Raw genomic sequence first — 125,110 nt, 5'->3', positions numbered from 1 at the left:
TTTCCTTTTTTTCTCTTTGTTTTGAGCATGTACAAGGCTGTGTAGGACCCCACCTCTTGTATATAACTGCTCCAATAACCCCTGTAGAAAGCGCACTGTGCTGCCCTCTCCTTCCTAGATCTTCAGCTGTGTCACTGCTTCCTGAACGCTGGGCTTGGGGGGGTGGGGAGGGTTTGGAGGGGTGGGGGTGGGGGGCCTGAGACAGGAGGAGGAGGAGAAGCTGTTGAAGTGAGGGCAGTGAATTTAGTTTGTTTGCTGTTCTGTTTGGTTTGGGTTTTGTATGTTTTTGGTTGGTTTGTTTTGTTTTGTTTTTTAATCAATCGGGCAGCTCCCTTTTCCACAAACCTTTGTGACTGTAGAACTATTGTAGAGAAGAAAAAAATAAAAAATAATAAAATGTTCTTTTTCTATATATTAAAAAAAGGAAAAAAAAAAAAGGAAAAAGAAATTATCCAACGCAGTAATATTGGTACCTACCATTTTTTTTTTTCACTTCTGTTTAAATAAAATAAAAAATAATTAAAAAAATACTGTATTTTTAGCAAGATAACTTGGGTAATCTTCTAAAAAAAGAAATTAAATCTCACTGTTAGTGACTTTGATGCCTTTTAAAAAAAGAAAGGAAAAAAAAAGACAAAAAAAAGACAAAAAGCTTTTTTTTTTTTTTTGCATTTCATTCCATCTTTAAAATTTTTTATCTTTGTTGTAGAATATTAAAAACTATTTTAAGAAAGATTAAAAAAAAAATAAAAATTCTCTTTAAAGAGATCTCTAGAGTGTGTGAATAGGAGCTCCAGATGCCTCTAAAAGCCGCATGTACAAATGAAGCTGAGTCTATTCCTGTCTGTTTATATTTGCTTTTCCTGTTTTGTAACCTCTTTGTACTTTGTTCATGGTGACTTGTAAGCTAAAGGGGAAGGGGTGCCCGGATGCCTTTGTAATTCTCCATGTCATACGCTCCTGGCTGGATGGTCTCTCCCTTCCTCTCTCTCCTTGTATGTAATATCACTTTTTTTTCCCCTTTCTAGCAAGTACTTTCAAAAGAACTCTGTACATTTTAACATAAAAAATAAATTATGTTGAGCCATTTTGGATGTCAGTTGTGCAGGTGTATTTTTTATTGTTATTATTGCTTGGGGTTGGGTCTTTTCCTTCCCTTTGAGCCACTCACCCTTGGAATGTTCACATCAGACAGATTCAAGGCCCAGCTTGCCAGGCTGCTGGGCCAGCTCATTTAGACTACATTCTTACCCTGCGAGGTTGGACTTGGATGATCCTTGAGGTCCCTTCCAACCTGGTATTCCCATTAGACTACACAAGAAAATGTTTTCCCCATGAGCACAGTCAGACACTGGAATCACCTCCCAGGGGAAGCAGTGGAGTCCCCTCTACTGGGCAGTTTGAAGCCTCAGCTTGCCAGGCTGCTGGGACAGAATTTTTTTGACACGGAGGGTGGTGAGACCCTGGTCCAGGTTGCCCAGGGAGGTGGTGGAGGCCTCAGTGCTGGAGGTCAAACTTGATGGGGCCTTGAGCACCCTGCTGCAGTTAGAGACGTCCCTGCTGAGTGCAGGGGAGTTGGACAGGATGCCCTTTGAGGGTCCCTTCCAACCCGATGCATTCTGTGTTTCATTTGCTCTCATTTTGCTAATTTCATTAGCTCTTGGGCCAGGAGAAGCAGCGAGCCGCAGCCAAGCTGCCTGCACAGCTGCTCCTGCAACGCTAGAGGGCAGCCGAGTTCCAGCCGAGCGCCCGCTTCCCACCGCAGCTCCAGGCAGGCGCCGCCGGCTGCCCCCGGCCGCCCGCTGCTGCCTCCAGCGCCGGAGCGCAAAGTGAGGACGGGCGGGGTCGAGGGGCCACAGGAACCTTCCAGAGGCTTTTCCGCAGATGTCCGGCCACGGGGATGTCTTCAAGTGAGCAAACTGTGCTTGTGTGTCGTGGTAAATAAAGGACAACGACCTCGAGGTCTTTCTGCAGGATCAGTCCTGCAGAACAGGACTTGGAGGTGTAGGTGCATGAGAGGCTGGACAGGAGCCAGCAATGGACACTTGCAGCCCAATGGCAGTCTGGGATGCATCAAAAGTAGCATGGCCAGAGATGGAGAGAGAAGGTCCTGCCCCTCTGCTCTGCTCTGGGGAGACCTCACCTGCAGTGCTGTGTCCAGCAGGGACCCTCAACACAAGAAGGACCTGGTCCTGCTGGAGAGGGGGCAGAGGAGGAGAAGATCAGAGGGCTGGAGCACCTCTGCTGTGGGAACAGGCTGAGAGAGTTGGGACTGTTCAGCCCGGGGAAGAGAAGGCTTCAGGGAGACTTTAGAGCTGGGAGAGTGGTGTAGAGGGTAATTGAAAGAATGATCTTAAAGGGATCTGACAGCTCTGAAAGCTCATCAGTGAGATAATTAAGAAAATGCTAAAAAGAACAAAACCACCTTAATTAGGTTCCCAACTCAGGGAGAGCTCCTTACTGAGATTCTATCTCTGCAGCCAGAGGAATGCAGATAGTCTGAGGCAGACAAAGTTTACAGCAGCTAAGGTGGGGCCTGCAGCATCTTTTATCTTCACAGCTTGTCTGCCAGAATAATTTACCTAAAAATAGCTGCCTGAAGTTGAGCTTTGAATGCAAAATCCTTTTGCCCCTACCAGAGAGCATCACACCAACTTCCCCAAACACCTACAGTGGGGCAGGACTTCAGCTGCCTCTTCAGTCTCTTGAGGCAGCTGCAGCACCCTGCAGACAGCGGCAGGAATGTGTTGCTGTGCTTCCTGATGGAACCTTCCCTTGCAGGAAGCTGTGTCCTGGAGGCCAGCCCTGTGTGTGCAATTGGCACATCATGACCTTGTTCATTTTGTGTGGTGATTTTGCTGCAGGCTCCCTTGTCAGGATCTATTTGTTCACCCCTGCCAAATACTTTTTACCCTGTAAACTCTTTGTGTTGGGGACTCTCTTACCAGGGTGTTTGTCATGGGTGTCCCATGCCAGAATCCCAGTCTGGGCTGGAGGTACCAGAGAGTTGTCACAGTACAAACAATCTGTTTTCAAGGAAGAGGTGATTGGTGTGGTGCTCTGTGCCAAATAACTAAGGTTCCAGAAAAGTTTCTCTCCTGCTCTCATGTTGGCTGCTCCCATGCACACCATAGCTTTGAGCTGCAGGAGGAAGTCTGGGTGCTGCCATTCTGTCATCTAGCAGCACCAACCTATGACACATCAACTGTTCCAGACACTTCCCAAACAACTCCAAAGAGGAGAAAAAGTACTGCTGGAGAGTAAAAATTATGTGGTGAGTGAAGTGAAATTACTGCTGAATCCATTTCCCACTTGTCCTGTCCTGAGTCCTTGCTGAGGGACCTGGGGCTGCTTAGTCTGGAGAAGAGGAGGCTGAGGGGAGACCTCATTGCTCTCTACAGCTCCCTGCAGTGAGGTGAGGGTTGAGCTCTTCTCCATAGGATCAGGTGAGAGAAGAAGAGGAAATGGCCTGAAATTGTGCCAGGGAAGGCTTAGGTTGTAGATGAGGAAAAATTTCTTTGCTGCAAGAGTGGTCAGGGATTGGCATAGGCTGCCCAGGGAGGTGGTGGAGCCCCTGTCACTGGAGGTGTTCAAGAAACCTGTGGCCATGGCACCTGGGGCCATGGTTTTGTGGCCATGGTGGTGCTGGGCTGATGTTGGACTGGATGAGCTTAGAGGTCTTTTCCAACCCAGGCAATTCTGTCATTCCATGGACAGCAGGGATGGTGAAGAAGCTGAGCTGTTCTTCCTGCACAGCAGCTCTCAGGGCCTCTCTCTACCAACCACACACCTACAGAGCACAAAAACTTGGTATCAACCACAGGCCAAATGCTTCCTAACTTAGAACATCTTGATTGTAAGCTCCTGCTGAGGACAATCTTACGTGTATGGCAGAGATACCTAATTCCAGCTAGCTCAGACTTCTAAATCAAGCTGTCAGAATTCAGGGCAGATGCTTCAAAACCAACCACCAATGACTTCAAATACCATTGACTAGGCACAGCACTCCCCCTCCAGTTAGAGAGCTAAATATAACTTCAGCTGCTAGCAGCTGGGGCTGTACCAGGACAATAGCTCTGGACCTGGAGTTTCAGAGGGGTGAGAGCTTCCCTGGATCTTGAGGGAAAAGGCCAAAGGGTGTCACATAGGAAGAACTGGATTGTGCTGGACAGCAGAATTCCTGACCCAGGGCTTCAGGCAGTGCTGCTGGCAGGAGATGTTCTTCAGAGCAGCAGGTTCAAATGCTTTGTGTTGCCTTCTGATAAAAACCTTCTGCAGTCTGGAGGATGCAAGACTGCAGTTGCTTTAGGAGTGTCCTTGTCCTCCTTTGGCACTGAGCATGCTCTTAGGATCAAAGCAAACCCCAGAGTTCTGTCCCCAGGAAGTGTTCAGAACTGCCTGGGCAGGCACAGCAAGGGGTCAGCAGGTGATGCTTAAAAGAGTGGGGACAAAGGGAGAAAATGGAGGAACAGTGTCTTTAGAGGCCACTGCAGACACCCTTGATCGTCTGTGTCCAGCTGTGAGCATTCTGAGCTGCTGGGAATCATGACCATTGTCCTCAAGAACCTTAGCACAAATACTGTGCAGGGCTTGCTGAGGCCAAGCAGCAAACGCTGGTGCAGGAGGAAGGGAGAAAGAGGATGGTGGTGGTAGGGGGTGACACTGTCTGGGGGCTCTGACAGTGCACCTGCAGCTGTGGTCACTGGGCTGTAGTCAGGCTCTGAGGAACACAAAATTACTCTGGATACAGTGGTGAGGAAAATTGGTTTGAACAAGGAAACATTCCTGACCTTGGAAAAGCAGAGGTCTCCCGCTCAGCTGCACTGCTAAAAGCAGGGCATCCTCCCTTTCTGGGCATGGCAGATGATGCCTCCAGTGCCCTGCAGGGTGTACCTGGAGGGTTTAGATCAATGATGCCTCTGATTTACAGACCAAGTCTGAACCTGGGGCTGTCTGGAGTCACAGAACCATAGAATTGTCTGGGTTGGAAAAGGCCTTTAGGAGCATCCAGTCCAACCATCAACCCAACACCACCATGGCCACCAAACCATGGCCCCAGGTGCCATGGCCACAGGTTTCTGGAACACCTCCAGGGATGGGGACTCCACCACCTCCCTGGGCAACCTATTCCAATCCCTGACCACTCTTGCAGCAAAGACATTTTTTCCTCATCTCCAACCTAAGCCTCCCCTGGCACAATTTCAGGCCACTTCCTCTCCTCTGTCACCTGTCTCTCTGTTGTTGACCACAGGTTATTTTTTTTGTTTGTTTGACTTCCACCTCATTTGCTCTGCAAAGGGCTCATGTGGAAGAGGCACAGCTTGGCAGATGAGTGCAGCGCTGCTCCTGGCACTTCCCATCTGTGGAGCCTTTCAGTATTCAGCTTCTATTGAGTGTTGTAAGTTGTTTCCCTTGGGTGTTCCTAGGACATTGCTATATAAAGAGCTGCAGCTGTATCTAGACTTGAGTGTCTCCATGTGGGTGCACTGCACAGAACCAAAGCTGTCCTTGCAAAGGCCTTGTAAAATGGGAAGATTTCCTCTTCCTCATGTTTTATTGGGACCTTCTCTCCATTCTCAGTGACCACACTCTTTTAAATGCTATCCTGTGCCAGTCTTTTGCCTAGTTTAAGTACCCTCCCTTGTCTGTGGAGGAAGCAAAAGAGCTGGAGGAAAGTCAAAGGGAAAAGAAATGCAGGAAAGCTCAGACAGAAGAGTGACCTGGGGGACAGCAGGGTGACCACCAGCCAGAGGGCCAAAGGCATCCTGGGGTCCTGTCTGTAAATAATCTGTGACTGCCCAGCAGTTGATGTGAAATGCACATCAATCCCTGCTTCACCATCTGTGGACACAAAAAGAACCCTCTGTCTGTAGCTGGGAGGACTGTGCCAGGACAGTGTGCAGTGTGTGCAAGACTTCCACCTGGGCAGGTCTTTTTTCCCAGTGCTTTTGCCCCTGGGTTTGCACAGAGGGGACAGTTTTTTTCTGGGGTTCAGGAACTGATCTGAAAGAGGCAGGGGCTGCTCACAAGTACCTGAAAAATAAAGCTGGCTTTGCTGCAGGTCTTCATGTGGTCACCACCAGAGAGTCCACCCCAGTTTTATCCTGGCCCACTCACACTCTGGTGGCAGGTACAGAAACCAGCATGGAATTGTTTGTGCTTTTGGGACGCAGCTGCAGGTGAAATATGAGGATATTTGTGGAGAAGGGGTGGATGACTCTCCAGGAGCCTTGGCTGGGCACCCTCAGAGTGGACCTGAGCTCTGGTGGTACCTGGGTGGGCTGGAGCTAGTGGCTGTGGCTTTACTTCTCTGGTGCTGTGCAGTCAAAGAGCAAACTGAGCTCTTGGTTTCTGTCTCCCATTCACAGCCAAGATCCCTCCCCTCCCCTTGCAGCTCACTCGGTGGAGAGCTGCGAGGAGGAAAGGATGCTGCTGAGCTGCACTCTAAAGGATGCTGCTGAGCTGCACTTTGCTCCGGTCCCTGGCACATCCCTCGCAGCAGAAGCTGTGTGCTGAGCAGAGAGGCTGCCTGCCTCCAGCCGACGCAGCCATTCCCTCCCGCTCCCAGGGAAAGGAGCTGGAATCCTAACCCGGAGAGGCAGCGAGAGATGGGGCTGCTGCACGGAGAGTGACTGAGAGGAAGGGAATCGGAGAGGCTGAAATCTCTGCCTGCCTCAGCAGCACTGCAGTGGTAAAGCCACTGACTGACTACGGGCAGGTTTCTGGGGGTTGTGCACTGCCACAGAGGGGGTCGGGATGGAGAGCATCAGCCTTCGCCTTCGCTGCCGCTCCAGCCTCATCCTGCATTAATTGCTGAGAGTTATTTTCCTTCCTGTGGCTGACTGCCTGCGTCTCATCTCCCACTGCAGGAGAGGCTGGCAGGGAGAGAGCGCAGCACCAGCTGGGTGTCCTGTCCCACAAAGGGCTCTGCAGGATGTGCCAGTGCGGTCCGGGGCTGCTGCAATGGTGCATAGAACCTCTGGAACAGCTGGATTTAGGATTATTGATGCTTGATAAAGGTGTCCCAGGCTCCATCTAGCAGCTAGCTGGAGACACCGGCTGCCCTTGGGGGGCTTGCTGACTGCTTTCTGCTTTCCTCTCGTTGCTGCTTTCACACTTACCTGGGTCGGCAGCGTCTGGGCAAGGGGAAGGGACTTGGCCGGGAACTGGAGGGTGCTGCGTGGGAAGCGCAGGTGAGCTCTGGAGGGGACTGCAGCCTGACCAGCCATGGCTCAAGCAGCGAAGCAGCTGAAGAAAATCAAAGATATTGAGGCACAGGCTCTGCAGGAGCAGAAGGAGAAGGAGGAATCCAACCGCAAGCGCAGGAACCGCTCTCGGGACCGGAAGAAGAAGGTCAGTGGCGCTGGGGCGAGCACCCCTGCCCGGGTGCCTGTGCTGGTGGCAGTGGGGGCTGCTTGCGTTTTGGGGGTGAGGGGAGATGGCAGAGGGGCAGTTTGGTCCCTGTGCCAGGCTATGTGCAGTCAGCACAACAAACAGTCTGCCAAGCAGAGGAAAACTTCTGGGGCCAGAAGCCTTCTGTTTGCCCTGACACCTTAGGGAGGGGGATGTAAGAAAGCCTTGGGAAGAGGCAAAGGAAGTGAGGGGTTTGTCAAGGCAGCTGGGTTAGATCTCTAAGACTCAGTTGCTGACTTCTAGCTTCATGCAGTTTCCCAGAGTTGCTCTGTCTGCAGAGCAGGGGGGCAGGAGCCCCCTCACCCTTTCTCCAGGAGCAGTTCTGATGTCCACTTCATGCCCTGCTTGATCCCTGCCAGAGCATCAAAACCAGGGTGCAGAGTGGGAGCAGACCCCCGGCAGAGAGAGCACTTTTGTGCAGAGGACTGTGAGCTCTGCTGCTGCTCAGGGCAGGAGACATTTGTGAGTGGGACCCTGGTGACCCCCCCAACCCCCAGCAAAGGCATGGTGGTGCTGGCAGCAGGTGAATCTAGGGGTTGGAGCATGGGGAGGTGCAGATGTCTTTCACTTCTGCTGGCACCAGCCTGCTGGAGCCTTGGGTCCTCCAACTGTTCCAAGCTGTAGTTCCTCTCTGGAAAGTCACTGCTGGTAGTTTTTTCTTTGCTGCCAGCTTCCTGCAGGTCAGGTGTGCTGCTGAGGTTGCTTCCTGGCCCTTGAAGACCTTTTGAGCTGAATGTTCTTCTCCCAGCAGAGCAGGGTTCTGTATGTGCCATGCACCAATGCAGAGGCAGAGAGGGGAGAGGTGAAACCAAGGATAGCGAAGGATGTTTGTGAGAGGAGGTTGCAATACAGAGATGTCTTTGGTGGCCTTATCCTCTGCCTCTAGCAAAAGACTTGGAGACTTCCATGTGCCCCTTCTGGGCAAGAGCCTCACAGCAGTGCTTTGCTGCTTGGAGCATCTCAATAGTTGTGCCCCGAGAGTCCTAAGAAGAGTTTTGCTGAGGTGCTGGGGGTAGGCACCACTAAGCAGTCCTCAGGCTTTCAATCTTCCTGCCAAACTGCTGCTTCAGGCTGTCTGGGCTAGTCATGGACACTGTAATTCCTAGATTTCATTCATCCCTGTTTCTGGGGCAGGCTCACTCCTTGAGTCTTTGTGAAAGCCATCCTCTTCCCTTCTGCAACACTACCACCTCCTCTCTCCCCACAGACCAGAGTGTGCTTGTGTCTGGGTGATGGGCTGGGACATACCTGCACAGTGTCTGGACTTCACGTGGAAGGTACTAAAGAGGGCACCTTCTCCCCAGGTCCTTGTGAAAGGCTCAAGCTGCCCTTGTGCCAAGACTGTGCTGGCAAGCAAGGAGTTGTTGTGGTGTACCTTTGGGACTGGCACAGCATGGGGAGCATGGAGCAAGGTGTCCTTGTAGAAATCAGCAGGGCTGTGGTGTGCTGAGCAGGAGCTGATCTTCAGCTATCCCCTCCTGAGTGGTGGGGACGTGCTGGCAAGGGGCTCCTGCATGCCTCTCAGCCTGGGTGACAATGCCCAGGGTAGGCAAAGCCTCTGCTCACCCTCCTGTTCCTCTCAGGACCAAAGCTGGGTGTAAGGATGTTTGCTTGTTTAGTGCCAGGCCAGTGTCCAGAGCAGCTCATGGGAGCTCAGGGAGCACGTTCAGGACAGATGTGAAGCCTGCAGACAGGAGCTAGGAAGTTGGGTGTGGGATCTGCCAGCTGCCAGGTGCTGCCTCCTTCAATGGCAGCTGCTTGCTGCATGCAGGCCCAAAGTGCCCCCAGGTCAGGTTGCTTAGTGCCTGCAGTGCCTTGCAAGCTGACAAGCTTTGACTGAGACTAATAAATAAAACCAAGTCAATACTGGAATGAAAGGAATTCTTCCTATTGAAGTGTGCTTATTGTGGGACCAAATGCAGTCAAATATCCAGTCAGGGGTGAGAGGGGCACAAGACTGTGAAGAGCAGGTAAGTGGGCATGTGGCAAGTGACAGGACTCAGGGCAATGGCTTTGAGCTGGCAGAGGGGAGATTTAGACTGGAGATTAGGAAAAAGTTCTATGATTCTTAGTAGGACAACCAAATGGTCACATGAGGTGACCAGAGTTGTGCTGCTTGTGTGACAAGCAGAGCTCCCTCAGTTGCTGGTCACTGATGAGCTGCATCAGGGTGGGACTTAAGGCCAAGCTTAGGGTCCCTGAGATGGAAAATCCAGACACCTCTGTCAGTTATGCCATAAGCACATGAGAAAGTGGGGTGAGAAACTGCTGCTGGAGTGCTGTCAAGGAGAGGCCCCTGGGGCTCTTCCCTCAGCTGTCTGCCATCCTTCCCAACGCTTGTCACCAAGCAGCAGCCTTCAGCTTGTGCTGGATTTAGAGGGGCTGCAGAGAAGAGAGTGATGGACAGGAGGAGGGCAAAAGATTTCAGCAGACCTGGGCTGCAGATGGCCCTGAATGTCCCCAGGACACCTGGGCATGGGGCACCATTGTGCTGCTGGGGGGCTCTGGCCTGGTCGAGCAGCTGGGTTGGGCTGCCTGGATTCTTGAGGTGAGTGGCAGGAGATCCAGCCAGAGGTGCCACAGCTGTCAGCCACCCAGGGCTTCCCTGGCTGCTGGGGGCTGTGTTGGTGTCCAACCTGCAAGCTGGAGCTTATCAGCAAGAGAAAGGCTGATGCCACCTGCTCAGCCTCTGAGCACCGAGCTGCTTTGTCTCTTTGCTCTGCCTGCTCCTAGAGCAACAACAGCTCCAGCTGCAGCTCCTGCTGGCTGCCACTGCAAGTTCTGCCAGTTCCAGCAGCCAAAACTGCTGCCTCCCCTTGCTCTGCAAGAGCAGTGACCATGCAGGCACCTTCCTGAGAAGTTAAACCCTCGTGGCACAGCACTGAAGAAGGCACCTTGAGGAGCACGTGAGAGCAGCTCTAGGTGAGGCCATGAGACTGGAAGCTCCAAGCAGGCTCCAGCAGCAGCTCTGTGCAGCTAGGGCTTGATGCCTGGGCTCCAGCACTCTGTGTCTGAGGCACTTCCTCTGCAAACAAACTGGGATCTGCTGCCTGGATGTGCTGCTGTTGTGCAGCGACAGCAAGGAAGGACAGGGGTAGCAGAGCAGCCAAAGCCTCTGGGACTGGAGAGAGCTCTGGCTTTTGCCACTCTGGATGCACTCAGGGTAGACAAAGAATGAAGCTGTGGCAGTGGGCTCCTTCATGAGCCATCACAGAGGCTTTCAAAAGGCTTTTGCAACTCAAAAGTCCATCTTAAATCATTCTGTGGGCTGTGTGTGTGCTGGTTTCAAAGCAGCAGGGGAGTGCTGAATCTTTTCTGCTGTAAATGTCCAGTGTGTAAAGCTGGGGAGGTGTCCTGGGCACACAGCTGCTGGCAGACTGGGGCAGAGCCTGAGCTTCTTTACAGGAGCTCTGCTGCACTGAGGGATGCAGCACCCCACCTCTGCCCACTGTGCCACCATGGAACTGCTCTGTGTGCCCACAAGGTAGCTGTGACCCTGCCAGCTCTGTCAAGGTTGTTGGGGAAGCAAGGCCCATCAGGATTTGGGGAGGATTACGTCAGCTGGCTGCACTGTCAGGAGATTCAGGCCTCTGATTCATAGATGCTTAATAAATATTTAGTTGTTGCTGGAGGCTGGGTTGGGAAGCACAGGAGCTGTGTGTGACGCTGCCTTCCTCTGGTGCTGCTTATCTGACCTGCCTCTGGAGTCCTGCACAAATGGAGGCACTGCCAGGATCTAGAAAAGCATCAGTGCTGTGCTGGGCTGCGCTGGGCTGCTGTCTGGGGCCTTAAGGAGGCTTTCATTTCTCAGAACCCACTAAGGCTTCCTCTCCACCTCTCTCAGTGTCTCCCTGGTAGGGAGTCAGCAGGAAGGAGAGGCTGTTTCAAACTTACCTTTGGCTAAGCTCTGTCTGATTTCACTCACCGCTGCTCACAGCCACCCTCCAGCATTTCTTCTGTTAGGTTACAGTGCAGCAGGCTCTGGTTATCATGGGAGCAGCTGTGCCCCCTCCCAGCACTGGTGTTCTTTTCCCAGGGTTTTTGCATCAAGCATAGGGGAGGGATGGCAGAGGATGGTGCCTGGCAAGGAAGGAGAAGGGCAGTGCAGAGTGACACTGATCTGAATGCTGGGCAGGGTCAGGACTTTCTGGGTTGTTGCAATGGGCACAGACCAAGAGCTCTCTCGGATGGCCCAGTCAGGAAAATCAGAGCACTTCTACAGGAACAGTTCCTCTCTGGTGTTTACCTTTTTCTTCTGTCAGTATCTGCCTTGCCCTTTGCAAAATGTGGTGCCAAGAGTCTCTCAGATAATGTGAGCTAATATACACTGAACCGTGTTTGACTTGGGATGTCCATCCCTTTCCCCAGTAAATAGTTGTCCACAAATACTGGAGTCAGTTGTAAGAGAGGAACAGCTTGTACAGTACTCAGCCAGCAAGGCGCTTTGGAGCCTGTCTGCGTCCTTCCCTGACATTTCCAGGCAGGAGGGAAGTGCTGTGGTGGGAGGAGGAGTGGCTGGCAGGGAGAACATGAGCAGAATACAGGCATCTGGATGTGAGGATGCAGGGCAGAGCAGCCTCTGCTGCTGCAGGGCCTCTCTGAGCAGGGAGGAGGCACAGAGGGGGGGAGCTGGTGCCACTCTGCGCTGCTGCTCTTCAATTATTCAGCTGGCTGTAAGTGCTTGGTGGCCACACCGGTGATCGAGGTATTGGAAGGAGCTGAGCAGCGTTTGGAGCCCTGCAGCATTCAGAAATCTGCTTGGGCAGCAAGTCCTTTCCAACTGTGCCCTCTCCTCGGTGCCCAGCTGCTTGGCCCAGGTGCCTGCCCAAGCAGGGCAGTGGCTGTGTGCAGGGGGTGAGCCCTGTCTGGAGCAGGAGCCCTCAGGGTGGGAAGCTTGTGGCAGTCCTGTGCCCGTGACTGTAGTGAGCTGCCTGTAGTGAGCTGAAACTGATGTACAGAAAGCTGGAGCTGAGCTCACAGGAAAGCAGCTTTACAGTGCTAAAATTAGAAGTTTAGTCTGAATTATGCTAATTTGTGTTAATTGTCTAAGTATGTCAAGGTTCTTCAGAAATGTATCCTCTGTGCGTTGGTCTGGAGAGGTGCAGTGTGCCTAGGGGTGGGACAGAAGCGTGGGGCACAGATTGCAGATTTCTGGGTTCCTTGCCCTACTTAGAGCTCTCCAGCACTCCTCACCTCCAGCTCTCACAGTGCCATCAGGGTGGATTCTGAGAACGTTGCTTCTGGGTTGGACAGACCAAATTTGAGAGGAGTGGAGGGCAACCTCCTGGGTGCAGGGAAGTTCCTGACACCTTCTCTATCTAAGGGACTGCTCAGCAAGGAAGGACCACGTGAAAATCCACCTCTCCTTTCCCAGCTGAATTTGAGCCACAACACTGCAAACAGCAGCAAAATTCCAGCTCTCTTCCTATTTGCAAAGCAAATGTTGCTGACTGGGTGAAAACAACAAGCCAGAGCCATCCATTTCTGGTGGAGGGGCTGCAAAATGTGAGGGACGATGCTAAACCTACAGTTTCAAAATGTAGTGAGCCAAAAAAGCCACCAAACCCTCCCCAGGAGGAACAAAGCAGCAGGTATTCACCAAAGTGTCTTGGGAGGCGGAGGGAGAGAATGCAGCAGCAGGGGAGTGTTCAGAAAACAGAGCAGGTTTCTATATTTGTACAGGGATGAGGAGAGGAGGAGAGAGCCTGTGCCTGCGCACATGGCTGTGGCTGTGTCCAGGTCACTGAGAAGTCTCCTCTTGAAGCAAAAAAGGTGCTGCAGCAAGACAGCAAGCTGTGGTCCTGCCCTGCACTGTGGTGGCAGGACTCTTCAGGGTTTGGAGGGTGCATCCATGTGCATGTGTGGGACCTTTCCCGTGGGGAATGCAGAGAGCAGAGTGCTGAAAGCCTTGGCAGGCTGCAAACTAAGTTTGGGTTTTGACTAATCTGCTGCCTGCAAAGGAATCCTAAAGGTTATCACCTTTTTACAGCCTCACTTGCCCAGGGAGCCAAGGTTCCCAGTTCCCCTGCAGGAAATGCATGGAGTATTCAGAGCCCATTTAGTTCTGTCACGATGCCATGGGCAGCATTGTGTCTTTCCCAGGACTTGCTGATTACAGCAGAAAGCAAAGAATAAGATAAATGCTGTGAGAATGTGCTGCTGTGGTGGGTGAGACAGACAGGTGTGGGGTGAGCTCAGGACAGCTGCAGCTTTAGCAGGGCACCTCGTGGCTTGCACACAGAAGCTGTTTCAGTCTTGGGCTCCTCACTCCAAGAAAGGCATTGAGGGTCCAGAGCACAACCAAGCTGGGGGTCTGGAGAACAGGGCTGGTGGGGAGCAGTTGAGGGAGCTGGGGGTGTTCAGCTTGGAGAATGTGTGAATGTGGCTCTTAGGGACATGGTTTAGTGGCCGTGGTGGTGTTGGATTGATGGTTGGACTGGGTGCTCTTGGAGGGCTTTTCCAATCCAAACAGAGCAGCTCCTGGCCCTTTCTGTGCACACCCCCAGGAGCACCGTGCAGATGTCTGACTGCTGGCCCTGGGTAGTAGAGACAGTGACCTGTCAGTCACTGCTCCATCTACATCTTCCAGTTCCACCCCCACATCATCTGGCACCCACATGGACCTCGAGGCAGTGCAGCTGCCTGGCATCCTGGCATCCTAAGGCAGTGGCTGGGATGTGCTCTGAGGGTCTGTCAGCTGTTTTCATGGACATACTGGGGATGAAAGAGAGCAGGGTCTGTGCTGTCACCTCAGAGGGACTGAGCTTTCTGCTCAGCTCTCTGATGGACTGAAGCAGGCTGTGGGCACCTGGGAGCCTTTCCTGCTGTGGGAAATGCTGTACTCAGCTTTCCAAGCATTTGACCCTTCCATCTCCAAATGTGCTGCTATTAAACTCAGTGTCTCCTCAAATACTTCAGCAGCTTACTACCCTTCTGTCCCCAGCTGCCTCTCAGGCCTGAGAGCTGTGTCCTAGCATGCAGGCATTGCTTGGCTTGCATGGGCACTGACCGTGACTAACTTTGCTGTCGGTACTGGAGGGTCCCAACCCAGCCAGTCCCCTCCACTCCATTGTTCTCTGTAGTCTTTTTAAAAACAAAGCTGGAATGGTGTCAGCATGGGGAAAGATTCAGAAGCTACCAGCCTTGTTTCTTTTCCCTTTTCCTTTCTCTTTTCCTTTCCTTTTCTTTCTGTCCTTCCACTCCTCCATTTACCTCTCAGTGGCTTGCAGTGCTCAAGCTGGCAGTGGGCATGGGGGATGCAGTGTGAGGCTTTGCTGTGCTGGAGAGCTCTCGGAAAGGGAAGGCTTCCCTGAATGATGCTGGACTTGCAGTGGGGAGCCCTATGGCTCTGCTTCCCCTTTCTAGTGCTGCAGCAGAAGCTCTATCTGTGGGCCACTGTCTTTGGCACAGGGGCATTTCAGCTGCCTGCATGGGGTCTGTAGCTTGGCCTGCAGGCTGTAATTTTCTCAGTTTATTCATTCTTCAGCTCTTTTCCTGGCAGGATCATCTCAACTCAGAGTGACAGCAGATTTGGTCCAAGCAAGGATTGCTCAGTGGAGCGTGGCATGGCATGGCAGCTCTCTGCACACGCAGCTTGGAGATGCCATGGCTCTGACGCCCAGCAAGGTGCTGCTGCTGGGAAGCGACATGATGGTCAGAGGCTCAGCCCCTGCCCGGGCAGAACGCTGCCTGTCAAGCCTGGCTGTCAGATGGCTGCAGAGCTGAGGCTGCAGAAAGAGGAGCTGCAGTGTCACAGGACAAAAGTATAAAATATCTGCTGCCCATCAGTACTGCATCAGCAGCACTGCTCGGAGCTTGTGCAGGGTGAGCGATGCCTCTTGGACCTGCTGGAGGAGGTCTCTGAGGCCAGCAGCAGCTCAGTAAGGCACAGACAAGATCAGCCTCACTTGACCCAAATGGGGAGGCAGCAGCAGTCACTGGCTCCTGCCAGATCAACACCTCACCATGAGGCCTCTCAACACACTTATGTGACCCCCCTCAACACACTTATGTGACCCCCAGCAGCAGCAGCAGCAGTGGGGGTCGTGCCAGGGACACTTATTCTGCCACAAGCACTGAGGGTAGATTGCAGATGTTTGGGCAGAGAAGCTGGCACCTTTCACTGAGTCCCTTTGCTCTAAAGTCAGGCTTTGGAGCTAGGAGTGCTGGGAGGACACAGAGAGCTGACCCAGAGGCTCTGCTCACAGATGCAATAGAATCATAGAATTGTTTCAGTTGGAAAAGGCCTCCAAGAGCATCCAGTCCAACATCAACCCAGCACCACCATGGCCACCAAACCATGCCCCCACGTGCCATGGCCACAGGTTTCTTGAACACCTCCAGGTTTGGGAACTCCACCACCTCCCTGGGCAGCCTGTGCCAATCCCTGACCACTCTTGCAGCAAAGAAATATTTCCTCATCTCTAACCTAAGCATCCCCTGGCACAGGATCAGGCCATTTCCTCTCCTATCACCTGAGATTAGGGAGAAGAGACCAATCCCCAGCTCACTGCAATCTCCTCTCAGGGAGTTATAGAGAGCAATGAGGTCTCCCCTCAGCCTCCTCTTCTCCAGACTAAGCAACCCCAGGTCCCTCAGCTGTTCCTCACCAGTTCTGTTCTGCAGACCCTCCCCCAGTCCTCACGCAGCTTGGAGATGAGGTCCACCAGCAGGGAAGGGGCATTGCACATGGGGAGTTTCACTCTGGACAGCCTTTGCCTCTGCAGGGGTGCTGAGTTTTGTCCACTTGGCTGGAAAAAAATTGCAACCTTGCACACAGGAGAGCAGAATGGCAGCTGCCCAGTGATAACAGATGAACCTGGAGGGGTTTTGTGACAGGAAGAAGCTGTTGTAACATAGTAGGAGATAAAAAACCCAAACAACCAGAGCTCAGCAGAGAAGGCTTCAGAGTTTCTTGTGTTGTTCTTGTGAGATGTATGGAAAAACCCAAGCAAACAACTCAAACCCCAAACAAAGCAAGTAACACACTTTTTGTCCTCCTTCTGGAGCTGCAGCCACTGGAGTTAGCTCCCCACCCTCAAGCTGTCTGCTGTTTGCTGCCAAACCTTGCCAGCACCTTCCTGGGGTAACGTTAGGCTTGCTTAAGGATGCAAGTGCCTGGGAAATGTGCAGCTATCGTTTTCATGTTTAAATGAAGAGGTTTCTGCCGTGCCACTGATGTGACTGGGAGCTGCCAGGAACCAGTTGAGATTCAGGGAAGTTCTTTTGGGTACCCAGCCGTGAAAACAAGGACCTCATTTTGGCTGTTTTCAAAGAGCATCCTCTGTAGTTACTGTCACAGGTCCTGTGATACCCTTCCCAAGGAGGGGGCTGTGTGTGCTGCTCTGTGAGGATGGAACTCCTCTGCTCAGCCAAAGTCTTCCTCAGATAACTTCACTCTGCCCCCTCCAAGTCCTTTGTTTCTCCAGTTCCTGGAGTTCTCTGTAGCATTTCTGTGGCCAGCTGAAGGCTTCCTCCTCTTACTCTGGGTGTGGGAACCCTAGGGAGAGGGTGGGTGAAGGTAGAAGAAACTTTACAGCTGTGGAGTAGGCTGAGCCTTGAAATTAAAGTGTTGGAAACGGCAGAGTCCGAGATGGAGATCATCTCTTTGTAGGAGACTGCTTCTTGTTGCTGTGTTTGATGTTGTAAAGCCAATCCTGTCAGAAGTCTGGCATCAAACCCCCTCAAAGCTTTCACAGCCTCCTCTGTGCCCTCACAGCTGAGAGCTTTTTGGGTGGCACTGAAGCACCCCAACCTGGCAGCTTGGTGAGGGCACATGCACAGAGCTCAGTGTCCATTGCCTGCCACTGCCAGCCCTGCTTTATGCACAGCCTCAGGGACTCCTGGTGCTGAGTGCTACAGGAGTGCATTGTTGAAGGCAAGCAGTCATGAGGGCCCTCTGAGCCTGGAGGTGTCCTCGTTAGGCAGGGGATCTGTGTGAGCTGGTGGGGAGGGGAGCAGGCAGCCTGCTCTAGCTGTGGTTTGCACAGCCCATTTGTCATTTGGAATTACCTCCTCTGCCTGGGATGCAGTGGGAGATGGGCACAGCGTCGTGCTGCCTGCTGCTTGGCTTTCCTGTGGCGTGTGCCAGCCCTTCCCAGCTCCCCATTAACCACTCCTGTGGTGCTCAGCTCCCAGCACTTACTGCCAGCTCTTGTGAGCAGAAGGATCTCATCTTCCAGTGGTTGCAGGGGGGAAGGAGGATTTTTTATTAATAACCCAAATTACTCCGTGAAACAGCAGCTTGTCTGGTGTTAAATATTAAACTGCACTAAGTGGGTGAGAAGGAGCTGGACCCAGCAGCAGGCTGGGAGTGACTTGCAGCAGTGCCTGCCAGTGTGCATTAATCCTTGCTCCTTGGAGAGTCTTCTTCCATCTTCAGGGCAGTCAGGTGCTCCTCCATGCAGCTCCCCAGCTCCTGACTGGCATTTTGCATGCTTTAAACAGATCAGCACATCAAAGGCTGCCGGATCCTCTCTCTGGCGTTGCCATGGCAGCAGCAGCTGAGAGGATTTGGATGTTTCTGGGGTGGGATTCTGTGGCTGGGTGTGTTGGGGCAGAGCAGGGCTGCTCTCCACGCACTGCTGTCCAGTGTGATCGTGGCCAGGAGCATGCCTGCTGCTGCCAGTGGCATGTGGATGCCTTGCTGGGTGCTGGGATGGTCTGCCCTGGCTCGGGGGGGCTGTGATGCAGAACTCTGCATCTGAACTGCTCACCTCGGCTCCCCCTAGCCTAGGAAAGGAGGGATCCTTCCCATGCTGCACCACCTAGGGAAGTAGGTCACTGAATTATACCCTCAGAACTGCTGCTGCTCTGCACTGGCTCTCAGGGGAGCCAAGGCAGCAAGCCCTGCTTCCAGTGTTGACTCTGTGGGTGCCTAACTCTGTCTTGCTAAGCCTGCCCTCGGGACCTCTGCCTCAGGTCTCTCCTCTGTGCCCTGCAGCTCTTCACATAGAATCATTTTGGTTGGAAGAGACCTTTAAGATCATCGTGTCCATCCCTGAACCCAGCCCTGCCAGGTGATCCCTGAGCCTTGTCCCTCAGCACCACATCTCCAGTCTTTCCAGTCCCTTCAGGGATGGTGACTCATGCTGGGTGCAGGATTTCCAGGAGTGAATTTAAAGCTGAGCTTTAAACACTGTGAAAATAGGACCTTGCTCTGGCTGGTCAGCACACTGCAGCAGCATGATCAAGGGGTCTGCTGCTGGCCCTCACCAGCAGTCTGCCACGCTGTGGTTGCTTGGCAAAATGCTCCCAGCCCTCCTGCTTGTGTGCTGTGAACTTGCCCCTGGGAGTTCAGTGCTGGTTTGGGAGCATTTCCCTTTTGGGTGAGCCTGGAATCTCCAGGCAGTGACTGCTGCCCCCCACCCTCCAGATGGCTGCAAGGGAGTGTGATTTGTTCAATCTCTTCTCCAGGGAAGGATCTGAAGAGGAGCAGTTGCATTGGTGTTTAGAAGGAGCCAAGGATTTCCTTAAGCTCCTGTCCAGCAGCAGGCATCCCTACAGCTCCTGTGTGGTCGCTGGCAGAGCTTTGAGGGGCAGGTTGCACTGAGACTTGGTTCCCAAATTTTTACTGTTGAGGCCACGGAAAAATGCTGATACTGCAGACATTCAGTGAGAAAAGTCCACAGGGAGAAATAAAATAGTTGATTGCCTTCAGTTTCAGAAGAATAGAGACTGCCATTAGCTCTGCCTGGTGACTGGAGCTCTGTCCTCACTGCTGCTCTGCAGAACTGCAGGGTCTGAGAGAACATTGCTGGGGCCCTGGGACTCTGATTCCCTCATCCAGAGGCATCTTATGTAACTGAGGGAGACCTTAGGAGAAGCTGCTGTGTGATGAAATCATCCTGAACACTGATCTGTGAGAGCAGGGCTGTGGGCATACGACAGGAATGTGCACATCTCCTCTGAATCATTCATTAATTACCCTTAAATGGAACTCCTGGGTTTCAGGACTTCAAGGAGATGCTCTGCAGATCTGCCAAACCATTCTTCAGAGCATTGCAGTAGCTGGAGGGAGGTGCAGGCTGTTGTGCTGGGAGCAGGGTGCAGGGCTGGGCTGCTGTTCTTGCTGTAATGTTCACAGCAGCTTGTCCAGGTGTGCCAAGGGTGCTCAAGAAATGAATGAGTCAGTGCTACATGGGAGAGCTGCTGATGACCAAGAACTGCATGTAGACATAGAATCATAGAATTGTTTAGCTGGAAGAAAGCTCCAAGATCATTGAGTCCAACCTTCAACCTAAGAGCACCATGGCCATTAAACCAAGTCCCAGCAAGCATCAGAACATGGATGGATTTGCATCCAGGAAAGCATTTGGCTCCTTTCCTTGCTCAGCAAGGTGATGACCAAAGGCAAAGCTTCCAGGCACTTAGGTGACCAGACTGGGAAGGAATAGGAACCTGCAGCTGCTTCCTGCTCCAAGCCCAGAAGAAGATATTTTTGGGAAATCTGAAGAGATTTACAGCAGTGGCTCCTGAACCACTGAGCAAGAAGATCTCAATGCAGACTGAGGTTATCTTGGCATGTTGCAGGCCTCAGAGATCAGCTGGCTGCTGAGAAAAAGGGCACACTGAAAGTCCTTCCTCTCTTGCTTGCTGCTCAGCTAACTGTGGGGTGAGATCTGAGTCCTTCCTCTCTTGCTTGCTGCTCAGCTTTCCAAGAGGAGCAGAGTGAAGCCTACCAGCTGGAGACTGCATTCGTCTGCTCTCACAGGAGGTCAGTCTGCCTTGCCTCCAGGCATGCACTGCAGCCAAGTGCTGGATGTCTCTCCATCTTGAGATCCCCAGAGGCATCATATTTAGATGTCTGAGTGGATCTGTGATCTTGCAGCTACAGCAGGACTGGTTGATCCCAAAGGATCAGTAGCTGGGGTGGATGAAGTACAGCCTGCTAAGAGTCTTGTTAGGTCTTTCAGATTGGTACCTGCCTGGGTGGAAGCAGAAATCTGCACCACAAGCAGTAAATAAGGAGTGATTTGCCCTTGGCCCATGCTGTGGGCACCTTGCCAAAGTCTGAGTTCCCAGAGTCTGAGTCTGAGTTTCTCAGGTTCAGGCTGAGTTAGGTGATGCTTTTTGCTCTCACAACTGCCTGGTCTCTAAGGAGTGGATGTTAACCCTGTGTGCTGGATGTCTCCTGGAGTGCTGGGCAGGAGCTGGATGCAGAGACTGCTGAACACTTTCTACCTGTGCAGAAAACTTTGCAGCCAGGACAGCACAGAACCAAGGCACAGCAGAAACAGGGAGCCATGAATCTTCAAGTCCAGCCACTCACCCAGAGCTCACAAAGCCGCCACTGCTGCTGAGCCACTGCCACTGACCACATCCCTCAGCACCACATCCCTCAGCACCACATCCACACAGCTTTGAAACCCCTCCAGGGATGGCAACTCCACCACCTCCCTGGGCAGCCTGGCCCAGTGCCTGGGAACCCTTGCTGGGAAGAAACTGTTCCTAATGTCCAACCAGAGAAATCCAAGCCTGGCAAACCTTTGTTTCCTTCCCACCACCGAACATTGCACAGCTCCTCCTCTGACAGACACAGAAGAGCTGCTGTCAGTGGGGACCTTTCACATGGCTGCTTTCATGTTGCTCATGGCTGATGATTCCAGCACTCTGGAAGCTGAGGGATTAGCTGCCTGAGAGGTGAAGCACCAGCAGCTCCTGTGGACTTCCTGTGAGATTGTGAACCACTGTGGCAGGAGCCATGAATGCCAGTGGAGGGCAAGGCTCAGCCTTGCTGAGCAGCCTGCTCTGAGCAGCAGCCTGGCTCAGCACTGCAGAGTGTTGTTATCTGCTTATTTATGCCTACCTCACTGCTGTTCTCTCCTAACAGGAGGAAGCAGTCTGACAGTGCCACTGTTTTTCATCCCAGCTCCCTCCTTGCCTGAATCTGAGAACCTTCTGTTTTCCGTGGCTGGGCAGCAGGGGCAGAACTGCCAAGGGTTTAAATTATTCAGCTCCTGGTGCTGATTCAGCTTGAAAACTGCGTTTGTGTTTCCTAAGATAACAGCTTGATGGCCAGAACCAGGGAGCCTGGCTGCTCCTGGGAGCCCAAGCAGGTGACAGGAGCAGAGGCAGTGTTCCTGGGTAAGCAGAAAAGGGACATGCTGGAGTAAGGTGAAGTCCTGGCATGCCCTTGTCCTTGTACCAGGAGGGCACAGTGAGCACTTGGAGAGGAGCAGCTCTCTCCCTGTGACTTCAGCCCTGGACCCATCCTGGCATCATTTCTCAGCCTGCTGAGTGCAGGAAGAGCTGCACTCCACTCCCTGAGCAAAGGCACACAGAGTTTCCTCAAAATATTGAAGCCCACTGGTAAGGAATAGAAGCAGAGAACTGTTTGGGCTAGAAGAGACCTTTGAGCTCACCAAGTCCAACCACGCAGAGCTCACAGTCCCACCCCTGCTGCTCAGCCACTGCCACTGAGCCACATCCCTCAGCACCACATCCAGGTGGCTTTGAAACCCCTCCAGGGATGGGGACTCCAGCACTTTCCTGGGTAGCCTATGCCAGTGCTTGGGAACCTCGCTGGGAAGAAATTGTTCCTAATATCCAACCTGAACCTCCTCTGGCACAACTTGAGGCTTTTTCCTCTCGTCCTGTTGTTTGTTGCACACAAAAAGAGGCCAACCCCCACCTGGCTCCAGCCTGCTTTGGGGTAGTTGTAGAGGGCAATGAGGTCTCCCCTCAGCCTCCTCTTCTGAAGGCTAAACACCTCCAGGTCCCTCAGCCATTCCTCCCAAGCCTTATGTTCAAGGCCCTTCCCCAGCTTTATTGTTCTTCTGTAAAGTTCTGGGAAGTTCTTTGCTCTCCTCCAAGGTGTTTAAGGTGGTTGAAGGGTCTCTACACTCCCCTAACTGAAGGGAGAGGAACAGCTGAGGACAGGCCAGCAGCAGCCAGCGAGTGTCTGGTGCTGGGAGCTCACTTCTCTGGTTACAGGGAAGATAACAACGCAGAGAAAGGAGCCTTGCATTCCTTCACAGCTACATCATAGTGCAGCTGAGGAGTTCTCCAAAGGTCAGAGGTAGAACTTTGTATCTTGAAAACCCAAAGCTCTCTGGAGCTGCAGGAGCAGTGTTCAGATACCTCCTTTTCCTTCTCACTTGCTGTCAGTGAGTTTTTCTCTGTCCCGTGGGCTCTGCACTTGCTGTGGAAACCTGGGATGTGTGGCACTGCTAAGTCCATCCCAGAAGCCATCTCAGGACAGCAGGAGGAGAAATGTTTTTTTCCCTGTGGGTGTGACAGACATTAAAGCATCCAGGGAACAGCACTTCAGACAATGCTGGGGCTCTGATGCCAGAGGCTGCACAGATCACAGCTCAGTCCCTGCCTGAGGGAATGGAAGGGGGAAGACACCCTTCAGTGAACAGGTGGAACAGTCTCATGGGCACTTGAGCACTGCTTTGCCCTTAGCTGTGGTGGGAGGTAGCCCCAACTGGATTGGAGGGCACAGGTCCTGTTCCCAGGGATTTGCCAAGAGTTCCTGTTAGCCTGGTGGCTGCAGGACCCAGGGAAAGTTTGGATTATGCAGAGGCAGCAACTCTGAGTAGGCTCTGGCGGGGTCCTGTTTTGAGGGTGCAGAGGACTCATGTTGCATTCATGCCATGCAGTTATGCAGGGGAACAGGAAAAAAGGGCAGCAGGACCTGAGGCACTGGTGATGTTGCTCTGTAGATGGAGAGCAGCAGCACTGTTCAGAGCAAATGCAGTGTGCCAGCAGCTGTAGTGCTCATCCTTTTGACAATTAACATCTAAGCTCTTCCTGGACTGAACGTGGAGTCTATCATAGCTCAAATCCCAGAGGGATCCCAGGCTCCCAGGGAAGTGCTGAGTGGCACTGGACAAGGGGAAGGTGTTTTCCTTAGACTGAGGTAAGGACTCTGCTTTGCTCTAATGCTTCAACATGGCCTTTGCTCAGTATAAAACTCTCAATTTCTATGTAATGTGAAGCATTTTTCCATCCTAACAGGTCCCCTTGATCTACTTTTCCTGCCTCTCAGCAGATAAAAGCTTTCCCAGTGGTGGGCTGGGCTGGTTTAGAGGGAGCTAGAGCTAGCAGAGCTGTTGTCTGTTCTCTCTGAAGCTGCAGGAGTCACAAGCCATGTTTGTCTGTGTGCTGCCCTGGCCTCTCCAGGTGTGATCACCTCCTGGCCATGCTTTGGCCCTGGGAGGAAGTGCTTTGGCCTTCTGGAACCTCTCATTAGCAAAAAAGGCCAGGCCAAGGACAACTGGAAACAGAAACCAAGCCATGCAGCTCCCTGCAGTCCCCCAGTGCTTTATCAAGATGGCCCCAGCTGAGCTCCTGGATCCAGGCTGGGGCCAGCAGGAGAGGAGTGCCAGGGGAGCATCACCCTGCAGTCACCTGAGCACAGGAGAGGGTGGGACGGGAGCGGTCTCCAGGAGCTCTGTTCCTCTGAACGACTGGTGTGACTCCCTTGCGTGTCTTTCAGAGAGGGCATGCATCATCCAGTGTGGACCCCTTGCCTTCTTGCTGCAAGCAAGGATCTCCTGAAGGGCTGCTGGAGCAGGAGTCTGATGCGCAGGTAGAAGGGGGGAAGGGGCGCAGGGGCGGTTCATGGTAGTGCGGCAGGCTCCGGGCCCTGGGGCGGACCTGCAGCTGCTGTCACTACATCTCATTTGCCACTTCAGTTCCATCTCCGTGTCCTTCATCTGGGGCTGTGCCCAGCCAAGCTCTGCAGAGACCACGGAACGATCTTGGGTCTTCTGCTAACTGCCCCTGGCCCCTCCTGAGCTGTGCAGCGCAAACTGAGAGGCAGCCGATTGATTGCGCTTTGTGGTTCTGTGCTGCTGGCTGGGCAGTGGTCACACACATGGGCTGCTCCCTGTTTACAGCTCACAGATATGTTTATGAAGTGTTCCCCAGGCATGACATCCACTCCTGTCCAGCCTGGCAGCTCCTGACGTGGGGACAACCTGTAATCTGCAGACTCCAGGCAGGAGCCTCCCTGCCGAGCCTGCATGCAGGCAGGGACTGTGAGTGCTGATAGGGTGCAGCCCTGCTGCTGATAAACCTCTGCCAGCTGCTCACACTTGGTTTGGCTGCAGCATTCAGTGGCAGTGGGCTGAGCAGAGCTGCAGACCCTGGCTGTCCAGGGGGAGCTGACTTTCTCCTGCAGCCATGCCATGCCTGCATTACTTGAGGGTGAGTACCTGGGCAGGGTAAGGGTGCACTGGGCGAGTGAGCAGGTCAGTCCTCTTGGTGTTGGTTTGCACATGAGAGGTTAGGTGTATCCTGGCCAGTGACATGAACTTCAGCCTGGCCCAGAGATAAACAACCCTAGAATGGCAGGAAGGGTTTGCTGCCCTTCTTGTGTCACTGGGAACTTGCCTGTGGTCATGCTGGGGAGACAGTGGCAGAGCCTGGTGTGGAATCCAGAGCAGCAAGGTTACCCTGGTGCTGTACTTGCCTCATCCTTCTCCCCACTGCTCTGCTGGCAGAAGGGAGGTGCCACCAGGTGTTGACTTTTTTGTGCTATTGTAATATGTTGATTTCTGTGCTTTCATCTTTCTTCCTTTGCCCACCCAAAGCTGTGGGACACGTGCAGGAGGTCTGCAGGCACAGTGCTGCTCTGGCTCTGCCGGGGAGCAGGTGGCTGTGCTGCTCTGGCTTTGCCTGCACGTCCCCTCACTAGGGAGCAGCTGGCAGGGACACCTCGCCAGGCCTGTGCTTCAGGTGCTCTCCTGTCAGTGCTTCCTTCCCTGCATGGCTTCCGGAGGCTGCACCTTGAGCTCTGGCCAGAGCAGGCTGGCTGAGCGCTGCTGGCAGGGAACCCATTGCAGCCGTGGCGCAGGCACTGCGACTGCTCACGGCGTGCAGAGCCCAGCAGAAAGCGCCCCGGCAGTGCTTCTGCTGGTGCAGGCAGGCAGAGCAGGTGTGGAGCAGCCCTGCTGAAGCAGAGGTAGAGAATGAGTCAGAACAGACTGCAGAAATCAGGAGCAGTTTATAAGCATCACTAGAAAAGGGAAGGTGGTTCCTGTACCAGGAACCAGGGCAGACCCTGGTGCACCAGGGGGGCTCCAGTCCATCCCCCGAGCACAAAGGCACTGCCCAGAGCCCTCTCTGCAGGCTGTGCCTTAGTCCCTGCTGCCTGAGTCCCATCAGGCAGGCTCCAAGCATGGCTCTGCTCTTTCCCTTGCACTAGCAACCTTCTCGAGCCCTTTCAGCTGCCCAGCCTGAGCCATGTCGTGGTCCAAGGAGGGAAGTGCTTCAGGAAAGCAGGAGCTCAAAAGCAGTCTCTCAGCAGCTGGAGACCCTGGTGTGTGGTGAGCAGAGGTGTAGTGCCTGAGCAAAAAGCTCTCCTGTATTGTCTTCAGTCACAGTCTGTATATTTTCTGGAGAGGCAAAAATAGCTTTTCTTTTTCAGGATGTGCAGAGAGCAGAGGCTCCTGCTAACATCAAAGGAGAGTGACAGCTTTCCCCTGGCTGTGTGTGGCCTCAGCTGGCAGGAGCAGGAGCTGTGTTAGTTCTTGCCTTGCTTTGGCTCTGTGTGAAAGGAACAACGTCCTGGGCTCCAGCCCCCTGTTCCTCTCTGCACCCATTGCTGCTGGACCCAGCACTGTGCTTCACTGGGGCAGTGATGGTTTGCAAATGACAGAACAAGATCTCGATGCTACTGCTTAGAAACTCTGGTAGCAGCAGGTGGGAACTGCCAGAGGCAAGCTGCAGGCTGTGGCACCGGGGGCGTCCTTATCAGAAGGATCAGGCTGGTGTGTAGGGGCAGCTCCCAAGTCCTTGCTCAATGCAGATTAAGGTGTTTCTGACACCCACCCTCCTTACCGTCATGAACCTGTTCCAGGTTCAGCAGCCAGCAGAGGGGATCTGTGAGGGGGGAAGGAAGGAGAAATGGCAACACAGATGCTGTGTTTGAGTGTGCTCAGCAGGAACCAGGTTAACCTTGGCCCTGAAGTGTATCACCAGTGACAGACCAGAACTGCCCCTCTGGCTAAGAGTGCCTGCAGATGGGCATTCCAAAAGCAGGTTGCTCATGATGGAGGGGTCAGCCTGGTGCCTGTGCCTGAAAGCTTGTCCCCTCTTCAGCACATTCAAAATGCTAACTGACAAGTTGCCTGCCTTCCCACAAACCTTTCAGGGGCCCTCCTTTTGCCGTGGGATCCCTCCTCTGCCAGCTGTGCTGAGCTCTCTTCCAGCTCTAGCAGCCCCTCGCTGCAGGAACGTGAGCAGAGCTTTCATCTCCTGCATGCTCCTATTCACCTAATGCAAGATGGTTGGGCTCTGCCTGGCATTCTGGTCTGGGGATCTCCCTTGGGCTTGTAAACCATCAGCCTCTGTGGTACACGCCTTGGGGGGATTTGGGGTGCTGTGAAATCCCCACTCAGCAGGAAGGATCATGGGCAAATGGTTTACTCAGCCTGGTGCATGAAATGAGAACAAATTCACATGGTGGATGCCTTCCAGACATGACCTCTTGTGCCTTGACTCTCATCAGTCCTGCAGAGATCTGCAGACCTGTGCTAAACCACATGGACCGAAGTGAGGATGGAGAGAGAATAGAATTTGGGCAATGGATTTCTTTGTCTTGAATCCCATGGGCAGGGCTGAGGATGATGAGAGAACAGAATTTGGCCACGTGGCTTTGTTATTTCATCTGATGAATTCTCCTGATGCTTTTGCTTTCCCCTTTCATCTGGGTTTGCAGTAGGTGCCTGGTAGTCCATTTTCCATCTTCTGCTGGCTGCCTGCCTGCAGCTTTGCTACTGTGGCCTCTCTGGAGATGCTGTGCTCTGCTGAATGCTGTCTTCTACTCACAAGGCAGAAACCTGCCAGGAGGTTTTGTTTCCACTGCTGGGACCCCTGGGCATGTCAAGACTCTGTGCATACAGATAGGAGAGGAAGCTCGTGTGAGGTGGACAGTGTGAATTTCTTTCTCTGGGCATTCTGAGTTGAATCTCCCATTCCATTTGCCTGACCTTCCCTGATGATCTTAGAGAGACCCTAGGTGCTCTCTTTGCTCTTAATGTGTTCCCAGGACAAGTCTGTTCTTCTCACCTGGTGGGAAAGGATCCAGGTTATCACCTTCAGACCTGGGCACTTGATGAATGCGAGGCAGGGAGGTCCAAAAGAGCTCTGGCTCCAGAGAAATCCCTAGGCTGGGCAATTGCTTCAAAGTAAAGCACTGCACTGCTGTAAGGCTTTGCTGTCCTTGCTGGAAACAATGTCCCAAAGGTAAGGATTGTACCCACAACTGGAGACAAACCTCCATGAGCAAAGAAATGGCAAAGCAAACATCAGGAGCTGTTGCAAGCTTCATTGCACTGCCTCCCCAGCTGGTAGCACTGACCTTGGGTTCCAGCACCCTGGCACCAGCACCTGGAAGTGACTGAATGAGGTGAGTTGAACAGTTCCACACTGCCTAGGTAGGACACCCATAGCACTTTGTGACTGTGGTGCCAGGATTCAGGTTCATGTCTCACAGCTGGTCCTGGGGCTCTTTGGATGTTGGGATATTGTGTGCTGCCCAGCCTGCCAGGTGTTTCCTTGCTGGACCTCCTCTGTCCTCTGTCCTGTGTGCCCATGACAGACTGGTGCTGTTTCCCTGTGGCATGGGCAGGAAGAAGAGTGCCTGCTTGGCAGGGCTGAAAGCCACTGCTGCCTCCCCCAGGTAGGGCTGATGGTGAAACTCTGCCTTCTCTGCAGCAGCAGCACTTGTCCTTGGAAGGGGTCCTGCCCTCCTCTTGCTGTTTCTCTGAGATTCTCACAGCTTGCACATCTCAGTTTGCAAAGTGTCTTGGATGACTTTGCTCCTAAAGTGTCCCAGAGAAGGGGTGGTCCATGCTGCTCCTCAAAAAAAGCCTCCTAGGGACCACTCCTTCCTTTCTGTGACAGGCCCCTGTGACCCTTCCCGTGGAGCAGGGAACAGGCTGGTTTCAAGCATCAAAGCACTTTGCTTCTGCAGGAAGTGAGAAGGTCCAGGGGATGCTGGCAGCCTGTGTCTGTGTGTGCTGCCCATCCCCTGCCTGTGCTGTGGTTTGGTGGTGGTGTGGCACAGGCAGGGCTGCTGAAGTCACAGACTGGTTGGAAAGGGCACCCAGTCCCTTTCCTTGGCATCTTTGACCCTGTCCATAACAGGACATGTTCCCAGGCAGTCCCACAGACCTATCTGCACATCCCTGCAGTGAAGAGGTCCCAGCTCCTCTGGAGCTCCTCAACAAGAAGCTTCGTCCTACTGGGTGCTGTACAAACCACAAAGGAGCTGCAGTCTTTGCTCAGGCTGCCTCCTGGCTCCAGCAGAGGCCCTGCAGACAGAGCAGACAGGTGGGCAGACAGGATAAAGAGGGCAGTGTAGCAGGATGCATGTGTGCCTTTTGCCAGTCTGGAACAGCCTGGTGATTTGCTTCTTGCCTGCCTTCGTGTCCCAGAAAACACTATGAGATCATCACAAGTCCCTGAACTCATTTGCATTTGGGATCATCCACTTGCAGCACAGAGCAGCTTGCACAGAGCAGGCTCCTGACAAAGGTGGCCACGTTTGGCAGGAGGCAATGCTGAGACCCTCCCTTGCTTTATCAGTGATGTGCAGAAGGAGCTGGTGGGAGATCCTCCCTGGGTGGGAGTGAGTGCGAGGCACTGCCAGAAGAGATTAGAGCAGGACTCTGAGCACAGCCAGAAGACAGAGCAGGATTCCTGACACTCTGCCTGCAGCCCTTGCAATCCAGCCTGAGCCTCTGGCTTGGAAGAACTTCCCCTTTGCTTACTGCCTTAGCCATGGCTACGGTGCAGTGGGCTTGGCCAGGTCCAGGCTTCTCAAGCTGGGCTGAAGGCTGTAGGATGCTCAGACAGCAGCAGGCAGTGTTTATGCTCCGTGAGGCAAGGCTGATGGGATCAGGAGGACACCTGTGAGTAGGAACAGAGGAAGCACTAATTAGGACCAGGAGAGGGAAAGGGGAAAATTTCAACTGTCAGCAGACAAGAGGAAGGGAAGGAGGGGAGTAGGAGCACACTCTGATGTGCTGTGCTGTGGTTTTTGCTTTAGAAGGTCTTGGAGCACTTTGCAAAGGTCCACTTCTGAGTCTTCTCCCTCAGGGAACTGCTGTCAGTTGACACTTCATAGTTTGAATGCCCACAGGTCTGTGGAGCACAAGACCTGTGTGTAGGGTGTATCAGTGGTGTCAGTGTGTGAGATGCACACAGTGGCAGGTCAGGGACTTTGCCTTCTCCCGTCAATAGCTCCTCCCTGGAAAATTGCTAGGAAAGGGAAGGAACAGAAAGAACTCCACAAACTCCCAGGGAAGGAAGACCGGGCTGCACCTGGAAGCTCGTGGGGCACATGGATAGCAAAGTGACTGCCTGTGCCTGGGTGCACAGATCCAGAGGGGGGCAGGTGCCATGCCCATGCCACACTCTGCTTGTGAGTGGGCAGCAGCTGTGCAGTGTGTGTGAAGCTCCCTGGGGTGTCTGTGTGTGTCTGATCTGCACATCTGCCCCTGCCTGTGGGGTCTCTGCATTTCTGGCTGTCACTGCTCCCTTTTGCTGATACTCAGGAGCTGGCAGTGACCCATTCCACACTTCAGATCCATGGCTAATCCAGTGCTGCCCTGATCTCTGTGCCACCCCAGAGTGAAGCAAGCTGTTGTGGACCAGTGTGCCCTGTGTGACAGGGGCAGTGCCAGCATGCAGGCTGACATCAGCAGGGCAGAGTGACTGCAGATCTGTTTCCTCTGCTTTTGCCATTTCAGCTCAGCTGTCCTCTCTTCTCTGGATTCCATGTGGTGCCTGCCTGCTGATGTCTGATGTCCTCCATCTCTCTATGCATCTCCAAAAGGTGCATGCTGAGCATGGGGGGCAGAAGGGCAGGTCCCTTTGGAGCACTCAGACCTCATCACATTCTCCAACACCCTGGAGAAAACCCCAGCACCCATAGGGCCAGCAGGGACCCTCCAAGCCCTCTCCTCTCTGTCTGCTGTTACCTGTGAGATGCCAGGCTCCTGGGCACGTCTGTGGGGCTGCTGTTCCTGAGGTGGTACCTGCAGCTCTGCCCTGCTCCCTGCGCTTGGCAGCAGTCATCTGCTTCCCGGAGGCAGCTGGGTATTAAATATCCTGTCTGACACAGTAATGGAGAGAAAATGAACAAATTCCATTAGTGGCTGGCGATCCCTGCAGGGTCTGCGCCGGAGCGAGCAGGCAGTCTGTATTTTTAGCTAGGATGCAATGTAACTTAGTGGCTCTCTGAAAGCCAGGGAGTCGATCACCAAGGAGGGAGAGAGGGGACACCGGGCTCAGGTTTCAGCTGAAGTGCCCGACTATGGCAGCACGAAAGGGCAGGTCTGGTCCAGACGTGGCTGTGAGTATAACCATGCCCTGCTCCTTCATGCCCACGCAGCAGCTCTGCTTTGCTTTTCTGCTTGCTTGCTGCCTGGAGTCTCTGCTGCTGGCCGTGCTGGGGCTTCGGGAGCACCTTTGCTGCTGGAGCCTGTAGAGCTTTGCCGTTCTGATCCTCGCAGCCCCACGTGTATCCCATGGGTGGGAGAGCCTGGCCGAGCTGCGCTTTGGCTTCCCGAGGGGGCTGCTGCCGCAGGGCTGTGCCGTGGCTGCCGTGCCGGCACCGCAGCTGAGCTGCTGCCCTGGTGTTGAACCTGACCTAGGATGCTGAGGCTCCAAGGTCTGAACTTGGAAGGGCTCTTTGCACTCAACCTGTTGCTTGAAGCTGTCCGTGTCTCCTCGCTGGACCCCAGACAGCTCTCGGGACTCAGAGCACCAAGGTGCCGAGCACAGTGAGGGTGCCGTCCCGGCCTCTCGCCGCAGACCGTCCTGTACCAGCAGAGCGCTGCGGTGCTGTCCCAGATCCGCTCTGCCCACAGCCCTCCACGATGCCAGCAGCTCTGCTGTGGATCTGGGGGCTCTTCCCAGCTGGACAGGGCTCTCCTCTGAGGTGGCAGCAAGTGGAGCCAGCTGGCACAGGAGGCTGTGCCATCAGCGCATGTTCCCCCTGCGGGCGGAGCTGCGCAATGGGACCGGACACGGTGCTGCTGCCCTCCGCCACCTGTCCCTGTCCTCTGACCCCGTGGGCTGCCCCAGGAAGGGCCAAGGCACCCAGGCTGAGTTCTGCAGGGTGCGCCTGGCAGGGTGAGGGGCAGGACACCCTGTCTGTGAGCCTTCCTTCTTCGGGGGATGGCAGGACAGTGGCCCAGGGCATGGCTGCGCTTCTCCGGGGTAGGAAGGTCGGGCAGGAAGGATGGGCTGTCGGGAGGCAGCCAAGTTCTGCTGCTCCAGAATCCAAATTTGAATGGCTGAGGCTGCAAGGAGCAGGGAAGAAAGGAGACCCAAACCCATGGGGTGCTCCCCTGCCTCGGTCTGCCTCTAGTGTTGTCCTCTGTGGCTGCACTGCTTCCAGCTCCTGTCCAGGTGCTTCCTAGTGCTGGATGCTGCTCCACAACCAGGATATGGGCACCACAGGATGGTCTGGGATAGGAGGATGTAGGCTCTCATAGAGCAGGAGATCCCTTGGTCAGTCCCAACATGAGTGGTACAAGAGGGGTTCTGATTTTCTGATGGAGCTGAAGGAGAGGAGTTGTTTCCTGCACCTTTGCCAGGGATGCCTCACAGCTCTTGGCTGCAGAGGACCATTTGGGCTGGACCTAACAGACAGGCACTGGCTCGTAGTTAGCAGTCCAAGGTCCCAGCCTTAGAGCACCACATCACTGCATTTCCACCCTGTTCTCCAGCTTCTGGTGAGTCATCCCATGGCCTTCATTTGCTGCCTTACACTGCTGAGTGGTGCTGCTGGAAGTACTGCTGAGCCCTGCCCAGGGTGGCTGTGTCCTCATGGTGCAGGGGCACAGCCTTCTCTCTATCAGAACGGATTGTTGCTGGCTGCAGGGTGCTCAGCTGGGGTCGTTATCCGTGGTGCTGCTACTCAGCTCACCCTGCCCAGTGGCTTCGGCAGGACAGCACAGCTGGGCTCAGCACAGCTGGGCTCAGCACAGCTGCAGTGTGGCCTCATCCATCCCTTCAGTCTCTCACCCAGGACACAGAGGCACATCCTGGGCTTGAGGGAGGCTGCCATGGTTGCAGGAGTGCTTCCTCCCTACCCTGCCCACGGTGCTGGGGTGAGCTGCAGACCTCGTGTGGCTCTCTCCTGCCCTGTCATCTGGATGCTCTTCACTCCAAGTACAGGTCCAAGCTCTGCTTTTTCCTGTCTGATCCCGGGCACCTCAGTCTGTCCCAGCAGTTCCCACCTTGACCTGCCTAGCCTGTGTTTTTTTCTGCCTGCTCTCTGTGGTCGTGTTCTCTCCAACCAAGTGAGGAGCTGTCCCTGTGCTGGTGATGGGGAGAGCAGGGGGACTCTGAGTCTCATGCTTTTGTTTTCTTTCCCCAAGGCTGATGCTGCAACCAGTTTCCTGAGAGCTGCAAGATCTGGGAATCTGGACAAAGCCTTGGATCACCTCAGGAATGGGGTAGATATTAACACCTGTAACCAGGTAGGTGAAACCCTCAAGGCTTCTGGCACCATCTCTAGCTGATGATGAGCTGCATGATGTTTTCACTGCACCACTGCCCTGGTCCCACAGTCCTGCCTGCCGTGGAGCAGAGCAGAAGTTGGCTGCTAATCAGATGCCTGGCAGAGGAAGTTTAAAAACTTGATGGGAGAGACCTGTCCTGTCCCCACTGCCCCCCAATGTGCCTGGCTCCTGATGAAGCATGTAGGGGTGAGACAGATGAGGTCCTGGGTTAGGAGTGTGAGGACAGCTCTGGGTGGAGGTGATCTGCTCTGCAAAGGCATCGTGCAGTCTCCAGAGCTGTGCCACGCCAGGCTAAGGGACAGTGTGCAGCACCCTGGCAGAGCACAGAGCCAGTGCAGTGGGGAGTCCTTGGGATGTGGAGTTGAGTGTCCCAGCAGACCTCATCCTCTTCGCACCTGCACTAGCCCCTGCCAAGCTCCAGGCAGCCTGCAGCCCCTTACCCCTGCCTGTGACAGGCAGCTGGCATGGAAGATCCTAATCAGAACTGAGCTCAGGGAGAGGCCATGCAGGGCAGACTGCAGCACAAGAGCCACGTCTTGCTGGGGAGGCTTCCACGGCTGAGGTGGGTGGAAATAGGTCCTGTGTCTGACCAGAAGGCAGATCTGGAGCAGTGTTTTTTGGGGCAGGGAGAGCAACAGTAGCTGTGAAGATCTGGGGAGCTTGGCAGTACTGGCTGGAGTGTAGCAGAGGACATTAACAGGTAAGCAGAGAGGGAAATTTGAGGCTCCTTTAAGGTGACAGCAACTGGGACAGCTGGAAGGGGCTCAGCTGCTTATCAGAGAGCAGAGCAGATAGGGCTCTGGCTGGGATGTCACAGGAATCATTCCGGGGGATATTCCCTGTGCCTGCCACACACAGCCTCTCCCATTCCCAGAAGCTGCAGCTTAACACAAGCAGAGGGTGTCTGCAAAATGCCAGTCTTGGTGTTTGTAGGTGATGGGCAGGTGGAGCCTCTCCTAGCCCAGAGCAGAGAGAGGTCTGCCCCTGAAAGGGGAGCTGCACACAGGGGTTGTCTGCACAGAGCTGCCAGATGCAAGCAGCTCAGCCTGAACTGGAGTAGATGCTGTAGGGAGAGGCTCACGGGGTATGGGCTGAGCTGCAGGTACAGACAGACTGCACTGTGGGCTGCTTTCCAGGGCAGTAGTGGTGCTGGGAGGGTGCTGTGCTGCTGAGCAGGTAGCACAAGTGTCCAGTCCCCCAGTTCAGCAGCAAGTCCCCAAACCCAATGTGGTTCAGACCCAGAGGTTTGTGCTCTGCAGGGGCTGCTGCAGATGGTGCCCCCAGGACATGCCACCAGCTCCTTTTCTTTCCTGGTTCTGTGCAGGGAAACTGAGCTTCTGCAGGTCCCTGGGGCACCCTGCAGCTTGCACTCTCCTCTCTGAGACACTAGATGAGGTTTGAGGAAAGCTCAGGAGATGCTCATTTAGTTCAGCACTGTGTTATCTGGATTATTAGTTCATAATCAGCATCCAGATACTCTCAAAGACTTCTGGCCTGGGGCTGTGGGGGGTCATGTGGGATTTAGATCAGAGAGAGAAGAGGTAAAGAATGTTCAGCTTCAAAGTCCTTTGAAGATGTGCTTTTCCATGGGGACCTGCTGGTGGCTTAGAGGCTCTAACCCCATCATCATTCTGGAGATGTGCAGGGTTTGGAAAGAGGAGAGATCATGTGGCCAGCAGGATGAGGGAGGTGATTCTGCCCTTCTGCTGTGCTGTGGTGAGACCCCACCTGGAGCACTGTGTGCAGGTCTGGGGAGCACTGCACCACTCTAGTGCAGAGCAATGCATGGTTCTGAAGAGGCCTCTGCAAGGAACGAAAGCCACAAGCTAAAGATGATGACCCTGAACTTCTTCCTCACCCAGAGGGATGGGCAGCCACCAACTGTCTTCACTGACCAGCTGCAAGTCCTGTTCCCAGCCAGATTTCTGGTGCTGGTGAGGGGATTTAGGACCTTGATGAGGAGCACGTGGCTACAGCAGTATGAGGCACTCCTTTCACTGACCTGTTCCCACTGGTTCTTGCCATCTCTCTGAGGTTAGATGGCACTTTGGGGTTTCCTTCTGAGGAATATCAGACCTGTGGGAAAGGTCCAACCTCACATGTCCTGTATAGAATAAAGAGGGATATATGTGGTCAGACCTATCCCACAGGCCCTGTATTCTTACTCAAGTGCAGAGACCTTGACATGCCATCTGATCTTCATCCCACCGACTGCATCCTCCTCATTGCTGCCATCTGCATCAGTGCCTTCTTCATCCACCTCCAGAGTCTTCATCATCCACCTCTCGTGTCTCCAGCTCCTGCATGCTCCCCTCTCACCCATGAGGAGCTGGAGGCCTGAGGATGAGCAGACCTTGCTGCCAGGACCAGCAGCAGCAGGGCACAGTCTGTGCCAGGAGCTAATCTCTGTCAGGGTGGCCAGTCCCAGTCCTGGGGGGCAGCCCAGGGCAGGGCCCTGCTTTGTTGTGGTGCAGACTGAGTGCAAAACCCACCTGGGGTGTTTGTCTGCAAGGCTGCATTTGATGCATTGACAGCCACTGACTGGGGCTGCTGGGAAGCATTGGCAGCACTCAGTGGAGGGAATGAGGAACCTTTCACAAGAGGCACAGGTGGTGCTGCTGGGTCAGAGGAGCTGTCAAAGCCAAAGCAAACGTGCAGAGCATCCTGGAGCAGAAATATCGATGGGCTGCTGGGAAACCATCTTCGGCAAACACTCTGCCTGTTGCTGTAACACCAGAGGGCAGTGACTGCTCACAGCCTCTCAGCACCCAAAAGGTTAATTATGTCTGGAGAGGAACACTCAGGATGTGCAGGCAGCCCTGGCGTGGGCTGCATGGAGAGCAGTGGCCAGCAGGATGAGTGAGGGGATTCAGCCTCTCTGCTCTGCTCTGCTGAGACCCCACATGGAGAACTGTGTCCAAGTCTGGTTCCCCCAGCAAAAGAAGCACCTGGAGCTGCTGGAGGGGGCCCAGAGGAGGCCATGAAGATATTCAGAGGGCTGGAGTTCCTCCCCTGTGGGGACAGGCTGGGAGAGTTGGGGCTGTTCAGCCTGGAGAAGAGAAGGCTCCAAGGAGACCTTAGAGGAGCCTTCCAGTACCTGAAGGGGGCTGCAGAAGAACTGGGGAGGGACTTTTTACAGGGAACAGAGGCATTGGAGTGTCCTCCTTTAGCCTTGTGTGGCTTCCCTGCTGGCTGTGTCACTTCATGTGCCTCAGCCAGAGCATTTTCAGTGCTTGGCCAGACTGTCCAAGAGACCCCCATGGCATCCCTGCATTTCACTCCCATCCCATCTACTCCCTTTCCTCCATCTCCTTTCAGCTGCTCTGTTCTGTTGCATCATTCCCACTTCATCTGCCCTTGGAAGCAAGTCTTTAGTGCTTGAGGCTCTAGGGGACTTTGGAGTTGGGGTGCTGAAGAAGCCTGAGGATTGTGAGGGTTTTTCTCTTTGTGCCGTATTCAGAGTTGAGCAAAAGAATCTGTGACTCCAGCTATGATCCTGGAGAAGTGGAGCTTTGAGTGAGGGAGGGTGGAAAAGGTTTTTCCAGCATGGTAACATTCTTTAAGCTGGTCTGAGTTTAATTGAGGCATTAAGGGGTGGAACTGAAGCCTGCCTGGGCATTTTCTGCTCCTCTACTTATATTAAGGTGGGGATGAAGCAATTCTGTGAAGTGACCTTCCAGCACTCTACAGGAGCTGAAACAGATGGTTGGGAGGTGGAGTACTTGGGCAGGACTGTGGCTCCCAGGGAGCTGGCATCTCTCTGCCACATGGCAGCATTGCATAGAGGTGGGCAAACGTGGTGTGTCCACCTGGGAGAAGTGAGGGACAAGGCAAGTTTGCCTTATGGGGTGAAAGTGATATATGAAATGACCTGCAAGTGTTTAACCTCTGTGCCAGCAAACATCTCAGCCCCTCTCCTCCAATCTGGGGAGTGCAGGAGGGGGTCAGGAATAACACAGCAGAAGCAGTCTCAGCCTCTTGGGTGCTGTCTGGCCTGACACCTCCTTATGACAGCCCAGGGATGCTAAGAGGGCACTGGGCAGCCCCTTGCTCCTACTACTCAGGTTCCATGTGCAGAAAAAAGCAAACTTAACTGGGGCACACCCACAGTGGTGTCTGCACAGGAGCTCAGAGCAGGGGGGTTGCCAGAGGGCCCCAGCAGGTGACTCATGCCCCTCTCCCACCTTTGCCTCTTCCAGAATGGGCTGAATGCCTTGCACCTGGCTTCCAAGGAGGGCCACGTGAAAATGGTGGTGGAGCTGCTGCACAAGGAGATCGTTTTGGAGACAACGACCAAGGTGAGGACAAGGGAGTTGTGGGCACGTTAGTCACCACTCTGCACCCTGCCAGATAGAGCAGGGAATGGGGGGCACTGTGAGCTGAACAGGGGAGTATCAGAAGCCACACTATGTACCAGAGCTCTCTTTACTATCATCTCCCAGCACCGGCTGCTGGCTCAGGGCAGCCTCTTGCACTGCAGCACTGAGATGGCCTCGGTGCCGCTGTCACAAGCCTGGAGAGCTCCGGTGCTCTGACAACAACATCTCATCCTCCCCTTGCATCAGCACGGCGGGGTGTGGCTCAGTGACAAGAAAGCCAAGGGCGCGGGCAGGCAGGGCTGGCAAAGGAGCAGCCTCCAGCACCGTCTGAAGGGCTGTGAGAGCAGGAGGGGGCCTGGTGTGCCACCTCCCCAGAGCTCTGGCAGGGTGAGGAGCAGAGTCTGGCATTCTGCCACACCACCCAAAGGCACAAGTCAGAAGAAGCCTGTGGCTGCATTTTCCAGCCTGGTTCTCATCCCTGAGCTCTGCCAGGATGCCAGGGCTACCAGGATGCAGACTGCAGCTTTGCCAGCTCAGCTCCCCCATCCTCCCTCCCCTCCTCATCCCAAGGTGCTGAAGATACACAGAGTCTGACAATACCTCCAGCTTTTGTTGCCAGGGACTTCATGGGAAAGATGAAATCACCTTCTCTGGCCAGCAAATGGGAAGGGTCTGGCTGGTCCCCTGGCATGTGCTCTGCTTGCCTGGTGTACAGCATGGAGCAAGGGCTGCATTGCCCCATAGGCTGTCCCTGCTCTGTTTGCATGTACCAGCACACGTCAGGTCCATCCTGGGCTGCTGCAGCCCCTGAGCACTGCCCTGTGGTGTCTTTCAGAAGGGAAACACAGCCCTGCACATCGCTGCCCTGGCTGGCCAGCAGGACGTGGTCCGGGAGCTGGTGAACTATGGGGCCAACGTCAATGCACAGTCACAGGTAGAGTCCCCTGGGCTGGGGTGGGAGGAGCACCCAGCAGGCATCACGGTGGTGTCCTCGTGGTGGGAAGTGTGCCCAGCGTGGGCATTTCAACAGCCTTTAGCAGTTTCTCCCTTGTGCTGTTCAGGGGCAAGGGCTGCTCTGCCAGGCTCTGGAAAGAAGATGAATGGTGGGGAGGGAGTCTTGAGGTGTGTGGGGAGACCAGCAGGGGCTCTTGAGGGGTGTGGGGAGATCAGCAGGGGCTCTTGGAGGGAGTCCATGGCAGCACACACCAGCACACTGAACTCATCCTGGGAGGACTCATGACCAACACTTCCCTGGCACAGCCACAAGGTCTCCAGCAACCTCTGCAGCTCTGCATGCTGTGCCTCCTTCGTTCTGTTGTTCTGGGGCCTGGTTGGGCTGCAAGCTCTTTAACTTTTGCCTGATGGTTCCTGAAGTGAAGCAGAGTGGTGGCAGTGAGAGGAAGGCAGTCTCCTGGGCTGAGCCCTGTGAAGCATGCTTAATTCTTTCTGGACGTGGGGAGCGCTGGCTCCAGCTCTGTGTGCTTGCTCCACCGTTGCCAGGTCTCTCCTTTGTCCCCACCCACACTGGGCCTGCTTTTTGCCCCAGTTCAGTGCGCCGGGGGTGTGGCTGTGGATGGGATGTAGGTCTGCAGGGAGCTTTAGAAACTCGGGCAAGAGCTGTGTTGATGTGCACGGCCCTGTATTGCAGAAAGGCTTCACACCCCTCTACATGGCAGCACAGGAAAACCACCTGGAAGTCGTCAAGTTCTTGCTGGAAAACGGAGCCAACCAGAACGTAGCCACCGAGGTGAGCTCCTTGGGGCCGGACCCTGCGTGCTGGGGCTGCCGCCGGCCGCACCGAGCAATGCCAGGGCTCCTTGGCTCCCCCTGTGTCACCTCCCTGTCCTTGGCAGGACGGCTTCACGCCGCTGGCCGTGGCTCTGCAGCAGGGCCACGAGAACGTGGTGGCACACCTCATCAACTACGGCACGAAGGGCAAGGTGCGGCTGCCTGCGCTGCACATCGCCGCCCGCAACGACGACACTCGCACGGCCGCCGTGCTGCTGCAGAACGACCCCAACGCCGACGTCCTCTCCAAGGTGTGCCGCCCGTCCCACCCTGCCCCCTGGCAGCTTTCCCGGGGAGAGCGGCAGCCTGGCACGCTGCGGTGCCTCAGCCTGGCAGCAGGCAGTGCCTGACTGTGCCCACCCCTCCCTCTCTCCCCCAGACGGGGTTCACTCCCTTGCACATCGCAGCTCACTACGAGAATCTCAGCGTGGCGCAGCTGCTGCTCAACCGCGGAGCCAGCGTCAACTTCACTCCCCAGGTCAGTGCGAAGCAGGGAGCTGCTGGGGCTGATGCTGCTCCAGCACCGGAGGAGGATGCTGTGCCTACTGTCCATGTAGGTGCAGCAGCAGGTGCCAGGGTACACAGGTGAGGTGGGACCCTGCAGAAGGTGGTGCTCTGAGGCACATCTGGGGAGTTGCCATTGATGATCAGCTTGGGCCTTTTCTGCTCTGGCAGCTGCAGCCATGCATCCCTGGAAGCTCTTTGAGACCTTGTGTCCAGGCTGAAGAGCTGCTGTGGTCACTGCAGGGCACAGCTTATACTCCCTGCAGAACTTAGAGTCCCTCCCAGTTCCATGGGTGCAGCCACATCCATGACCTGCAGCTTTCCTCTGAGCTCTGTCCAGCTTCTGTCCGCAGACTCTAGCTGCAGGCAGGAGCAGCTGCCCACCTTCTCTCCCAGCCCCCTGGGCAGGGGCTCACGTCTCTTCTGCCCTCCATGCTTTGTTTGCCCCATGCCTCCTTGCAGCTCCACAGGGGAAAGAGGAGGAGTTGCTGCCTCTAACAGATGCTGTTCCTCCTGCCAGAATGGGATCACTCCCCTGCACATAGCCTCCCGCCGGGGCAACATCATCATGGTGCGGCTGCTGCTGGACCGCGGGGCCCAGATTGAGACAAGGACCAAGGTGAGACCACCTCTGAATCGCCAGCAGGTCCATGAGCCCCCTCCCTCCCCCAGATCCTTGCATGCAGGGAGCACTGCCATGCTGCACTGCCCACTCCATGCCCTCCCACAACATCTTGCTGAGTGCCTTAGGGAGTCCTGTCACTGTCCTGTCACTCTCCTGCCCTTCCTTGCCCATGCTGAGCCCTTGGACCCTTCTGTCTCCCCAGGATGAGCTGACTCCTCTGCACTGTGCAGCTCGCAATGGACACGTGCGAATTGCAGAGATCCTACTGGACCATGGGGCTCCCATTCAAGCCAAAACCAAGGTACCTGTGGGACTCTGTGGGGTTGTGCTTGATGCCAGGTCCTAAGGCAGCACAGAGAAGGGACAAGTCATGCACAGTTGCTGGATGCCATCCCATAACTGGGCTGGGGCTGAGATTTTGGCCTGCCAAGGTGTAAGGAGCTTCCTGACCTCCTCCTTGGCCCTAACTGGAGCCCTTTGCCTGCTTCAGAGGGACCAGCCCTGAGAAGGGGATGGCCCAGGGACAGCCTGCCATATGGCAGCAGCTTTTCAGGCCCTGCCTTCTGCGCAGCATTGCTCCCTGAAAGTCACAGATTCAGACTGCATCAGGTTGGAATGGACCTTCAAAGGGCATCTCGTCCAACCCCCCTGCAGTCAGCAGGGACACCTCCAACTAGAGGAGACTGCCCAGGGCCATATCAAGTCTGATCTTGAATGTCTCCTGGGACATGGTCCTGCTCTGGCAGGGGAGCTGGACTCGATGACCCTTCCAACCCCTAACATCCTGGGATCTGTGATCCTGTGAACCACATCCACAGGGAAGCTATTCCATTATCTCACCACCCTCTTTGTAGAGAACTCAGTGAGGGATTCTGGAGCTCCTCTCCAGCAGCACCCCAGGGAACAGGCCCACAGAGCTGTGTGCAGGGGGGTGGGGCCGGGGCTGGGTGGGACAGCCAGTGCCCAGCCTGGCCCTGAGCCCTGCTCTGTGTGCAGAATGGGCTGTCGCCCATCCACATGGCAGCGCAGGGAGACCACCTGGACTGCGTGCGGCTGCTGCTGCAGTACAGCGCAGACATCGACGACATTACCCTGGACCACCTCACGCCCCTGCATGTGGCTGCACACTGCGGCCACCACCGCGTGGCCAAGCTGCTGCTGGAGAAGGGAGCCAAGCCCAACTCCCGGGCCCTGGTGAGTGAGCAGGGGGCAGGCAGGGCTGGGGCTGGGCAGAGGGAGAGCATTCTGGAAAATGATTCTCTGTCCATCTGTCCATCTGTCTGTCTGCAGAACGGCTTCACGCCCCTGCACATTGCCTGCAAGAAGAACCACATCCGGGTGATGGAGCTGCTGCTCAAGACAGGAGCCTCCATTGATGCTGTCACAGAGGTAGGGCTCCTGCTGCCTGTGGTGCAGGAGGTGGTGGCCCCGATGCCTCTGCCAGTCCCCAGGCACCTTCTTTGCTGTGGCTCGGAGCTCTTTAAGGCTCCAGACCTGTTGAGCGTGGAAATGTCAACCCACACCCTGCTCCCTGCAGGGCAAGGGGAGTGTGGGCAGCAGTTCTCTCTGTTCCCCTCAAACCACCTGCCAGGCTGCTGGGGCCAGCCTGGGGACTCAGAGTTTGCCTTCCAGGAAGGAATAGGAGGGGGCAGGAAGAGATGCTGGCAGTGTTCATCAGCCGTCATCTTGACTCCTGGTCCCTTTCTCTCCACAGTCTGGCCTGACTCCCTTGCATGTAGCTGCCTTCATGGGGCACCTGCCCATCGTCAAGACCCTGCTGCAGCGTGGAGCCTCTCCTAATGTGTCCAATGTGGTGAGTCCCATGCTGGCTGGGGCTGTGGGAACTCAGCATGAGATGAGGATTGCCAATGTCCTGCTCTCCTGAGCAATCCCTGGGGCTTTTATGCTGGCGGGAAGAAGCAGTAGGAACCAGAAGATGTGGGCACTGCTCTCCTGTGCTCAGACTGGAGGAATGACTGCAGGAAGGTTTATCTACTGCTGTGCCCTCACCACTTTGTCCTGTCCTTGATGCAGAAAGTAGAGACACCCCTACACATGGCAGCCAGGGCTGGGCACACAGATGTGGCAAAGTACCTGCTGCAGAACAAAGCCAAAGCCAACGCCAAGGCCAAGGTAGGCACAGAGAACCTGTGTGACAGTCCAGCTCTGGGAACAGCCACTGCTGGTTCCTTTGCTCTCACCTGCCCAGAGCCCAGCCTGCCAGGGCTTGTGCCTCAGACTGGGGCCCCTTTGGCATGGCAAGCAAGGGGCTGGTCCAGATCTGCCAACAGAGCTCTTGTGCCCCTGGCAGGATGATCAGACTCCTCTGCACTGTGCTGCACGCATTGGCCACACGGGCATGGTCAAGCTCCTGCTGGAGAACAATGCCAACCCCAACCTGGCCACCACTGCAGGGCACACACCCCTGCACATCACCGCCAGAGAGGGGCATGTGGACACAGCCCTGGCCCTGCTGGAGAAGGGAGCCTCACAGACCTGCATGACCAAGGTAGGCTGCTGAAGGCATCATCCAGCTGGGGCCAAGCTAGGCAGGCTGGTGGCCCAGTGTCTGTGTCACAGGAGAGGCAGCCTCCCCCTGTGCCACAGCAGGTGCCAGTGCTCTCCTGCTCATCCCTGTACACCCTGTGATGGGCTGCCTTTCTCCCCAGAAAGGATTTACCCCTCTCCACGTTGCAGCCAAGTATGGGAAGGTGGATGTGGCAGAGCTGCTGCTGGAACGTGATGCCCAACCCAATGCAGCAGGGAAGGTGAGTGCTGCTCCCGTGGCAGTGGGAGGAGTGGTGTGGTGTGGGGAGAAGCTCTGTCTCACCTCTCTGTGCTCTCTCCCTCTCCCCAGAACGGGCTGACCCCGCTGCATGTGGCTGTGCACCACAACAACCTGGAGATCGTCAAGCTGCTGCTTCCCAAGGGCAGCTCCCCACACAGCTCAGCCTGGGTACGGCTGCAATGTGTGCCCCTGGGCATGTGCCATGTGTCCAGTGCCTGCCAGCCTGGGGTCAGCGTGGTCCCTCAACCCTGACTCCCAGGGAGTGTGCAAGGGTCTGGACAAGCATCCAGTTCTGGTGCCCCCAACATAAGAAGGACCTGGAACTGTGGAGCACGTCCAGAGGAGGCCACAAAGATGACCAGAGGGCTGGAGAACCTTCACTATGGGGACAGGCTGAGGGAGTTGGGGCTGTTCAGCCTGGAGAAGAGAAGGTTCCGGGGAGACCTTAGAGCAGCCTTCCAGTACCTGAAGGGGCTCCAGGAGAGCTGGGAAGGGACTTTTTACAGGGGCAGGACAAGGGACAATGGCTTTGAGCTGAGAGAGAGTAGATTGAGACTGGAGATTATGAAGACTGGGGAGACACTGAAAGAGGTTGCCCAGGGAGGCTGTGGAGCACCCTGGAGGAGTTCAAGGTCAGGCTGGATGAGGCCTTGAGCAACCTGGGCTGGTGGGAGGTGTCCCTGCCCATGGCAGGGAGTTGGAACTGGATGAGCTTTAAGGTCCCTTCCAACCCAAACCATTTAATGCATCTATGACTGATCATCACCAGCCCCTAGCTGGCAGTGCAGGGGCTGCTGCCTGGGGACATGTTTCCATGGCAAGCCCCAAGGAGCAGCGATGCAGTCTGACAGCTTGGGAAGCCGCTCAGGGCTGTTTGCGTGCAGCTGGGAAACTGTGAGTCAGAAAGCTCAGGAGCCTGGAGAGCCACCCCGCGCCGCCCCGGCATGGGCAGCATCTCCCCACGGAGCAGCTTTGCCTTCCACATGGTTTGCAGAAGCTGCATCCTCAGAACAGACGAGCGGCGGCTGGTGCCGGCCCTCCCCATCTGGCCCCCGCCTCTCTCCCCGCACAGGCTGCCAGCAGCCGTGCCGGGCGTGCAGCGGAGCCGCCGGCACCGATGCCAGTCCCCTGTCGCTCTGCGTCACCGGCAGCCCCCGCGTCACCCTGGGCAGGGGCTGGCTGCCAGCTGCTGGGCTCCTGCAGCGTAGCAGCAAAGGCAGCGCTCTGCCTGATCCCTGAGCCTCCATAGTGAGAGGTTTGCTTCACACCTCAGTCAGACACCTTGCAGAGCCCTGGCCTCCCATGGCTCCAGTGCTGCTGCAGAAATCCATGTCTGGAAAAATCCGGGATGGCCAATGCCAGCCAGACCTGAACCAAGTGCTCTTTGAAACTGTTGTGCTGCTTGGGCTGGAGTTACAGGATTTGGCCTCATGCCAGGGCTAGATGCTGACAGGGAGATGGTTCAGGTGTGAGCCTGCACCCCTGAGCTCTGGAGGTGACCAGGAAGGGCAGGCCTGGCCTGGAGAAGCAAGATGGCTCCTTCTGCCCAGGCTGGCACTGCAGTGAGCCTCTCTGCCCTGCAGAATGGGTACACCCCCCTGCACATCGCTGCCAAGCAAAACCAGATGGAGGTGGCCAGCAGCCTGCTGCAGTATGGAGCTTCTGCAAACGCTGAGTCCGTGCAGGGAGTCACCCCCCTGCACCTGGCATCCCAGGAGGGCCATGCAGACATGGTGGCACTGCTGTTCTCCAAACAAGCCACCGGCGACCTAGGCAACAAGGTGAGTTGTCCTGGCATGTCCTGCCAGGCTGGGGGTGAACAGCCTGGCAGGGAGCAGCAGGCAGGGGCAGCCCAGTGGCAGCGGTGAGTGGGTCAGCAGCACAGTGCTGCTCAGTTTGCCAGGTTGGAGACTGAGAGTCTCTGCTGGTAGAGCTGCAGCCATGGCACTGCTACTGTGCTCAGACCTCCTCTGTTTGCAGAGTGGCCTCACTCCTCTCCACCTCGTGGCCCAAGAGGGACATGTGCTGGTGGCTGATGTTCTGGTGAAGCATGGAGTCACAGTGGATGCAACGACCAGGGTAAAGTAGTGCCTTGGCCATGGCTGTGGCAATGACCTCTAGGCTTGCTCCAGAAGGGGCATTACTTTTCCTTTCCTTTGTGCAAGAGTTTCCCCTCTTGCAAATGTCCTTACCATCTTGTTTGCTTCTTGGGGACTCTTCCCCTTCTCCCCTCCCATCCCTGGAGGGATGATTCTTGCCTGCTCCTACCGCTCACCCCTGTACCTCAAGACACAACACGGTGTGGTCTGTTGTGTGCCCTCTGCCCTGGTCCTAGGCTCTCAGGCAGCACCCTCATGTGCGCCCCATCCTTTCTCCACGGGGGTTTGCTCATGAGATGAGCATAACCAAGCCAGAGCGCAGGAGGCACTGTTGAGGGCAGGCTGAGACCTATCTCATCTTCCAGATGGGCTACACCCCACTGCATGTGGCCAGCCACTACGGGAACATCAAGCTGGTGAAGTTTTTGCTGCAGCACCAGGCTGATGTCAATGCCAAGACTAAGGTACGCAGATGTCCTGTGCTCCAAGTACCCTTTTTTAGGGATGGCTTAGCCTCTCCTCCTGCTTCCACTTCTAACCCCCAGCATTGCTCCAAACCCTCCTGTCTCCATGGCTGGAAGCTGCTGTAGTCCAGCTCCAACCCTGGGCAAGTGCTGGGTTCTGCAGAGCCCTTCACTCACCCTGGAAAGGAGGCAGCTGCCCTCACGCTCCAGACATGGAGCACAGTGTGAGGCCTGGGGGCACTTCTGGGGCAGCAGGCTCCCAGACCTGATGGCAGCACCCTGTGCCCTCCTTTGCAGCTGGGTTACACCCCCCTGCACCAGGCAGCACAGCAGGGCCACACGGACGTGGTGACGCTGCTGCTGAAGCACGGAGCCTCTCCCAACGAGATCAGCACCGTGAGTAGGGGGCTCGCCCATCCCCCCCACCCCCCCTCCCCTCCCGCACCATGGCAAGCTCGAGCACTTGCCGGGGCTCACTGTGGCGGCTGCTGACCCAAGCCCTCCTTCCTGGCACAGAATGGCACCACTCCCCTGGCCATCGCGAGGCGACTGGGCTACATTTCTGTCACAGACGTGCTCAAGATCGTCACCGAGGAAACGGACATCCCGGTGAGCCCCTGGGGACCGGGACCAGAGCCCTGCTCAGGAGGGCTGGGGCTGCGCACAGCCGGGAGCCTCTCCTGGGTGTGAGGATGGGAGGGGGGCGCAGCACAGGGCTGGGCTCCCCTGACCCTGCTCTGGTCCTGCAGGCAGTCGGTGACAAGCACCGCATGAGCTTCCCGGAGACTGTGGACGAGATTCTGGACGTGTCAGAGGATGAAGGTGAGGGGGCAGAGCTGGGTCACACCATCCCAGAGATCTGCCATCTGGCTGGCAGCCACCCCGGGGACGGCCACTGGCATTCCTGCCAGCCAGGGTGGGGGAACTGTGTGGTCCCACAGTGGTCTTGTGGCAAGGATGAAGGGACTCCAGGGGTGGCATCTCCTGTTGCGAGTGCCTCCCTGTGCTATGCAGGGAGTATGCCTGGGCTTCTCCATAGTCCCATGGCCCAGGACAGTGTGCAGAGAGCCCTTGGGCATGCAGAGCCCCCTACTGTGCCCTGCTCTGTGGAGTAGTACCAGCTTCTAGCCCAGCTGCAGCTGGTCTGCTCCCTCCCACCAAGACCTCACTGTTGCCTCTTCTTACTTTGCAGGCACTGCTCATGTCACAGTAATGGGTATGAAATGTGTCCCCCTGCCCCAGCTCAATGGCCCATTTCACCCCATGGCCACTAACCATCCGCACGCCACTTCCATCTGCTGAGCCCTGCTGCTGGGCAGGTGCCATCCTGCCCTGCCCATCCGTGTCCGTGCTGCTTGCTGTGGTGTGACTGCATGAATGGGGCTGCCCCCTGCTGCGGGGCAGCCCTGGCCCCCTGTCAGACCCAGGCCCTGTCCCTGGTAGACAGAAGGGCCACATTCTGTGACAAACTCCAGGACCCCTCCATAACTACCCCCTGCCAAGCTGGCCAGGACAGGGATGAACCTGAGTGATCCAAGGTCTCTGTACTGCTGCAGTCCCCTCCCCATCACTGGGGCTCTGTCCCTGCTTTGGGAGGTGTTGGAGTCCTTCCCACAGGGTGCTGGTGAGGGCCAAGCCTCGGTGAACTCCTTAGCAGGGGTTAAGTGAGCCAGCAAGCAATGCTGGCTGGGCTTGTGCCCCGCACTTGGCAGCATTGGGACATCCTTCCCACACCCCCAGCCCTGCCTACACCTCTCTCCTAAGCATCAAACATCAGAGTGTCCCTGGCAGGCTCTGCTCTGTGCTTGCTGCTGTGGGAAAGGGGTTAGCCAGCAGCTGAGGCTCCTGGCAGCTCCCACAGCTCCTCTCCTGCTGACCCACAGAGTAGGTCTTGCCCCTGCCAGCAGACCCCACCTGGCAGAGGGCAAAGCTGCCCCAATGCTGGCTGAGACCCAGGGGATGAGTGTGTGTGGCCAGAAGTGGGAGCAGAGCTAGGCCCTGGCTGCAGCCCTGAGGAGGGACAGGGGCAAGGGCTGGATGTCTGTGCCCCCTGGTCCTGCTGCCTCTCCATCTGCTGAGCCAGCTCTTGGTTTCAGAGGAGGAGCTGATTGCACCTAAGCCCAGGACACCTGATCCCAGGGACCAGGAGGGCAGGAGGGAGATGGTGGAGTTTGTGACCACAACACTGGAGCCAACGTAAGAGGCACTGCATGGTGGGGAGGGAGCTGGTACAGGGTGCAGGGCCAGCCTGGTGCTGAGCTGGGATAGCAGTGGGGCAAGAACAGCTTGGGCAAGGAATGGATGCCTGAGCCCCCACTGGCTAGCACAGCAGGTGAAGCCAGTCCATGGTGTTTCTGCACCAGGACAGGGGTCTTGTGCTGAGTCTGCCTTTGTCCAGTGGTCCTGAGGTTCCCTGGGGTGGGCTGAGGAGCCCATCCCTGCCACTCCAGTGGTTTTCACTGCCTTCTCCTGCCAGGGTGGAGTCTCCAGCTGTGCTGCACATCCCCTGCATCCCACCTGAGACTGTGGTGACCAGAGCAGAGGAGACTGAGCAGGTAGGACCTGTGGAGACAGAAGCTGAGCAACTCAGCCTGCTGCATGCACCCTCAGTATCCCCACGGGAGGGGAACATGAGGCACAGCCTGGCGTGGCACCCTCAGGCATTCCCTGCCACGGGAAGCCCCTGCCCACATCACCACAGAGCCAAAACATCGTGGGGGAAGGGGATGGACCCCAGGGAGGGTTGTGAGACTCTGAAGGAGCGGGCAAGCTCTGCATGCCAAAATGGCACGCTGTGCCCACGGGGGCTCTTCCCTGCCTAACACAGCCTTCCAAGGAGTTCGACGAGGACTCGCTGATCCCCAGCAGCCCTGCCACCGAGACCTCCGACAACATCAGCCCCGTGGCCAGCCCTGTGCACACAGGGTGAGTACCCAGCCTCAGTGCCCTATGCAGCCTCAATGCCCTGTGCAGCCTCTGTGCCATGCGCAGGCTCTGTGCAGGCTGCGAGGTGCCCACCTCTCCATGCCTCTGCCCGCCCCAGGTTCCTGGTGAGCTTCATGGTGGACGCCCGCGGAGGCTCCATGCGCGGCAGCCGGCACCACGGGCTGCGTGTGGTCATCCCGCCCCGTGCCTGCGCCGCCCCCACCCGCATCACCTGCCGCCTGGTGAAGCCCCAGAAGTTGCCTGCGCCCCCGACGCTGGCTGAGGAGGAGGGGCTGGCCAGCAGGATCATCGCCCTGGGGCCTGCCGGTGCCCAGTTCCTCAGGTGGGCACAGCTGGGGATAGGGCAGATGGGTGGTCTGCTCCTGCTGGTCCGGCCAGACCACCTCCAGCCGGGTGCAGCATGCTGCTGGGTGGTCATTCCAGCATGGTGGAGCAGTGGCTGTGCTGTGGCAGGAAAAGCCCTGACCAGCTCTGTCTCTGTGGGTGCAGAGCTGTGTCCCAGAGACAGGAATGTGAGCAGTCCCATGCCCCATCTCCACGGCTGCACCACACGGGCAGCTCGCTGTGCATGGCCACCCTGCTGCCTGTGCACCCTGGCAGCAGTGTGGGGATGCAAACAGCCTCCCTGTGCCGCCCGCAGCCCTGTCATCGTGGAGATCCCACACTTTGCCTCCTCCGGGCGCGGGGACCGGGAGCTGGTGGTGCTGCGCAGCGAGAATGGCTCTGTCTGGAAGGAGCACCGCAACCGCCACGACGACAGCTACATGGACCAGCTGCTCAGCGGCATGGACGAGGGTGAGCTGCCAGGCAGGACCGGTCACGGCACCAGGCAGTTCCCCAGGGCAGGGGTAGTGGGTTGGGGCCGGGCACGGCGTGATTGGTGTAACTGTGGGGGCGCTGGGTGGCAGCTGCGGGTCGGGGGGGTGAGCGCTGAGGGCTGTGCTGCTCCCGCAGAGCTGGAGAGCCTGGAGGAGCTGGACAAGAAGCGAGTCTGCCGCATCATCACCACCGACTTCCCTCTCTACTTCGTGGTCATGTCCCGGATTTGCCAGGACTGTGACATGATCGGCCCCGAGGGAGGCTGTCTGAAAAGCACACTGGTGCCCATGGTGCAGGCCACCTTCCCGGACAACGCTGTCACCAAGAAAGTGAGGCTGGCCCTGCAGGTGAGCCTCAGAGAGTCTGGCCTGGCACCCAGCTGGGCTCCCATGGGCAGGAGGGGGCAGCAGATCCAGGCTGTGCCCCAGCCGTGGGTGAAACCAGCCCTGATGTGCTTGTGCTCCCTGCAGGCACAGCCCGTGCCCGACGAGCTGGTGACCAAGCTGCTGGGGAACCAGGCCACCTTCAGCCCCATTGTCACAGTGGAGCCGCGCCGGAGGAAGTTCCACCGCCCCATCGGCCTCCGCATCCCTCTGCCGCCCTCCTGGAAGGACAACCCCCGGGACAGTGGCGAGGGGGACACCACCAGCCTGCGCCTACTCTGCAGTGTCATCGGTGAGGCTGCCAGGGCTGCCCTGGGGCCAACATTCTCTGGTGGGGGCGAGCTGGGCTGCCTCAGTGGGGTGCAGCTCCTGGTAACCATGGATGGGTCATGTGGGTTGAGAAATCCAAAGTCTGGGGGATGCAGACTTCAGGCTTACAGCAAGGCAGCTGTGCTCACTCCTGCTTTCTGCTGCAGGAGGGACAGCACAAGCCCAGTGGGAAGACATAACAGGGACCACAAAGCTAGTCTATGAAAATGAGTGTGCAAACTTCACCACCAACGTGTCTGCCAGGTGAGTCCTGTGCAAGGATGTGAGACATCTGCTGCTCCTTGGGCCCTCTTGGGATGCAACCTCTGCCAGGAGGATCTTCCTGCCCCTATGCTCATTGTGGTGCTGCCCCATTCCCAGATGCAGGGTGGTTGCCTCCAGCCTTGCCACCCCCTAGGCTGCCCTGGCCTATGCCAGGAGCACAGCTGGCTGTGCAGAGGGAAGGGGCCACTCTTTGTGCTTGGAGGGTTCCCCATCACAGATGGGGCTGCTCCTGTTCTTGGAGCTCTTGTGGCCCCCTCTGCAGAGCAGTTTGCTGGCAGGGCAGGCAGGGAGGGAGTCAGCTGTACTGGTGGCACTGGGGATCCTGCCTGGCAGTGCCCCGACCCTGCCCTCCCGCAGGTTCTGGCTGGCCGACTGCCCGCGCACGGCCGAGGCGGTGCACTTCGCCACACTGCTGTACAAGGAGCTGACAGCCGTGCCCTACATGGCCAAGTTCGTGGTGTTTGCCAAGATGAACGATGCCCGGGAGGGTCGCCTGCGATGCTACTGCATGACTGATGACAAGGTTGACAAGACTCTAGAGCAGCACGAGAACTTCACCGAGGTGGCCCGCAGCAGGGACATTGAGGTTTGGCCCCAGCAGCATGTGTTAGGGGGTGGCAGGGAGAGGGCTTCCCAAGCAAGGGGAGACTGATGCCAGTTGGTCAGAGGAGCATGATGCTGGCCCTGGGAGGAGAGTTGAGGATACCTGCCCTGTCTAGGGGCAGGGGAAGTGTTTTTGCAGAGGTTCTGAGCCTGTTTTCTGCTCCCTGCCAGGTGATGGAAGGGATGCCTTTGCACGTTGAGCTCTCAGGGAACCTGGTGCCTGTGAAGAAGGCCACTCAGCCCCGCACCTTCCTCTTCCAGTCCTTCCGGGAGAACCGCCTGGCCATCCCCATCAAGGTAACGTCTGGGGGCAGGGCTGGCTGCAGCCCCTGTGCCTGCCCCACTACCAGACCAGTAACCAGCTCTTGGTGCTCAGGTTCGGGACAGCAGCAAGGAGGCCAGTGGCTCTCTGTCGTTCTTGCGCAAGGCCATGAAATATGAGGACCTCCAGCATGTGCTCTGCCACCTCAACATCAGCATACCACCATGCAGCAAGGTCAGAGCAGTGGGTGTGCCACCTGGAGCCATGGTCTAATGGTCATGGAGGAGTTGGGCAGAAGGTTGGACTCAATGATCTTGGAGAGCTTTTCCAACCTTTCTGATTCTATGGCCATGCCATGCTGCTCTGGGGCTACAGGAAAAGCAGCGGTGCCAGGGCAGAACTGCTGCCCTCTTTCCAAGCTGGTGACCCCTTGGTTTGTGCCCACTGTCACAGGGAAGTGGCAGCGAGGAGAAGAGGAGGACGCTGACACCGCTGTCACTGCGGGAGCGATACAGCATCCTGAGCGAGACCAGCTTCGGTAGGCAGCCTGCTGCCCCTGCTCCAGCTGCTCCTCACCAACCCTGCTCGAGTGCCCAAGCCTGGCAGGAAGGCTGGGCTGACCCTGTCACACTCATGCTGCTGGCAGCTTCCCTTCTGCTGAGAGTTTCCCTGGTCCTGCCTGAGGGCAGTGCCATCCCTGTGGGGCTGTGGGACCCCCGCAGCCAGCACCCCTTGCCCCTCCCCACCCTGGTGCAGGGCCCTGTGCAGCTGAAGCTGTGACTCCCTCTCTCCTCCAGGCTCTCTGGGAAGCACAGACAAGGCAGATCAGAAGATGGTTGACATAGCAGAACAGCTGGGCCTCAGCTGGGCTGGTGAGTCCACACCCGGCAGCACTCCTTGGGAAGCTGGTGTTTGGAAGGGCTGGAAACGTGCTGCAGGGAGGAGGGGATGAGCTTCCTGCTGCCCATGGTGCAGGGCCCTGCTGCAGTTGGTGTGCATGTGGTCTGCACCAGCTCCTCTAGCCAGCTGGCCTTGCCTCCAGCACTTCAGCTGAGCTGGGAGTACCCATGGCACCGAAAGGAACCTTCCTGCAGTGCTGTCTGCACTCACACAGGGTTGCATGCACCCCAGGCTAGGGTTTTGTCCCCACTCATCTGTGTTGCTCTGCTCACAGAGGGCCACACACCCAGCAGCAGTACCTGCCCTTCCCCTTAGCTTGGTCACAGCCAGCCTGGGCAGAGGGACTTCAGATCTCTGCCCCATCCCAGCTGCTGCTCCTGCAGACCCTTCTGTGCTCAGCTGTGTGTGATGGGGAGGACACTATGATGGATCTGGCCAAGCCCCTCACAACCTCCCTAGGCTTTTCCCTTTGAGGGCTGGCAGTAAGCACTGGAGGGTGTGATGCTGACAGGTGGTGTCTCCCCCAGAGCTGGCACGTGAGCTGCAGTTTGGGGTGGAGGACATCAACAGGATACGTGTGGAGAACCCCAACTCCCTGCTGGAGCAGAGCATAGCCTTACTCAACCTCTGGGTCAGCCGTGAGGGCAAGGGTGTCAAGAGTGAGTATCTGTGGTGCCCTGCTGCAGGCGTGGGGGTGACAGGGCTGGCTGCACAGGGCAGGGCTGTGGCTGGTTCCTGCACACCTGCCTGCCTCGGGAATGTCTGGCCACGGCCGTGTGCCCCCCGTGACCAAGGGGGCTGACTCCGGCTTGCCTCTGCAGTGGAGAGCCTGTACGCAGCGCTGAGGAACATCGACCGCAGCGAGATCGTTAGCACGCTGGAGGGCTCCGGCCGGCAGAGCCGCAGCCTGAAGGGGAGCTGGCGCTACACCGACAGGGACTACTCCCTCTCGCCGTCTCAGATGAATGGTGAGTGCCAGCCCCTGCCGGGCACAGGAGGACCCCGAGGGCAGAGCCCGTGCAGACAGATTGGGGATGATACCCTTCCTGACCAGGGTGTGCCGGTGGTCCACTGGGAGTTCAGTGGGCACAAAGCATTGCCAGCAGACGTGGCCTCTTCACTGGGGCTTATGCTGCAGGAAGCCTGGCTCTCCCATGCTGCCTCCTTAGAAGCTCTCCGTAGGGGATGTATTCACGTTCCTTGTGCCAGTGAGAGGTGCCTCTGGCTTGTGCGAGCTGTGCGCTGGCCATGGAGTTCAGGGTCCTGGCTGCCCGCCTGTGGCAGTGCACCTGGGCTGGGCTGGGAGCGTGCCTAGGTGTGGGGTCAGCTGCAGCGTGTGCCACCGGGGAGCTGGCACACCGGGCAGGGACAGGGCTCCGTGTGCTGCAGCCCTGCACTCTGATGTGCCCCTGCAGCACTGGCTCATCGCTCTCTCCCTCTCTGTCTCTCCCCTTGTTCTGCTCTCTCAAACATGCCACCTAGTGCTGTCAGGTGCGGGCACTCCTGTGGGTCACTTCTTGTCACCTCTCTCCTCTGAGCTCATCCTGGCCTCTTCTTTCATCTTCTTCCACTGCCTGTCTCCACTGTCTCCACCTCAGCCGAGCGCTCCGGGAGCCGCGTCCTGCTCCAGCGACTGCATGGCACCAGACACCGCCCCCGATGGCTGCCGTGCTTGCAGGCAGCCCTCCGCGGCCGCCGCCTCCTCCTGCACTGCCCTGCGCTCCTTCCCTCCCTGGCCCTGCACTGCTTGCCCTGGCCAGGCACCCGCACGGGACAGAGGAGCCCTTCTGTGCCTCAGCTGTGGCTGGCAATCCCTGGCTGCCTGGGAGGCCACAAAAGGGTTCCCTGCTGATCTCCAGGGGCGGGAAAGGGGCTGCAAGGTCACAGCTGAGGAAGGCTGAGCAAAGCCACCTGCGTGGGTGGGAGTGCCTGGCTTGGCTGCATCCTGTATCAGTATGCCAGGGTTGTGCATGTCGCCCTGGGCAATGAGGACCTGGCAACTGCTTGTAACTCTGGAGACACCAACAGGGTTGTGGGCGCTGGCTGCATCCCACAGGGCTTCAGGGTTGCATGACATGTGTCAGGGCCATCCTGCCCTGATCAGGGTACTACTTCCAGCTTGCTTCTCTGTGGACTTTGGGAGTTGGTGCTTGCCAGACCTGGCCACCTAAACTTCAGGCTGACTGTTGGGCAACTGATGCTGGATAGGGGCTGTGGGCAGGGACCCAGGGGCTGGTGGAGCAGGGTAGCAAAGAGGGCACTGTGTCCTGCAGTGTGGATGGGGCATCATGTGGACCCCAGGCCAGTCCTCCCCACAGGGAGCTGACAGCTCCAGGGCCTGCCCAAACCAGCCCCAGGACTCTGAGGGGAGGCATGGCAGCGCTGCCAGGAAACATGCACAGCAGCTGCCGCGGGCACAGCCCTGCTCTGCCCAGCTGCTGGGGACTGTGGCATGCCCATTGCTGCCCTTGGGGCAGGCACCCTCCTGGAGGTTGGTTCCCTCTTGTCCCACCATGCTTGCATGGGACGGCCGCTGGAGTTGTGCCCTCTGTTTGCCCACCCAGGTTACGCTTCGCTGCCGGACGAGCTGCTGTCCCCTGCCTCCCTGCATTACACGCTGCCATCCCCGCTGCGTGCCGACCAGTACTGGAATGAGGTGGCCATCATGGATGCTATCCCTATGGCTGCCACCGAGCAGGACGCCCTGATGGAGATGTCTGACATGCAGGTGTGGTCCTCGGGGCTCACACCCTCGCTGGTGACTGCTGAAGACTCCTCTCTGGAGTGCAGCAAGGCCGAGGACTCGGACGCCACGAGCGAAGGTCGTTTCCCAGGGCAGCTGCTGGCAGATGCGCATGGCCCTGACCACATGGGCTCTATGGACCTGGTTGAGGATGACACAGTGGACTCAGATGCCATGAATGGCCTGATTGACCTTCTAGAGCAGGAGGAGGGGCAGAGGCCAGAGGGGAAGATGCCAGCTGATGATCACCAGCCAGGGACTGGGGAGCAGGACCCGGAGAGTGAAGTCTCTTTTGTTTCAGTTCAGCAGAAGGTGCAAGCCAGGATCACAGCATCCCCCACCATTAGCCACGTCATGGAGAAGAGCACAGACAGGTACCGTGGCCTGGGGCACCGGGGTGGCAGTGGGAGGGGAGCAGAATGGCTTTGCCAGCTGTTGCCCTGCGCTGGGCCAGCTGCAGTGACCTTCTGGCTTTGCTTGGCTTCTCTGCCAGGCTCCAGCTCCCTAGCAAGGGTGTCCCTGGGACACAGAGCAGTGGCTTGGGCTAGTGCTTGCCCCTCTCCTGAGATGCTCTGGGGGGCTCCTTGGAGAGCAGCTGGGAGGGACCCCAGGCAGACAGCCAGGCCCTGCACATAGGTTGTGTTTCCCAGAGCCACCCCAGGCTGTGCTTCATCCTCCTGAGTTCCCCATGGCACCAGCCCCATGAGGTCCCTGGCCAAAGCCCAGCAATGCTCCACAGAATTGCCTTAGACGCTGGCAGCCAGGCTGCAAGGCTGTGAGGTGGGCAGGGAGCATGCCAGAGAAGAGGCCTATGCCCTTTGCGCCTTTCGTGCTGCTTGTGCCAGGTGCCTGGCAGCGCCGTGAGCTGGGGAGCCTGGTGCCTGGCAGGGTGCAGGCTGTGCCCGCTGGAAGTGGGCTGGTGCTCAGGGTGCAGCACTCCATGGCAAAGCTGACTGCCTCTCTCTCTCTGTCTCTCTCTCCCTGTCCCTCTCCGGTGCCCAGGCTGAGGGACTGGAATGCAGAAGGCTCCTTTGTCTCCTGCCTACAGGACCTGACAGCGGGTTCCTGGCAGGAGGGAGTCACTCGAAGGCTACTCCAGACGCACACCACAGCCTCCGGGCCACAGGGCCAGGAGCAAGAGCAGGTCCTGGTGCCAGCCGTGGAGCTGATGCGGGTCAGCTCTGCAGAGGACAGCAACTGGCAGCAGGAGGCAGACAGCCACTTCTTTGGGCAGGTGAGGGGAAGAGCAGGGGAGCCCAGCCCCGCAGAAGGTGGAGACCCCATGGACAGCCCTTTCCTCAGCCTGCCACGAGGGCAGCCAGGCAGGCTGGGTGCTTACAGAGGCACAAATCTCCTGGCACACTTCCTGCCCTGTGCCCCTGGGGGTGCCTCTCATCCCAGAATAGCCTGGTGTGCTTGTTACCTGAGCTCCTGCTCTCCATTTATGACCCGGGCAGCCTCCCTGCCTGCTTCCTTACTGAGTATCTGCCCTGGCTGCTGGCCCAGCAGCCTGCTGGAGCTAGAAATAGAGCTGGTCTGAGGGCTAGGTTGGGTGGTGGGCACCCTGCCATGGCCACATGGAGCCTACAGGTACAAGGCGAGGGCAAGTGCCCTTCCCCAGCCAGGGCACGCAGAGCCATCCTGGCAGCACGGCCGTGCTCGGGGACACTGCTCAGCCCTGCAGCGTCCCTCAGTCACATGCAATAGTGACTCCTGAACCCCTGCCTCCTGCCCGGGACTTCGTTTGTCCCGTGACAGAGGACTGCCCTCGCACCGCAGCCGGGAAGCAGGGGGTCAGGGCTGTCCCGGTTATGGCCTGGCTGGGGACAGGTTGTGCTGTCACCGTGCCGGCCCCGTGACTTTGGCCGAGGCTGTGAGCTCAGAGGACACCCCAGCTGCCTGCACCCTTCTCACCGCCCACAGCCAGCTGAGCTGTGCCAGCTTGGGTTACAGCAGCTCTCCCGCAGAGCCAGGGCACTGCGCCGGGCAGGCTGCAGACCCGCAGGGCCGCTCCTGCCCCGGGGCTTTGCCCACCCCAGGCGGGCAGCATGGCTGGGCTCTGAGCGCCGGGCTCGGAGCCGCGGGGCAGGGGCAGGGACAGGGCTGCCCGCGCCCGGGCACCATGTGGGCTTTCCTGGCACAGCTGCTGGTCGCCCTGGCGCTGCTGGCCTTCTTCCTGGTCAGCTGCCAGAACGTCATGCACATCGTCAGGGGCTCGGTGAGCTTCGTGCTCAAACACGCCCACCAAGAGCTGGACAAGGAGCTCGGGGAGAGCCAGGGGCTGGCGGACGACGAGGAGGTTCCCTCCACTTGGGTCGTCCGCCGGCGCGTCCGTGTGAAGGTAACGGGCGGGGAGCTGAGGGACCAGTGGCCGAGGGCAGAGGCAGAGAGCAGTGAAGGCTCAGGGCAGGGTGGGAGGCCGTGGGCTGCATGTCAGCTGCAGCGTTCTGCCTGCAGAGGGGCTCCCCTCGCTCCCCTGAAGCGCCCTGATATCCCTCCTGTCCCCGCAGGGGAACGAAGTGTTTCATCTTCCTGGAGAGCAGGTGACCGAGGAGCAGTTCACAGATGACCAAGGCAATATCATCACCAAGAAGGTGAGTGAGCAGGGGCACGGTGTGGGCAGGGGCACAGTGTGGGCAAGGGTGTGCTGCAGCCTTTCCCTCTCCCCTCTGCCCAGGGGCCCCGCAGGGCACTCGTTGCCATCTTGGGTTACAATCACCACACCTCTCCGGCCAGCCCTGTGTGTGGAACAGGCTGCACCAGTGCAGTCCAGAGCCAGCCTGGGCGAGGAGGGGGCACAGTGTGCTGGGCTGGCCGTGGTGCTCAGCTGTGTGGGTCTCCACAGGTCATCCGGAAAGTGGTGCATCAGCTGGGCCCTGGTGACATGGATCACAGGCAGGAGCAGGAGGAGCTGATTCTGGCGGGCTCCCTGCAGGAGCCCCAGGACCTGGCAGCTGAGGATGATCACTTCATTAATTACTCCATCCTGCAGCGGGATGGTCTGGGGGCCAAGGTACAGTGTGGCTCATGGCCCTGCCTTGCTCTCTGCCCAGCACTGCTTCTGCAGGACTCGCAGGCTTTGGGACTCTGCCATGCTCTGTCCTCTCCTCTACCCTGGGCTCCTCTCCTGTTTCCCCTCTAAGGCTTCCATGGGCAGCTCTTGCCCACTGTACCAGATTTCTTGCTTATTGTCTTCTGCCAACTGATTCTGCTTTTCCCTCTCCTGTCCTCTTCTGTGTCTGTCTGTTCACCTGGGTGCTGTCCTGCTTCCTGCCCCTGTGGCTTCCTCAGGAGGAGGTGGGAGTGCGCGTCCCGAAACCAGAGGTCTCCGGGGGCAGGATGGGGGCTCAGATAGTGAAACGAGCCAGCCTGAAAAGGGGGAAGCAGTGACCCCTCAAATGGCCTCTTTTGAGGTAACCCTACATTTGCTCTTCCTTCTATTCCAGCTTCCCATGCTGCTGCCTGCACAGACTGCTGGCCATGCACATCCTCATGGGGAAAGTGTGCCAGGGCTGTGCCCAGCTCTCAGCCTGCAGAGGCAAATTGCTGTGGTGCAGCAAAGCTCTGAGGGTGGGCAGCAAAGCTCTGAGGGTGGACAGCAGCCTGCCCCTGCTGCTAACCTGTTCCTTGGCCCAGAGCCTGGGTGCAATGGGTGTGGGGTGCCCTGTCCTGAAGCTGCCAGTGCTGGGTCGGTCTCGGTGCTCAGCACCACAGCGTGGCCCCCGTGCCAGGGGCTGCTACTGCAGCCACAGTGTCCTGGGTACACACAGATAATGGTGCTCAGTGACAGGGCCATGGGGTTGTCAGTCCTGGTCGTGCTGGGGTCCAGCAGAGTGATGATTTTTGCCCAAAGCCATGGGGTGCAGCCGGGCACCGGCAGAGCCGTGAGCGGGATGAGAGGTGTCACATTCTGCTGCCTCTGCTCCCAGTGCCCCTTCTGGGAAAGGCAAGCAGCTGCCACTGCCACTGCCACTGCCAGCTACGCATTGTGGCACGAGAGGGCAGCAGTGAGGGCTCCTGGAGCTCCCGTGGCCAGCAAAGGGGGTGCCGGCCATGGTGGGCTGCTGCTGGTGGATGTAGGAGTGGCAGGGTGAAGGATGGTGGAAGAGGTCGAGGGCAGGGGACCTGTCTTTGGCCCAGGACACTTTTTTCCCAGCCTGAGTATGTCATCCTATGAGTCCTGTGCATTCCCTGCTCCCTGCCCTCCCTGCTGGCTGGGACTAGCCCAGGCTTGAGGCAGAGTGCTCAGCACATCATACTTGGACCCAGCTGCATCGTTGCTCCCTGCATGCTGGCTGCAGGGGTGGCAGTAGGGGGCCAGTGCTGCACGCATGCTCCCCGGCCAGCAGGCACTGCCTGAGCCAGGAGAGAGGCTGCCAGTCTGGGGGGGCAGTCCTGTGGCCTCTGCTGTTTGTGCATGGTTGTGTCTGTCACTCAGCCTCCTCTCTCTGCTCTGTTAGAGGCTCTCTGGGGGTGCATGGCAGTCGAGAGGCTTTGTGCTTGTGGGCTGGTGTCTGTGCATGCTGTGTCCCCACACCTACTGCCTGCCCCACAGCCCAGACAGCCCCCAGCTTTGCCTCTCTCTAGGGCAGTGCCCTGCTGCTTTGCTCTGGCTGTTTTCCATAGTGTGCCAAGGTGGCCCAGGGTGTGCAATGGGAATGTGTGGGGTCTTCCCCACTGCTGTGATAGTCAGGTGCAGATGGTCACCCTAGTTGAGGCTGGGGGCTATGGGCTGGCCTTCTCTATCCCAGAGCCCAGCAGCCCTCCCAGCTCCTTCCCAGTGCCACTCTGCCTTTGGTGCAGCTCAGCTCCCATGCGTTGCTGCTCCCTGCCCCAATACCACCTCTGCCATTGCTCCCAGTTCCAGGCAGGGCACTTAGGGGTTCTCTGTTGCTATCTCTCTGACACCCCCCACCCCTAAAACTTCTGTTGTGGTAGCTGGGCAGGATAGGTGCATGTGGGGTAAGCACAGAATGCAGAAGGGGCTGAGACTGCCATGCACCTGGCTGCCCCCCACCCTTTCTCCTGGCTGTGCAACCTTGTAACTCCATCTCTGTCTCTGTGTCTCTCCAGGATCTCACCTCAACACCAAACCACTGAACTCCACACATGTTCTGACACACAGCTGAGAAGAGAGGAGAGGAAAGCAGAGTGGAGGGGAGCAGGGCTGGCTGTACATGTTTCTATAGGCTATGGCATGACTTCTGTATGAGACCTCCTTACCTTCCTATCCGCATGACTGACTGACTGCAAGACGCATGAGCTACAGAACTTACAGCTGACCTCCTGCCCCGCTGCTGCCTGCAGCCTGCAGACAGCACTCTTAGCTCCTCTGGGAGGCAAGAGTTGGGCTGGCAGAAAATGAGAGGCAAGGAGACTCCACCCTGGCACACCGGCGTGTGTAACCTCATGCCCATGCCCAGGCCGTGAGAGGGAAGCTGGGGGGCAGGGCACTGCTCACCTTGGAAGGAGAGGGATTTGACCCCCACCCCATTGCCTGTGCTGCCTCTGCTGGACTCAAGCTTCTCATCCTTCTGAGTGAGTGTTGGGATATATGGAGGGCAGCAGTTGCCAGGGGGTGTGTGAGAGGAGGGCACAGCTGCCCTGGGCAGAGGGGGCTGGTGCAGGGCTGCCCTTCCTCTCCCCAGCACGTGCAACGTCTCCCACCAGGGCAGGGCTCTGGGCTGAGCACTGAGCTCGTTGCTTGTGTTGAAAGTGTAAACTGTACAGCAATCAGCCTTGTGTATATGAACCAATAAATACTATGCAAACCCCTAGGGACACTCTAGCAGTATGTACAAAGCACTAACAGCTCTGCTTCCAAATACCTCTTCAGGCTGCAGGACAGGCAAAACCTTTGGAGTATGTCAGCAGCTCTGGTGAACAGAGCTGGGAGGCTATAGGAGTGAACAGGCAGCAGACTGCCCCTGTCCTGCTCTTCTCCATCTGAGCCTGGTCGCTTCCTGGCATGGAGAGAGGGGCCCACAGGTGCAGTCCCATGGGTCTGTCCATGGTGCAAGCCCCAGTTTATGTTGACTCTAGCTGGGGTGGAGCTGTAAGCCTTCACTGAGGTGCTTGGGGCCCAAGGAAGATGAGCAGTGAGAGCAGGGGATGCTTGTGCCACATAGGGTTGTGCCCAGCTCTCCTCAGCACAATATCTACGAGCCAGGAGCTGGCAGGAGCCAGCAGCCCTGCACTACACACCCCACTCAAGGGCTTTGCAGGGTCCCCTGGCCTCCCTTCAAGGGCACAAATGAGGACTGCCTGCTGATCCCCTCATGGATGCTGCCCCTCCCAGGACCAGTCCCAGGGACAGGGAGCTGAACCTTGGCTAGGCAGAACAATCCTGTGCCAAGCAGTCACCTGGAGTGAGGGCAGCCCTGGGGCCAGCTGTGCCAGCAGGAGGGCAGCAATGGGCAGAGCTGCCTGTGCAATGCTGTGCCTGTGCACTGGGCTGACTCCACTCCAATACTTGACCCAGGAAGGAAGGATGCAGGTAGTGGCAGTAGGTCCCATGTCCCTAACTGTCCTTGTCCTAACTAATGGGGGGATACTGGCCTTTGTAGCACAGTGGCATAGGGACCCCCTGCTCTTTCCCCTGGAGGTGGCTGTGGAGCTGTCTCGCAGGGCCTGACTTTGCTTTCTGTGGCCACTTGCAGAACAAGCCCTCCGCCAGCTTCAGGCCATGCCATGTTGGCCCTGGCAGGGTAGCCCTGTCCCTCAGTGGGTGCCCATCTGCTGGGAAGGCCTGCAGTCGGGAAGAAGCCAAGCTGTAGCCAAGCAAATGACCCAGCTTAGCCTTTGGAGAGCAAAGCAACCCCTTTCCCACCCCGAAGTTGAGCCATATAGGCACAGACTCTCCATCCATCACCCCTGCTGTGTACAATAACCTCCCTAGACCCACTGTGACAGCTGACTCCGTAGCATCACTGTAGAGTTGTGTGTGGGTCCTGTGCTTTGGCCTTGTATACACCTTAGGGAATGTGCTGTGCTGCAACCCTGCCAGGCACTCCAGTGACATTGCTTCGCGCTCAGATTGCTCTTAGGGCTGGTAGGAGGAGGCTGCACCTGACATTGAGCCTAGAGAATGCTGCAGTCTGCACACTAGAAGCTTTTTAGAAGTTTTAAAATAATAATAAATTACTTTTATTTCTTTTTTAATTGTTATGGAAAGAAGCCTTTTGGATCTCCTTGTCTTAGCCCCTGATGTATAGAATCATTTCCCTGTACACCAGCTATTGAACTGAATTAATAAAGAAACCGACACAGAGCACGGCTCCTCTCTGCTTTCCCAGGGGTTTGGGGAGGTTCTGCGGTTCCCCCTGCCCCTACCTCGCTGCCGGGAGTGCAGGGGCAGTCCCGGGGGCTGGCGGCAATTTGTTCTCTGCCGTTCACAGGGGCGGCCAAAGCCGGCAGGGAACTGCGTACCCCCGATTCCCTCTGCAGCAGCCTCTGCACGGGCGGACAGGGAGGGAAGCGGCCGCCCCGCCGGTGCAGCCGGGTGTCCGGTGCCGCTGCGACGGGGGGGGGGTTCAGCGGGAGATGTCCCGGCCGCACCGGCGGGCAGCGGCACTGCTGTGCTCCCACTCGCGGGGTCGCGCCGCGCCCGGCGCTGTCCCCATTCCATTCCATTCCGTTCCGTCCCGGTCCATCCCATCCCATGCCATGCCCACCCGGTCCAGCTCGGCGTCCCCCCGCCGCTGGCTTTCAAAGCGCAATTTGTCTGCGCCGGGCCAATCCCGGGCTGCCTCCGTGGGGCAGCCAATGGCAGCTGAGGCCGGGGAGCCTCGGCCAATGGGAGCGCCCGCTGCAGCCGCCCGGCCAATGGGAGCCGCGTATTCTAATGGCTCTCGTCTTTATCAGAGAAATGTTGGCTCTTCCCAAGCCCAAGTTGAGGGTCCGGTGCTGGTGCCACCTCGGTGGGGTCAGACAGGGCTGCTGCCCAGGCCCTGCCCTTGGCCACCCTTCTGCCCAGGCTGTGGCCCCCTGGCCAACTTGCCAGGGCCAGCCAGGTGCCTGCTGGACAGGGCAGACAGGGCCCCAGTAGCCCTTGGGCTGTTGGGCATGGGCTGGCCATCGCACCTCCAAGGATCTGGGCTCTGAAGTCCACTTTGGCATCAGAGCCATGGACACCAACTTGCCAGGCACCTTCCTTCTCAATGGCCCCTCACTGGGCCCCTTCCCTGAGGCCAAGGCACCTGTCTGCCAGTACTCAGTGCAGAGCTCCTTCTACAAGCTGGGCCCCCCTGGGCTTGGTGCCCAGCTGGCTGCTGGCACGCCCCATGGCATCTCTGACATCCTCAACCGGCCTGCAGCAACGCCGAACAGCAGCCTGCTCCCTGGCTACCCCCACGCAGGTGGATTTAATGGACTGAGCTCCCCAGGAGTCTATTACGGACCCCAGGTGGGGACCCTCCCCAAGGCTGGTGGCGAGTTCCTCCCACGGGGCCGCAGCTGCTGGGCAGAGGCAGCCCCAGACTGGCATGGCGGGCGGCAGTGCGGTGGCCGTAAGTACAGTGGGGCCGGGCAGGGTGGGTGGCGAGGGGGTACTGCAGGTGGGGGGTGCCCAGCAGAGCCCCAACCTATCAGTACTGGGGCAGGGACTCATCTTCACCATCGCCCTGTGCGAGGCATGGCTGGGTACTGCCCCAGGACAGTAGGAATGGCCTTGGCACCAGAGCTGCCAACTTGCCATAGAGGTTTTGGCTGAAGAACAAGGGTGGCTCCAATGGCAGAGATGGGCTCTGCTTGGCCCCAAAGCAAGCCACAGCTGGCAAGGACAGGCAGAGCTCCTTGTCTCAGATTTCCCTCGTCCCTCCAGCAACCTCACTGGGGTCAGTGCCCAGTCCAGCTCAGAGCAGAGAGGCAGGATGGCCAGTTCTGGGTTGGCAGCACTGCCTGCCTGATGGGAAGCTGGCAGGGGGATTGCAGAGGGTATTGTTGCTGTGCCAGAGGGTGGGTGGGATGGGGGCATCCACCGTGCCATGGGGATAAGGGCAGCTGCTCAGCACTGACAGCCTCAGTCCCCTTTCCCCCTCTCCAGGTGATGCTCTTGGAACAGACAGGGCAGGCATCTTGGCTGCCCACTCTGGGTACAGTCATGAGCCAACCAGCCCTGCCTCCCCATCATGCACCCTGCAAGGTGTGGGGCACGGGGGGCACGGTGCTGACAGTGCTGCATGGCTCTGGGTCATGCAATGCTGCTAAGGATGTGTCCCCTCTGCTGTCCCAGAGCAGGAGGCACTCAGCCCAGCTCTGGCTCTGTGGGGCTGGCACAGGAAGCAGCTTAGCCCTCCTGGGATGGGGCTGAAGTCTTCATGCCAAGATGCAGCTTTAATTTGGAGGGACTGCGTGGCTGCTGAGGGACTGCGTGGGTGCTGAGGGCTAGTGCGTTCACGGTGCTGTACTCAGGAACTGCAGAGCTGCCAGGCGCTCACCCCCTCCCTGCCCACCTCCTGCAGCCCCTGCTCACTTGGCCGAGAGCATCCACAAGAAGAAGCACACACGCCCGACCTTCACAGGACACCAGATCTTCGCTCTGGAGAAGACTTTCGAGCAGACCAAGTACCTGGCGGGGCCCGAGAGAGCTCGGCTGGCCTACTCCCTCGGCATGACGGAGTCGCAGGTGAAGGTGAGTGTCGGTCCCCACACGGTCCGGGGTGAGCGGCACGGTGCCAGCTAACGGGGCCGGGCCCGCGGGGCGGCAGGTCTGGTTCCAGAACCGACGGACCAAATGGAGGAAGAAGAGCGCCCTGGAGCCCTCCTCATCCTCACAGCGGGTGGGGGGCTCTGGCGGAGAGCGGGCAGCCTCTGAGGCCGAGGACGACGAATACAACAAGCCCCTGGACCCCGACTCGGACGACGAGAAGATTCGGCTGCTGCTGAGGAAGCACCGCGCAGCCTTCTCGGTGCTGGGCTTGGGCACGCACAGCGGCTGAGTGCCAGCACAGCACAGCCCTCCGGGCCCGGGGCAAGCCTCCCGCTCCCTGCCAGGGCAGCGACCCCGTGGCAGGTGCCCGGCTGTGGGGATGGGGCAGGCACCGCCCCCCTCCTGGTGACTCCTGCCCAGGGATCGTGGCTCACGGGGCTGGGGGCAGCAGGCATGGGCAGCAGCAGGCACAGCCGTGCCCTCGGCATTGATGAAATAAAGGTCCCAGCCCCAGCCAAGTCCCAGCGCTTGCTTCGTGAGCATGCAGTCCTGGGTGCCCTCCTGAGGTTGGGCTGGAGAAGGGGCTGGGATGGCACCTATGGGGCAGGGTCTGCATGCCAGGCAGTGGAAGGGGCCGTGGCTGTGGTGCTGTGTAGAGGGCAGAAAGGGCCTGCAGGAGCCGGGCAGCCCTGGGGACATTTCCCAGGCTTTGCCCTGGTTTGGGTGTGCAGCAGCAGCCAGAGGTGCTGGTTCAAAAGTCACTCGTTGGGGCCTCTTGTTGGAAGCTCTTAGGAGCAAATAAATACCATTTATCTTAACGGTGTGAGTGAGAGCCCATTCAGCTGTCGGGGCTGCAGGATTAATGTGGCATCAATAGCCCTGTGGTGTTTGCCTGCCATCCTGCTGGGGCCCCCTCATGCTGCACCCCCACACATGTGTGCACACAGCTCTGCCTTCACCTGCCCTGGCTTCTCCTGGCTCAGCCCTTGCACCGTGGTGGGTGTCAGAGGTCCCCAGGCACTCAGGAGGCTGCAGGGGCTCCTGCTGGCACGAGCAGGCTGCTGGGGCCTGGCACACATGGCTGTTGTTCACCGAGAGCCAGCTCAGTGGCAGGCAGGTGTGAGCAAACAGCCTTCGGGAGGAAATCGATAGCAGATAAGGTGCTGCTGGCCTGGCACGGGCTGGTAGCAGCACAGCATGGGCACTGAGGAGGTGGTGGGGGCTGCAGTCCAAACTGCCTCTCCCTGCGGCTGCAGGAGCCTCCTAGGACAGGCTGATGGCCAAGGGCATCCCTGGGGATGGCCAAAACCCCTGAAGCAGCAGCCTGAGGATGTGGGGCTTCAGACCGTTCCCTTCCCAGGGCCCACATTTGGCCTCAAATCCTCTCTAATCTGTCACTTTCTGCCATGCACTGGGCCTGGGGGGGGCTTTACAAGGAGCCCTGACTGCTCGGCAGCACTTTCCCAAGGTTCAGGAACTGATCTCCCCCCACAGAGCCCTGTCTGGCCCTGCAGTGAGCATGGGGCTCACAACTCTTCCCCCTCAGCAGCCCTTCTGCTGCCTGAAGGGGACAAACGGCAGTGGGTGGCAGAGGTGCAGGACCCTTGGCAAAGGCAGGTCCCACGGAGGGTGCTGGGATGGAGGCTGCATGCCCCAGCCCCGTGGCAGGGCTGGGAGAGCCACGTCACTGCCTGTGGGCACAGCCAGCAGAGCAGAAGTGAGGGGCTGCTGTCAGGATATTTTTTTTGACATTTTCTAAGCTGCCCAGCCTGGCTGACAATTTTTAATGTACTAACTGCCTGGTCCAGTGAGCTGATTAATTGGTGCTGTGGAGATCAATACAAAACAGAAAATTAAAACAATTTTAAAGTGATTAAGTAGTTTAACACCTGTCTGATGCCACGTCAGGGCTGGGAGACAAATAAAGCAGGTGGCAAAGGGCCTGCTGCAGCTGGGGAGAGTGACAAATCGCAGCAGCAGCCTGGCTGTCCCCTGCATCCCCATAGCTGGATGCCTCCCCCAGCACTGCTGCTCCATGCAGGGCCTGGAGCAGCATCCAGGCCCACCCTGCTCTGCCCACTGCCCCTCCTCCTGCTGTCCTGCTCCCCAGGCACACAGCAGCAGCCACTTTGCCTGTGCCAGTGCTGGGGTCTCCTCAGGGTGTGCGGAGCCTGCTCAGTGGGGAGCAGCAGCTCTGTGCACCCCAAACCTGCCTTCACAGGATCACAGCCTGGCAGGGGTTGGAAGGAGTGGCAGGGGGCATCCAGCCCAAACCCCTACCCTGTTCCCCTCACCAGAGCAGGATCACCCAGGGCAGGACACACAGGAAGGCATCCAGGCAGGATGGTGAAGACTCCACCAACCTTCTGGGCAGCCTGCTCCAGGGCTCAAGTTTTCATAAAATCATAGAATTGTTTATGTTGGCAAAGCCCTCTAAGACCATTGAGCCCAACCATCAGCCATTAAAGCACACCTCAAAGTGCCCAGGGCTGCCCATCCCCAGGCAACCTAGACCCTAGGGCACCTCGTGTGGGCACGGTTTAATGGCCATAGGGGTGCCAGGCTGATGGTTGGCCTGGATGATCTTAGAAGGCTTTGCCAAACCAAACAATTCTATGCCCGCAGCAGTGTGCCGAGGGGTGCTGGCTACCTGGGGCTGGGCAGGCTGGCAGGCAGGACGGGCAGGGCAGGCTGGCAGGCAGATGGATCATGGCTCCCCTTCAATTCCACATCCCTTTTCTCCCAGACAAACCCCCTCGGATTTTCATAAATCAAAGAGCCACACTGTTTAATAAAAATTTATTGACTTACAAGTGATTATTTATCAAAAGGCCATTAATAGCAGCCCGGGGAATGATGTGCTACTGGGTGGTGCGTGGAGACTAATAGCAAATCAATGCCAGCATCCGGGCAGAATGCATATGAGGGCCCCCGGCCCCAGCAGGCTGCATGGCTGCTGCAGCCCAAGCCAGCAGCCCCTACCCCGCAGGCTGCCCGCTGCCCCCCTCCCCCCCCAGTTATTTATGGTTTACAAATGAAATGATCGATACTTTTAATCTAGAGCTAAATTTATTAACTTTCTCATCGAAGAGAGACATATTGACCAGGGGCACAGGGAGGGGGAGCTGAGCAGAGATGGATGTGTGCCTCCTAACCTGGCCGAGCCGGCTCGCTGCCTGTGCCGAGCAGCTGAGGGACTGCCAAGGATGGTCCCCAGGCAGAGCAGGGTGGTTGGAAGTCCTGCAGAGCTGGGCAGGCAGGCAGGGAGAGCTTCTGCACATCAGCACAGCATTGGGGATGAGGGCTGGGGGAGTGAGCTGTGAGCAGAAGAGCTGTGGGCACCTGCGGCCAGGTCTGGATAGTAGGAAGAGACCCCTGGCAGTGAGAGTGGGGAGACACTGGCACAGGTTGCCCAAGGAGGCTGTGGATGCCCCCTCCCTGCAGGTGTTCAAGGCCAGGTTGGATGAGGCCTTGACCAATCTGGGCTGGTAGGAGGTGTTCCTGCTCATGGCAGGAGGTTGGAGCTGGATGATCTTTGAAGTCCCCTCCAACCCCACCCATTCCATGACTGAATGCCCAGAGGTGATGCCTGTGCTGGGGAGGGCTCTTGCTCATGCTCTGCAGGGACTATAATCTCCCCCAGCTATAAGAGCTCTGGGTGCATGACGCAGGAGGATGGGAAATATGCTTGGGAACGTGCTGCTGGCTAGGAAAGGTGAAGCAGAACCTAGAGACCCTTCCCAGGCAGGCAGCAGTGCCCTTGGCCCCACCCCAGACCTTCCTGCAAGAGTGGTAAGGGATTGGCACAGGTTGCCCAGGGAGGTGGTGGAGTCCCCACCCCTGGAGGTGTTCAAGGAACAAGCAGGATGTGGCACTTCAGGACATGGCCAAGTGGTCATGGAAGTGTTGGGTAGAAGGTTGCACCTGATGATTTCAGAGGCCTTTTCCAACCTTAATGACTCTGTGATCAATGCAGTACAGAACCAACTCCCACAGTCCTGATGGCTCAAGTGCCATCAGTGACATCTGTGTGGCTGGCAGGAGCTGTCCCCTCTCAGGTACTGGCCTGGGCACAGTTCACTTTATTTGTGCCTAAAGCGGTGCTGGGGTAGGTGGAAATGAGGGTCCTCAACAAGGACAGGCTGTGCAAACCCTGCTCACACACTGCCTGAGTGCAGGGTCACAGACTGACTGAGGGGATCCCAAGGAAGGGGTTTGGAGTCACTGACCATGGCAAGCAGGGAGGAAGTGAGCAGTGCAGGTGAGGGTAAGGGCATTATGGCCCCTGGGAAAGGGCAGGGGAGCTTCTGGATCCTCTGCTGCTGTCTCTTGCTCTGGCTATAGTGAGGTTTATCCACACAAAGCAAGCAAGAGGTCAACCACCTTGAACCCACATTGGCAACTAACACAAAGTAATTCAACTCTCAGGGCACTTACACAGCACAGCTGCCCTAGCCTGCGGGTAGCAGGGGCCCTCCCCAACAAACACCTCTTGGGGTACAGAGGAGACACTTCAGCATTGCCTTCTCCAGAATTCTAGCCACTGGAGGCAGCACTGAAGCTGCATTTGCTTGCATGAGCAAGCAGAGGACCCAGTGGAGGTGCTAAAGGCCACAGGATCATAAGGAAAACGGGGAATTACCTGGGATGAATGCTCAAACCCCAGCTGGTTTACTGACAGGCAGCACAGGACTGCAGTTTCCTCACCACAAACTGTGATATCTCTGTGCCTGCTGGTGCACAACAGGATCAGATCCCCCCACGTCCCTCAGAAGACATTTGAAAGGGGATCTCCTGCCCCAGCCATGGAGTCTCTGGCTCTCCTTCCCACTCTGGGCTCCAACATAGCACAGGTGGATTCCCCAAGAGCTCCACCTGCCACACCAGTGACAACTGCCTGGCAGCCTGCAGTTCCAGGAACCAGAGGGAGGCCTGCAGGAAGGATGATCCTCACTGCTGGAGGAGCCCCAGCAAAGAGGCTGTTCCTCAGATGCTGGAGAAGCAATGGTCTGGATCAGGCTATGGCAGGAGGGTGGTGAAAGGAAAAGGTTTCTCCTTCTGGAGGTAAAGCTGGAAATGGCCTGAGACCACACACAGCTCCTAAAGGATTGGTGCTGCAGATGTGAGAGGCACAGGCTAATGAAGACTCCCCTGGTTGTCAAGGCAGCCAATTTGAGTGCAGCTCACCAGTTCCTGTGCCATGGGAGTCCTGTGCCTGACACACAGAGACATCAACAGACCAGTCCTGGGCCTGTAAACACCATATGGAAGCATTTGACATCAAAAGTGTTTCATTTAATATTGCCCCTGCAAGGGGCTTCACTGTAACAGTAATGAGAAGGCCTTTGCCAAGAGCTGCCCAGGGCCTGAATGCTCTGGGTAGTAACAGTGCCTCTGGGAAAGAACAGCCAGAGGATGAAGGACAAGTCCAAGTAGCTCTGGCACAGCCAAAGTCCAAAGATTCAAAGCTGCTGCAGCAAGCCGTGGCTTGTGCTGGGGGCAGAGGGCCCTGGCCAGGCCCAGGAACGGTGCTGGAGGCAGAGGGCTCAGGAGCGGCTCCGGTCTTCATGGTTGCCTACAATCATTTTGCTGTAGAGTTTCTGTTGCTCCTCCTTGAATGTGTCTTTCACCTTCTCCCTCTTCAGTCCTCCATCCCTGGGGAGAGAGTCATATTGTCAGAGGAGCTGCAGGCCTGCACTGTCTGAAACTTCAGCTGCTCTGATACCACTACAGCAGGCGGCCTCTCAAGGCCCTGCCTGCCAGGCTCTGAAGTTCTCAGTGCCTGAAAAAGGAGGTGCCCAAACTCAATCCGTTTTGCTGAGTAGCAAAGGCAGAGCCAGGTCATCCCAGTGCAAGCTGGCATCACAGAATGAAGGCCTGGAGCCAAACACACACAGCAGAAGCAAAGACTTTAGGCCCTGCTACAGAAGAGGAGGCTTGGAGGCCACAGGCAAGGTGGATCTCCATTTCTGCACAGGCCTGCTCTGCCCAGCACAGGACAGAACTCAGCTCTGCAGCCCACAGGCACATAGCAGGAACAAGGAACAAGGAACCCTGGCACTAGCAGGACAAAAGCCTGCCTGGACTCACCAAAGCAGATCCACGAGGCCCCCCTGCCTGGCAATGGCTGACTTCACTCGATTGGCAAACTGCACAGCGTCCTCTTCAGGCTGTGACAAGATGACACTGCTCAGCAGGAGCAGAGGGACACACAGGCAGAGGGCCAGGGCAGCCAGGGGCTCCTCACTCACCTGCCTGGTCATTGGGGGCAGGTACCAGACACTGCAGACAATGGCCCAGCTCGTCATCATCCTCAGGAGATAGGTCACCATGCCATACTTGCTGCTGTTCCAGAAGGCATCTCCAAACTGGGGGTCATACTGCAGAGGCAGAAGAGCTCATGGAAGCCTGGCACTGGTTGTAGCCTCCCCTGAGGCTCCAAGTCCCAGCTATAGGCCAGGCCTCCCAGAGTATGGGGTGTGCTCAGCTCCCCCATGCCTTCAGAGCAGGCTGTTGGCCCAGCAGTGTCAAGACTGAGCTGCCAGTACTGAGCTCTCATGGCCACGTTTGCCTTCTCATACCTTGATGGCTACAGGGTAAACTGTGGCTCCAATCTCAAAGCTTCCCTTTTTGAACATCATCACAGAGGTGTTGTTGATGCAGGTCCCTGCAAGAACAAGCACAATCTTCTCAACACCCCTTTGCAAGGTGGTTCAGAAGTCCCAGCTGTACACCTCAGGGCTGGGCCACAGGCACCCAGCAGCCACCCCTGGCACTCACTCCGAACCCTGCTGTGTGCAGGGGATGAGTCACCAGAACACCACTGACACACTCTGGGTTCAGCCAGCACTAAACATGTTTTGTCTCAGGGAAGGGTCTCGAGGCCCTTGGTTGCTCAAGAAGGGAAGGAACAGAGCCTGTCTGGCACCTTCTCCACAACTCACCTTCAGGAAAGATAAGAATGGGCAGCTTGCTCTTGTCCTGGACATGCTCTGTGAGCCTAAACAGAGGAGTGGCACCAGTCAGGGCACAGAAACCAGCACTACCCATCCACACAGCCCTTGTCCTGCAGTCACCAGGGACCAGCTGGGTGCCAGCAAGAGTGGCAGAGTCTCCCAGCACCCAGGAGGCACTGCAGTGCCCTCACCCACGAGCAGTGGGCACCCCCTCCCCAGGCTGCAAGACCCTTCCCCACACCTTTTGGCGACCAGGTGCCGATCTTTGACCTCGGAGCGCTCGAACCAGACATGGGGGCAAGCCTTCACCATGGCTCTCTGAATCACACCCATCAGCCCCCCGTGGATCTGACCCACCTGCACAGGACAAGAGACACAAGTTACAGAGCTGAGGACACAGGAAAGCCAACACAGCTCCCAGATTTGCAGCCAAGGGGAGGTTCACCTTTCTCCACTGCCCTGGAAAGGCTGAGAGCAAGAAAAGTCCCAGGCTCAGGCTTGGGAGAACAGAAGTAGCAAACCCCAAGTGCTTTCCACACTGCAGAAGGTCCAGCTGGAAAAGTCCTTTGCTCTTCCATGGATAGCAAAGCCCAGAGCTCTCCTGGCAAAGCAGTGCCCAGATATCCCTGGTGCTCAAGTCCCAGGCCAAGCCTACTGGGAAGCCACGCACAGCAGGGTGCAGCATCTGAGGGTGCCCAGGGATGTCATGCAAGGACATGCAGCTCTGCACGCTCAAAAGCCTCTTGCTGCCTACTCCTTGTCCCACGCAACATGCCTGTTGCTCCCCCCAGAGAGGTGGCCAGGCCCTGGCAGCAGGGCTGGGTGCAGCCCTTACCATGGCGTAGTAGCCATCGCTGGCCAGGATGATCACATCGATGGGGGATGTGTGATTGGCCACACAGATGCCTCCATTGCGGGGTCTGTTCTCTCTAAGTGCAAAACAAAGGTGCCAGTGAGGACAGAGGAAGCCAGAGGCAGAGCAGGGAGCAGCAGCGGCAGGGCCTGCTTACCGGTGGTGGTAGGTGATGATGGCGGTGAGGGCACGCACGCAGATCCGGTAGCACATCAGGTGGACGTGCTTGCTCAGGAACTCCTTGCACCTGCAGCCCAGGACACAAACCATCATGGCCCAGCAGTGCTGCCACCCAGCCCCACTGTCCCAGGCCACCAGACCCAACCAGGGCATCACACCTCTCCTGCAGACACATGTCTTGTCCTGGCTTTTGTTGTCAGCTTATGACCAATGATTCTTAACTCATGACAACCAAACTCTGGCCCTTGTTCTCCTGGAGCCCCTTCAGGTACTGGAAGGCTGCTCTGAGGTCTCCCTGAAGCCTGCTCTTCTCCAGGCTGAACAGCCCCAACACTCTCAGCCTGCCCCCACGCAGGAGATTCTCCAGCCCTCTGATCATCTTTGTGGCCTCTTCTGGACCCATTCTAACAGTTCCATGTTCTTTCTTTTCCCTGATTTTTCCTTTCAGAGCCCAGAGCCAAGCATGGGCTTAGAGCCCACACCCTAGGCCCTTTGTGTCTCCTCCTGAGGGGCTACAGGTGCCAGGACCACCTGCCCTGTCTGCAGTGGGCAGAACAGACAGGCCTTGCAGGAAGACTTCAGCATTATCAGGTCTGCCCAGGGGGGTCCCCATCCCCTGTCCCCTCGAAGATGAACTCACCTTCCAGCTGGCAAATATCCCAGCACTGTGGTACCAGTCACCAGCAAGCTGATACCAGTGAAGGCCAGGGCTATCCTGCAGAGAGAGGGAAGCTACGAGCTAGCATGAGCGGGTCACAGGCCCTATGCACCAGGCAGAGCAGGGTCTTTGGGACCTGAGGAGCAGCTGCAGTGGGCACAGGCTGCCAGCAGCAGCTGGGCAGGAGGCTCCCTGCAGCAGCACTCACCGGAGGGGCAGCAGGAAGCAGTAGCGGATGAGCACGCCCAGGCCCCAGAGCACGGTGAGGCGCAGGCTGATGTACTGGAAGTTGTAGTTGGTCCTGCTGAGCAGGTTCCAGGACTCCAGCTCCTCAGCTGAGAACCTCTTGGTCACTTCATCGTCCATGATGGTCTCGATGCCTTTGCGGCAGAAGTAGAAGATATCTGAGAGCTCGAACTCAGGGGTGTCCAGGGCCTTGCCGCTGCCGCTCCGCCGCAGCTCCTTGATCTCCTGCTCCAGCGACGTTGGCTCCTTTGCAATGATGCCTGCAACGTGCCAGCAGCCCTGAGCTCAGTCTGAGGTGACAGCCAACAGCCAGAGCCCTCAGTCACTCACCCACCCTCCCTCCACAGGGTCCCCTCCTCTCTCCAGTCCAGACAGGCATGAACCAGTCCTCCCAGCCACTTCCTGGGTGCTCTCCACCTCTCCCTCCATCCCATCCACATGGAAAGGGATTCCCAGCATGCCTCAGCTGCTCAGAGACCACCACGTTCACCCCACCTCCCAGGAAGGGCTTTGAGCTTCACATGCACCCATGCAGGGCAGGACCTCACCATTGGCATAGGGCTTGTACAGGGGGTGGTTCTTCTCCTTGGCACCACGCTCTATTCTCAGTGTCGCCCACTGCAAGAGACACACAGGCAAAGAGGCTGGGGAGGCCTGCAGCTCCCCTCAGTCCAGCCCAGCCCAGCCTGACTGCTGACTTCCCCCCTGGTCAAGACGAGAAGATGGGTCTAGAGCAGGAGGGTTCTGTAAAGAACTGAAAGGGTGAGTGATGAACACAACTGAACCGAGGTGGAAGCAGAGGCTGGCCTAGGAGGGACATCTCTGCAGCAGAGATCTGCCTGCGGTGGGACAAGAGGATGGAGGGGAGGCGACCAGCGTGGGCACAGCACAGCCATGGTGTGCACACATTTCTGTGCCACCCTGCACAGCACAGCCCCAGAGGGGAGCAGGCAGTGTCAGAGTGCTCCGTGGTGGAGGTCTTCTGCAGCCTCTGTGTCCTGTAGGCTCTGCTGCATCAGGCACTTGGGTTGCACAGCTTCGGGGGGGACCCTGACTCCTGCTGGGGTGGTCCACAGCACAGCACAGGAAGCCAACCATTGGACTGGTGCTGTTTTTTAGCCCTCATTTCTTCCAGGCTTAGAGCAGAGACTTATTCCAGGCTGCTGCTACAAACATCAGGCTTATGATGGGATGGGATGGGATCCTTCCCTCCCCAGCTCAGCTAACAGCTGCTGCTGCTTCTCAGCTCACCAATCCATCTAAAACAGCAGCAGCAAGCACCCTCAGATGGCTCCCTGGCAGCTGGCTGCCAAATCCCATGCCCAGCCTACCTGTTCTCCACAAAAATAGCTCTCAAGGGCACCACAAAAACTGCAGCCTGGGTTTCTGGCCATTCTTCCTTGCCCTCAAGTAAACCTCTCAGCCTCACACTCTTCTGCATTACACAGGTGTCCAGCTCACCCCACAGCCTCCTCTGCCAGCAGAAGGAACTGCAGGACTGCAGAAGATGTCTAGATGCCACCATTCCATAGGTCAGAAGAGGAGCTCTGACTTAGCAGGAGCTGGGCAGCCTAGGGAGAAGGCATCCCTGGCAAGCCCAGCATGCCCTTACCCTGTCTCGGGTGGCAGCAAACCCAGACTCCTTGGGGGAAGCACTGGGCAGGCCTCTTTCACCACACCTCAGGCTTTTGGAAAGAGTTTGAAGAGCTCCAGGGCTGCTTTTCCAAGTCAGCCAGTACAGAGATACTCCTGGGGAACACCAGCCCTGCTCAAGCAGCAGCAGCTGTACTAGAAATCCTTAGCAGCTTCAACTCCACATTTAAGACACTAAAAGCTCTCTACCAAGCACAGGGCACCACTTCTGCTTCTATTTGGTGGTGTAGGATTTACCTACTAGGAGCTGCAAAAATTCTGGTCTCACCAGGGGCTTGCTTCAAGGAGAGTTGTTGGCTGTCCACAAAATCAGTCTGCCAAAGGCAGGCAAGGGAACAGCATGGCCCCAAGCTGGAAAATTCCACCTGGTCTCCCTATGCCGAGAGGGTCAGCAAAGGCTGCTGCTGTCCTGGGAGGCTGCAGGCCCTGACATGGCTGCTGGGCTCAGCAGATAAGCAGGTGGCACTCTGGGACAGTGTTGAGAGCTCTGGGTTCTAGCCACAGACCACTTGGGACTTGCAGGACAAAAAGTCCTGCCTTATCCCCTGCTTTTTTGCTTTGCTCAAACATGTCCTGGGGAGGAGCAGCCTGGTCCCTCCCCATCACACCCTACACCCCACTTGGCTTCTTTCCACATCAAACTGTAACTGCACTGCCTTGCCTGGGACATTAACCCATCCAGCACACACTTCTCAGCACATCAATAGCTCCTACTTGCAGGACACAATATTCCAGTCCTTCACTGGAAGTCTTACTGGATTAATCAGAGGGAAAACCAGCCCAGGAACAGAGGTTTGGTAGACTGGAAGAGGGGAGATTGAAACTGGAGGTGGGGAAGAAATTGTTAGAGTGAGGGTGGGGAGACACTGGAACAGATTGTGCAGGGAGGCTGTGGATGCCCCCTCCTTGGAGGTGTTCAAGGCCAGGCTGGATGAGGCCTTAAGCTACCTGGGCTGGTGGGAGGTGTCCCTGCCCATGGCAGGGAGGTTGGAAGGTGCCTTCCAACCCAAACCTTTCTATGATTCTATGAAACTGCATTTGGCTGAGGTGACCCAAACAGGCCATTGGCACCAGCAAACCAATCACCCAACCCAGTCAGCTGTAACTCTCTGCTGAGGGGCAAATCCCTGTCTTCAAGCATGACCAGGCTTGACAAAAGCCCTGTAAGCACAGCAAATTCTGAACAAAGGACTTACCTGAAAAATCTTCAACAAAGTTTTCATGTAAACCTTGCGGATGCCAAAAGAGACTCCGAAAATTGCCGGCACGATGATGAAAACCAGCAGCAGAGTGAAGAGGACAGTTATGGAAATCCCCAATAGATTAACCACCAAGCTGTCAAAGGGGAGCAGGAGGAACATGGTGAAGGGCTCAGGCAAGGCTGGTGCCCTGCAGCCAGTCAGAAGGGCTGCCCACAGTGTCCCCACCCCTCTTGTTATTCAGCAGCAGTCTCACAGGTGCACCGAGTCCGCTGCCTGCTCACAGACCCCATGCCAAAGTTCACATCCTCTTGGGGCTCTGCGAGAGAGGGAACACAACAGGAGCAGGGAGAGCAGCTGGGACAACAAACAAACAGTCTGCCAGAAGCCCAGGTGAGCTCGGATAGCGTGGGCTGAGGAGCTCAGAGAAGACAGAGTTGTTGCTCCATGGGCATGCAGCGGGCACTGCTGGGACACGAGTGTGTGACTGGAGATCCTCCCAAGGCACTGCTGAGCAAGTCCTGCTGTGGGGCAGCTTGTGAAGAAGCTGGCAGCAGAATCCCCTTCTGGCTGCTGAGAGCATGCAGAGTGTCTTCACAGGGACAAGGTGGAGTCCATCCCTGAGCCTGCATTGGAGGAGATGGAGGGAGTTGACCCTCGCAGGAGCTATTATTGCTGTCTCCGTGAGGGCACAGGCACTAGCGCAGGTCCTCGCATGACGCCTGGAACAAGTTTAATTCTGGATGCCCCTGGCACCCACTCATGCTGAAGGGTGATTACAGACACCAATGGAGCTCTTCAAACAGTGAGTTGGCTTCTTGGCAGATGAGGCACTCACATGTCACCAGCACTAGTGGAGGAAAGAGAAACCGAAGTCAGGCAAGTCATGCAGCTCGGAGAGACGTCAGCTCAGAAGGGGTGGCAAGAGGCCAGGGACAGTGGGCTCTGAAGCCTGGAGTGCAGCTCCTGAGACACAGCAGACTCAGACTGGTGCTCCAGCTACTGCCTGGCACTGCCACAGACTTGGGAATCACCCCCTGCTGCCACTTGTCCTGTGTTATGGTATCATCCATACCTCAGATGGACTGGTGTGGAACCACACCTGGAGCACAGGACTGCAATCAGGTCCAAAGTACCGGAAGAGAGCCAATGGAGTGACAGAAAGCCTCTCCTCATGACAAAGACCTGACCACCTCTCTCACTTCACAGGCATTCAAGAGCCCTGAGCCAGCCAGGTACCCAGATTCCTGGGCAGGCATCACTTCCTCTGACCTTGTGCAACACCTCATCTCTGGTAATGGGCGTCATAAGCAGGTCAGGAAGGAAGTCAGCCCTGGGGCAGAATGAGTGCTGATGATCCACCACAGTGGCACACGCTGGGGCAAAGGCCAGACACTGGCACCACAGCCAGGGCACGCACAAGGTCACCAAGGCTCTTGGGAAGAGATGAGTCTGCTCAGGGGAGACTTCCCTCCAGATGCCACCTTCACCTGGCTACCGACTGCCAAGCTGAGCATGGGGATGAACAGCTACTTCACAGCACACAGAACAGAGGAGAGCCTGGGAAGGTCCTCTTGCTGCCCCGCACGGCGTGTGCCCGCTGCTGGCTCGGCACTGCCGTACCCGTAACGCCAAGAACACTGTCAGTGCTCCAGAGGCAGGCACACGCCGACACAGAACACGTCCTGTGAGAGGCTGCTCTGAGCCACACGTGACTGTGCCTTGTGTCAGAGCTGTCACCCAGCAAAGCCAGGCCTCCTGCAGGCAAACTGGTCAGACCGGCGCCCGGAGAGGTGCCCGGTCACCGCATTCCTTCGCTGTGTCAACCCGTTGGTGGCCCGTGGGGACAAGCGCCGTGCCGCACTCAGGGCTGGCAGCCGCCAGAGCCGAGCCCCGGCGAGCACAAGCAGCGCTGCCTGCTGCCTACAGCCGCTGTGGCTCGGCCAGGACGCAGCTGCCGCCGCCCCCGGGCTGGCAGGACGCCCGGCCGGGCCCCCCGCCGGGCCGCCCAGGGGCAGGAGCAGCGAGCGCACCCCTCGCTGGCTGCCTCGGGGCTGTGGATTCAGGCTCAGCGCCCTCCGGTCGCGGGCAAACCGCTGCCAACGCGGCTGAGTGCGGCGGCAGCGGCGAGCGTTGTTCTCAGCTTTATTCACAGGGAGCGGGACGCGGCGAGTCACGGCGCCGGAGAGCGAAAGCTCTGTGGGACGCGCTCCCGCCGGCAGCCCACTGTACCGGGGAGGTGCCCCGAAGGGCCGGGAGAGCACGGCCCCTCTCCTCCGCCCCAGGCCGAGCAGCAGGGGCCGGGCGGCGGTACCGGGGGCGGCGCGGCGCAGCCGCGCAGTCAGACCGGGCCGAATCGTACCCGACGCGGGAGGGCGCTGCGGCACGGCCCGCTCCAGGCGAGGAGGCCGCGATCCCCGAGGCGGGCACCGAGTAACGGTCCGCGGCCGGGCCCTGCCCCCGGTTCCCCAGCCCCGCCGAGGACAGCAGCCCGAGGCCCGCTCGGGAAGTCTGGAAGCTGGGGGCGCGGGAGTGCAGGGCCAAGCCGGGCCAGGCCGAATCGGGCCGGTCACGCACTCACCTGCCACAGCCACCGCCGCCGCCGGGCCCCGGCTCCACCCCCGCCACGTGCCGTGCGCGCCCCCGTTCCGCGCTGCGTGGCGTGACGCCACGCCGCCGACCGCGAGGCCGCGCCCGCAGCAGCTCTCCGTTTCCCCACGCCGCCGGCAGACGGCGCCCGCCCACCCCGATCCCGGCCCCGGCCAGGCAGAGGCAGGAGTCGCCGAGTGCCGTCACTTTATTAACTCCCCGTTACAGCACAAACGACCGGAGACGCCCCCGCTGCGCCCAGCCCGCTGGCCTGCGCGCTGCGTTCCCCCACGGTGACCCCTCCTCGGGACGGCGGCGAGCAGCTGGGCAGCGACCCCGCTCGTGGCTCTGCCACGCCACTCCCGCATCCCAACAGGCAGCAGGACCCTGCCGCAGCAGCTCCACACAAGGCACTTCGCCTGCACCGGGACCCCGCGGCTCACACGGCAGCTCCCACCCGGTGCAGCCAACGGCTATGGACGCGGTACACGGGTCACAACTGTCCCTCTCTCACTCCCCTACTATCGTGATAGCACCACCTTGAGAACCTACAGGCAGGAGTTACACCAAGTAGCAGCTTCCAGCCTGTGTCTCGCAACAGCAAAGAGGCTTCAGCAGAGGCGAGCAGCTGCTCGTACAGCAGAGACCACCAGAGGAGCTAAAGAAGCTCTGAGCAGCATCTTCTGCAGCTGACCCCTCCCCAGGGACCCCTGTACCACAGCCAGGGCGTGCAGGGGACCTACACCTCTTCTACAGGCTGCTTTCCTACCAATAGGGAGCCTGTGCCTCTGACCGCCGCCAGGTCTGCAGGTGAGACAGGACCAGGGCAGCAGCCCGAGAGGTGCCAAGATGGTCCCAGGCCCCCCTGGCACTCTTCACAGCATGAGAGGGAGGGCGGGTCATGCCCATGTGGCAGATCCTGTAGTTCCTCCCTTGGTTATTGTCCCAGTGGATCTTCTGTCCACACTGGAAGGAGATGCAGAACTCAGTGGCCTGGCAGGAGAAGGATGGCTTGGGCAGGACAAGCTCAAAAGAGAAGATGTCTGTGTCAGCTGAGCCATAGGTGCTGTGCATGTACTGGCAGGAGACGTCTCGGAAGCTCTTCCAGCCATCGAAGGTGATGCGAACCATCACCACCTTCTCATACTCGATGTTTCTGACCTTCACCGTCCCGGACACGGCACGGTCCTGGATCAGGCAGCTCTCCAGGCAGACCAGGTTGCTGTGCAGGCGGCTGCGGAAAGTCTTGTAGTCTGCAGAAGGCTGGGAGAAGCCCAGCACATACCTGCAGGCTTCTGGGCGTGAGTCCTGCAGCCTGGGCCCCAAGGAGGCCAGGTCAGACAGGGCATGTTGCAAGTCACAGAGGTCCTCCTCAATCTTTGAGAAGAAGCGGACGGCCGTCAGCGAGAGCCCCTTCATGTCGGCAAACACAACTCTCTTCTTCTGGCCCTTGCATCCCTTGATGTTGTCTCGCCGCTCAGGCTCGGGTTCTGCTTTCAGTTTCTGGTTGAGGCAGGACCGCAGGGGTTTGCGCCCCCGGCCGCCCCGCAGCTCCTCGTAGGAATTGAGCAGCTTGCAGATGGGGGCCGAGTGGCTCAGGCAGAGCCGCACGGCCAGGTCCACCGGCATGGCTGGAGGGACACCGGCCCTGCCGCTGAGCACCTGAAGGTGAAGAGGGGGTCAAGGTGGCGCACCCCAGTTGCGGGACCGAGCTTCCCCACGGCCCCCCGCCCGCTTCACTCGCCGCGGCTCATCGCGTCCCGCCCGCTTCCGTTCTCGCCCCCGGTCGCTCCGCGGTGAATGGGGGCCGTGGGAGCGCCGCCGGCCGGGAAACTCCGCGGCCGCGGCGGCAGCCAATCAGCGCCTGGAACACGCCCCGGGGCTGCCCCGCCCCCGTTCGCCCCCTGCCACAGCCCCCGGGGTAAACGGGCACAAGGACCGAGCGAGGGACCCTCCTCTCTGCCGGTAACGTCTCTGGCTGCGGCCGCGCCCTCCAGAGCCTGGCTGCGAAACGGGCGGAGACGAGAGGGGCAGCACAGAAAAGCTAAGGAAACTCCCCCCCGAGCAGGCAAGGCACCCCGCGGTGTCCCTGCCACCTCCGTTCAGTATCACCTTCACTGCTCGGCTCATATGCGACTCCTTGACAGGAACGGCTGGCACCCAGATCAGACCAGCACTGCCCTGCCCTGCCGGCTAATCTCCCCGGAGCTGTCTAGCCATTTACCTTAAGCAGCCCTGATGGTTCCTGCTGACAGCACAGATTTCCATCAGCTCAGGACACAACCCATCAGTGGTTTTACATTGCTTTCCACTACCACTGTGTCTCAATGTCTCCAGTGCAAGGCAAGGCAGCTCTGACAGGACAGCCAGAAGTGAGCTTGAGCCCAGCACGGGGCTGGCACAAAGCTGGGGTTCAGCCCCTGCCTCAGCCAGCAAGAACATCAAACAGCAGCAGGACAGCCTCAGCACCATGCCCTAGAAGGACATAGCACTGGTGTCACTGCTGGTCAGACACTCCTGCCTGGGGAGGAGCAGGACAGCCATCTGTGGGTGACCACAAGCTGGATGCACTGGCTTCCTGAGAACCAGCCTTTCATCGCATCCTCTTGGGCTTACAGTGCCTGTTCCCTCACTCCAGGAATTTAGGAGAGTCCACACAGACACCAAAGAGTCTTCCTAGCAAGGAAACCCTTGCCCCACCTTTCTCCTGTGCTCAGGAGAGCAGATCCGGCTCAGGCTGGGAAATCACAGCTCACCACCAGTGCCCTGCTCGTGACCTCTTTCACCATGCACCTACTTTGGGTTTAGAGCTAATCACTCAGTAAACTAAAGCTATTTCCATCTTGGAGGGAGCAGAGAACAGGGGATGTATTTGAGACCAAACTTTACAGCAGACCCCAGGGAAGCTGGAAAATCTGCTACCACCCTGCTCATTCTCTTCCAGAGGCACAGATTAAAGTGGATGGACTGCTGGGTACAAGCCCAAAGCATCACTTCTTAGCAAAACTGTGGACACCTCCTCTTCCCCCACCACAGACAGAACAGAGGCAGTATTAGCAGAGAGGCTGCTCTTAGTCCCAGCAGTGTCCCAGTATTTGGGCATGGAAGGGCAGAAGCAGCATTCCCTGGTATGCCAAAGCTCACTCTCACTCCAAGCCTGAATGATTTCAAGCATCTTCAGAAACCCTGCACAGCCTGTGGTGACACTGCCAACGTGCCAGCTGCCAGCCTCCAGAGAGGAGCTGTACTGAAGGCACTCTGGAATGATAGCAGGATGAGGCCCAGCTGCTGCAAGAAGATAGGAGGCCCTTATGCTCCCAGTGCTGCAGCCACATGAGATGCAGCAGTCAGGTGAGTCCTTGCTGTCTGGATAACCGTTCCAACTTAGTAAGGCCAAGGAGAAAGTCTTCCAGACAAGCCACCTAGACATTGCCCAAGAAGCTCTTCTGCAGCATGCTCCTGCAGCAGCAGATTAGCAATGACTTTGGCTGGGAGCTTTAGTCACCTCTGTGGAGCTGCCTGGGATGTAGATACGAGCAGGACACAATGCAGAGCCCTCCTGTGGGGGTGTACCAGGGGTTATGTGCTACTGATTCCTAAGCCTCCTCTTAACGTATATGATTAAAAGAATCTTCTTTACCTAACTGGATTCATTAGCAATGCTATAAACCACACATGCAAAGCCAGTCACACTGCAAGATGTCCTGTGTCACCCCCTGCCTGGCAGAAGGGAGTGTCATGCGGAGCACCAGGCTGTTCCTTACACTGTCCCTCCTGCTCCTTCTGCAAGAAGCAGAATTTGCTCTGCCAGCAAGTATCTTTAAGTGTGGTAGTTTTTTACTCAATAGATCATGTGGCAAAGATGGTGCAAAAGTCCCTTCCCCCCTGCCCCAGTTCACCTCTGAGCAGCTGGCCACTTGCACAACATTCCAGGTTGCACAGACCCTGTGATGAGATCAAAGCTGCTGGGAGAAGGTGGAGTTTACACAACTGCTTGCCACACCACTAGGCCAGTCAGTGAACACCCAAGAGGCTAATTTAAAGAACAGTGCTCAACTGGAACAGGAATGAACACACAGCTGTGGGTTTAGAGAGCACCCTGCTATTTGCAAAAGCTGGGGGATAGATGTGCTCTGCCCATGTCTGCTGTCCAACCAGCCCAGGATCTGGGCAGGCAGGAGGTGCACTGGTCCCCTTCTGGGGACTCTGAGGTTGTTGTGGCCAGGCTGCTGCAAATCCATGCTGAGACACAGCTGCCCTCGCCTGGAAGCACCAGGGAGAGGACAAGGGCTCTGCTCCAGTCAGAGGCTTGAGGACCTGGGGCACAACACTGGCCCCACCTGCCAGCCCTACCCAATGGCCCCACCTCATCACTCAGCCCGGTCCCCACACTCACTGCTTGCCCTCAGATGAGCTGCACAGCTCCCGAGGCCACCAGTGGGGCAATGGTCCTGTAGCGGATGAGGTGCTGGGAGCCCAGCTCCAGGTCGATGGTGTACTCTCTGCAGACACAAGAGACATCACCTTCAGCTGCTTCCCCATCCTGCCACACCCCACCCCTGACACCCCCTTTTCATCATGTGGCACACAGGGAAGCACCCACCCACCTCTGCTCATCCATGTCTGGGTCCACCAGGATGTTCTCCTGCCGCTCCAGCACACGAAGGAACACAAAGGAGTCCAGGTTGGGCTTGGGCACTGCAGACAACAGGTGCAGAGCAGGAGTCAGCAAGCTCCTGGGGGTATGAGGAACCACAGACGCAAGGCCAGTGAAGGGAACACAACACTTCTGATCAGAGGGAGCCTGCACTGCCCCAAGGGAACAGGAAACTTTATGGCAGGGACCAGCAGCATCCTCTGACACCAGCTGGTGCTGCTCCAGGGCTTTCCCCACACCCTGCTGCTGTGATTTGTAGCTCACCCTGCAGTCTGGGGATACTCACCTGATTTCAGGAGAGAGACTTTCTGCAGGTTGGGTGGCATGTGCTTTAGGGCCACGTTTTTCAGGTAAGTCTCTGTGTTTGCCATGTACCTGAAACAAATCATTGAGCATTTATTGGTTTGATCCAGTACACATTTGAGAGACCAGTATGGACTCAAAATGCCAGCAAGCAACATCTCTGGATGCCACAGGAGCCTGATGGCTTGCCCCAGTAACCAGCCTAGAGTTATTTTATTGCAACTCTTTTCTTTGTCCATTAAGAAACCTCCTTGTAAAACCTGAGATTCTTACTGCAAACTTACCTGAGGCAAACTAGCCTCCAGAACTGCTTAGCATAACACTTGGGTGAGTTCTGTAAGTCTAGAAGGAAGGAGATGCATCCAAAAATACTCACTCTTTAGCAAAGGCAAACTCCTCTGGTGACAGAATGGAAGGCTCCCCTTCAGATCGAGACTTCTCCTTCTCCAGGACATGGGGGAAAAACTTCTCTATCTGATATTGGAACAAAACCCCAAAGACTGTGACACACCTCTCCCCCAGTTCTGTACACTCAATCCCCTCTCCCCAGGCTTCCCCTGCAGGCAGCAGTGCAGCTGTATGCAGCTGCCACAAGCCTCCCCAAATACCCACACCTGGGGTCTCCAAGCTGCACAACCATTTGTGCACGATCCTCCTTCATCCCAACAGAAAGGCACATACAAGGAATTAATTCCTTTGGGTTATATTTTAAAGGACACAGAGCACAAGCTTTAACTAAGTGTTTTGCTGAAGCAGGAGGCATTGCATGGGTAAAACTCGCTCCTGAAGTTGCCCTTTCTCATGCCCTGGACAGCACAGCAAGTATTACCTTCACGAGTCTACACCTCAAGTAGCTGCTGAGCACATAACGGATCCTTTCGATCTCCATACGATGAATGCTGACCTTCAAGTCTCCTCTCTTTGCCCGTTTCAGATTTGCCTCCTGCAAGGAAAAGCAAAGAGAAATTAAACAGCTGAAATGCCAAACAAGAAGAAACAAAGACAGGGTTTGCACAGAGGGAAAACAAAACCAGCGCCTTCCTTGTGTCTCCCTGGTCTCTCTCCGAGAGAAGCTCAGAAAGATACTGAGAAGAGTCTTATCTCAGGGACTGAGAAACAGACAATGCTGGCAGTCCTAGAGGGCCTCAAGCACATCTGCCTGCCTGTACCACCACCACCTGAGCCCTGCGGAACCTACCATGTGGTCCAGCTGCTCCACAACACACTCAATGATCTCAGGTTTGCTCTCCAGCAGCTCTGGAGCAAACTTCTCATTCAGCCAGGCCTGAAAGGAGGCAGACTATAAATAGAAGGGAAGAACACATCTCCTATACACCCCAGCCCCTACAGAGGACAGAAGCTCAGGCCTCCCCACCTCCTCCAGCGAGCCTAGGAGCCTGGCCCCCAGCCACGCCTCATCCCGCCTCGAAAGCCCCGGGCCCAGCTCTGTCTCCCCCCAGCCCTCAGCGGCTCTTCCCTGCCCCAGTACCTGCTCCAGCCTGCGGATGAGCTCCGCCGGGGTGAGCACCAATTCCTCACTTCCCCCATCCGAATCCTCCTCCGTCCCCTCGGCGCTCACCGCTGCCATCCCGCCTCAGCCTCCCGCCAAGAGCCGCGGGTCCCTCATTGCGCTTGCGCCGGACACAGTCGCGCAGGCGCCGCGCGGCTCCGCCCCACTCCGCAGGCGCCGCAGCTCCAGCGAGGCTCAGCCCCTCCCTCACCTGCACTGCGCAGGCGCCGCAGCCCCAGCGAGGCTCAGCCGCTCCCTCCCATTGCACTGCGCAGGCGCCGCAGCCTGGAAAATGGTAGTCGCGGGCGGGCGGCCGGGTGGGCTGTGTGGGTAGAGCTGTGAAAAGCTGCTGAAAAACTAAACTTTAAAGCAAATAACACGGGTGCGGGTCCAGGAGCTGACCTTGAAATGGTGCTTAGCTCTGTTCCCAACCAGGACCCTGCCGCTGCAGGAGTTCAAAACCCCACCGGCACTGCTACTGTGTGCAAGGCGGGGCTATCAAATACAACACAGACAGAGTTTAAGAAAAAATTTACTAATCCATTAGTACTTCTGCCAATATTGCAACAGATTGGAAAGGTAAACACTGTTACAGTTTAGGAAAACAAAAACAAAACCAACCAAGAAACAAAACCAAGTTTTATACAATTAAAATATTAAGTCTCCAAGAAGAGGGGGAAAAAAAAAAAAAAAAAAGAAAACGGTGGCTGAGTCACAAGCCTGGAATTTCAGATCCAGTATTAGCACCTACAGCAACACCAACAGCCAGAACAGCCCTGTTCTGTGTAAGTCTTCAGTCTTCCTTCTCCAACTGGACAGTGATGCTCAGAACCTGAGCAAGCCCAGGACATCCTTGCTTTGAGGAGGGAAAAGGATACAAGAGGAAAATATTAAGCCAGTTTGGTTTGTAGGAACTTTACTTTTGCAGGTATTGCTGAGGAATGTTGATGCATGGGGGGTAAATTACTGCACAGTTCTACTTTTCAATAGTGTGCCAGCAAACAATTAAAGAAACCATCTCACACAATATCCAACAGTTTGTCAAATCAATGTGGTTTGTTTGTTGTTTTTTTCCCTATAAGTTATATATAAATCCATAAAGAAACAGTTTTACACTTCACATATTAATCAGAGTAGGATAGGAATTGTTATGTTTATTGGTTCAGCATCCATTTTATTGTACTATTGTTCTGGTTTATGAATGAGCAGACTCCCCTCTCCTGGTGAGCACTGACAGATGCAACAACAGCACAGACACAGTAGTAGAAAAAAAATCACCAGTATTAAAGTCCAGCTCTTCCTGCCTCTTCCAGGAACAACCACAACACTAAAAGAAGGAACACTCGGCCTTCTGAATTTCACCCAGAATCTGCTCCTTGCCTGGAGGCACTTCTCACGAGGCAGGGGCACTGCATCCCCTCACTCCAGCACTGAAGTGGAGGGAAGGTCTCGTTCCTGGAAAACTCCCAACTCTGACTCGCAGCTTTCCAAAGCCCAACGGATGGACAGAAGTGTTTAAGAACTGGGGAGGAACAGCACTGCACTTATGTGACTAAATCTAGACTTCTGTTGGGTGAAGTGCTCCGTTTCTTTCACGTAGCTTTATCACTTCTGGTTTCCTTGAAAAAAACCAAAACCTAAGAAGTGATCTCACTGCTTAGAAGTTTGCCACAAAATGGATGCTGGCCAGCTAGGTCACCCCATGGGGAGCAATTTTAGGAATTAGTCCTTATTGTAGATGGCACTGTGGATCTGGCAGCAGAGAGAGGAATGATGCTCTAAAGTAGGAGGTAGGGGAACTTTGATACAGCAAGTCCACTGACGAGCTATCTGCTAGAAAAGGAGTTTCACATTAGTAGAAATAAACCCAGCAAAACTCTACAGAAAGCTTTACAGAGCTATGTTCATGCACATTTACACCACCAGGACCTGAATTTCTCTACAGGGAATGCTGCTGTCCCCTGACCTGGGTGAACATTCAGTGGCATAATGCCAAGTATTGATTGGTCCAGAGGAGGGCCACGAAAATGATCAGGGGATTGGAGCACTTCTGGTATGAAGACAGGCTGAAGGAGCTGGGGTTGTTCAGCCTGGAGAGACCTAATAGCAGCCTTCCAGTACCTGAAGGGGGCTACAAGAAAGATGGAGAGAGATTGTTTACAAAGGCCTGCAGTGACAGGACAGGGGCAATGGCTTCAAACCAGAGCAGAGCGGATTTAAATTGGATGTTAGGAACAAGTTCTGCACCATGAGGGTAGTGCAACACTGGAACAGGTTGCTCAGGGAGGTGGTTGGAGCCCCATCCCTGGAGATATTCACAGTGAGGCTGGACAGGGCTCTGGGCAACCTCATCTAGTTGAGGACACTCTGGCTTACTGCAGAGGGGGTTGGAAGTGGCCTTCGGAGGTCCCTTCCAACCCAGACCATTCCGTGATACTTCTACCTAGAAAAGTGACTCCAGACAAGATTTACATGAATAGACTTCAGTGTGAACCACTTTGATACAGTCAGTGGTAGGATAAATGCTGTCAGTATGAGAGAATCTAGCCCTCAGAGCACAGAAAAGTGGTTAAGACTGGTCTGGTATAAGGTTATAGGTACCTGAGACTCCACACTTTTATCTTCCACTGGTCATACCTCTGTCTTCATAAATGGTAATTTCAATCTGCACAGGAAAGCTGTTAGGGAAACGCACTATAAAAAGACCATGAGAACAAACAAAACGCAGAAAAAAAACCATGAAAGCACTAAAGCCTTTGGTCTTTTTTCTTCATAGCTGCTGTTTCAAGGCTGGATTCAAAGCTGCAAGGCAGATGCAGCAGCACAGCTAGCAGATGGTGTACTGCAGGCCAGATCAGTTGAAAAAAGCCATGCCAGAGCCAAGAGCAAGGCTGGGATCCACTTACAGCGGGGAAATCTTCACCAGAACCTGAACTGAGGCTTGCAAATTAGACAGCATCCATCTCTTGTTTTCACATCATCAACTCCTATCCTGTTAAGCTGGTTACTTTTCTCTGATCACACCAACTGCATTTTCAGAGGTCAGTGAAACAGAGGAGGCATCTGAAGCATTGTGAGCACTGTTCAGACATGCTGCCTTTTCCAGGAAGTGTCAAAGGACAGATTCCAAACACTGCATCTTTATTGTCTTCTGATGTGACCAATCTTAACGTACTAAAATCTGAGCAGAGGAACAGGACCAGGACTAATCAAGTATTCTGCCACATTACCAACCAAGCACAACCAGAGGGTGCCCCACTGAGATAAAAAGGTAGCACACCACAGATGGACAAACCACAAGACAATCTAAGAAACCACAGAAGGATACAACTCTTAGTCCTCTTTCAATGGGGTCTGTCAGAAGGAGGCCCTGAGGAGCATAGATCTTCTCGTTCTGTTCCTGAATGAACTTGGCAATTTTCTTTAGAACCTGTTAAGAGAGCAGCAGAGAAGTTCTGTTTCTTTCAGCAGGTCTCCCTACACTAGGGTCAGAGCCCCACGAATATCACATACAGCAACATTAGCTAGCATACAACTAGAAACAGAATTCCCATGACTCCTGTGAAGTACAGAAAATCATTATGTTCCTCCAACTGACTGCAGACAAGTCTGATGCATGTATGAAATCACTCTGCAGTGAGATCCAGAGTCTGCAGATCTGGATCTATAGATCCAAGCTTTGAGTGAAGCCTGTGAGACTTCCTGCCTTCCAAGCAATGAGGTAAACACAAGCAGGGTACCTTTTCATAATGTGTTTCCATGCACAAGAAGATGGTATAGGCAGTCAGACAGGCAAGACACCCTTCAAGGTAAGACTGGCCCCCAAGCTTTTCAGCTTCTGCATAGAGGTTATTGAGCGTCCGGACAGTCTCTTCAAACTGCTGCCTATCAATCTGCAAAAGAAGCCAAGTTCAGCTGTCACACCCTGCACCTTTCAAAGCTGACCAATATCCTCACACATCTGTGGCTTGTTTGCATTTCCACACTTGGCAGCCACTGTGTTTAGAGCCAAGGTCTGAAGGACACTTTGAATCACACACACCTGTAGTTTGTTGATAAGTATCTGCCAGGTCTCAATTCCAACACAGTGTGAACAGAAAACGATCGAAGTAACATAACTAAGCCAATGTGCAATCCATTTGAGTGGGAAAAAGTAAAAATAAAAAACTTAATTCACACAGAAAGAGATCTGCCAGATTAAAAAGAACAATTTGGCAGTGGCTTGACAGAGCAAACTCTCCGTATCGGCAGTGCCTTGCTGCTGCTGCAGTGCTGGTCAGACAAGCTCTCATCAAAACAATACAAATCAAAACAAAGAATCAGGAAGGGAATTGCAGTGAGTAAAAGAAAAGGCATTAGCACAGAGTGCTTGGTTTGCTATCAGCTGAAGATATTACATCTGCCAGCATTAAACGAAATAAAAGTACTTGAGATGGCACTTGTGAGGCTGCTGAAGAGGCTCAGCAGAGCTGGCTGAGCTCCACAAGAGAGGACAGTGTTCATACACAGCAGCACAACAGGGCAGCCTTTATTCTCACAGACATAATGAACACATTCTGTTCACTGCTACAGGAGACAGCTGCTTTACTCAGCATTAAAGAAAGCACAAAACAGCAGCATTTGGGAAACATCGGCAAGAGATGATTTCAACTGTTATTTCAGGTGGCTTTTCACTGCAAATTAAAAGTATTTGTTTACCACAGTTGATCAAAAATGCTTGTGAGTAAACAAAAAGCAAAACAAAAAAACCCCAATATCCCAAAGGAGAATATGCCTTTAAATTTTGAAATTATTCCTCTCTCACTCTGAATAGGGCTGTAACAAGAAGAGATTACAAAGCCCTATCTGCCTGAAACAGAGAGAGATGAGACCTTAGCTTAGCACCCCCGGTGTGCGCCAGAGGGAAAACTGTTCCCAGGGTGGGCACGGGTGAGAAAACCTCCCTCCTACACTTAAAGGACAGCCTTCGGTAAGGACCAGCGGTTTGGGCAAGAGATCTGCTCCTTGCTCCGGACGTAGAACGGGCTCCAGGCCACACCAGTCTGCCCAGTCACTCGGGAACGCCACCCAGAAGACAGCCGGTCCCCGTCCGCAGGCCCTCACCCTCAGTGTTCCAGCTCTTCCCCACTGCCACGCACAGAGCGAGCCCCAAGGCCCAGCGGCCGCGGCGAGGCGGCGACAGGGACCGGTCCCGGGCTGCCCGGAGTGGGACTGCCCCACCTTACCCTGTTCTCCAGCTCGGCCGGAAACTTGCTCTGGAACTGACACCGCGTCCCGCCGCTATAGTCGCGCTGGATGAACACCTTTCCCGACACGGGCGCCTGCTGCGGCCTCATCGCGCCGCCGCCGCCACACCGCTCCGTTGCGCCGGGCGCCGCTGCTCACTTACGGCTGTCGCAAAAACGTCGTAAGGGCTCCGGGCTGCGAAAAGGGCGGAAGCGGCGCCTGGCGCACGCCCCAGCCACAGGAAACTGCACTGCTCAGGCGCGGGTGCGTGAGGGAGCCGAGCCCCTCGTTCTGCGCATGCGCTTGCAGAGCTCGCCTACCATTGGCTGCGGCGGTACCTAGCGCCTCCGTGCCGGGGCACACCGGACCGGGGTGTGGTTCCCCTGACCCCTTCCGGGCAGGGCCCTGCGGGACACAGCGCCCCCATGCGGGTGCAGACGGGTCCTGGCCGAGCCGACCGGCTGCGGACGGTAGCCAGCTGTCGGGATGCTGCTGGGCCCCGCTATTCCGCCTTCCCCACTGCTTGTCCGGGAGTTTGCGGCCCTGGGGCCTTGCCGGTGCCGCGGCCTGCCCGTGCGGTGTGGTCACAAGGAGCTCCGTGAAAAGCAGCCTCCCTTGCCTGGTGTTATTCCCTGGTATTTTCTCAGGAACTCGAGCCGGTGGGAACGCAGCAGCGGTCCCGCCAGCATCATCCTAGCTGATCCTGCTGCTGATAAAGTTAGGATCCTTTCCAGGCCCATAAACCTTTGACCTCGGGAGTCCGGCTGCTGCAAGGCACGAGCAAGGGCAAAGACCATTCAGTTAAGGAAAAGCTGAAAGCTGTTGTTGGCAGAGCAGGCAAGCAGAGAGGGAAGTCACAGACGGTCACCAAACAGAACTTTGTGCCTGCCCTGCTCTCCTGTCTGGGGGATGCTGTGAGATGGGATGCAGCTGGCTGGGCAAACAGCCCTGTGTGCAGCTGAGGATGGCCCTGCTGCTGCTCCCTGCACCCTGCAGAGCCAGCCAGCCACCCACAGCTGCTGCAGTCCCCTGCCTCAACCTTCAGAGGTCCCTTCCAATTCCTACAATTCTGGATTCTGGGAGGTGGAATGTTTCTGTTCAGCTTAACAAGTGCCATGTCCTCCACAAAACTGCTGAAAAAAAGACAGCACCCTTTCAGCTAATTCAGAAACCAGGACAACTGGAGAGTGATACAACTAATTGAAGATTTCTGAGGGCTTTATGGCAAACTGTGCCCATGGGATTATGAAAAAAAAAAAAAAAAGGCAGACACTAATTATGGGCACAATTACTGAACCTGGGCTGGAGCCAGCACAGTCCTCAGTGTGTGTTTTGTGAGGTCACACAGGAGAGCCAAGGAGCAAGGCTCTCTGCACAAGCTGTCAGTGAGCTGTTTAGTGTATGTCTGTGTTAATTAATGAAGTACTTCACAGAAGTGCTGCAGGAGCTTGAGCTCCTCTGGCAGTGCAGTCTTGCACCATCAGCCAGAATGAGGAAACATGACTTGGTTGGATCCTTCCTGTGTAATCCTTGTTCCTGACTCTGTGTCTTGTGCAGATGAAGCTGATCTCTTGCCTTCAGCATTCCTGGGAATCTTTCCTTCATCTGGAAGTCGCAGTAGAGGATCAGAAGTTACTGTGCCAGGCTGCAGGAGTTAGCTAACCAGTGACATGTTTATTTGAACAATTATTGGAGACCAACACTTGGTGAACTTTTAAAAAGCAAAGGGAGGCAAAGAATTTGGGACATTCAGTTTATTTGTTTACTGCAGCTGTGCCATCTCAGTCTGGTGAGGCTTCCACTTAGAAGCTGACCTACAGGAGGAGAGTTCTCAGGCATCCCAAGGAGGAATGAACTCAAGTGCAGACATTCTGGCTTAGGCCATGCTCTGTCTCCACCAGGTCAGTGTCAGAGCAGACCAGAGAGCCTGACCTGCTTCCCACACAGTCAGGTCCCAAGGCTGCTGTGCTGGCTGGGAGGCATCCCCGGACCTGGATGAGCATCAAGGAGGAAGGACACAATGAGTCCAGCCCCAGTGGTGTGCAGATCCAATTCTCTCTTCCTGACAGCATCTCCTGAGGTATGGGACAGAGCCAGCTGGATTTTGGGGCAGAGATGGCCTTTTCCAGATAGTAATTGGAAAATGCTAATACCTCATGCCCACCCCCAGGGAATCCTTCTTCAAAGCCCTCGTGGGGCTGCAGCTCTGACTCCTCTGGGAAAGCTACAGCTCCACAGTGGAATCCTCCTCCTAAAGATCACACAGAGTGTCTTTTAAGTGGAAATGACTGTTTTTTCACAATTAGCTGGAGCAGAAATAATTAAGCAGGGCCACAGCCATTGTTATCTTGTACCTGATTCCCAGAGTTCAGTTTGGCAGGGCTCCTTCATTGTGCTCTTCTGCTAAGTTTCTCATTTTCTTTTGATGAAACACTGATAAGGTTTGCTCCTCCCATCACAGGGGGTATAGAAATCTCATTTCAGAGGAGCCCCTCTTGCACCTGAAGTCAGCCTGTCGAAGTTTGTGGGCAAATGAATCCCAGGAGTGGCTGCTAGGCTAGAGAGTGAATATGCAGAGGGGTGGCAGACAGGGTGTGTGGTCGTCTGGGTGGAAAGGAAGCAGCCCAACACCTTTTCAAAGATACCTTTTCGGTTTGCATTTAACCTTTGTCTTTTTTCCTCTTGAAGTGGAAACTGCTCTAATGTGGCTGGGAGGTTGGGAAGGGAGGGGATGCATCCAGCACGGGGCGGGGGATACCACCACCCCCTCTCTGGTCATATGCTGAGCACGGCTTGAGAGAGCTGGGGGGCCCAGCCTGGGAGTTTGTAAGGCTTCCATCAGCCCAGGCTTTTCAGCATTAGCAATCTCCTTTTGCACACTGACAGAGCCAGGCTGCTTCATTCACTTCACACCAGGGTCTGCTGCAGCATTGTCCTTCCTCTGCAAGAGGACTTTTGATGGCCAAGAAGAATTCAATGCCACTGGAGCAGCAAGAAGCATTAACACTTAATCCATAGCTAGGGAAGTCACCAAGCAGTAAGGGGACCCTCACTGGGGTGACAGGGCTCCCCCTTGCTCTACAGCCTCCCTTTTGGCTGTCCCTGGGTGAGGACTGGGACAGTCCAGGCTGTGTAGTCTTGATCTCCATTCTCAGTCTCCCCTCTCCCAGCTCAAAACCATTGTCCCTCATCCTGACACTCCCAGCCCTGGTCAAAAGTCCTTCTTCAGCTCTTCTGGAGCCCCTTTAGGTACTGGAAGGCTGCTCTAAGGTCTCCCTGGAGCCTTCTCCTCTTCACAATTCTCTCAGCCTGTCCCCACAGAGGAGGTGCTCCAGCCTTTGATCTTTGTGGCCTCCTCTGGACCTTCTTTAACAGTTCCATGTCTGTGTCTTGGTGGCACCAGAACTGGATGCAGTGCTTCAGGTGGGGTCTCGTGAGAGGGGCAGAATCCTCTCCCTTGCCCTGCCTCTCAACCACCACAGTGGGCAGTGGAGACAAGCTGCCTCTCCATGCTCTAACTGCTGCCTCCAGAGGAGCTGGGCACCCCAGGATGCTGTCCCCCAGGCACAATGTCTTGTGTTGAGCAGTTTGCAGAGGTGATAATGACATTCCTAATTTGCTTAGGGAAAAGATAAAGAGAGGGGAAAAAAGAAAAGAAGGAAAGCAGGCTAAGTGGTGGCTGCCCTAGGAACCTGGGTATTCAGCTGCTGCTGATCTTGCCCCCTCCTCCAGGAACAGGCTGAACTAATTAACCCTCTAGCACTCCATAATGAAGGCTAATAAACACCTAATAGGTTTGCTTGAACAAACAACCTCGGCACAGGCCATAGGAAACCCCCAGCTGATGGCTGGTGTGGGGGAAGGCCAGGTAATAGGGCAGGGGTTGCCCACCTGAGCCCCAGCCCCCCAGCTCAGTCCCTCTGTGCCCTCAGCCTGGCTCCCTGCTCCCGTGGGGGTTCCTGCTGCACAGGGGAGGAGTTTTTTTGCAAGGGCTTGTAGTGACAGGAAGAGGTACAGCAGCTTTGAGCTGGAAGAGGGGAGATTGAGACTGGAGATGAAGAAGAAATTCTTGTGAGGGTGGGGAGACACTGGAACAGGTTGCCCGGGGAGGCTGTGGATGCCTCCTGCCTGGAGGTGTTCAAGGCCAGGCTGGATGAGGCCTTGAGCAGCCTGGGCTCGTGGGAGGTGTCCCTGATCAATGCAGGGGTATGGGAGCTGGAAGATCCCTTCCAACCCAGACCATTCTGTGATCCCATGAGGATTTGTGCTGGGTTCTCCCAGGTCCCAGCTGCTCTGATGCTCACAGTGAAGGTCCTGCATGCTGTGGGGCTGCAGGATTCTATTCTTCTGCTGAGACTTGCAGGCAGATGCAGGCAGAGATGCTGAAGGGCCACCAGGTCCTTGCTGTTAATGAGCAGGGTTCTGCAGCCTGTCCTGACCAAAGGTAGAGACTTGGGGCTTGTGGAGGAGACAGAAGGTCTTTTGAAACAAAGAGGCTTTCAGGCCACCTCCTGCAGTATGGATCCAAGAGGACAAATCAAATTTACAGGCATGGCTCAGATGGGGAGATATGCCTGCAAAGCCAATTTGTTTCATTTTATAAGCTTGAAAGATTCTGAGTCAGGGCTCCCTGCATGGTTTGAATTAGGTTTGGATAGCAGTGTTCTGGGAAGCTGGATCTGGAGAGGATTTTCACTCAGGGCATTTGTAATCAAGTAGTGGCCATCTAGCATTTCTGCAGTGCTTTCAAACCAAATGTTCCATGTCTGCCCAAAACAGGAGCTCCCACCTGGCTGTTGAATGAATACCTGAGAATGGAGGCATCTATCTTGTGTGAAATATTTAGGACTAAGATCCCACAAGAGTAGCAAGAGAGAAAGTGAGGATTTCAAAGGGTGCTGCTATAAAAAGGAAAATGAAAAGAAGGAAGCTCTAAATAGCACCAAACCCCAGAGTTTTTCCTCACCAGTTTGTGCTCTGAAGGTTCTGTTTCATTGTCTGGGACTGTACAAAACCTAAAAGCTGTAGGGAGCTGCTGTGGAAACCTTACCAGTGGAAAGCAGCTTTGCTGGGCAGGGTGCAGGGTCCAGTGGGGAGCTGCTTCCCCCAGGCCATGTGGAGGGTGCAGCCACTTTGTCCTGGGACTATGTTCTGGCTGCCCCTGCCTCTGTGCCATGCAGCCACTGCCCAAGAGCCAGACCCCTACCAGTTCCCACAGCCAAAGGGTGGTCTGGCAGTGCCACACACCGCAGGCTTTCCTTCCTGCAGCCCTCGTGTTGGGGTGACTCTCCCATCAATGCTGCCCAGCCTGGGGCAGGGAACCCCCTGAGGTGCTCCCAGTGCCCTTGCCCAAGCTAGGAGCCCTGGCATGCTCCATCTCATGCTGCTCAGCATCTTCCTCCTGGGCTGGTGGGAATCGATTCCCTCCTTTCTCCAGCCACTATGGCTCCCAAGCCCGTGAGCCCTGGGATGCATTTTGTGCCCCACAAGCCAAAAGCAGCAAGAAGACCATTTCAGCAGGGGGATGAGCCCCTGGCTCCCACTGCTGAGCTCAGCTGCCAGCGGAGTTCCCCGGGAAGCAGCACAATCTTTGTTTGGTCATTAAAGCAAGAAAAAAAAAAAAAAAGAGAGAGAGGGAATCTTAGGAAATGCTTGAAACGATTAGGTGATCTTAACTCTTAAGGAGCTAAACAAATGCAAAGCAATTCCCCTCCCAGCCCCTCGTGCTGCTGTAGAATGTAATCTCATTTCTAAACACACAATTACAGAAAATAAAAAGAAAAGAATAATTAATTTCTGCTTCCTCATGCAAATCCTCTGACCAATCATTTAGGGATCAGGGGCAATTCAGCTTCTTGTGCAAATTCCAAACTGAAGGCCTGAAAAAAACCCACAAAAAAAAAAAAAAAAGAAACCCAAGTGAATGGATTTACTTTTCTAAGAACCAGAATTAACAAAGGTTCCATTTTCCATGCTTATGTGCCTGGCCAGACAGCCCTTGCTGACAAGCTCTCAAAAAACATGTGTTGGCCTGTTGAAAAGGCCCCAGTGTTGACTGACAGACAATTGAAGTGACAAATTGTTTCATTGTACTTGGCAGGGAGAACGCTGTGTTAGATAATTACGGTGAGGAGGGAAGCCACAGGTCACAGGTCAGAAGACAGAGCTGACCCTGTGTGCTGAAAGCCCTGAAAGGAGCCAGCGCCGGCGGCTCCCTGGCCCTCCTGCTGATTAAGAGCTAACCAAGATGGAGCAGGGAAGGCTTTGCTCCCTGCTCACCCTGCCCTTGGCTCCCCGGAAGTGGGTGCTGGGTGCTGCTGGCACAGGGTGCCATGAGGGCAGGCTCTGTCCTGCACCACCTCCTGCTGCCCCTGGCTGGCTCCAGCGGTGCCCCAAGCGTGGCTGGCTGCTGGCCATGGCTCTGTCTGACCACTATGAAGCTGGGTGGTGGTCATGGAGTCATGGAATGGGTTGGGTTGGAATGCATCTGAAAGATCATCCAGTTCCAACTCCCTGCCATGGGCAGGGACACCTCCCACCAGTCCAGGTTGTTCAAGGCCTCATCCGGCCTGGCCTTGAACACCTCCAGGGAGGAGACATCCACAACATCCCTGAGCAACCTGTTCCAGTGTCTCCCCACCCTCACTCTCAAGAATTTCTTCCTAATCTCCAGTTTCAACCTGCCCTTTCTCAGTATGAAACTGTTACCCTCACCCTATCACTGCAGTCCCTCCCCATCTTTCTTGTAGGCACTTTTAAGTACTAGAAGGCTTCTATAAGGTCTCTGTGGAGCCTTCTCCAGGCTGAACAACCCCAACTCCTTTGCCATGGTGGTGTTGGGTTGATGGGTGGGCTGGATGATCTCAGAGGGCTTTTCCAACCAATGCTATGATTCTTTTCCAACCAATTCCATGATCCTGTGATTCTCTGATACTATGATTCTATGATCCTAGATTCTGTGACTCTATGATTCTAAGATTTGGATTGGCAGCAAAATGCACAACATGCAGCCCCAAATCTCATCCCACCCAGGTCTTGCTCAGGCATGGACACCTTCCTTTTCCAGCAGGCCTAACCTGTGTTCACTGGGGGCTGTTTGCCTTTTTTCTTTTTCTGGCTGCAACAGAGTACAACTAATAATTAATGAAGCCTCTCTCTCACCATAGAAATAAAATATGGCATGGACTCAGAGTACAGCTACTCCATTGAGAGAGCTGCTCAACGGAGTAATACCAATAATTCAAAACAGATGAGCTGGAGGCTGGAACACTGTGGACTCAGTATCCCAATCTGCCCTGACCCCTGGAACTCGCTGAAAGTTACCTTGAGACTCGCCAGAGCTCTTTGTGACTCCTGTGAGGAAGGTTATTTCTTGGAAAGCCATAAATATTTGTTATGGATTTTTCTCCATCAATCTCAAAAATGAATTAGGTTAGAGGAGAAAAAAAGAAAACAAACCACAACAAACCAAAACTTGATGTAGTTGGACTTTGGGCATGTGTTTCCCAGGCAAAGGGAGGAAAAAAGTGGAATCTGCATTGTGCAGAGGCCGAGGCTGCTGCAGAGCTTTGGGCTCTGCTGCCTGCATTAATTAATTCCCTTCCGCAAAGGCTTTAACGTGCAGAGTACAGTTGGAGAGGGGGCAGGGAGGGAAGAGGCTCTTCTTTAAATCTCTCTTAAAATCTTCCATAAAATTTTGGTTTTATGGAGGAAGGAAAAGTCTTATTTCCCTCTCCTCCCTCCTGGGTGCCCTGCCAGCCCATTAAAACCCTGAAATTCAGAGGCTGTTGTGCCCCAGGAAATCAACTTCAAGGCAGAGTCTCCCAGACTTCTCTGAGAAGCTGGCACCAGCTGGGTACAATAGGGGTGGAAGGAGAGTGCCCAGCCTCTTCCTTTCCCACCCTGAGGCAGAGCTGCTTTGGGGCTGGCTTTTCCTAGTCCCCATGTCACCCAGTGTCCATAAGCATAGACTGGGATGAGGAATGAGGGTGCTTTGCCCTCAGGGATTCTCCTCCTCTCCTTCTGCCTTTGCTCTCCTGTGATTCCCCCCGCCCTCACCTGGTAGCTTCCACCATCTGTAGCTGCCCCAGCCCTGGCAGATGCCTCTGCTGGACCTGAAGACAGGGGCTGGTGATGCACTGGGGAGGGCTGGGCTGTCCTGTAGCAAACAGGGGAGCTGCCTGTGGGGCAGTGGGGCAGGAACAGGGCAGGATGAAGTTCCTTTTCCTGTTGGGCTTTTACTCTCCTCCCTGCTTTTGTCCTCCCTGCCTTGAGCTGGGAGCAGTCCCTGCAGCCTCATTCTGCTTCAAAGCCCACTGTGAGTGCAGGATCCTGCAGCTCCTTTTCAGCTGCTGCATGGGGACTTGGCAGCCTGTGTGTCCCTGTGGCAATTCAGACAGGGGCAGCAGGTCCTGCGCTCCCATGTCTGTCTGTCCAGCCACCCAAAAGCTCTTGAAAAGGTTTGCATGAATGAGCTGATCAAGCTTTGTTTCTGCTCCCATGGCTTGCCCTTTACCCTTTGGCCTTTGCCCAGCTCTGTGGCCAGGGGAGTGAGGGTTTGGCCACAGATGACTGCACAGCTGGCCAGATGCTCTCACAGAAGCACAATGAGCCGTGGCAGGGGGCTGGCAGCTTCTCCTGCTCCCCACCCCCAGGCACTGGCATGCTTGGTAAAACATCAAACATGGCGTTTTTCTTCCACTGCAAGGAAGAATCCAGCACAGGTCCTGTCTGCGGGCACAGCATTGCCCCAGTGCCAGGGCAGCAGTGGCTGCTGCTTCCCCTGGTTCTTGGTGCCATGCCCCATCTCCATCCTGCTCTTCTTCCACCATGCCTGTGCTGATGCAGCAGAACTGAGGTCCTGCCAGCCTTGCTTTTCACTCCTTGGTGTGAGCTCCTGGTGCCAGGGTGGATCTGGCAGCTGTCAGTTACTGGGAGGGGGACGGTCACTTGGCTGATGAGTGGCTGCAGGCAGCTGTCCTCTTGGGTCTGGCTTCATCTAGGACCTGCTGGTGAAGCTCTGGGATCTCAGTCTGCCTGCAGTGCCTCCAGATGCTCCTTGCCCTGCTGAGCTCTGCCCAGCAGCTCAGCCTATGGAGAAGCTGAGCACTAAGGTCCCATCCCTGGAGACATTCAAGGTCAAGCTTGTGTGGGTCCAATGGCATCAGACCTCAGTGACAACCCAGGCTGCAGGACCACATCTGGCTGGAGGCACAGCTGCTTGCTCGGGCACACAAGCCCTCAGCTACCCACAGGCTGGCAGCCACCACTGGTCTGGGGCAGAGGGTTGTGTGCTGGGTAACATAGTAGTGGAAAAAGTTGACAGAGGGAGCATGCCAGCAGGAGCTATTTGTTCCATCAATGATTTACCAGATGTGTAGGCTCTGCTACAGGCTTGTAAACATTCTTTAATGGGCAGCTGTAAATCCAGGCAGTAGCAGTGCCAGCGTCGTCCCCACCCGAGCTGCGTTAGGAAGAGCAGCGCAGGGGCTCTGAGTCACTTTGTTACATGCTCTGTCAGCTCTGCAGTTGTGGCTGTAAATCAAAGAACCAATGTCCTTAGGTCAAAATTATTTGGATGTCAGGACAGGTTTTATGACCAGCAGCTTTTCCTTTCCTGGGTTCCCTGCAGTCTCTCCTTGTCTCCCTGCAGAACGCTGGGTTTCCATCCCAGTGCCCCAAGTGCGTGGCTGTGTTTGCACTGACGATGCTGGAAGTCTCTTTTGTTAATCAGTGAAGCAAAGAGTCATTAGTGAGAAGTGCAGAGTGTACACAAAGAGGAACTTGCCAAATTACTAATAAGCAGAAACTCCATCCATCTTAATGAGACAGGGTTAAGAAAATAGCAACCTAGCATGTACACAATGGAGCCCTTCCATCCTGTTTATTTATTCACAACAGAAAGTAGCTCAGGACTCCATCTCTGCTTGGAGATTGTCTCATGGTTTCCAACCCACAGACTGCCTATGCTCTTGGAAATCATTAAACATGAGGAAGGCAAATAAATAAGTGGAGGGGTGGCTCAAAAACTCCCAAACTCTTAGAAAAAAGATAAATATTTGGCGTCCAAACACATGAAACCACACCCCGACAAAACACTGGGTCCAGGCTCTCTTCACTGCTGAGCAAGTCAAGCCTGCACTGGGCAGCAGATGAAGGCTGGGCATGGCTCATGGCAGGGCTAGAAATTGTCCCTGCAGGGGATGCCACATGGTGCTGGCTACATGGTGCCTGGCATGGGTGGCCACATGGTGCCTGGCATGGGCAGCCAATGCTGCAGCAGTGCTGCTGTGCCAGCAGCTCCAGGCTTATGCTCTGGACACCTGCACCAGAGCCATCTGCACTTTGTTACTGACACATAGGGCTGGGAAGAAGCAGGAGAGGGCTTTCATTTGGGGAAAGTCAGGAGGAAATTACAAACCCATTTCTTTTCTGGGGTTTGTTACAGAGGGTCCAGAGAAGAACTCCCAGAAACTGCAGCCATCAGCCTGGCTTTGCTTTGAGGCCAAGAGACCTCCTGAGCTCTCAGACCCCCCAGACAATGCACATCCTCAGCTGGCGGCTGATGTGGGTGCCTGGTAAGGAACCTGTGGTCTCCTTGGGATTTGGTCTGCAGGACCAAAGGAAGAGCTATGATGGGCTGGTCCCTCTGTGCTGATGCTGCAGGTTTCAGGACCCCTCCATGAACAGCAATGTGGGGAACTGCTGCCCAACTGCTGTGTACAGAACAGATCTCAGCATCTCCCTGAGCAACCTGCTCTAGTTGGAGATGTCCCTGCTCCCTGCAGGGGGGTTGGACAAGATGAACTTCAGGGGCCCCTTCCAACCCAATACATTCTGTGATTCTGTGATCTCTGGTGATCTGGGACTCTGTGGCTTGGTTCCTTGGGGAGAGGATTGCCAGTGACAAGTGTGAAGAGATACTTTCTCATGATGGTCAGGTCTCCAGCTCCCTTCCTTTGGGGTCCTCACCAAAGCAGCCAAGGGTCCCTTGTGTGCTGTTTCTGAGCCCAGGCTCCATCACAGCAGCCCTGGGGGGGTTATTTATAGCTCCTTGGTGACGTGCAGCACTCTCCCAGGTTACTCTGGCAACACAGAAGGGGTTTGCACCCACAGCGAGGTGCTGCACACCTGTGCTCCCCAGCCACATTCTTCTTTTGTTGGGTGAGAAATGACTTGCAGAGAGTTTCAGGCCAGCACAGCTCAGCTGCTGCCTGTTTTATTGACCACCAGCCATTGCTGGATGTTATTCAGGCAAACTTTATATGTATGCTACAGACCCTCAGAGCAGCCTGCACCTGGTGCAGGCAGAGCTGAGCCTCAGAGAGAAGAATGTGCTGTAATGCAGCAAGTTATTACAGGATAAATATTTATAAGCCCCTGTAAATATTTGCCATCAGTTCCCTCCTGGGACCAGGGGCAGATGGTCAGAGTTTGAGCAGTGCTGAAGCATTGGCTGTTGTAGCCCTTTATGTGTTATCTCAGCTAGTAAAGCCTTTGCTGATTGTGTTTAGTTAGAGCCTTTAATGGTGCTAATTTCACACTAACAGAGGACAGCGATTGGAGTTGTTGTGTGCCTTGATCCTGGACCTGCTGTGGACTGGCTCTTGGTGTTGGTGTCATAGAATAGGTTGGGTTGGAAAGATCATCTACAGACCTTAAAGAACATAGAACACATATTAGAAAGAAATTCTTTACAGTGAGGGTGGTGAGCCACTGGAGCAGGTTGCCCAGGGAGGTTGTAGATGTCCCCTCCCTAAAGATGTTCAAGGCCAGGTTGAATGAAGCCTTGAACAATCTGGGCTGGTGTGAGGTGTCCCTGCCCATGGCAGGGGGTTTGGAACTGGATGAGCTTTAAGATCCCTTCCAACCAAAACCATTCTATAAATGTATGAGTCATCTAGTTCCATCCTCTGCACCCTGGGCACTGCTGGCCACCAGGTTGGGGATGGAGTGAGTCACCACAGTGACAAAATCTCCCTGTGCAGATTCCTGCATCCGGGGGCAAGGGAGCATTCCTAGCTGCTCCCTGCCGTTGGAACCTTGGAGCTATCTGCTGAGAAAACCAGAAAACAAACATGGCAAAACCCAACATCCTCCTGGGCAGGCTGAGCCCAGCAGGGGCTATCAGCTCTCAGCTGGCCGTGGGGGTGTCTAATCTAAAGCAAATATTCTCTGGGGAGGTCCAGGAGCTGTCCTGCAGGAGGTGGCATGGGAGCCATGCATCACTGCCAGGGTGGCACGGTGGGCTCCCCACAAGAGGCCATGGTGGTCCAGGTGTGGTCTCACCACAGTGGAGCAGAGTGGCACAATCACCTCCTATGGTGGTGATGGCCATGTTCTGGGTGCAGACTCCCCATGCCCTAACATCTGAGGGTGTTACCCTTTTACTAAAAGCCACCTAGGAGCACAGGGAAGGCTCAGTCTCAGTTCCAGAGGCCTGCAGCCTCTCCTCACCCCATGGCTCCAGACAGGCCTGGGGCTGTCTGCCATATGGAGTGCAGAGTACAGCTCGCTGCTGCCATTTCACAGCACCTCCACCAGCACCTTCAGTCCCCTCTCAGTGGGGACACAGCCACCAAGACGCAGTGCCAGCAGCTGGTGGTGGTTTTCATGTCACCTCTCTTGGGACAGCAGATGCCTGTAGCTGGCTGGTCTCCTCTCCCCCATAACTGCAGCCTCTGTTGGGGCTGAGATGGGGCTAGTGCAGTGGTGGGAACTGGGGAAGAAATGCCAGGGCAGGCAAGGCCATGACTCCTCCATGGCCTCAAACGCAGCAGTAAAACAATGGGCCCTGGGCAGCAGCGCTCGCAGGATTGTTGCGTGGGACTGTTTGGGGGCTCCACTTTGCTGCTCATGCAGGAGAGGCAGTCACTTGGCAAAAATCAGCTCAGTTAGCAGGCATTGTTCCTAAAGAGCCCGAGGCTGAATGGGCTCAGGGCTAATATATTCTATTATCCCACGCCTGCCTGTTTTCCAGGGGCGGTGTGGAGGGAACTGAGCATTCCAGTGCTGGGCAGCCAGGGCAGAGTGTGCCCTGCCAGCCCTGTGGCACTGCCCGGTGGGTGATGTGGCCAGGGAGGCTGGAAGGGATGGGAGGGAAACTGCTGCAGGCGGGCAGGCAGGGTGGGTGTCCACAGCCAGGGCACGTCAGCCTTGAGCCATCCCTGGGACGCTGTGTGCCTGGCATGGGTGGATGTGGAACAGAGCAGCCACAGTGGGGAGAGGAGGCTGTGGTGGGGGCAGAGCTGTGGGGGCAAGCAGTGGAAATGGGCACTAGAACAGGCTGCCCAGAGAGGTGGTGGAGTCACCATCCCTGGCAGTCTTGCACGGATGCAGTGCTGAGGGACTTGGTTCAGTGGCCAGTGGCTTAGCAGTAGTTGTGGGACTGTGAGCTCTAGGTTGGACTTGATCTCAAACAGAGATCATCTTCCTACCTCAGACAGACCCACCAGACGCAAACAGGCACACTAGATCCCAGTGCCCGGTGCCCGACTTCACGGCACAGCCCCAAAGTAACCAGCTCCTGTGCCGGGGGGGTTCTCCCGGTGCTCCTGCCCCCGCGCTGGCCGCCCACGGCACCTTGCCTGGCACCATCGCGCCGGGCCCCGCGACCCCTCTCCCGCTGCAGGTGGCGGGGGCAGCCCCGCTGCGGCGCCGAGGACGTCCCGGTGCTCGGAACCGTCGGGGCCCGCCGGGGAGGAGAGGGGCGGGGCGAGCCGGGCCGGGCCGAGTCGTCATTGGCTTCCGGGGCCACTGATTGACAGCGACGGGGGAGCGCGCGGCGGGCGGCTCGGTTCTGATTGGCTGCCGAGGGCTCACAAACCCGCGGCGCGGCGCGGCGGGGCCAGACCGGGGCCGGGGCGAGAGGGAGCAGGAGTGAGCGGGAGTGGCGGAGGGAGAGGGCGGCTCAGAGCGGGGCTGCGGACGCCTTGCCTCTGACGCCAAAAGGGTCTGCAGGCGGCGGGCACCGAGTAGGGGGCAGCAGGTCGGGGTCCTGGGCAGAAGTTAGGGGGCCCTGGGCAGGGCGCCGCGGAGGAGGCCGTGGGAGGGAGCGCGGGGAGGGTCCCTGGAGGCGGCCGCAGCCGGCGGGGAGCGGCGGGCGGTACCGTCGGGGCCACCGTCAGCGATGGGAAGCGTGCGGGGGCTCCGCGGGGCTGCGCTGCGGGCGCTGGTGTCGCTGGCCGCGGGGCTGCTGGCGTGCGGTGGGGCCAGCGAGTACGACTATGTCAGCTACCAGTCCGACCTGGGCCCCTACCCCGGCGGCCGCTTCTACGCCAAGCCCCACCAGTGCGTGGCCATCCCCGCGGACCTGCGGCTCTGCCACAGCGTGGGCTATGACAAGATGGTGCTGCCCAACCTGCTGGACCACGAGACCATGGCCGAGGTGAAGCACCAGGCGAGCAGCTGGGTGCCCCTGCTCAACAAGAACTGCCACATGGGCACCCAGGTCTTCCTCTGCTCCCTCTTTGCCCCCGTCTGCCTGGACCGGCCGGTCTACCCGTGCCGCTGGCTCTGCGAGGCAGTGCGCGACTCCTGCGAGCCTGTCATGCAGTTCTTTGGCTTCTTCTGGCCCGAGATGCTCAAGTGTGACCAGTTTCCCCAGGACGACGTCTGCATTGCCATGACTGCTCCCAATGCCACCGATGTCTCCAGGCCCAAAGGTAAGCTGTGACCACGCTGCAGCCCTGCTCCTGGTGCTTTGAGCTGAGCTGGGGGGCAGACGTTAGCCCGGGAGGGGCTGTGTGGGACTGAGGCGTTAGCCCGAGAGGGGCTGTGTGGACTGAAGGAGGCTCACTTGAACTCTGCTTCTCGGCAGCAGTCCAGCTCCGGCCTCCGAGCGCTCCTGTCCTGAGGAGGGCAGGACGCCCTGCCAGCAACTTGCTTTCATCCCGGAGCAGAGCCCGGGGACAAGTGCAAGGGGCACGGTGGGTGCTCTGCTTCTCGTGCCGGCACCGGGGTTGGGCTTCCACCCCGATGGACCCTTTTGTCCCCAGGTGCTGTGCTGCCCTGGCAGCGGTTTTTCTGCCAAGCCTGACTCTGTGGGGCTGTGCTGGCAGCAGCAGGATGTGCAGTGCCGGCGGCAGAAAGCTCTGCCTGGCTGGAAGGAGCGATGACAGCGGTACCAGCGGGGTGCCTGCATCCCGCTCGGTCCTGGAGTAAGAAGCTGGACAGCTGGTGGTTCTGTGTGCGGTGCAGATTCATCCCTGCCCTCTGAGGTGGGCTCTGCGCTGACAAGGGGGCAAGAGACTTAGCAAGGAAGAGTGGGGGAAAGCGGACAAGGTTCTTCTCTCCCTTAAGTGCAGGAGGTGCGTTTGGGGGCAGGCTGGCTTGTTGGAGTTGTGATGACTGTGGCTTGTTGTTGGGAACTTAAAAAATAAATAAATAACCTCGTGTGACTTCGGCACCTCGCGTCGGAGCGCTCTGAAAGGCTGCCAGGAGGGATCTCTGCGGAGGGCTATAAACTTCCCTGTGTCCAGAGCTTCACGGGAAGGGATGGGCACGGCTGGTTTCACGGGGACCTAGCGCTGGCACTTGGGAGTTGCTCAGGGATGGGTGAGCCACGCGTGGCTCCTGCGCTGTGTCCGGAGCTCATCCGGAGGGAAGGTCGCCCTGTGGCGTGCAGTGACCTTCATAGGCAGGGGCTTCACGTCCTGCTTGGCTGGGAGCCCTCCCCCAGCCTGCCAGCGACCGTGCTGGTGTGATGCTGCTCATCCCGGTGCGACTCGTCCTTCGGGGACTCCTTTGGTTATGGGACAGCAAGAAGGAGCAGAGGTCCCACAGCAAAGCGGTGGTGTTTCGAGGGTGTCCAAGGACCCCCCGTGGGGGCACACGGAGAGCAGCCGGGGGTGATGGCTTCAGTGGGACTTGTGGTCGCTGCAGGCAGGGGGGACACCTGAGCTTGACACGTCTAGAGCTGTACAGGGAACCTCTGCTGTGCCTTGGCAGTGGCCTCCAGGAGCCCATGGGGTGTGGAGTATGTACCCATGCATGGGGGAGGTTTGGCTGCCCTCGGTCCCGGCTCTCAGCCCCTCCCTGAGCAGTGCAGCCAGGCTGGCATTCTCGCTGTGGCTTTCACTTACTGCTGGGATTGCTGGAGGGAAGGTCTTTGTTTTCCAGGAACGCTCTAAAATCATCTGTCCTGTGTGAACCTAGACCCTTGGTCAAGACCACAGCCGTGTCCTGTGTGGGGAGTACAAAGGTTGCTTTTATTCCTCAGGGACTTGCAGCCAAGCATGCTCCTGGGGCTGCTGGGTCTGAGCTGCTTGGTGTAAAGCTGCTGCTTCCAAGGTCCAAAACAGAGTCTGAACTGTTTGCAGGTCACTCATTCTAGAGGTATTAATGACACAAGACCTGGGAACAGTCTTTGAGGTCAGCAGCCTGTGATAAGTGCTTCCTTGATCACCTTTCAGACCCATTGGGGTGGGACATTGCTGTTTTCTTGTGGTGCTGCTGACCTGCCCATCAGCACAGCATTTGAGCATCTGCTGTCCTTCACAGGCATCACTAAATTGCCTTTTCACCAGGAATTACATCAGCTCAGGTGTGACTCCTTTGTGGGTCTGTTGCTGGTCCTGTTTGGGTACAGAGAGGCCTCATTCTGCACAAGCTTTAGGGTGTATGAACTTGTTCTTGGAGTGAGCTGGGTGAGTCTTGCAAGGAAGTACTGCAGCCACTCAGATTAAACACTGCTGAGTGGCTTCATGGAACTTATGTCCAAACACTTTGGAAACACAGAATGGGTTGGACTGGGAGGGACCTTAAAAATCATCCAGTTCCAACCCCCTGCCATGGGCTAGGACACCTCCCACCAGCCCAGGTTGCTCAAGGCCTCATCCAACCTGGCCTTGAACAACCCCAGGGAGAGGACATCCACAACCTCCCTGGGCAGCCTGTTCCAGTGTCTCCCTACCCTCGCTGTCCAGAACTTCTTCCTAATCTCCAGTCTCAATCTCTCCCTTTCTTTGCAGCCAAATTAGGATCTGTTTGCAGAGGTGTCTACAAAATGCCAATCTGCCTGCTGGCACTGCCTCTTGTGCAGACAAGGGCTGCCTGTGGGCAAGCATGTTTGCTGCTGCAGTTCAGCCCTCGCCTGTGTGTGCTACAGGTCCTTCCCTCTGCCCAGAGCTTCGCCCCTTCTCTGATTTTTGTTTTTCATGAGTGCCAGCTCCTGGTGTCCCTTGGTCTTGGGCACTGGGGTATTTCCTGTTGATTCCAAGAGTGTCAGCAGCCAGCAGTGTCCCCCCTTTTCTCTGGGCACTAATAAGAATGAGGCCCTTTCAGTGTTTTTTCCCCATTAACACCTCAAAATTGGAATTTCTTTCTGCCTCTCAAAGAGCTGACCTGCTGAATTCCTTTCTCCTTAAGCACGAGGTGGTAAAGCCTGCAGGCCCACAGGATGCATCAGGGGAGTTGCAGATTAATATAGCATTACACATTCCTTCTCCTGCCCCTGGAGTAAGCTGGTTCCAAAGCCAGGCATTAGAAAATGGTCAGCAGGAAGGAGAAAGTGAGCTGGAAGCAGGGGAGGGAAGCTTGTGCTTGGTGTTGAGCTGTCAGCTGCAGATGATGGACCCCAGCCCAGCTGCAGTGGGATGGGGGGCAGGCAGCTGTGCCCAGTACCAGGAGCTGTGGTGGGCTGCTGGCTGGGCACATGCTGGCATGGCTGCCTCTGGGCCACTGCAGTGGGGATCACCTGAGGCAGGAGGACTTAAGTTGTTGCTGAGCTTCTTGTTGGCGCCTTCAACCTGGGATGGTGTGGGAAGGGTAAGGTGCTGGGCAGTGCTGTGTGCTGGAGGATATTAGCTGTGATGCCTCAGGAGGGGTGGGAAGGCAGTTTTGGGATAGCTGTAGTGGGGCAGGGGTCTCTGCCAACCTGGGCATGCCAAAACATTCCCCTAGCTGGAACCAAGCCTGTGCCTTCACCAAGGAGCAATGAGTCTGACTTTTCCACTGGGGTTGGTTTGTTCCCTACGCTTGCCTGCGAGGCTCCCGGGATGGATGCACATTGTGTCTGGCCCTTGCAGGCTCAGCGGGGCTCTTGATGTGCACTTTGGCTGCCGAGGGACATCCCAGTGCTTCATACATGGATGTGCAGGGATGAGCTGATGTGTGGCAGGGTCCCCCTCTCCTTCCCAAGGGCGGTCCCCAACACAGAAACTAACTCTTGGCGCTGCAGCAGAGGCAGACCGCAGGGGTTGTCACCCTCCTGCCAGCGTCCCCTCACCCAGAGCTCATTACAAGTGCAGCCTGGATGGAAATATTCTGACTGCTGGCTTTAAAAATAAACTGTTGGGGATGTCATCAAGACTCCAGGGGCTGGCTGCTGCCTCTGTCACTCCAAGATGGTAGACATGGCAGCTGCACTCCAGGGGTTTGGAAGAGGAACTGCCCAGGTGAGAGGTGGTGCTGCCAGGTGTGGAACTGCCAGGAGTGGGACTGTTGAGGCGGCTGCTGGGGGCTGCTGGGCTGCCTTGTGGCTCACCCGTTTGGGCCAGTGGAAGGCCATTTGCTCTGCATGTGTGATTAATAAAGACACTGCATGACCCCAGGCATCAGCAATTGGCACAGAACAGATCTTGGGGATTGAGAGGAAGAAGCAGCCATGGAAAAAAATGTGGGGCAGCAGTGACAGAGGAAACTCTACTCTGTGGTGGGTGCAGGTCATGGCTGTGCCTCCCTTGCCAGGTGTTCTGGCTCTGCACCCTTCTTGCTGGGAGACCTCTCTGTTTCTTCTCTGCAGCAACACAGGGTTCTGCTGGCCTGGATGAGGGCTGGAAGGAGGCAAGGAGGGCTCTGTCTGCATGCAGGGACCAGCAGATGTTTCACTGCAGCACTGTCCCTGAGAATAACTCCCTTGTGTGGGAAGGAGTCCACCATTCCACTGGACCAGGAACAGAAGCAGCATCTCCCAGCTCAATAAATTCCTCCACCAGTAGCACAAATCTGTGTCTGTGCTGCTGGGTGGTCTCTGTTCTGACTGGAGACAGGAACCTGGAAACAGTTTTTTATTCTCTGGATGAAGTGAGCTTTCCTCTTGGGATGGATCCCAATGAAATCTCCTGGGCAGATGTTTCCTGAGAGGAGGATGTGGCAATCGTTAGCTGCTGAGCAGAGCTGGCTCTCCTCTGCTGGAGCCACCAGGCTGTCCTGCAGCCCATGGCATACAGCTGGGGCATGGGGCAAAAGAGGAGCTGTGCACTCCTGGGGTCATGCTGGAGTTGTTCTTCTGGGGAGGGGGGGGGGCGAGGGGGGCAACATGCATGATAATTGTGCAGGTCCATTGCCAACCAGTGCCACTCTGGGGCAGGGTGGGAGGGAGACAGGCATGGGGCTGGCTGTGGATTGGTCCCTGGTGTTGAGTGGTACCTGTGCAGAGCTGGGCAGGGTCATTCCTGAACTGCCCTACCTGGATCTGGAATGGCTTCTGGTCTGGGCAGCCCCTGGGCACATAAGCCACATCCCTGAGCACTGGCTCCCTCCTGTCCCAGGGCTTGGGCACCGTGTGCCAGCCTTGGCAGGCCATAGGCAGGGAACGTCAGTGGGCTGTGGGCCATGCCCTGTGGCAAACAGCTCCCCTCGGTGGAGTGCCTGGCCCTGAAGATCCCTCTCCTTGCCAGCCCTGTCCTCCAGCTCCTGGCAGCAGCCTGCCCCTGCCCAGCCTTGGGGCTGCTGGCAGTGCTGGAGTGTGGCTGGCAGGAGCCTGCTCGCGGCCAGCACAGCCCTGGGAGCTGGTGGATGCCTCCTGACCCCTAGCCCTCCTGTGGGGCTGGCATATGTGCCCCTTGAGGGCAGCAGTCTGACAGCAGGGCAGCCTGCCTCTGCCATGCTCCTTGAGCTGGCTCCTCACCACCTCTTCTCTCCTCTCTCCAGGAACCACTGTGTGCCCTCCTTGTGACAACGAGATGAAGTCAGAGGCGATTGTGGAGCATCTGTGTGCCAGCGAGTTTGGTAAGGAGGAGGACTGGGGGCACCAGAAGGCTTCCCTGGGGGGCAGAGAGCAGCGTGGCTCCGGCGTGGGCTGGATCCTGGCTGGCGGAGTGCTGCCTGCCCGGCGCGGTGCCTCCCGGGGCCAGGGGGCCTCTAGGTGTCAGTGTCGGAGCGCCGAGACCGGCCCGGCCGGCGGCGTGTGCCCAGACCCCGTCCTGCACAGCGGGCACTGGCACTGCAGGGCGCTGGTGCCACTGCCTGTGCTCCTGCAGCGCGCTGGCCGCGGTGCTGAGCGTCCCTCCTGCCCACCCGGTGTGTGCCATGGGCAGCAAGGTCCCCACGTGTGGCATCATGCAGCATTATGCATGGCATGTGCAGCTCTGCTGCAGGCTGTGGGCAGCCCTGGCCATGAGCAGGGAACAGAATCCCAGGTTGGGAGGCACCCCAAGGATCATCAGGTCCAACCCTCCTAGGTCACAGCAGAGCTGCAATGAGCTGGGCCCAGCACCCTGGCAAGCTGAGACTTCAAACTGCCCAATGGAGGGGACTCCACTGCTTCCCTTGGGAGGTGATTCCAGTGCCTGACTGTGCTCATGGGCAAACATTTTCTTCTGGAGACCAATGGGAATCTCCCCAGCAGGAACTTGTCCCCATCACTCCTTGTCTATTCCATCAGACTTACTGTGAGGAGGGAGCCTCCATCCTGCTGGCAGCCACCCTTTCTGTACTGGTCCATGGCAATGAGGCCTCCCCTTCTCTTCTCAGGCTGAACAACCCCAGCTCTGTGAGCCAGAACCAGACCCAGATGGTGTTTGTTGGTCTGGAATCTGGGAATGAGGCATAGGTGGCAGTGGCTGTTCCTCAGTGAATGTGGTTCAGAGCTTAACCCTGGTTTTCCTGTGCTCTTGCACACTCAGCATGGATCCTTGTTCCACTTGCAGCCATGAAGGAGCAAACCAGCTGCCTCCTGCCCTCAGCCTCCTTGCAGCACTGGATTCTTTCCAGCCAAGTTATGCTGATCCTGTCAAGACTAGGTATAAGAGCCCAAAGCCCATCCTGGTTTAAGTGAGGGTCTAGCAGTGAGCTTAAAAAATGCAGAGCTACTTGAAAGCTGTGTCCTAAATATGTTCTGACTGAGTGAGTGAGTCAGACAATCAGAGGTAAACAGAACTTCAGTTTGGGGTGGGGGGGAAAGTATTGCAGAGAAAAAAAATCTGAGCTCTGAGAGATCAAACCCAGCATTAAGTGGTTTTGACATCCTTGCTGGTGTGTGGAACTTTCCCGGAAGGTTAAAGGCACATTGAACAAGGTGTGCATTCCGTGGGGATTAGCACTTGAATGTGCCAGAGCAAACCCAAACCTGCTCTGTGTGCTGGCCTGCTTACCCTTTCTGCTGGAAATGAATTCCCAACTCTCCTGCAGATCTGGAATGCCACAAGTCCTCTAAGTTCAGTGCAGGCTTTTTCCAGCAGGGGAAAGCACCAACAGGAACACCCATGGCATAGCTTCCCAGGAATGCCTGGTGGTGGATTTGGTGCCACAGTCTGGCTGGGGCAGGATGTGCTGTTCTGGGAGGTGCTGGGGTGGAGTTCCCTGAGCTCTGCTCTGGGAAGGCATGAGATGGGAGATGGAGGTGCCCCTCCCTGGAGGGGTTCAGGGCTGGGTTGGGTGGGGCCTTGAGCAACCTGGTTTAGCAGGAGGTGTCCCTGCCCTTAGCAGGGGGTTGGAACTGGATGATTTTTAAGGTCCCTTCCAACCCAAACCATTCTATGAATCTGTGAGTAGGAGCTGCCTCTGCCCCATCTGTGGGGAGAGACTGGAGAGAGTTTCCCAGCCAGCAAGTGGCCTTTGAAACCTGGTTTGGGCAGGGGCTGTGTTCTCAGGGGTGACACAGAGGCATTGCTCTATCCCAGGGGCCATGGCCTTGGGGACCTCTGTCCTGGAGGAGTGTGTGGCACTGCCTGGGTGGCAGTGGTGGGTCTGTGCTGGTGGGTGGTTGCAATACCTGTCACCTCTCTGGGGGTGAGGGAGGAGTGAATTGAGGTGGCATCTTGGTGGGCAAGTGCTGTGAAGGGAGCTGGGAGCCTAACCACAGGCTTGCAGCAGGCTCTGCTGCTGAGCAGCCTCCCTGCGCGCCTGGAGGGTTACACAACGGCAGCAGAGCCAAACCAGAAGCATTCTGTGGCTCTGCTCAGCAGCTCGAGATCTTGAGTTGCCCACAGAGGGAGTTGGTCGTTGGGAAATGTTGTGGTGACAGCATCCAGAGGATGGAAATATTTCTTGGCAGGCAGCACCCTGGGCAGGGCTGCAGCCAGTGGCCACAAATGGTGTTCTCAGGAGCTGCAGAGGAGACCTCAGCTGCTCTGCCCACCCCTGCTCCAAAGCTGCTGTGGGTCCAGGTGGTGGGGATGGGTCCCAGCACAGAGGGAGAGAAATGAGAGCCAAGCCTGCAGGCTTAGCTTGCTGGGAGGAGCTCCACTCAGCCAGCAGGGGAGCTTGGTGGTGGCACTGAGAGCCCTATGCCCGTGTCTGGGTGACAGCAGCTCCCACAAATAAAGAGAGCTAGATTTGAACTGGCTCATGTGAGCCTCTGGGATTGTTTTAGTTGTGTTGGGGTTGGAAGGGACCCAGTACAAACTCTCTGCTAGAGCAGGGTCACCTAAAGCAGATCACATCAGGTATCAGAAGTGTGCTGGCACACCACCTGCCTCACCCAGCACACCACACTTCTCCAGCTCTGTTTAAAGTCCTTTGCTCTCTCTCAAAGCAGAGCCTGATGGGGGTTTTTCTGACCATTGCAGGGAGTTTGGGATTGCTCTTTGCTCTGTGGATCAGCACAGCTCCACCAGGTAACTCTGGGTTTAAAACCTGTCAGAGCTCTTGGTGATGCTGAGGTCAATCCCATTCCTTCTCCTTGCTTCTCTCTTGCTTTCTCTTTCTCAGGGATTCTTCATTTCAAAAGGAGATGATCTCCCTCCTGTAGACTGCAGGTAACCATCACTCTGGCATCACAATGGGAGCTGGACATGGATTGGGTGTACTTTTGTTCTGCTCCTTCCCATCACAGACTCTTGCGATAGGAAGCTCACTTGTGTGGGTTTGCAGTGGGGTAGGTTTCATGCAGCTGCATTTGCTGTTTTCTTCCCTCATTGTATTTTTCCTCCCATCCAGGAGGGTCCTGGGAGCATGTAGGGCTGTCCACAGATGTGCCCAGTCTGCAGACAGCTGGGGAGCTGGAGCAGGGGGAGAGATGTGATGCAGGTCTTGCGTGTGCTCTACAAGGGAGGGCAGTGCAGGGTGCTCCTGGGGATGTCCCAGCTGTGGAGAGCAGCCAGTGGAGGAGGTGTAGGCTGCAGGAAGCTTTCCCAAAGCACAGTGCACAGCCCTTGGATCTTTGTTTAGTCTTGGGGGGGAGTGGGGGTGGTACTGTCAGGGAGTGATTTCTCAAGCAGAGTTGTTTATCTGGCACTAAAATACACCCCCCCACCCCAGCCCTTCAGACTGAGGCTTCTCCTGCACATCCACCAAGGTAAACACTGGCAGCTGAGAGGCTGCAGATCCTCACCCCAGCCAGACACCTACAATAAATGTTTAAACAAGGAGTGCTGCCCAGGGCAGCTGCTGGTGGGTCCTACAGCAGCATTACCATGGGGGACAGGGTGTGGAGCGGGGGCACAGGGCTGTGGGTGCCAGAGCAGCTGTGGGTGCAGGGACCCTTGCCTGGGCACAGACTGGTGAGTGGGGCTGGCCCAACTCTGTGTGGGCTTGTCCCAGTTTGGTGCATTCTGGGGTGCTGGTGAGGTGTGAGCTCAACCTCCTGTGCCCCCACAGCTGCCTCCCCCCAGCCTCCCTGGGCTGCAGCCAGGGTTTGCTTCTTACTCCTGCTGTGGGCTGGGATTCTCCATGGAGTTCATTCCTCTCTCTGTTTCTCTTGGTGATTTTATTTATTGTTTCTGCTCTTTCCCCGGGTCTGGGGGGATCCTGTTGAACGAGCTCTCACTGCACTGGAGCCTGCAGTACAATCAATACATGCTGTTTATTTTTTCCCCCTGACTGACAGCTCCTTGCCTGCAGCCTTCTCCTGTTACAGCCCTAATGTGTCTTCTGGCAGGTTTCCTCCTTTGAGTGATTTCTAAAGGAAGGAGCAATGAGGCTGAAGGAACAGCAGAGCTTTCCCTTCTCTCACGTTCCCTTCCCTGCCCCTGAGGTGCTGGAGTGGGGCCCCTGCCTGTGCAGGCAGGAGAACAGCAGAGATGGTGCCCAGGCTCCTGTGTGCTGAAGAAGTGGGGTTGGAGGTGCCCATCGTGGGGGTGGTTGGTGAGCAGGGTGCAGGGCTTGGACATGTGCAGTCCCTGGAGATGTGGAGAGGGCACCAGAGCCCTGGTGCTGTTGTTGGGGTGCTTGTGGTGCTCCCAGCTTGCCAGGTTTCCTCTTCCCCCACTCTGGAAAGCTGGAGCTGTAGAGACATTGGTAAGAAGCTTCACATGAAACATGAGTTGTGCTTTGTCAGCCTGGACCCCACCAGCTCTGTGGGGCCTTTGCTGCTCTTGGAGCTGCTGCTGTAATTCCACTCTGAGGAGCAAACACTTTCATAAACCCAGAAACGAGAAAAGCCATTTTTGAATCCCCAGCACTCTGCATTCTCCCTGCACCAGAGGCAGCAGAGCTGTGCTGCCAGCTCAGGCCATCTGGGGACAGATTGGGTGACTTGGTCTGACAGGGCTGCATCAGCCTGGGCTGGGCTCTGGCCTTCTGCTGATGGGACAGCTGCACATTCAGAGCCACCAGAGTTCTCCCCGGGCCTCCTGGAGTCAGAGCAATTCAGAAGGCAGCTTGGAGGGGATGAGGCTGCCTATGTTACCTTCTCTTTCCACCTCTGGTTGTTGGTGGTGTGGTGCTGTGGGGTGGGAGAAGGAAGGGTGGGTTGGTGCTGTGGTGGTGTGTTGGGAGCCTGGGCACTGGAGAAAGGCTGCTGGTAGCTGCTGGCTGCTATGTGCAGGCTCCTTGCAAGGGTCTCTGTGCTGCATCGAGGTTGGTGCAGCCACCTCTGATTCTGCTGCTGGCAGCTGGCTGTGATTGTGGGCAGGGTCTGGTGAGAGGATCCATGCCTGTGCTGGGCTTTTGGCAATGGCTCTCCTGGCTGTGGCAAAGCACTGGTGAGTGGCTCATGCCTGGGCAGACGTCAGCTTCTTGATGCTGGGGCTGAGCAAGGACAAGTGTGGGTTTAATGCCCTGGGAGGATTCCTGCTGTTGTAAACACAACGTGGCTGAGAGCTGTTCAGTCCCAAATTAAATCCTGAAGGCTGCCTTTGTTGTATTTGGTTTCTTTCTCTCCCAGGCTGAGTAATGCTTTCACTGCTGTTTACCTTTGAAGTGGGCAGCTGGACACTGGAGGTCTCCTGCCATGACTTGCCCATGAGCAGACACCAGGGCAGTGCTCATGAGGACCATGTCTGGCATGACTGTGCCATGCAGGACTCCCCCTCTGCTCTGAGCAGCATCAGCCACGTGGCCCCAGGACACACTCAGTGTCAAGGAGCAGAGGGGACACCTCCTGCCTGACTGGAGAATTGTCCCCAGGGATGCTGCTCAGCTCCCACCCCAGCACCCAGGGGCTGCCATCCTGGCACTCTGCTGGTGATGTTGCAAGCAGAGCTGAGACAATGCCTGGCTGGAAAGGGCTTTGGTTTTGTGTGGTCCTGGCTCCAGCTGGCCATCAGCACAGCAGGGATGGCAGAGAATGAGGCTCCTCTGCCATCACCTCTCTTGTGGTATGGCCAAGAGCTGGCTCCTGGTGCTATTGGTGCTGCTGTTCCCAGGACAGTTCCTGGTCTCTCCATCCCGATGCCATCTGCCTACAGGTGCTTATAGCAGGGACCTGTCTGTGTGAGCCACCCAGTCCATGACCATGGTGGGAGCTTGGGTGAGAGCAGAAGGTGTTGAGTGTGTTAGGGGACGAGATGTGGTTGTGATTGAGTGAGGGAGCACAGGGTGGGTTCAGAGGTTGTTTTGGGACATGCATCATGTGGGAGCCAAGGGGAGGATGGGCTCCTGGCTGCCTCTGCAGTGGTGGTGGTCTGGGTCCCTTCTGCAGCCATGGCTGTGGTGCAGCTGCTGGGCTGGGAGGCTGCCTGTGCTCACATACAATCAGTAACCCTCCAGGTCTCTTCCTGGGCTCACCTCCCTCCTGCCAGTGGCTGAAGATTTAGTCTGTGTGACCGAGCATGTCCTGGGGTCGCAGGGACAGTTCCAGCTCTTCTCCCTCTTGGGGCTGAGACAGATTTGGTGCAGTGCTGGGGAAGCAGAGAGGCCAGGGCTCCCAGGGACGAAGCTGTTTGCTTTGGCAGCTCATTTAGGTCCTGGAGCCAAGGCTCAAATCCATCCTGCTCAAGCTTTTCCCTGCTGCTGGGGCAGAGGTGTCCCCAGGACTGGGGGATGCCAGGCGAGCTGCAGCGATGATCCCTCCCTGCCAAATCCTTCATGTTCTAGGAAAGCCACAAGCCAAGGGCTGCCTCCTGCTGCGTGGTGGTGTGCTCTTGGAGCAGGGTGTGCAGCTGAGAACAAACCTGCCCTCGGGCACCACTTTTCTGGTGTGGGTGGAGGCTGCCAGAGCTGTGTGTCTGGCAGCTGCCAGGAGTCTCACCTGGAAAGGGAGTCTGAGCTTCAGGAACATGGAGTGAGCAGGGGGGGTGGGGAGCCAGGTTGCTGGCAGAAAGATGAAAACTGAGCAGTGATTGTGATGCCTTTTGTTTTTTTTTTTTTTTTTTTGCTGTTGTGACTGCTGAGTCCCACAGCAGAACAGCTGAAACTTGGTAGTCCTTGAGCCAAGCTGCATCTTACCTGGGCACACTGCAGGCTCCCTGGGTTGCTGATGCCAGGGAGCTGGGTGCTGGGAAGAGCAGCCTTACACAAACTGTTTGCACCCCTCCTCAGGGATCCTCCTTGGTGTTACCTGATCTTGGCTCTCTGTGTTGCTGTGGACAAGTGAGTTTTGGATGAGTTTTCCAGTTCCTGTCTGGATTTATGGCTCACCTGGGCAGCTCCATGCTCCCTGGCTTGGGAACAGATAACTGCTGCTCTGCAGGGAAGGGAGCAGCTGTGAACTCGACCAGCACAGGATCACCAGACCTCCTTTGCCTTCCATAGACCATGATACTTGGAGTAGAAGCACCTCCCCTAGCTGCCAGATTGTTTTCTTTCTCTAGCAACAAGGATCTTGCAGGGATCACAGCAAAGCAATTTGCAAACAAGCCCTTTGGAACAAATCTCTTCTTACTGGTGCTCACCACTCCCCTGCACTGGCAGCCACTGGCTTAGTGCATGAGTTCAGAGTCAAGGAATAAAGAAATTGAGGTTCACCTTGAGGGATGCTGCTGCTGCTGCTCAGTTAATGTCATGGAGCTTAGAGCTGCCTGAAAACTGCTTGCTTAGTTTTCCAGAATTGCTGCAAATTGATCTGGTTCAGCATCTTTAGCTCCTTAAAGCTGGAGTCTCCTTAGCTCCTTAAACATCCTGAATTCAGAAAACAGATGGAATAAAAATTTCACTTAGGTTTCCAGTCCTGGATTACTTTCTTGTACAGTAACAGTCAAACACGCCAGGGCTCTTGGCAAGCCCAGCAGGAGTGTTTGGCACAGAGGCTGATAAATAGCACAGCTCCCGCTGCCAGCGCAGTGGCTGGGAGCAGGAGGGTAACACAGCCTCTGCTGCCTTCTCAGGACTGTCATCACCCTGTCCTGCTGCCATTTGTGGCTGGAAGGGTGAGCAGAGCTGCTATCCAGAAAGCAACATGTGTTCACTGCTGCAAGTCCTCCAGCAGAGCAAGACTTCAAGGCAGGATGCTGCGGGGAGCCAGCTCCCTGCCAGAGCCGAAGGCTGCTGCGTGCCGCCGGCCGCACGCAATCCGAGCGGCAGAGGAGAAGGGCAGCAGACAATTGATCACCCATCTCAGCACTGTTTATCTGCAGCTCTGAAGTAAACTCCCAGATGATGGAAATATGTTAGTGATTTTTGGCCATATGTGCTTTTCCTCAACAGTGAGGCAGAGCCAAATGGCACAGAAGTGATACTTTAATGCACAACACATTTGCATCTTTTTTTTTTTTTTTTCCCCCATGTACTCTGAATTCCTCTTCATGGTCATGGCAAAGGAACATTAATTTATTCTTTCTTTTATTTGGGCTGTGATTTACTCAAGAAAATGCTGAACCCAAAGAGGAAAATATTTGCTGTGGAAGTTGTGTGAGGTTAACTCCTCCAGGGAAAGGTGGAGGCCTGTGGCTGCTCCGTGCAGGTCCTGCAGACCTGGCTCTTGGAGGGCTCTGCTGCTCGAATAGGGAGATGGGAAATGGAGATATTTGGAGCTTGGAAGCTTGTTGCACAGGCCAGGAGAAATTGCAAGCAAATGCTTGAGAAGCCAATCTGACCTTCTGAATGGCCCTTTCAGGCCATTCTGCATGTGTTCAGAGCAGGGAAGTCACCTTGCTTGCTGAGCTGACTGCCAGCAAAGAGCATCTTGCTGCTGCCTCTGATGGAGGGTGCCTGGCTGGGGGAAAGGGGCAGAGAGCCCTGAGTGGTTCAGCTTGATGCTCTCCTGGGTGCAGAGGTGGCACTGCTTCAGGGACAAGGGGTTTGTCAGGGTCATCAGGACAAGCTATTTCCACGGTAATGCCATGGAGAAGGGAGCAAGGGGACACAGGAGTGGCAGTGCAGGCCATTGGGTGTCTGCAGCTGAACAGGGCACTGGTGCCCCCTCACCCCCAGCCTCACTTAGTAAAGGCTTTGTGCAAGGCTGCTCAGGAGTCATTTTGGTTTTCCTCTCTTGTTTCTCAGCCCTGAAGATGACCATCAAGGAAGTGAAGAAGGAGAATGGGGACAAGATGATCATCCCACGGAAGAGGAAGGCGCTGAAGCTGGGCCCCATCCGGAAGAAGAACCTGAAGAAGCTGGTGCTGTTCCTGAAGAACGGCGCCGACTGTCCCTGCCACCAGCTGGACAACCTTGGCCACTACTTCCTCATCATGGGCCGCCAGGTGAAGACCCAGTACCTGCTGACAGCCATCTACAAGTGGGACAAGAAGAACAAAGAGTTCAAGAAGTTCATGAAGAAGATGAAGGCTCCAGACTGCCCCACGTTCCCCTCCGTCTTCAAGTGATGCGGTGGGCTGCAGGAGAGCTGCTGCCCGGACCCTGTGCAGCCTGGCACCACAGCTCCATCTTGCTCCTCTGCAGCAGGGATGCTGGAGCCAAGCCCTCCTGCTCCTCCCTTGTGCTCCTCAGAGCTTCTCTTGCTGACCCCAGCCCTCCCACCTCCCTGCTGCTGTCATTTGCCTGATGGCCTGGGCAAGTGTGTGCCATGCAGGCACTGAGCGGTGGCCCAGGTCACACTGATTGCCACCAGCAGCACCCAAAGCCCTGTGGCTGTTGGGAAGGCCATTTGCATAGCAGCTGTCAGGTAAAGAGGGCGAGCAGAGGGGTGTGAAGTTATGTCAGGAGGTGACATGCTTGCAGCAAGGACCCTTGGCACCCTGTCACTCCTGTCTCCATGGTCACCCTAAACAAATCCCTGTTTGAACCAGAGCCAGGCAGTTAGGAGGAGATTTCATCCTGATGGGGAGGGTTAATGAACACACAGCGGAGAACCTGTCCCAGCCTCTGGCAAAACCTCCTCATAGCTAACTGCCCTCACTGTAAAAAAAAAAAAATAAATCCCTTTGTAGTCTAAACCTGCTTAGTTTAAGCCTTAACCCTGAGGTCTGTGTGATACCTTGATCAGCTGCACCAAGGAGCCCTGTCTCACCAGCACCTCCTCTGAAGTGTCCTCAGGATGCCCACCCTGGCCTCTCTCATGCCAAGCTGCCTTGGCTGAGCTCTTCAGGCCTGGCAACATCCTGCTCCTTTGCCAGCCTTTGGGTCCCATGTGTCACTGCCCAGTTTGGTGGTGGCAGAGGGGGGCTGCCTCCACACCTGCCCCCTCCTGCAGCAGCATCCTTCATGCTCCCGTAGCAGAGATCCTGCACATGTATGGCCAGAGCTGCTGGTGCCCAGCATTGCCGTTCTGCTTTAGCCACATGCCAGCAGCTGCTGCTCACAGGACTCCCAGGTGGGGAGAGCTCGTGGCCAGCCTCTCCAGCTTGCCCCACTTCCTGCCTTTCCCAGTGATGTTTTGACATCTCTTCAGGCTGCTGGCAAGGCACCAGGTGGCAGAAGGTTGAGGACATGTCCCTGCGGAGCACCGCGGGACATGAAGTGTCTTCATCCTTCCTTCTCTGCAGTCACTGTGGGAGCCATCAGATTCTAGGTTTTTGTCTGTCTGATGGGTGACAACTTGGCTTTGTATCCTTCTGGGTTGTGGTTTGGTGGTTGGTTTTTTTTTTTTCTCCTAATCAAAATGTCATCTTCATATGAGGTCAGAGAGTCTATGGAAGAGAGAGACTGTTTGCCTCCAAACGATGACATTTATCGACCAAGCAGAACTGCATTATTCTGTTAATTGGACAAGTTCTGTGTTCCACAGACCCATAGCACTCCACATCAATTACACAATCCTGCCTCCATTCAGTATTCTCATCACTCATGATCACTCCAAGAGAAGGAATCTCTTGCAATCTGAGATAATCCTCTTGTCTTGCAGTGAAGTGAAATAACAAATCCTCACTTGTGGGGTTGAAACCAGCCCTTCTCAAAGCTGGCAAATTAATTGTTCCCCATGTGGGGACAGGGCTGCAGGCTGGATTGCAGAAGGATTCCATGAAGAAGCCAAGCAGGCTGAGGAATGAGGTTTCACAGCTCACAGAGAGCTGGGACTAGGATGTGAGCTCTGTAGAAAGCCCTACTGTAGGTTGTCTCTGCTCACCATTTGTTGTAGTCTTGTTTCTTTGATGCAGAATTAATCATTGTAGCTAATGTGCTTTATTAGTGGATTAAAGAAATAAACCATGGGCTTCAACATCACAGCCTGCTGAGGTGGAATGACAAGTCCAGCCATGTCAGGAACAGATCTTGGCCCAGAGCTGGGGCATGTTGAGCTCAAATCCAGTGTGATCTTGGAGCATCCCCAGCAACAGCGCCAGTCAACACCCTGCAGGGACCCTCCTGGTTTTCCTTCTGCAGCCAAGGAGAAGAGAGGAGTTGCTTGTGTGAGATGGAGATGCTTAAACCCATAATTGGGCTTGGGTCACCCTGGCTGCTGGTGGGTGGCCAAGAGGACACCTCTAGGCACCTGCCGTGTGATGAGCTCTTGATTTCTCTTTTAGAAATGCATATTTCAGCAGGAAGCATTGTAGAGCAAATCAGGTCATGTGCTTAGAGCCACTTTTGGCTCCTGGCAGCCTTGCCTGCTCAAAAAACTGCTTTCCACCAGCAGATCTTGAGCTGGAAAGCCTAGATCCAGGGGCTAGTGCCACAAACAGGGCAGCAGCCTCTTTTCCCGTGCCCCAGTATGGAGCATGAAATGATGTGCCTGAGGTTGTTGATATCACAGAATGGTAGGGATGGAAGGGACCTCTCCAACCCCTCTGCCAGGGCAGGTTCTAGAGGAGGTCACACAGGAACATGCCCAAGTGGGTTTGGAATGCCTCCAGAGATGGAGACTCACCATCTCTCTGGGCAGCCTGGTACCACTGGGACATTTTCTGCCCAAGCAGTTCAGAAAGCCTGGCAGCATGGAGTGCCCAGAGATGCCTCCTGCTCTTTGCAAGCTGTTCTGTGCATTGTCTGAAGGACTTGGCCCAGCCTGCAGGAGCCTGTGGGCACCGTGCCAGTGAGGAGTGATGGCTCTGGAATGGGCACGTGGCTGACATTTGAGGACTCTACAACTTCAGACTATGTTCTAGGGCTGCAGAAACCCACACCTCAGAGCTATCCATGGGAGGAACATTACCACTGTAATTACCTACTTAAAGCATCCTCTAATTGTATGTTTCTCCTTGCTCTCTCTGTTACTTCAACCACCCCTCTGACCCTGTGTGTCCTTGAAAAGCTGATGGGAGCTGCTGAGCAGGTTGGGTGTATTCCAGACACAGGATTTGGGACATCTTCATCCACCTGGGAAGTAATTTTTGCCATTCTCTTGCCAAACTGCTCTGTGATCTGGCAGCTGCTGCTGCGGACCTGCAGTGGCTGATCTAGCACTTGTCACTCTGCTCCCCTCCCTGCTCCTCTCTCGGTATCTGGAGGCTTCTGGTAAAAATAGCAGCACTAAAAGAGAAGCATTTGGTGTGACATCATGCTGTAGGCAGGGAAGGTGTCTTTCCATTTGGTTTTAATGTTATTTTAGAGAGCTAATTTAGAGAAGTGTGGCAGGTGAGGGGGGAGTCTTCTGTCCTCTCGTGAGAAAGAGAAAATCTGGAAGACAAGCGAAGAGCAGCAGTGTGGAGATCGACCTCTGGGCAGCCACCTGAAGCAGGAGGCTTTGCATTGCTGCAGGGGGATGTTGCCAGGAATAGTTTTTTACTTTTTAAAGGCTGGCAGGTAGATTGATTAGCAACATGAAGGCTACCACAGCTCTTACCCTGAAAGGGGAAAGGCCCTTGGGTGAGCTGGGGGGACTCATAGAATTAGAATTCTAGAATCATAGAACTGTTTGGTTTGGAAAAGGCTTCTTAGCTCATCCAGTCCAACCATCAACCAACACCCCCATGGCCACAGGTTTCTTGAACACCTCCAGGAAAGGGGGCTCCTTGGGCAGCCTCTTCCAATCCCTGACCACAAGGAAGGACTGGGGCAGGTTTCCACCCTTGCCCAGGGCCCATGCATTGGCCAGCCAGGTACAAGGGCACATCTTCACTCAGACTGTCTTCCCAAACCCTGTGGATGGTGAGCACAGGACAGCTGTGCTCCTCAAGACTTCCAGGCTTGCAGTGTTGTTTTCATCAATGGGAATCTCCTTCCTTGGCTCTCGGGCTTCTGGGGAGGTGCTGCCAAGCAGGACCAGCATGCAGGAGATAACAGAGACAGACCTGGCCAGGAGGACAGTGAGGGGACAGCTTCTGGTGGCCGTGGGCAGCAGCACTGCTACCCTAACACATCCAGACTGTAAGAATGCACTGGTGGGTGGCAGAGGGGCAGCTGCTAGGGGCTTGGCAGAGCTCTGCTCTGTTCTCAGGGCTTGGAGATGTGAGGACAGCAGCCCAAGCTCTGTGCAGGCTGTTCTCTGAAGGGCAAAGAGCTCTGCTTGCTTCTCTCACAGTGTATTGTGATGCAGAAATCTGTCCTTGATTGTTTCACTTTGTTTTAAACTTGTGGTTGATATAAACACCTCATGGCTTCTGTTTTCTCTCTTCCATGACTGGAACAAGAAACCCTTCAATAAAATTCCTTCTCTTTGAAAGCTGCTCCTATTCATGCCTTTTCCTTATCAGCTGCATTTCTCATTCCATGTGGTGCGCCCCAGTGCATTGACACAGCAAACAGAGATTTGCTGACCTATAAAAGCAGGAGAGGCTACTTGCATCAGGAACTGGGAGCAACAGGCCTGGTGGTTGTGCAGTTTGTGGGTATCCCTGACACTCTATACTGGCCAAGTACTGTTGGTGACCATGAGTTCTAGTTTAACTTATAAGCCTTTGAGGAAATGCTTGCTCTAAACTAAGACATGCTTTGTTTTTCTGGGAGACAACCTCCAGTTTAGCCTCACTGGGTGCTCTGAGAGACAGGAATGTGTTGCTGGTGGTGCTCTGATTGTACTGTCTGGGCTGTCCCTGCTGCTTTTTGAAGCTGGGCTGCAGGATAAATGGGGCTGAATTTAATGCATACTTTCTGTGTGCCCTGTCAGCATGAATGCTTCCAGGGATGCTATCACCGTGAGAAGCACAGAGCATGAACAGGGAGCTTGCAATGGCCTGAGATGATGAACAGAGCAGGAAGCAGGGGAGAAATGGTTCCTTTCCTTCCCTTTCCTTTCAGACACTTTCGTGGAAAAAAGATCCATCACAAACAGATGGATGCAGAAGTTCCACCTCTGGCTATGTGAGCCCCTGAGTGCAGGGGGTTGTGTGGGAAGTGCTGCTTTGTGGGAGTTGCAGGGAGCAATGAGGTCTCCCCTCAGCCTCCTCCAGACTAAGCAACCCCAGCTCCCTCAGCTACTCCTCCCCAGCCCTCTTCTCCAGACCCTTCCCCAGCTTTGCTGCCCTGCTTCGGCCCCTCAATGTCCTTCTTGGAGTGAGGGGCCCCAAACTGGACCCAATATTCAAGGTGTCCTTCTGGGAAGGGGAGTAGGATGAGCTGCTGGCTCCTTTGCCCTTGTGAGGCTTCTGAGCCATGCTGCAGGCAGACCCAGTGGAGGGTCCAGGGCTCTTCAGCACCGTGGCAAAGCCACATCCCAGAGAGCCTCCAGGGAGGCAGCACAGATCAACCTGTCAGGGTGGGTGGCTGCGGCGCGGAAACCTTCCAGCCCTTGGAAAATGAGGGCTTTGTTTCCAGTCCCTCCCGGCGGAGGCTGGAATCTCCTCTGGACCCGTGGCCTGCCACAAGAATGCTGTTTGTGTGGCGGGAGCAGGGTCCTCTGTGCCCCTGCCACTGGACGTGCCAGGGACCGCGAGCACCGGGGGAGGCCTGGCACAGGCTGCTGTGGGCCCAGCGGTGCTGGATGCACCTGGGCTGCACAGCAGGGTCTGGGCTGCACAGGGTCTGGGTTGCACAGGGTCTGGGCTGCACAGCAGGGTCTGAGCTGCAGAGTAGGGTCTGAGCTGCACAGCAGGACTTGCTGGACCCTGCCAAGACCCCTGGGGCCGCCAGCAGCCGGCGAGCAGGCGGACTGC

The 125,110-nt window shown here is 56.3% G+C and overlaps 7 protein-coding genes across 11 annotated transcripts; 3 read left to right on the top strand and 4 right to left on the bottom strand.

The window, feature by feature from the left end:
• The first annotated feature begins 7,227 nt into the window (after positions 1–7,227).
• On the top strand, positions 7,228–59,853 carry ANK1 (ankyrin 1). Its single transcript, XM_054396571.1, has 44 exons — positions 7,228–7,353; positions 32,763–32,864; positions 37,106–37,204; positions 38,061–38,159; positions 38,874–38,972; positions 39,079–39,264; positions 39,393–39,491; positions 40,038–40,136; positions 40,345–40,443; positions 41,139–41,336; positions 41,433–41,531; positions 41,857–41,955; positions 42,177–42,275; positions 42,454–42,651; positions 42,812–42,910; positions 43,000–43,098; positions 44,514–44,711; positions 44,911–45,009; positions 45,395–45,493; positions 45,791–45,889; positions 46,010–46,102; positions 46,243–46,315; positions 46,686–46,709; positions 47,590–47,689; positions 47,970–48,048; positions 48,321–48,418; positions 48,537–48,761; positions 49,080–49,234; positions 49,394–49,605; positions 49,729–49,933; positions 50,118–50,214; positions 50,593–50,821; positions 51,010–51,135; positions 51,215–51,334; positions 51,554–51,638; positions 51,898–51,972; positions 52,528–52,659; positions 52,822–52,968; positions 54,565–55,117; positions 55,746–55,977; positions 57,254–57,337; positions 57,589–57,756; positions 58,035–58,156; positions 59,817–59,853. Exons 1-43 carry the CDS (start codon positions 7,228–7,230, stop codon positions 58,131–58,133), a joined length of 5,805 nt encoding a protein of 1,934 aa, XP_054252546.1. The 3' UTR covers positions 58,134–58,156; positions 59,817–59,853.
• A 3,015-nt stretch (positions 59,854–62,868) lies between these two features.
• On the top strand, positions 62,869–64,681 carry NKX6-3 (NK6 homeobox 3). The gene is made up of 3 exons (XM_054396575.1): positions 62,869–63,250; positions 64,205–64,374; positions 64,451–64,681. Exons 1-3 carry the CDS (start codon positions 62,869–62,871, stop codon positions 64,679–64,681), a joined length of 783 nt encoding a protein of 260 aa, XP_054252550.1.
• A 4,998-nt stretch (positions 64,682–69,679) lies between these two features.
• On the bottom strand, positions 69,680–76,299 carry GPAT4 (glycerol-3-phosphate acyltransferase 4). Its single transcript, XM_054396572.1, has 12 exons — positions 76,135–76,299; positions 73,834–73,903; positions 73,248–73,545; positions 73,022–73,096; positions 72,359–72,448; positions 72,184–72,277; positions 71,590–71,705; positions 71,337–71,392; positions 70,974–71,059; positions 70,644–70,772; positions 70,483–70,562; positions 69,680–70,047 (listed from the first exon to the last, which is right to left on the bottom strand). The coding sequence occupies exons 1-12, from the start codon at positions 76,297–76,299 to the stop codon at positions 69,939–69,941; spliced, it is 1,368 nt and encodes a 455-aa protein (XP_054252547.1). The 3' UTR covers positions 69,680–69,938.
• A 651-nt stretch (positions 76,300–76,950) lies between these two features.
• GINS4 (GINS complex subunit 4) lies at positions 76,951–85,274 on the bottom strand. Of its 3 annotated transcripts, none has more exons than XM_054396577.1 (8): positions 85,176–85,274; positions 84,885–84,971; positions 84,516–84,629; positions 84,063–84,160; positions 83,670–83,758; positions 83,334–83,424; positions 83,123–83,228; positions 76,951–76,987 (listed from the first exon to the last, which is right to left on the bottom strand). In XM_054396577.1, exons 1-7 carry the CDS (start codon positions 85,272–85,274, stop codon positions 83,132–83,134), a joined length of 675 nt encoding a protein of 224 aa, XP_054252552.1. In that variant the 3' UTR covers positions 76,951–76,987; positions 83,123–83,131. The 3 variants fall into 3 exon arrangements, with proteins under 3 accessions (XP_054252552.1, XP_054252553.1, XP_054252551.1); XM_054396578.1 differs by lacking the exon at positions 76,951–76,987 and adding an exon at positions 80,375–80,388; XM_054396576.1 differs by lacking the exon at positions 76,951–76,987 and having other exon boundaries at positions 83,110–83,228.
• LOC128978632 (protein phosphatase 1 regulatory subunit 3C-B-like) lies at positions 79,132–80,376 on the bottom strand. The gene has a single exon (XM_054396583.1). The coding sequence runs from the start codon at positions 80,353–80,355 to the stop codon at positions 79,492–79,494; it is 864 nt and encodes a 287-aa protein (XP_054252558.1). The 5' UTR covers positions 80,356–80,376; the 3' UTR covers positions 79,132–79,491.
• Positions 85,275–85,720: 446 nt separating the features above from the next.
• Positions 85,721–90,532, bottom strand: GOLGA7 (golgin A7). Of its 3 annotated transcripts, none has more exons than XM_054396579.1 (5): positions 90,422–90,532; positions 88,937–89,089; positions 88,525–88,626; positions 87,798–87,861; positions 85,721–87,029 (listed from the first exon to the last, which is right to left on the bottom strand). In XM_054396579.1, exons 1-4 carry the CDS (start codon positions 90,530–90,532, stop codon positions 87,814–87,816), a joined length of 414 nt encoding a protein of 137 aa, XP_054252554.1. In that variant the 3' UTR covers positions 85,721–87,029; positions 87,798–87,813. The 3 variants fall into 3 exon arrangements, with proteins under 3 accessions (XP_054252554.1, XP_054252555.1, XP_054252556.1); XM_054396580.1 differs by having other exon boundaries at positions 85,721–87,026; XM_054396581.1 differs by having other exon boundaries at positions 85,721–86,052.
• Positions 90,533–104,550: 14,018 nt separating this feature from the next.
• On the top strand, positions 104,551–119,506 carry SFRP1 (secreted frizzled related protein 1). Its single transcript, XM_054396574.1, has 3 exons — positions 104,551–105,085; positions 110,295–110,372; positions 119,184–119,506. The coding sequence occupies exons 1-3, from the start codon at positions 104,551–104,553 to the stop codon at positions 119,504–119,506; spliced, it is 936 nt and encodes a 311-aa protein (XP_054252549.1).
• Positions 119,507–125,110: the final 5,604 nt, after the last annotated feature.

The sequence above is a fragment of the Indicator indicator genome, chromosome 38 (genome assembly GCF_027791375.1).
Source record: "Indicator indicator isolate 239-I01 chromosome 38, UM_Iind_1.1, whole genome shotgun sequence".
Lineage (NCBI taxonomy): Eukaryota > Metazoa > Chordata > Aves > Piciformes > Indicatoridae > Indicator > Indicator indicator.
This window is presented reverse-complemented; position numbering and strand designations above follow the sequence as displayed.

Bases quoted from the DNA above. Each gene is read 5' to 3' on its own strand.
- LOC128978632 (XM_054396583.1), bottom strand. From the start codon at position 80,355: ATGCCGGTGGACCTGGCCGTGCGGCTCTGCCTGAGCCACTCGGCCCCC.
- GINS4 (XM_054396577.1), bottom strand. From the start codon at position 85,274: ATGGCAGCGGTGAGCGCCGAGGGGACGGAGGAGGATTCGGATGGGGGA. The intron at 83,425-83,669 runs GTGAGTATCCCC...TGTTGTCTGCAG, and splicing joins AGTCTCTCTCCTGAAATCAG to TGCCCAAGCCCAACCTGGAC. The intron at 83,229-83,333 runs GTGGGTGGGTGC...TTGTGTCTGCAG, and splicing joins CCAGACATGGATGAGCAGAG to AGAGTACACCATCGACCTGG.
- NKX6-3 (XM_054396575.1), top strand. From the start codon at position 62,869: ATGGACACCAACTTGCCAGGCACCTTCCTTCTCAATGGCCCCTCACTG. The intron at 63,251-64,204 runs GTAAGTACAGTG...CACCTCCTGCAG, and splicing joins CGGGCGGCAGTGCGGTGGCC to CCCCTGCTCACTTGGCCGAG. The intron at 64,375-64,450 runs GTGAGTGTCGGT...GCGGGGCGGCAG, and splicing joins TGACGGAGTCGCAGGTGAAG to GTCTGGTTCCAGAACCGACG.
- GOLGA7 (XM_054396579.1), bottom strand. From the start codon at position 90,532: ATGAGGCCGCAGCAGGCGCCCGTGTCGGGAAAGGTGTTCATCCAGCGC. The intron at 89,090-90,421 runs GTAAGGTGGGGC...CTTCTTTTGCAG, and splicing joins CGGCCGAGCTGGAGAACAGG to ATTGATAGGCAGCAGTTTGA. The intron at 88,627-88,936 runs GTACCCTGCTTG...CTCTCTTAACAG, and splicing joins TGGAAACACATTATGAAAAG to GTTCTAAAGAAAATTGCCAA.
- GPAT4 (XM_054396572.1), bottom strand. From the start codon at position 76,299: ATGTTCCTCCTGCTCCCCTTTGACAGCTTGGTGGTTAATCTATTGGGG. The intron at 71,393-71,589 runs GTGTGGGGAAGG...TCCTCTGTTTAG, and splicing joins CGGCACCTGGTCGCCAAAAG to GCTCACAGAGCATGTCCAGG. The intron at 71,060-71,336 runs GTGAGTTGTGGA...TTGTTCTTGCAG, and splicing joins CATTCTTATCTTTCCTGAAG to GGACCTGCATCAACAACACC.
- SFRP1 (XM_054396574.1), top strand. From the start codon at position 104,551: ATGGGAAGCGTGCGGGGGCTCCGCGGGGCTGCGCTGCGGGCGCTGGTG. The intron at 105,086-110,294 runs GTAAGCTGTGAC...TCCTCTCTCCAG, and splicing joins CGATGTCTCCAGGCCCAAAG to GAACCACTGTGTGCCCTCCT. The intron at 110,373-119,183 runs GTAAGGAGGAGG...CTTGTTTCTCAG, and splicing joins TCTGTGTGCCAGCGAGTTTG to CCCTGAAGATGACCATCAAG.
- ANK1 (XM_054396571.1), top strand. From the start codon at position 7,228: ATGGCTCAAGCAGCGAAGCAGCTGAAGAAAATCAAAGATATTGAGGCA. The intron at 32,865-37,105 runs GTAGGTGAAACC...TGCCTCTTCCAG, and splicing joins ATATTAACACCTGTAACCAG to AATGGGCTGAATGCCTTGCA. The intron at 42,652-42,811 runs GTAGGCTGCTGA...CTTTCTCCCCAG, and splicing joins CACAGACCTGCATGACCAAG to AAAGGATTTACCCCTCTCCA.